The sequence below is a fragment of the Hippopotamus amphibius genome, chromosome 16 (assembly GCF_030028045.1).
Source record: "Hippopotamus amphibius kiboko isolate mHipAmp2 chromosome 16, mHipAmp2.hap2, whole genome shotgun sequence".
In the NCBI taxonomy this organism is placed as follows: Eukaryota; Metazoa; Chordata; class Mammalia; order Artiodactyla; family Hippopotamidae; genus Hippopotamus; species Hippopotamus amphibius.
In genome coordinates, this window is record NC_080201.1 from 46,764,178 (window position 1) to 46,903,339 (window position 139,162).

Sequence of the window (139,162 nt, forward strand, 5' to 3'; positions counted from 1 at the left end):
GGAAACGGGGAGATGTTGGCCAAAAGGCACAAAATTTTAGTTGTACAAGATGGGAAAATTCTGGAGATCTAACATACAGCACGATGCTTATAGTTAATAATATTGCTTTTATTACAGTAATACTGAAATTTGCTAAAAGAGTAGATCGTAAGTGTTCTCATCCACAGGGGGAGAAAAGGGTGACTATGTGAGGGGATGGAAATGCTAACTAGCTTGATTTTGGTAATCATTTCCCATTTTGTATATGTCTATATCAGAACATCATATTGTACACTTTAATTATATTTAATTTTTATTTGTTAATTATACCTCAAGAAAGCTAGGGGAAAGAAACACAGGCTTAGGCAGATTGGAAAACTGAGTGGCTTTGTCATTTAAGACTTGCTGGGACTTCCCTAGTGGCACAGTGGTTAAGAATCCACCTGCTGGGCTTCCTAGGTGGCTCAGTGGTTAAGAATCCGCCTGCTAATGCAGGGGACAAGGGTTCGAGCTCTGCTCCAGGAAGATCCCACATGCCGCGGAGCAACTAAGCCCATGCGCCACAACTATTGAGCCTGTGCTTTAGAGCCCTTGAGCCACAACTATGGAGCCCTTGTGCTGCAACTACGGAAGCCCACATGGCCTAGAGCCCGTGCTCCACAACAAGAGAAGCCATGGCAATGAGGAGCCCGCGCACCACAACGAAGAGTAGCCCCCACTCGTCGCAACTAAAAGAAAGCCCACTCACAGCAAAAAAGACCCAACACAGCCAATAAAATAAATAAATAAATAAATTTATTTAAAAAAAAAAAAGAATCCACTTGCCAATGCGGGGGACATGGGTTTGATCCCTGCTCCAGGAAGATCCCACATGCCATGGAGCAACTAAGCTGGTGAGCCACAACTATTGAGCCTGCACTCTGGAGCCTGCAAGCCACAAATACTGAGCCCATGTGTTGCAACTGCTGAAGCCCGTGCACCTAGATCCCGTGCTCCACAACATTAGAAGCCACCGCAAAGAGGAGCCCCTGCTCTCCTCAACTAGAGAAAGCCTGTGCACAGCAATGTAGACCCAACACAGCCGATAAATAAATAAATTAAAAAAAAAAAAAAAAAGACTTGCTTCTCCATACACACTGGGAAGGGGGTCGGGGGTTGCAATTTTCACTGTGGTTATCAGAAATAAATTCATGAGGAAGTCTGAGCATCCTTGAGGAGCTCTGTGATGGCACTTCTTTGTAGGTCAGAAATTCTAGTGAAATGGCTGCAATTAATTGGGATCTCTAAATGCAATAGGCATGCTGGAACCCAGAGGTGGCAGGGATCCTGGTGGCACTTATAAGCCAAAAATAAGATGGGCATGGTTATCATAGTCGACAGTGAAGCCAAAACAGTGATGAACATGGTGTGACTCACAGAGATCTTTGACATTCACTAGTTTATCATGGCAGTAGGTGGGGAGCCTACTAAACTCTTGATCTGAATAAGTCAGTGAGTTCTGGGTCTGGTGAATGGAAGCCTGACCTGAATGATCAAAACAGAGAGTCATGGACCCTCAATCACTTCCCACACTTGAACCCTTGATTAAAGGAGAGGCTAGGTTCCTTGAGGAAGGACCCTGTTATGTTACCAAAAATGTATGCTGCTAATCTTCCTCCCAGACTTCTCCAAAGAGAGCTGTGACCATTCACCAGGTGACTGTGCAAAGGGCAAAGGGAATAATCAGTCTTTCCAAGGATTATTGAACGCAGGGTCTGAACTGACTGTAATTCCTGGAATTCCGAAACATCACTGTGGTTCACTAGTCAGAGTAGGGCTGTGGAGGTTAGGTGATCAATGGAGTTTTGGGGAAGGTCTGTCTCACAAAAGGTCTAATCAGTCCTTGAATCCACCTTCTGGATATTTCTCCAATGCTGAAATGCATCATTGAAATAGACGTCTTGAGCGACTAGAAGAATCCTAACATTGGTTCCCTGAATCATGGATGAGGGATTTTATCATAGGAAAAGCCAAGTAGGAGCCACTAGAACTCTCTCTGCCTATGAAAATACTAAACCAAAGGCAATACCATATTGTTGGAGGGATTGCAGAGATTGGTGCCACCATTAAGGACTTGAGAGATGCAAGGGTAGTGATTCCTACTGCATCCCCGTTCAACTCGCCTTTTTGGCCTGTGAAGAAGATAAATGGGTCATTGAAGAATGACAGTGAATCATCATAAACTTAATCAGATGGTGACTCCAATTGCAGCTGCTCTTCCAAAGGGAGTTTTGTTGCTGGAGCTGTCAACACATCTCCCAAGACCTGGTATGCAGTTATCGATCTGGAAAATGCTTTTTAATCTATACATGTTAGCAAAGGACATCAGAAGAAGTTTGTTTTCAAAGCCAGCAATACACTTTCATTGTTCCCCCTCAGGGGTATATCAGCGCTTCAGCCCTGTGTCATAATACGGTCTGGATTGACCTAACCTTCCTTTTCCCTAGGACCTCATGCTGGTCCCTTACATCAATGATGTTATGATGATTGGATTTGATGAGCAAGAAGTAGCAACCCCTTTAGACACGTTTGTAAAACACTTGCATGCCAGAGGCTGGGAAACAATCCCACCCACAAAAATTCAGGGGTCTTCACTTCAGTGGAAGTTCTTGGGGTCCCATTATTTAAAGTATGTTGAAGGGGAAGGAGGAGTTGCTGCACCTGGCCCCTCCTAACATTCAGAGAGAGGCACAGACTTGGGGAGCCCCTTTAATCGTGGAGTCAACATATACCTCATTTGCTGTGATTCATTTACTGAGTGACCTGAAAAGCTGCCAGCTTTGAGGGGAACCCAGAATGAGAGAAAGCTCTGCCACAGATTCAGGCTGATGTGATGGTGCTTGATGTGTCGTTGGTAGGTAGGGATGCTGTTTGGCGACTTTTAAAGCCCCTAACTGGGGAATCACAGTGTAGATCTTGAGGATTTGGAAGAAAGTCATGTTATTCTTTGAAAGTCATCACTCTACTTTTGAGAAACAGCTTTTGGTTTCTACTGGGCTTTAGTAGAGACTGAACACTTGACCACGGGCACCAAGATACCATGCCATCTGAGTTACCCATCATTATCTGTGTGTCGTCTGACCTAACGCCATAACATCGGGCATGTACAGCAACATTCTGTGGTTTATACAAGACTGGGCTCTAGCAGGTCCTGAAGGCACAGGTAATTTGCATGAGGAAGTTGCTCAGATGTCCAGATCCCTTATTCCTGATGCACTGTCTTCTGTCTCTCAAACGACACCAATGGTTCTTGGGGAGTTCCCTGTGACCAGTTGACTGGGGAAGAAAAACTCAGACCTGGTTTACATATAATTCTGCAGGACATGCAGGCATCACCCAAAAGTGGACAGCTATTTATCACTACAGTCCTATTCTGGGACACCCCCTGAAGGACTTGGGTAAAAGGAAATTTTCCCAGTGGACAGAAATTTGACTCTGGGAAATGACTCTGGTTGTCCATTTAGATTAAAAGGAGAGCTGTCCAGCAATATGGCGCTACCTCAAATGACGTGTTGGGACTAATGGTTTGGCTAGATGGTCAGAGACTGCTGCAGAGTCTGGGGAAGAGGTGTGTGAATAGATCTCTACAGAGTGGGAAGATATTTGTGTCCTGTGTGAATGCTCACCAAAGAGTGACCTCAGAAAGCAAGATTTTAGGAAGATAGGGTAACCCACTCTGTGGACATCAGTCAGCCACTTTCTCCAACGACTCCTGTATTTACCCAATAAGTTCATAAACAGTGTGGCCAAGGTGGCAGTGATGGACGTTGTACACAGGCTCAGCAACAAGAACTTCCACTCACCAAGGCTGATCTGTCTAGTGCTGCTGATTAATGCCCCATCTGCCAGCAGCAGAGACCAGACTGCATCCCTGCTATGGTACCACTCGTTCTACAAGAGGACCAGTCAGCTGGACGATGGCAGGTTGATTACATTGAACTGCTTCCCTCATGGAAAGAGCAATACTTTGTTCTCTCTCTTTTTTTTTTTTTTGGTAACAGCTTTATTGTAATATAATTCATGTCATACAATTCACATCTTTAAAGTGTACAAGTCAATAATTTTTAGTATCGCACTACTATATATAAAATACATAACCAACAAGGACCTACTGGATAACACAGGGAACTATACTCAGTATTTTGCAATAACCTATAAGGGAAAATAATCTGAAAAAGAATATGTATATATCTATATACCTGTAGCTATGTCTATATATATATATCTGAATCACTCTGCTGTACACCTGAAACTAACACACTGTAAATCAACTATACTTTGATAAAATTAAAACAATGAAAAATAATTCACAGATATGTACAACCACCACTACAATCAATTTTAGACACTTTCATCACCCCAAAAAGAAACTGTGGGAGGATTCTTGGAAGATGGTGCAGTATGAAACAGCAGGAATCTGTCTCCCCATCTAGACAACATTGTTCTGGCAGGATCTGTCTGATGTAGCTATTTTGGAACTCTGGAATCTGTCGAAGGCTCACAACTTCCAGGGGAAGGCTTGGATGGTAAAATGTGATTAATTTTAGGTAAAAGCATGACCTTGTTACTTTTATTTGGAGATTAAGTATGGTTTAAGGAGATGTGTATGTGCAAGTTGACAAGGGGAGGACTATGGTGGCTTTGTAATGGTTTGACTCACTTAGATTGAACTACATTTCCCAGAATTCCCCTTTCAGGATGCTTTCAGTTAGGTTGAGTTACAGGAGAGAGTCTTATGGGAGATTCAGAGACAGGAAAATAGCAGTCATTTAGCAGCTCATAATGCTTTCTCATTTCTGCTGGCTCACTTCATTAGTCCTGCCGCTGCTCCACCACCCCCCACCCCCACCCCAGATCCTCCTTTAGCTTCTCCACCTCCTGGGCCAGGTGTGTGTTTACCCCCATGGTGAAGGGCCCTGGCTCCCGCAGGAACCCATACCACCAAGGTCATCAGAGATGACAAGACCTGACAAGGGGCCCAGTCCATCCTCATAGAGTCTAGCTTGGGCTCTTCATTCCAGCTTATTCTTACTCTCATCGACCTTACATCCATCTTCCCTTCCTGACTACCTGCCCTGTGGACTTCAATTTAGAGCATCAGACTCAAAGACAACACCCTGACAGAGACTGTTTCACCTGCTCCCCAGATTACATAAGATCAAATCCAGGTACAAGTCCCTTCATAGCTATTTACCTTTCTGTACATATATCCTAGTGGTTCTGCTTCTCTGGTTGAATCCTGATAGTCACCAAATTCTTATTATTTCAGAACCAGAACCTGGAACATGGGCATGACCCACTGGGAGCAGGAGAGCTGGCCAGAGGGGAGCTTCTATTAACATCTGACTGAAGCCTCAATCAAAAAAAAATAATAATAATAGGAGGATAGAATCTCACAGGGAAGAGGGGAGGAATACCAGATTCAAAGTCTGGAAAGAGGGGACTGTAAGAGGAAGATTGAGAAAAGCGGGAGCAAGAAAGAAAATCTTTCACTCCTGACACCTTCCTTTCCAAGAGCCAAGCCTGGGTGGCTCAATTCCCTTGTGTGGTTCAAGCAGGCAAGAAAGGTAAATAAATTCCCACCCTTGAGCCCTCCAAGCAGATATCTATTTGACTGTAGGGGATATCTTTTGCTCCCCCTCTGCCCAGCAACCGCTCTCTCCTCTTTGGGTAACAGCACCCATATTTTCCTTTGGGGAACACTTGTCCACATGTTCAGCTGCTAGGGTTTGGGATATGACCCCCTTTCGTAGCTCCAGGAATGGACAAATGTACCATGCCTAGCAAAATGTACCCCTGGCCACTGTTAATATTACTGCGATGGGTGCATGGTTAAGCTGGGCCAATGAGACAATTCTGGAACCTTTGCTGTTATTTTGTCTGGGTTCCTCAGCTGATAGGATCTGATCCTGGAGTTGCTGGGGGCCATTGTTTCCCCCAGCAGGGAGGAATCAGCCTGAGAATGAGGTCAACATAGAGGCATATTGAGCAGGTAAAAGAGACAAAGACACACTTCTAATGTGGTCCTCTGAGCACCTGGATCCAACTATGACTGAAGTCAAACACATCTGGACTTTTTAGTGTGCCAATAAGTTCCATCTCTTCTTTTGTTTGGTTTGGTTGGTTGGTTTTGTTTAAGTCTGTTTGAAAGTAGGGTTCTGATGCTTGCAACAGAGTCAAAACTAATAACTTGACCCCTCAGTAAAAGAACTTGTTTAAACCTGCCTCACGTCTAAGATGTTTGATTTGAGGGGAAAGTAGGGAGGCTGGAGATACCACTAACAATGGCAGCTAACTTTATCGAGCACCTGTTATGTGCCAGGTGTCCTTTAAACACTATGTGTATTGTCTCTTATAATCCTCAGAACAGCCCTATGAGTGACTACCAAGATGACCCCCGTGTTTTAGATGTGGCACAGAGAGTTTAGGTAGCCACCTCAAGGTTACACAATAAGTAAGAAGCATCAGTGGGAAAGGAATGCCAGCAACATCTTGATGAGAGTGACTGAGAGGACTCCCCAGGTGTGGCAGAGGGAAAAGTCACATCCCCTGATTCCCCCAGTACAGCTTAGCCAAGAACAATGTCTCGCAAGGCAGAATGGAAGGAGTCCTGCCTCTAGCTGGTCAAGGAAGACCTTCTTCATTTTGGGCAAAAATCTGCCCCCTTATAATTGCCATCTGACAGTCCTTATTCTGCCCCATAAGGTCACAGGTAAGTTGGCTCCATGTCTCCCACGCCAAGACCAGCTTATCCTGGATGCTGATGCTGACCTCACACGGTGTCTTCTCTCCAACATCAACCCCTGGTTTCTTCTGCTGCTACTTGTAGGCTGTTCTAGCTGCCCTCAATCAATATTCCAGGTGTGGGCTAATGAGCCACCACACTTAATTACCTCCTGACATCACCTCAAATCTCACCTTAGGCTAAAAGAAAAACCGTAAGTGCTCCTCACTTCATTGTTTTTAAGTAAAATCAGTTTCCCCCTTTCTCCATCATGCCAAGACTGCTCCAGGGCTGCTTTTTGCTCATCAAGGTCACATCTGACCTTCCAGAGGCTGATTTTAAAATGGGAGTCTTCCTCACGAACAATAGGCGCATCGGGAAGAGATGGAAACGTCTTCCCAGCCCTGCATCTGTGTGGAATCTGCATCATAAATCTCCTTCACAGAATCTGATGGAAGAAGGTGTAAAAGAGCGTATTTACAAGGACATCTTTCATGCAACATGGGGGGAACCTTGTGTGACTTCCTCTTAGGATAAAAACTAAAATGCCCTACCCTGCCACAAGCCCTGCTTGGCCCGGATGTCCACACCTCCAGACTCATCTCCCCATCTCTCACTGCCCCACTTGCTCTCAACTCCAACTAGATTGCTCTCTCTCTTGACACAGGGCTTTTGCACATGCTATTCCTACTCCCTTAAAATATTTTTCCTTGGATTCTTCTTCTTCTTCTTTTAGTATTTATTTATTTAATTTATTTGGCTGCCTGGGGTCTTAATTGTGGTGCACGGGATCTTTGTTGTGGTGCATGGGCTTCTCTCTAGCTGTGGCACGGGGGCTCCAGAGCACATGGGCTCAGTAGTTGTGGCGTGCAGGCTTAGTTGCCTCCAGGCATGTGGGATCTTAGTTCCCCGACCAGGGATTGAATCCACGTCCCCTGAATTGGAAGGCAGATTCTTAACCACTGGACCACCAGGGAAGTCTCTCCTTGCGTTCTTTGTCTGGTTAAATCCTGACATCCTTCAAGTCTCTGATCAAATTTCATGTCTCCAGGGAAGCTTTCTTGGAGCCCCCTTTTATATTACATGCTTTCCTGGATTCCTATGAGAACATAAACTCTGTCCAAGCAGGGACCAGGTCTTGGTCACGGCTGACCCCCAGTGTGCTCATGAATGTTTAATAACAGACTCTGTATTCAGTATAAAGGAATATTCTTTGGGTCCAACCCTCCCACTTTTTCCTGGTATTAAGTCATCCTTTCTTGTGTGTAGTTAGAGCTTTGCAAACTGTGAGTAGTCACTCATTAATGGCTTACAAGATCTATTCAGAAGGTCAGGACAAGCATTTTTTTTTAAATGAAATCAGTGGAAGAGAAGAGAAATGTCAGAGTATCAGTGTTTGTCTCAGGCTATCAGGAAGTGTTGTTTTGAGAAACTTTTGTTGTGAGCCTGTGTTCATCCTGAGTTATGTTGTAAAGCGACTTTCTCAGAGTCAAGAAAGTTTGAAAGTCACTGCGGTTGATAGCAATTTTTTAAATTAATAACTCTTTTTTAGAGCAATTTCAGGTTCACAGCAAACGTTCTCATATACTCCATCTCCCCACACAGGCACAACCTCCCCATTATCAGCATCTCCCACCAGAGTGGTCCCATTGTTACAATCCATGAATCTACATTGACACATTGTAATCACTCAAAGTCCACAGTTTACATTACAGTTCACATAATGGTAATGGTGTTGTAGGTTCTTTCTGGGAAAATGTATAATGACACGTATCCATCTTTGTAGTATCATACAGAATAGTTTCACTGCCCTAAAAATCCTCTATGCTCTATCTATTCACCCCTCCCTCACTCCTCATCCCTGGCCATCAATGATCTTTTCACTGTCTCCATAGTTTGCCTTTTCCAAATGTCATAGAGTTGGACTCATACAGTATGTAGTCTTTTCAGATTGGCTTCTTTCACTTAGAAATACACCTTTAAGTTTCTTCCTTGCCTTTTCATGGCTTGATAACTCATTTCCTTTTGGTGCTGCATAATATTCCACAGTTTGCATGTACCACTGTTTGTTAATCCATTCATCTACTGAAGGACATCTGGGATGCTTCCAAGTGTTGGCAATTAGGAATAAAGCTGCTCTAAACAGTGGTGTATAGGAATTTGTGTGAACATAAGTTCTCAACTTCTTTGGGTAAATACCAGGGAGTGCAGTTGCTGGACTGTATGGTAAGAAAATGTTTAGTTTTATAAGATATTGATAAGCTGTCTTTAAAAATGGCTATTCCATTTTGCATTCCCACCAGGAATGAATGAGAGTTCCTGTGGCTCCACATCCTCACCTGTATTTAGTGATGTCAGTGTTTTGGATTTTGGCCATTCTGAGAGGTGTGTAGCAGTACCTCACTGTTGTTTTAATTTGCACTTCCCTACTGACATGTGATGTGGAGCATCTTTTCATACACTTATTTGCTGTCTGTATGTTTTCTTTGGTGAGGTGTCTGTTCAGGTCTCTTGCCCATTTCAAAATCAGATAGCAACGTTTTTTTGTTTAGTAGTTTTGTTTTGTTTTCCATGTCCTTACTTGCAAATTTTTTTTCAAAAGTAAGAACACTATATCAGACTTTACATTTTTGTTGCATGCTTTAACAGTTTGTAGGGGGCAAAAAACCAAAACACAAAAACCACCAACATCTTAAAAGAAAAACAAACCCACCTGGCCTTCCCAAATCCTTGGCTCCCATCCACCAGAGACCTAAGGGTTAAGACCACTGAGCTCTGAGAGATTGAGAGAGAGAGAGAATAAGAGGGAGAGAGAGGTCTTGGAGTCCAGGGAACTTCCTTGTTCCTCTCCCCCACCCCCACCCCCAATCCTCCTGGTGGTGAGAGAGCCTTTTCCATCCAGTTGCTCCCCCCTGTGACAGCACGGGCAGGGCAGGGAGCACCATGGGGCTGGTACTTGCTGCCCCCATCCTCCCTGAATGCAGGGGACAGCCCCTAGCTGGCGCTTGACAGCTGACGTAAGGGGAGGAGGAAGCTTAGAGGTGAAGGCCGTTGCTGAAGTCACATGTCCTGCCAAGAAACTCTTCTCCAGATTATAGTTGGCTGAACAAATTACATCATCCATCACTTCCCATTTGCTGCCTGAAGCCCTGCACTAACTTTTATCTGCATGAGCTCATTATATCTGCACAGATGTGTGTGTGGTGTGTGTGTGTGTGTGTGTGTGTGTGTGTGTGTGTGTGTGTGTGTGTGTGTGTGTGGTGTGTGTGTGTGTGTGGTGTGTGTGTGGTGTGTGTGTGTGTGTGGGGGGGGTGTGTGTGTGTGTGTGTGGGGGGTGTGTGTGTGTGTGTGTGTTTGTGTGTGTGTGTGTGTGGTGGGGAGCGGAGGAGCATGATGATGTTGCAGTGAGCCTTGCTTTTACAATGAGAGAAATGGTCCCAGTGGGACCTCCCTGGTGGTCCAGCGGTTAAGACTCCATGTTTCCACTGCTTGGGGTGCAGGTACAATCCCTGGTCAGGGAACTAAGATCCCACATGCCACGTGGCATGGCCAAAAAGTTAAAAAAAAAAAAAAAAAGAAAAGAAAAGAAAAGGAAAGAAAGAAATGGTCCCAGTGAGAGGAGATCAGTTGAACAGGGTCACACAGCCAGGAAGCACCAGTCATGGTTGAAATCTGTGCCCAACTCCCTCTCAAAGATTTCACAACAAGCCTGGGCTGATAATAATAACAATACAGAGGCTGACCTTATGGGGCACCTACTATGAGCCAGGCTGCATGTGTTCTGTGCACCTTAGATAGGTTGTCAGAGGTGGTGTCTATCGCTATGCCCATTTTACAGAGGAAGAAACTGAGGTGCAGCAAAGGCACTAGCACACTGGGAAGGACAGGAAGCATAGGCACTGAGGGGCTCTGAGCTGCTGATCCTGAGCCCACAGAGCACCTACTCTATGCCAGAGTTTGTCCTGGGCACTGGTGTGACAGCTGGGACTGCAATAGGCTCACAAACACGAAAGTTTCCGAGAAAGGAAGTAAAGCAGGGTTGTCAGGGCAGAGGGGCTGTGATTCAATTGGGGTGGTCCAGGCAGGTGTCTCTGAGGATGGCACACTTGGCTGAGACCCGAGGGCTGAGGAGCAGCGAGCCTTGCAGAGTTCTTGGGGAAGGGTGTTCCAGGCAGTGGGAACAGCAAGCACAAAGGACCAGAGGTGGGAACAAGCTTGGTCTGTTTGAGGAACAGAAAAGAGGAAGGGAGGATGCTGTGGGAGAGGGAGTGAGGGAGGAGAGGGGAAGTTTGCGCTGGGAGAGTGTTTCAGGGCAGCCCCAGGAGCCTTGGGAGTGGAGGGAGGGATGTGGGACATTGTCTTCAAGGTAGGGTCCACTGTCCACCCCTCCTCTTGGCTCCTGGGGAGTCCAAACGCCCCATCGCTTCCTCCTCTCAGGCAACGTCTGTGCGCCCCACTTCCCCTCAAGGTCTACAGTCCAACAACTGCTTCCTCATTACTGCGAGGGCACATGGTTTCCTTCTCAGCAGGAAGATGGGGTCTTATATACAGTCCCCAGTTGTAGGCATCCAGCCATCCATCCATCCATCCATTAATTTACGTACTTATCCACTCACCCACCAAACGTTGATTTGCCTCAGGTCTTTTGCCCTTGTAGTTCTCTTCCTCTGAAACACTGTCTTTTATCCCTCAGGGTTCTGCTTCCAACATCACCTTTTCCAAGATGCCATCCTTGAACATTTCCAGCTAATTTAGCCCCTTATCATCCTCTTGGCAACTTAACTGCTCTTCATGACAAAACAGGATGAGTTGGTGCCCTCAAGGCCTGGCTATCTCTCTATATAAGATGTATTAGCCTTGTGGGCATTAATTTCCCCTTCTCATTTTCTTTTGGGAACCGTCTTTTCCTTCTCTTTGTGTGATCTGGATGGGGCCAACCCTTTTCCCCAGCTTCAGAAATGAACACATCATCCAAGTAAAGCCAATGAGAGACAGCTGCAGGACTTTTGCCAGAACTGCTCAGAAAGCTGAGTTTTTGTTCTGTCAAGGTTACTTACCTGATAGGTTGTAAGACCACAGCTGCTGGGGGAGGAAAGAGCCTGCCTGAAAATGAAATCAGTATTGAGGAAAGCAGAGGTGAGAGAGGGAGTGAGGCACAGTCCTGAGTGTGAGCACCTTGATTCAGCCATGCCTGAATCTAATTCCTCCGGACTTCTCCATTCTAAGAATCAATAAGTTCTCTTTGTGCTTAATCTAATTTGGATTTCCATCACTTGCAATAGAAAGTCTGGTTGATAATAAACCCTCTAAGATATGCAGACAGTCAAGTTTAGGTACTTTCCCCTTGAAGGATGTGGGCAGGCGCTTTCTTCACTCCTAAGCCACTCCCTCTTTAGAGGCTCCTATTTTGTGAGGCCTGAGTGTTTGTGGTTCATTCAACCCGAGGGAGAAAAGAAGAATCAAAGTGGGAGGCCAGAGGTAGGGTGACTCTAGAAGCAACCATGCAGCCAGCAGCAGGAACTAGGAATCTTCATTATTAATAAGCAAATCAATTTTCTTTCCTTCTTCTTTGTAGGCAGAGCCCTGATTTTATTAGCATGTTCATTAGCCCTGTCCTTGTGTTCAGAAAAAGAGGTCTAAGCCAGTCATAGCTCTCCAGTCTTTTTGTTAGTGATTGGTTCTGAAAGGGGCTGTGACACACCACCGGCCAAGATAATGTGAGGGGAAGTTGGTTGGGGAGCGGTTGGTGGGAGGTTTCTGGGGTAAACGTTTTTCTCTTTAAAAAGTAATGCAGGGGAAAGAAACTTCCCTTTTCTGCCTCTCACAGAAAGTGGGGCAATGTGAGGAGGCATTAATTGCCATGGAATTCTACTCTTTTAAACTCTTAGTCTAAAGCAAAATCATAGGAGAGTCTATGTTTTGCTTTCCCCTCCATTCATGTGGGAGAAGAGGGAGGTGGTAATAACATTCTTCTGGTTTAACAAAGAAAAAACTGACAAATATTTATCCTTTTCACAATCTACATGCCTATTTAAGTATTATTCCCAGGGCAATAAATTATTAAGACAAAAAATCAGAAATACAGATTTCGGAAGGTTAAAATTTTCTTTCACGGGATGTTCTAATCATCTCTGAAGTCCCTATGACCTACAAAGAATATTTGTATGAGGAGTTTAATGATGCTGAGGAGTGTCTGATTTTCTGATGCTGCAAAGAAAGAAAATTTTTCCACTTATTTTTCTGTAATTTTTTTTTCATCAGCACTTAGAAGAGCCAAGATCCTCAAAGCCAAGGTCAAGAATTCCACTGGTTAGTACCAAGAGCAAAATCAGAGAGGCTAAACACTTAAGGTATGGGGGGGATGTGAGCAGAATAGGATTTTAGCAAAAGGAAGTATAAGGTTGCAATGTTTTGTATCTATAGGAAATGGTGGCTGGAATCATGGCAGCCATGTTGCCACTTAGAGGGATGACATTGCCAACATGCCAGGGAAACTGATGCAACGACCTCTGTAGAACCTCCCTACCTTGGTGGAGCTAGTTGTTTTGTCAAATAATAAAGGATTTTATTTTTAAGATGTTTGGAATTTGTTCTTCCCTGACTTCAGCCAATAGCACCTTATGTGATACATCCAGGAGGAGTGATGCACACAAGATGGCACAGGAACTTAAACAGTATGGCTCATTCAGTGCTCAGACCACAGCCCTCACCAGGATGGTCCTGGCTGTCAGCACCGAGAGACCCTCATCCTCTTCAGTCCCAGGCACTGCTGGCATCATTGTGTTGACTCTGGTCCTTACATTCTGTAGAAAGGAAGGGTGAATTTTTTTCAACTCTAGCCACCAACCCAGAAAATGTAATTAAGGTCACTCCCAGAATGTACATGTATCAACTTCAATAATTTAATAGTAAATGTATAAAAATATCAGAACCATGATTGCTTTGGGGGCTGGAGTAGGGGTAAAGGGAACTTTATGGGATAATGGAAATGCTCTTTATCTTAATAGGGGTTTGTACTGCACAGCATACGCACTAGTCAAAACTCTGCAAACGTTTAAAATGTGTGCATTTCACTCTATGCAAATTTTACCTTATTTTTGAACTGTAAACATTGAACTCCAGTTAGTGACATGAGTGCTAAAGTGTTGAAGGGTTAAGAGTATTGGTGTCTGGGGGCTTCCCTGGTGGTCCAGTGGTTAAGACTCTGCTCTTCCACTGCAGGGGGCGCAGGTTCAATCCCTGGTCGGGGAACTAAGATCCCACATGCCGACTGGTACGGCCAGAAAAAGAAGTGTACTGATGTTTGCTTTCAAATATTTCATTTTAACTTATTTAAAAATCCATCAAAGAAACCATATGGATTTACGAATAAATAAAGGGGAAGACAAGTATATGATAAGTCAAATATGGAAAAATGTCAACAATTGTAGAATCTAGATGATGGGTTTATGTGTGTCATGTAAATGCATTGAACTTTTCTGTAGGTTTGAAAGTTTTCATAATTAAATGTTGGGGAAAAAGTAAGAGCCTAGGCAATTAGTTCTACTGCTGTGGCAGATATCTAAAATAATGGTGGCTCGAACCAGGCAGGATTCTGGATCTCTCTTGGTGACAGCCTAGTTGGCCTTTTTGTCCTGCTGCAGGGTCACCCAAGGATGCTGTCCTCAGCGGCTAATGACTGCCATGCCCACATTCCAGGCCAAGGGAGAGGAAAGGTAAGAAGAAATGGAAATCTTTGTTATTGAGAGTTATAAAGATAACTAATAGAGAAACCAAAAATAAGGATGCTGGTTATAAAAACAACTATGGCCAAGGCCCTGTTCTAAGGGCATCACATGAATGAGTTCATTTACGCCTCAAACAACCTTATGAGGTAGGTACTGTTATTACTCTCATCTATGGATGTGGAAACTGAGGCCCCGGGAGGTTGAGTGGTATGTTACATCCGAAGAGGATGGTAGGAATCGAATCCTTCCAGGGCAGGAAGTGGACAGGAAATGGCTTTGTGGGTGACACTGATGAATCAAAACCCAGAAGCATAAACCTCTTATTAAGAGATGAGGAAATTGTGACAAAGGAGGAATAGCAGAAGCCGTGACTACTGCTCGCCTCTGGAGGGAGGAAGTGGAGGAGGGGGAAGACGGGGGGGGGGGGGGGGGGTGGGGGTGGGGATGGGAGGGGACAGGGCACTGCAAGGCAACCGTCAGGAAGTGAGGCCGGAAGCCATGAATCTCAGAATCCGGCAGCCTCCACTCATGAGATCCCAAGTGTCTGCACCTCTCTTTGGTGTGAGCGTCCACACCCCACTGATGGTATCTGGGAAGAGGGGGCACCAAAATGAGAGCTGCTGATGGAATTTTGGAGGCCCCCATTGGAGGCTGGACAGCCTGCAAGCAGGCAAGGCCCAACCTGGAAGCGTGAGGCCAGGAGTGTTGAATAACAAAGGCATCAGCTACGGCAGCAAACACTGATGAGGTGCGTGCTGGGCCAGGCACCGTTCTCCGCACTACACACGTATCAATTCACTTGATCCCTCCAACAATAAGGATGGGGGGGAAACTGAGGCACAAAGCAGCAACCCCACCCCCCGCCTGCCCCGAAAAGCCATCATACTGGGGACTCCTCTGTGAAGTTTCTACCACAAATGATCCCTGCAGAGCAAGAATAAACCAGGCATCAGATGCCTCCAAAGATGGACACTTTCTTGGTTCATTTCTAGTGCCCTCTCCTGAATTTCAGCCACAGTGACCGGATCGTCGACTGGGGAAAGAGCTGAGAGCATCAGTGGCAGGAGGGTGGCAAAACCTAAATGCGCTGGGAGCCGCAGCCTGGGGGAGCCGCTTGGCATTCTAGCTGATGTGGGTGGATGCTTCGCCTGATCTGTGAAATGGGGCTAAGAATAGCATTTATTAGAGAGTCAGCTGAGGCTGGTGAGTTTCTGTCTGTGGAGGGCTGAGGGCACATCCCATCTCTCTCTCTAATGCTACCTATTGTGTTATGATGATTGCCTTGATAAAAGGACATAAAAAAGAAAGAGGGAAACATTTTAATGTCGAAGAGGAAGGAAGACTGTGGGGAGGGAGGGGTGGGTGAGGAAAGAAGAAAGTGTGAGGGGGTAAAATGTTTCAAATTCCCACCAACAACTGAGAAAAGAGTTTTGTCCTCAGAGGAGTTGTTGGCAGGTTCCCAATCAGGCAGCTGAGGCGGTTTGCTGGGTGGGTTGAGTCCTGCTGGATTCCATTCCCAGCTCTGTCATGTCCCAGCTGTGAGGGATGAGAGAGCCTCGGTTTCCCCAGGACCACAGGTGGTCACGAGAACGTGAGAGCCCGCATGGTGAACTGCACTCGCTGTCTTTCTTAAGGGGCGGATGGCCTCGCCTGGATTCTGCTTGTGGGATGTTCCTATACTTACCCAGTTCTCAGCTGGCAGGCAAATCGGAAAGCTATAAATAGTTTCTCATAAATGCATTAAATATGACTTGGCATCTTGCCCAGCCTCCCTGTCAGGGCAGCCGGTGGGCAAGGGCTGTTTTGCAGAGGTCTAACGGGTGTCAAAGTCATGGGTGCCAACCCCCAGCTGCCCCGTGACACCAGGTGTTGTCTCTCCCACCCCATGCCCGACTTGGCACCGGCTCACATGGCCTCTGTGGGCCACTGCCTGTTTGTCTGGACTCAGCTCTCCGGCCCAGCCTGCATTAGGTCAGTCTGTTCGCAAGTGGGTTCTGGGAAGGCTGTGCCAGGCGGCGGGTGGAGGGAAGAGGAGGGAGGGGCGGACACGGCTGGTGAGTACTGGGCTGTCCTGGAGCCTCCCTCCATCTCACTGTATCAAGTTCTCAGAGGCTGACCTCACCCCTGGCTCAGGAGTGGGACCCTAAAGGCAGCAGATGCAGATTCTGGCCCCCACTGTTTAGGTTCAAGTTTCAGGTGCCCCATACGTGACCTTAGGCTTATCTATCTTCTTAGTGCCTCAATTTCCCCATCTGTAAAATGGAGATAATAACAGTGCCTACCCCATGTGGTTGTTGGGAGGATTAAGTGGATGATATTATTGTTATTGTTATTGTTATTATTATATTCTGATGTTCCAGTGTCAGGCAGTGTCAGAGCATATGCTGTGAACAGGGTTCGCTGTTATCACTACTTTCCTACCAGATTGGTAAGTAGTTAAGAGCAAAAACTCTGGAGCCAACCTGTTTGGGTTCAACTCCCAGACCCACCACTTATTACCTATGTACCCTTAGACATGGATCTTAACCTCTCTGTGCCTCAGTTCCCTCATCCGTAAAAAGGGGGATGATGATTATGCCTCATAGGGGGTTGTGAGGAGTAAGTTAACACTTGCTAAGTGCTCAGAACAGCACCTGGTACACAGTGAGTGCTCCATTGTGGTTGCTATTGTTACAGGAGATCTGCTCTCTTTCCATCGAGGTTGCTAAGCTCCTGTGATGTGATCCTGGAGCAGCCCTCATCTCTTCTTGGGAAGCACTGCTTGAGGATTAAGGCAAGACAGAAATAGGTGGAGTAGAGAGATTAAGGAAGACAACATTGGAGTATGTCTTTTGAGCACCTGGATCTAACTGTGCCTGAAGCAGAACCCCCCCCCGGACTTCTTGATTCCAAGAACCAATAAATTCCTTCTTAGCTTAAACCACTTTACTTGGATTTCTGTTACTTGCAGCTAAATGTGTTCTGATACAGAAAGCTATTGAAGGGCTTGAATAACAGACAGGGAAGATATTAGAAGAGGTGGGGAAGCTAAGGAAAGGAAAGAAGTGATACACCTTGAGAAGAGAAGGCTGTGTGGAAGCAGTGTGCATCCTGGGTTAGAATCCTAGCTGTGTTACTTACTGCCTTTTGTAAAGTGATTACATAATGGTTGTAATACTTCACTCCTTTATTTATACATTCTTACAATATGACTTTGTCACTCTTCCCATCAAGAGATGCAGTCTATTCCCCCAACCCTTGAACCTGGGCTGAACTTGTAACTTGTTTTGGCCAATAGAACATGGTGAAAGTAATGCTGTGCTAGTTCTAAGCTTAGGCTTCAAGAAGTCTTCCAGCTTCCACTTTGCTCTCTTGGACTTTGTTATGACCTTGTGAACATGTCCGGGCTAACCTGCTGGAAGATAAGAGACTGAAGCCTCTCCAGCCAAATGCCATTTATCCCCCTGAAGCAGAGACATCTAGCCACCCAGAGCTGACCACAGATGCCAGCTAAGAGCTGAAGAACTACCCAGCTGAGCCCAGCCTATACTACCAACCTACACACTGGAGAGAGAAATAATTGTTGTGTTAAGCTACCGAGTTTTGGGTGGTTTCTTTCTTTCTTTTTTTCTTTCTTTCTTTCTTTTTTTTGGCTGCATTGGGTCTTTGTTGCTGTGCGTGGCCTTTCTCTAGTTGTGGCAAGTGGTGGCTACTCTTCGTTGTGGTGCACGGGCTTCTCATTGCGGTGGCTTCTCTTGTTGCAAAGCACGGGCTCCAGGTGTGTGGGCTTCAGTAGTTGCGGTGCATGGGCTCAGTAGTTGTGGCTCATGGGCTTAGTTGCTCCGAGGTACATGGGATCTTCCTGGCCCAGGGATCGAACCTGTGTCCCCTGCACTGGCAGGAGGATTCTTAACCACTGCACCACCAGGGAAGTCCTGGGTGGTTTCTTACATAGCAGTAGATAACTGATATCTTGCCCAGGGGCCTTCCCCAAACCTGACCTTCAGTTCACATGGCAAGCCAAGGCCACCCCGTCCCAGTCTCTGGACATGTGCTAGTTCTGAGCCTGGGCCTCAAGAGGCCCTGCAGCTTCTATTCACTTTCTTGGACCCCTGCCACCACCGTGTGGACAAGCCTGGGTTGGCCTGCTGGAGAATGAGAGACCATGTGGAGGAGAGCCCAGTTGCCCCAGCTGATGGCACCTGGTCCAGCCTGCAGATAGCCAACCCCCAAACACGTGAGAGGGCTCAGCCAAGGTCAGCAGAGCAAACCCTGCCCACTGCTGATCAGAGAATCACGAATGATCGATCCCACCTGAGACCAGAAGAACTACCCAATTGGTTTATAGACTTGTAAGCAATAATGAATGCTTACTATTTTAAATCTCTGATTTGGGGGATATTTTGTTCTGCAGCTGTAACTGATACATGAACTTTGTATCCAAGGGCAAGTGACTTCACCTCTCTGGCCCTCGATTTCCTCCTGTGAAAAATAGAGCTACCACTACATGCCTATCAAAATGGCCAAAATCCAGAACACTGAACCGTTATGTAAACTATGGACTTTGGGTGATTATGATGTGTCAGTGTAGGTTCCTCATTTGTAACAAATGGACCACTCTGGTGGGAGATGCTGAGGGAGCTGGGGAGGCCATGCATATGTAGGGCAGGTGTATATGGGATATCTCTGTACTTTCCCCTCACTTTTGCTGTGAACCTAAAACTGCTCTAAAAATTGTCTTTTAAAAATTACAATACGGAAAGGAAAAGGTAGAAGAGGATGGCTAAAAATGGAATATGGGGCATGTTGTGTCTCACACTGCACTGGGAGGTGTGGGGAAGAGGTGGCATTTCTCCTTCTTGGTGATGGAAGCTTCTCATTGTCCAGCTGGCTACATGGAAAGCGGCTGCTACTCCCTGCTCCAACCTATGGCTTGCCCCACCCCTACCTGTAAGGACCTCTACCTTGTCAGAATTACCTTTATCAGTGAACATAGGATCACGTCCCTCTACTGCTCAAAAGCTTCACATGGCTCCCATCTCACTTCAAATAAAGTCCAAAGTCCTAACCTTGGCCCACAGGGCTCTACATAATCTGGCCCCTGGCTACCTCCTTGGTGTCCTCCATCCACTGCAGACACCCACCCAGAGCCCTTATAAATGCTCCCTCTGCCTGGAACTGCTTATGGTAGGCTAAATAGTGCCCCCACCCCCACCCCACCCCCACCAAATAGGGTCGCTCCTAATCCCCCGAACCTGTGAATATGTTGCCCTACATGGTGGAAGGGACTTTGCAGGTGTGACTAAGGTAAGGATCTTGAGATGGGGAGATTATTTTGGATTATTGGGTGAGCCCAAGGTAATCACAAGGGTCCTTCTGAGAGGGAAGCAGGAGAGTCAGAGAGAGAGACATTCAAAAATACAATGTTCCTGGCTTCAAAGTTGGAGGCAGAGGCAAGAAGCTGGAGGAGGCAAGGAGACGGATTCTCCCCCTCAAGCCTCTGGAGGAATCCAGTTGCTGACAACCTTGATTTTAGCCAAACAAGACCCGTTTTGGACTTCTAACCTTCAGAACTATGGGATTATAAATGTGTGTTGTTTTAAGCCATTAAGTTTGTGGTAATTTGTTACAGCAGCTATAGGAAACTAACACACCCTTCCTCCAGATCCCTCCTCGCCCAGTTTTTTGTTATCTGGGCTCATCTGAAATGTCATCTCTTTGGAGACGTTGTCCCTGGCTACTCCAGCTCACAAATATTTGTTGAATGAATAATCAAAAATGGAAGTGTACACTTGACCCCAATCAAGGTTGAAGCAAGAGCTCATGAACTAACAGCCATGGGCTGAATTCAGCCTGCAGATGTGTCTTATTTGGCTGGCACTGTGTTTGAAAACTTTTTTGAGCCAACATTCATAAATTGGACAGTTTCACTCAAACATCTCAATTTCCAGAAACACATGGGAATTTCAGAAGACCCAGGCCCATCAACCTGGTGTAAGAACCCCTACATCGCAGCAGCCTCCCAAGGCCTTTCCCCTGACTTATGTTTTCTGCTTGGCTCATGGGGGCCACTGAGTTAGCAACGTTGCTGTCTCAGTTAAGGATTCCCTAAAAACAAATATGAAAATAGGACGTATCAATGAGGATGTAGAAAATACTATAAAGAACAACCAGACAGAAATGTTAGAACAACCAGATGGAAATATTACAATAACCAAAGTAAAAGGCTCACCGGATGGACTGAACAGCAGAATGGATATGACGGGGGAAAATGTCAGTGAACCTGAAGACAGATCAGTAAACATTCTCCAACCTGAACAGCAGAGAAGGCTGGAGGAAAATTAACCAAATCTCAGGGACCCGTGAGACAACAGCAGCTCTAAATTCATGTCTTTGGAGTCCCAGGAGAGCAGAGGAAATGTGGGGCTGAAAAAATATTGGAAGAATATTTTCTTGGGGAGCAGTGGTAAGAGACAGTGAGGTGGGGCAGGGGGTGAGCTGATAAAAGGTGTCCTAATGAACTGGTTGCAGTGTGCACACTGGGGTCACTGGGGACCCTCCTAGATAAGGTGTAGAATGTGCCTGTGAGTTGTACCATCCAGGGCTGGGGAAGCTGGATGTCTACCCTTCCGCTCCCATCCTTCATGAGTAAGGATTACTCCTGGGAGCACCAACTGCCTGGCTGCTAGCCTGCCCCACACCTGGCCCAGCAAGCTTCTGAGGGGAGTCAGGAAGCCACTGGTGACTTCAGGAGTCATCCGTGTGACAGCCAAAGCTTCAGAGGACTTCATGATGAGCTGGGGAATATGGCTGGGTATATCCGTTGTCTACTGCTGCATAAAAAACCTCCATACATTTAGTAGCTTAAAGAGCACACACTTATGATCCCCTAGTTTCTGTGGGTCAGGAGTCCAGACATGGCTTGGCTGAATCCCCTACCCAGGGTTTACAAGGCTGCAGTCAAAGTGTTGGTGTTGGAGGCTTGACTAGAGAAGAACCTGCTTCCAAGCTCTCTGCCAACAGCAGAATTCACTCCCTTGCAACTGTGTGATAGAGGCCCTGGCTTTTTGGTGGCTGTCACCCTCCAAGGGTGACTCTTGCAGCTCCCAGAGGCTGCCCACAGCTCCCTGCCAAGTGGGCTTCCTCGACACTGCTGCCTACTTCACCAAGCCAGCAAGCCTCTCCTGCCCTAGTTGGCTGAGTCAGAGTCTTAGGTAATGTAACTTAATCCAAGGAGCAACACCCAACACCTTCATAATGTTCCACTGGTTAGAAGCAAGTCACACATGAAGGGGTGGGTAGTCACACAAAGGCACGGACACCAGGAGTTGGGAATCACTGGGGCCACCTTAAGGTGTGCCCTCCACAGTAGGGCACTGACGGCCTTGGTGTGGGCTGTGTGACCTTCAGTGCTGTGCAGACAGGCCTGGGGATTGGACCCATGCTTGGCTCCGGCTGTCCCACTTCCAGCTGCTACACGACGGGCTGCTGTGGCTACAGGGCACTGGGGGTTTCCTGGGAGCAGGTCTGGCGGGGCGCCCAGAGGTCTTCTTTTGCTCCCCCATTGCTGGCCTGTGGGAAGACATTCGGGAACCTTTCTGAAACCTTGAAAATGTTGAAGTATGTGGGCCGAGCGATGGGATTCAGAATGTCCTGCTTGAGCAGTGGAGGAGCTGAGGGTGCGGGGCGTGGAGACTAATATCACCCTGTTTGGCCCTGAAGGATGGCTGGTTAGCCAAAGACGGGTAAGATTCCTCAGAGGAGGAACAACCTAAGACAGGCACAGCCGCAGAGGGGCCAACAGGGGTGGTGCATAGAGCCTTCCTTATATCACCCTGTTTGGCCCTAGAGGATGACTGGTTAGCCAGAGACGGGTAAGATTCCTCAAGGGAGGAACAACCTAAGACAGGCACAGTTGCAGAGGGGCCAACAGGGGTGGGGCACAGACCCCTAATATCCGAGAGAGGTCTCCTGCCCCCAGGGCTGTTTTGCTCTCCACCCCCAGCTCAAATCCACACATGCTCAACTCGGACCCAGGAAGTAAACAAAGATAATTGCCTCAGTCATGTGAGGCCTTTGACTGTTTATGAGTGTAACCTGAGAATGTTAGCCCACCAACTCAATAAAAGCAACCTGGGATGAGTCAGCAGGGCTCTTGATCCGAGAGGTCTTGAGCCCCCCGGTCCCACTTCTCTCTTCAGTCTGTGTCTGTGTCTTCTTCAAGCTTGCGGCACCCGTCACTCACCTCGAGTCGCCGAGCTGGTCTCGGCACTGGCCCCTTCCCAAGTTCACCGTGTGACCTCAGGCAGCTTGCTTGCGCCCTCTGTGCCTCGGCGTTCTCAGCTACAAAAAGGGGTTCACCGCCTCATGGGTGGCTGTGAGGACATAACATTTGCACAGGGTGTGAGCTCTGATCCCACCAGGAGATCCCCCAATGTCTGCTGTTACTGTCACTCTCTGCCTCTGCTTCCCAGTGGACGCCCTTGAATTCTCCACAAACATGCCCCCTTTCTGCAGGAACCTTTGCATCTCCGGGCACCGAGTGAAGCCTTAGGTGTTTTGGCAACGGTGTCTGGGATGTGAGGGGGGAGTGCTTCCCCCCACTTGGGGGCGGAAGTTCTGGAAGTTTCAGATCTGCCTTGTTGCTTCACAACGGAATAGCAGGGCCATGAATTTTACAAGGCATTAATATTTCATTTCTGACTCTTGCACACTGCTAAACAGTGTATAGCATTTCTGGGAACAGCTGGGCCAGACCTGGTGCCTTGTCCCAGTGGAGGGGCCTGTCTCCCCTTTCTGGGGTGTCTGAGGGAGCACTCTCTACGGCAAGAGCCAGGGAGGGTGACGTGTGTCCACTGCCCGGGTCACTACTCTGGTGACAGCTCTAACTTGGGGAGCTATGGCAAGGCCTGGAGGCCCTGGGTGCCACCAAGGCAGGGTGCGGCAAGGGATGGGCAAGGAAAGGCAGCAGCCCAGTGTAGAGCCAGGGGTCTGGGGGTGACCCACTCCCGTCCCCCATCCCTGCCCTGTCCGTGAGAGAGTGTGGTGGGTGAGGTGGCTACAGTTTACACATCCAGAGACTCGCCCACCGAATGGCCTCATTCCGCCCCTCCCTTCCTCCCTGTGAGGAGCACAAGGCTTGAGTCAGGCAACCTGGGTTTGAACTGGTGCCCCGCCCCCTGCCCAATGACTACACAGGTCGTCTAGCCTCAGTTTCCTCATCTGTGGCATGGGGATTGCGAGTGAGTTAACAGAGCGGGACCCGGACCAGGGAGAGGTCAGCCGCCCTTAGCTGTGGCCCCGGGTGTGTGTTGGTCCACACACGTTCAGAGTGAGGTGTGGGCGGGCCCAGGGCAGGGACTATGGGAGGACAGGTGAGGCGACGAAGGCACAGGAGGCCAGGTCTCCTGGGCCCTGAGGGCTCGCTTTATTTCACCATCAACACCTGGTCTCTCTTGCTGCCCCGGGAAGGGTGGAAGAGTTTGAGCAGCACCCCAAGCAGGCCCAGGCCCAGGCCCACTAGCAGCACCAGCTTCAGCCCCTTGAGGACAGAGTCAGCATTTCCTTCCTGGGCCTCCTCTGCCTCCAGCTGTTGTCTAAAGTCTTCTGTGCTCAGAGATGCCAGTGCATCCAGATCGGACTGGGGGTTGAATTGAGCCGAGAGCTCCTGCTGCACGAAGCACTTGTAAGTGGCCGCCTGGAAGACCTGCAGCCGACTGCCGCCGTTGGAGATGTCCAGGATGGTGCTGACGGCCTGGCCAGAGAGCTGGTCCTTCCAGGTCAGGGAGACGTTGTCGGCTTCCCAGATGATGGGCCTGCAGAGGAGGACAAGGTCAGCTGCGGTGCCCAAGAGAGGAAGGGGGACTGACGTCTGAAAGGAGGTGGAGACGGCAGCACCCTCCTCCCGGGGAACAGCAAACAGAGCACCCCCTCCAAGGCGAGCTGTGCAGCTGTGAGCAAGGGGAGGGTGGGGGCAGGATGGCTGGGAGCTCTCAGAGCCCCGCCCCTTACTGCCCGGGCCACCTGGCCAAATGCTTCTAGCTCTTTGAGCCTCCATTTCCTCCTCTGAAACCCGGGGTGGGGGCGGGGGTCATGACTGCACCAACCTCAGAGGGTTATCTGGAGGAATTAGCAAGGACCCTGCCTAATTGATGTGTGTCCCCCTTTACCTGCCTGGCCCCACTTCCTCCGCTCCCCCTCACTCACTCTGCCGCAGCCACACCTCCCAGAGGTTCCTTGACATGCTGGGCACAGTCCTGCCTCAGGGCCTATGCCCTGGCCGTTCCCTCACATGGAACACCCTCCCTCAGTGCACAGGGCTCTCCCACCTTCTCTCAGTCTTGGCTGAAGGGCACCTTTGCAGAGACACGTTCCCTGACCTCCTTATTTAAAACTTTCATCTCCCTCACTCCCATTTCCCCTCCTTTATCACCATCTAAAATACTATGTGTTTCCTTCCAACTTTATTCAGGCTGCTGGCAGAATTCAGTTCCTTGCGGTTGTAGGGTTGTAGGATGTAGGTCTCCGTTTCCTCGCTGGCTGTCAGTTGAAGATGCTGTCAATCCCTCCAGACCACCAGCGGTGTTCTTTTGAGTTGTATTTCATTTGCTAAATTTTATTGAGTTTTTCCAACAATATTCCTAAGTGAAATTGGTTTATAATTTTCTTGTGGCAATTATAAAGAAGTTTATACTTACATATTTTTAGTACAGATATTTATATGATGGTGATAAATAATTATTACAATAAATTTTTTTTCTACCAAAAATAAAATAAAATAAAATAAAATAAAATACTGTGTGTTTCATTCATGCAATTGGTTTATCACTCCATGAGGGCAGGTATCTTTTTCAGTTTTGTTCTTCATTGCATCTCCGGTACGTAGAACAGTGCTTGGCTTACAAATACTCAGTGAAAAACGCGATAAGTGAATACATGAATCAGGCATATAACACACCCATCGTGGCTGGGAAACAGAGCAGACTGTCAACAGACAATACTGACAACGCTGGTGATCATAAAAGCAATAGTAACACCTAGGACTTTCCAGGTGGTGCAGTGGTTAAGAATCCACCTGCCAATGTAGGGGACATGGGTTCAATCCCTGGTCCAGGAAGATTCCACATGCCATGGAGCAACTAAGCCCGTGAGCCACAACTACTGAAGCCTGCGTGCCTACAGCCGTGCTCCGCTACAAGAGAAGCCACCACACTGAGAAGCCCATGCACTGCAACGAAGAGTAGCCCACTCTCCGCAACTAGAGAAAGCCCGCATGCAGCAATGAAAACCTAATGCAGCCAAAAATAAAAATAAATAAATAAACTTATAAAGCAAAAAACAGTACCACCTATTAGAGTGTGGAACCCTGTGTCAGACACTGTCACAAGTGCCTTATAGGCATTTGCCCCCTTAGAGTTCACAATGACCCCATGAGACTGGGGCCAGCAAGACCTCTATACTCCCCAAATTCATGTCCTAACCAGAAACTCAGAATGTGACCTTATTTGGAAACGGGGTTGTTGCAGATGTAATTAGTTCAGATGAGGTCAGATTGGAGCCAGATGGGCCTTGAATCCAATATGACCTGTATCCGTATAAGAAAAGCAGAAGAGGAGTGATAGGATCAAGATGGCAGAGAAGGAGGATGTGCGCTCACTCCCTCTTGCAAGAGCACCGGAATTACAACTAATTGCTGAACAATCATCGACAGAAAGACACTGGAACTCACCAAAAAAAAAACCACCCCACATCCAGAGACAAAGAAGAAGCCGCAATGAGACGGTAGGAGGGGCACAATCACGTTAAAATCAAATCCCATAAATGCTGGGTGGGTGACTCACAAGCTGGAGAACAGTTATACTGCAGAAGCCCACCCACTAAAGTGAGGGTTCTGAGCCCCACGTCAGGCTTCCTAACCTGGGGGTCCAGCAACAGGAGGAGGAATCCCCAGAGAATCAGACTTTGAAAGCCAGCGGGATTTGACTGCAGGACCTCCACAGGACTGGGGGAACGAGAGACTCCACTCTTGGAGGGCACACAAAAAAGTGTGCTCACCAGGACCCAGGGTGAAGGAGGAGTGACCCCATAGGAGACTGAACCAGACCTGTCTGCTGGTGTTGGAGGGTTGCCTGCAGAGGTGGGGGGCAGCTGTGGCTCACCCAGGAGACAGGGGCACTGGCGGCAGGGGTTCTGGGAAGTGCTCATTGGCGCGAGCCCTCCCAGAGTCTGCCATTAGCCCCACCAAAGAGCCTGCAGGCTCCAGTGCTGGGTCGCCTCAGGCCAAACAACCAACAGGGTGGGAACACAGCCCCACCCATTGGCAGATAAGCAGATTAAAGTTTTATTGAGCTCCGACCACCAAATCAGATTAAAGTCTTACTGAGCTCCACCCACCCAGCCCTACCCACCATCCGTCCCTCCCATCAGGAAGCACCCACGAGCCTCCTAGACAGCTTCCTCCACAAGAGGGCAGACAGCAGTATCAGCAGTATTTCATTTTGTGGAACTGAAAACCACAGCCACAGAAAGATACAGAAAATGAAAAAGCAGAGGACTTTGTACCAGATGAAGGGACAGGATAAAAACCCAGAAAAACAACTAAATGAAGAGGAGATAGCCACTCTTCCAGAAAAAGAATTCAGAATAATGATGGTGAAGATGATCCAGGACTTTGAAAAAAGACTGGATGCAAAGATCAAAAAGTTTACCAAAGACCTAGAAGAATTAAAGAGCAAACAAACAGAGATATGCAACACAATAACTGAAATGAAAAATACACTAGAAGGAACCAATAGCAGATTAACTGAGGCAGAAGGGCGAATAAGTGACCTGGAAGACAGAATGACGATAATCACTGATGCAGAAAATAAAGAAACAAGAATGAAAAGAACTGAAAACAGCCTAAGATACCTCTGGGACAACGTTAAATGCACCAACATTTGCATTATAGGGGTCCCAGAAGGAGAAGAGAGAGAGAAGGACCCAAGAAAAGATTGGAAGAGGTTATAGTTGAAAACTTCCCTAACATGGGAAAGGAAATAGCTACCCAAGTCCAGGAAATGCAGAGAGTCCCAGGCAGGATAAACCCAAGGAGAAACACGCCAAGACATATAGTAGTCAAATTGACAAAAATGAAAGACAGAGAGAAGTTATTAAAAGCAACAAGGGAAAAATGACAACATACAAGGGAACTCCCATAAGGGTAATAGCTGATTTCTCAGCAGAAACTCTGCAAGCCAGAAGGGATTGGCACGATATATTTCAAGTAATGAAAGGGAAGAACCTACAACCAAGAATACTCTACCCAGCAAGGATCTCATTCAGATTCGACGGAGAAATCAAAACCTTTACAGACAAGCAACAGCTAAGAGAATTCAGCACCACCAAACCAGCCCTATAACAAATGCTAAAGGAACTTCTCTAAGCGGGAAACATAAGAGAAGAAAAGGACCTACAGAAACAAAAACAAAACAATTAAGAAAATGGTACTAGGAACATACATATCGATAATTACCTTGAATGTAAATGAACTAAATGCACCAACCAAAAGACACAGACTGGCTGAATGGAAACAAAAACAAGACCCATATATATGCTGTCTACAAGAGACCCACTTCAGACCTAGGGACACATACAGACTGAAAGTGAGGGGATGGAAGAAGATATTCCATGCAAATGGAAATCAAAAGAAAGCTGGAGTAGCAATACTCATATCAGATAAAATAGACTTTAAAATAAAAAATGTTACAAGAGACAAGAAAGGACACCACATAAAGATCAAGGGATCCATCCAAAAAGAGGAGATAACAATTATAAATATATATGCACCCAATACAGGAGCACCTCAATACATAAGGCAAATGCTAACAACTATGAAAGAGGAAATGCAAGGCAGAAATAGAGACACAGGTGTAGAGAACAAACACATGGACACCAGGTGGAGAAAGCGGGGAGGGTTGTGGGGGAATGAATTGGGAGATTGGGATACCAAATTGTACACTCTAAAGATATGCTGTTTATTGTCTGTTAACTGTATCTCAAAAGTTCTTAAAAAAAAAAAGAAAAGCAGAAGAGACACAGAGACAGACACATGGGGAGAACGCCAGGTGGTGACAGAGGCAGAGGCCGAGGCTGGAGTGATGCAGTTACAAGTCAAGACAGCCCAAGAATTGCTGGCCACCAGAAGCTAGGAAGAGGCAAGGAAGGATGCTACCCAGCATTTCAGAGGGTACATGGCCCTGCTGACACCTAGATCAGACTTCTAGGCTGCAGAACTGTAAGAGAAGAAATTTCTGTTGGTTTAAGCCACCTGGTTTATGGTACTCTGTTACGGCGTAGGAAACTAATACAACCCTTATTCTACAGATGGGGAAGCGGAAGCCCAGGGAGAAGCCAGAGGCTCAAAGTCACACAGCAGGAAAGTGGCAGAGCTAGGACGGGAACGCAGGCCTGGCTGAATCCAGAGCCCGAGACAAAACCCTCGCGTGAAATTCTACTCCCCTCAGCTCCCTAGAGACCAGGCAATTCTTGAAGCCTCAGTGACCTCTCTTTTTAGCTCAAGTTCCCTGTGATGGGCACTCGGGAGCTCCTTATCTGCCAAAGACACAGAGTAGGTGTCCCCGTCTAGATGGGAGGAGGGGTCACGTGCACATTCCTGAATTTCTGAATTGTGGGCTTTTTTAAGGAAGCGGATGTTACTTTTACACTTCAAGGAGGAGGAAGAAAGGAGAAAGGGAGACAAAAAGATGTAAGAGAGAGAAAAAGAGAAGAATAGAAGTCACAGCTGGGATGAACAAGGGAGAGAAAACCAGATGGAGGCTGTGAGGCCAGATTCCACAGAGCCTGTGGCTGCAGAGGCCCCAAGACGTCGCCCAGGCTCCCAGCTTGCAAGGAAGGGGTTGCCACTGGCAAGTGGCGAAGGAGGGCAAGGGGGTCCCCATGGCCAAGTATGAGAGTTGCAGGGTCTGTGCTGACACCTCCTACCACGGATTCCCCCAGGCAAGGACTGCACCCTTCTGAGCTGCAGCTCCCCCATCTATAAATGGGCCTCCTTGGAGTTTCTTAAGAGAGTTTGCCCAGGGACCAGCCCATGGGGAAAGCACAGCACTGTGAGTTGTTGTAGTTCTTACTACTGGGGTAGGGGCATGTGGTGTGGGGAAAACAAGAGGAAGGGGAGATCTCCCAGGTGCTCCAGGCAGGAAGACAAGAACATGGATGGGAGCTCCGGGGCACAGGTCTTGATGGGCATCCCTGGGGCACCATCCTCTCCTCCCGGACTTGCTGACCTTCCCAGATGAGTCTGAGGCCTCAGAGTCTCATAGCTTCCTGGGCTACCTCCAGCACAGCTCCATCATTTGCCTGGGCTTCTCCCATCCCAGCCCTGACCACCCTGGACTGTCTCCCCCCTGGGCTGAGGGCTTCCTAAGGGCCAGGCCGGCAGCTGTCTGACGACCACCATGTCCACAGCACCACCCAGTGCAGGGCTAGAAACAGAGTCAGACAAGCGCTTCCTGAGTGTCAGCTGTCCTCATTCTACCTGTGTGTGAGTGGCAAGAATCTCCTGACTCAGCAAGTCAGGAGATTCTTGCCAAAAGAATATCCAAAGAAGCCAGTGGAGAGAGCCTGAGGGGCCGACCCACGAAGAACCCCTCCCTCTCTGCACAGATTAACCATAAACATTCCCAGATGGGGAAAGCCTGGCAAGGAGCCAAGGGCAGGGCTGGTACCCACTTCCATCACCTGTAGATGGATCCTAAGGGGCAGGTGAGCCATGTAGATCCCAACTTCTCACTGAGCTTGAAGTTGTCAAAAGTGACGTATTCCGCCTTTGATGACGTGCACTGGACGTGGCAGGCTTCCACCTGCATCTCAGGTCGCATGCGGCTGGACCACAGCTTCACATCTCCCAGAAAGAGCCAGCAGGGCATGGGCATTTCCTGGGGCTCCTCGATGTAGCAGTACCCCAGGCGTTTGCGCTCACCTGGCTCCCCACAGCGGTTACAGTCCTGCCAGGGCTCCCAGTGGGTGAAGATGAGTTCCTTGCCACCCAGACTCAGAGTCTCATTCAGCAGGGGCTTTTGGCCCAGGTCTTTGTGTGTGATATGCATGGTTTCAATATCCTGGAAGTCAATTTCGTACTGCACCACTTTTTTGCCGTTCCTGTCCAGGCAGTTGTAGAGGCCTGTCTGGAAGGGCAATGGATTTTTAATGAGAAGGCTGCCATCGGGCATTGTTTCCATGTTGGGATTAGTGGAGGGGTTGTTGGTCCAGGTGGTCTTGATTGGCAGGAAGAAGAAGTGCCACTCTGCCCCAGGGGCATTGCAGTGCAGGGAGATATCATTGTTTGAGAGTAGGGCCAGTTGGCAATCCTGATTAGGACAGCTGATGGCAAAGTGGGACCTCAGCACTGGGACAGCAAAGCTGAGCAGCAGCCAGAGGCTGGTCAGCATGGTGGACTGGGACTGTGGCAGTGGGCCGGGCACCACCTTGGACTTTGTGAGGTCATCCATGAAACTCAGGCCTCAGCCCTGGGCAGGAGGATGAACTATAGTCCACCTGCATGGGATGTGATGTCACAATTCCCACATTTATACTGTGACAAGTTAACAATCCTACTTCATTTTTATGCTAAGCCTTCCGCTCTGCTTGGGCAGAAGGACACTTAATTTGTCAGTTCAGGGTTTTCTCTACCGTCCCCCTACAATGGTGTTAAAATGTCACATGTGAACGTTCAACACATTTTTTTCCGAACACCTACTATGTTCTGAGCATGTTTCTTAGTGCTGGGGATGGAGAGGTGAATAAATCCTCTCTGGTTCCCTTCTGATCTCCTATCCCTCCCCACCCAACTGCTCCAGCCATGCTGGCCTCCCTACTAATCCCTGAACATACCAGGCAAGCAAAGAGCTCCTGCCTTAGGACCTTTGCACATGCTGGTCCTCCCCCAGATATCTGCATGACTCAACTCATTTTAAACAAATATTTTTCTCAGTCGTACCCTTCCCAAACCCTTTCCTAAACTCATTCTCAGTTCTCAAATTAAAAATAATTATTGTGCAGGCTTGACCTGCCATTGTTCACTCATTTCACAAATGTTTACTGAATGTCTACCATTTGCTGGCCATGATTCTAATTAAAGCAGTGAACAGGTTAGACAAAGCCTCCGTTCTCCTTGAGCTTATCTGCTAGTGGAAGAGAGAGATGATAAACAAATATACAATACATAATGTCAGATACAGTAGATTCTCATTATAAATGGCAGTATGTTCTATAAAGTCTATAAAAAATAATGAAATAGTGGTCCTAGAAGGAATACAAGGTTAGGGTCCTACAAGCCTTTGGTCATGATATTTTTGTCAGCTGATCAACACATCACCTTGTTTTATGTATGTTTTTGTTTAAAGACACTTAATATATTTGTTGATTCATTAACATTGAAGTTGTAGCCAACAGCCCTGTAACTCATGCCTGAACAAAGGTAATCTAACACATGTATTTTCTTTATAAGGCACTTAGGAACACTTCAGCACCACACTCAAGAGCCATTTTAAACAGCAAAATCACCAATAGAAAGCACAAAAATGCAAAAAACGTGGCACTAAATAGACCATGAAAAGGATACTTGCTAAAACAGTGTGAGAGCTGAAAGAAGAAGGCAGAGGGTCACCTTGTTTGGCCTCAGCTGGGAATATGCATGGTTAGGTGACTCAGTTTTCTCACCACTCTGGTGCATGTCTGCAAATGACTGAGAGCACTCTGGGTATCGACTTGGGGGTTACAAATAAATTTTAGTGAGTAGATGAATTCACAAGTGTGGAATCCTTGAATAATGAGAATCAACCATAATAGTTGCTAAAGAGAAAAACAGGGCAGGGAAATGGGGATGGAGAGTAAAATACTGGTGTGTGGGGATGTGCTATTTTAGAGGGGATGAGCAAGCTTGTCTGAGCACTCTCTGAGGAGGGGAAGTTTCACAAACACCTAAATGAGGTGAGATAAAGAGCCAGACGGATATTTGAAGGAAGGATATTTCCAGGAGACCACTGGACCTTGACATGGCTGCCTGATTAGTATATGTAAAGAGCGTGGAGGCCAGAGTGACTAAGGAGGAGAGGACAAGGGGGAGAGTGCTAAGTGGGTGAGGTTGGAGTTTCATCTAGGTCTTTGCTGAGACATATTGTCTTCCTCTACTTGGCTCCTAATGGCTGGGGGCTCTCTTGGTCACGCCCCTACCCCATAAGTGAATTTTATAGGCTATATCTGCCATAAGTTGTATGCTTAGACTCTGAAACTGGTTCCTCTGTGGTATCTTGCTGCCACCCCCACCTCAAGAGTGGTTCACACATCCCTTCTGCTCTCAGGTCTACAAAACCATCTAGAGATTCTGTCTGCTTCCCAGAACTTTATAAAGACCCTCTATCTGAGACACATTAACATCTATACCCCTATTGCTTCCCCCCATTTCTCTCCCTCTCTCTCTGTCTCTCTCCTCAGCCCAGGGAATTTTTTCTAAACAAGTAAACAGGGCTATGGGGACACTGTGAGAAAGCTCACTTCCAACTTTCACTTTATCTAGGTGAAAAGTCACACTGGCTGGATCCAGCCTGAAGATGTTTTAATTGGTCTCCCTAAGGTGTTTTTAGACTATTTAAATCTGTGACCAATATGTAAAATCCAAGAGGTTTCATATAAGACTCCAAATTCCCTGCTGTTCTTTAAATAAAATGTGTGAGATTTCTGCTCACTGCTACAATTGAGTAGCTTATATCAGAATGCCCTCTTGCTAATAACAAGTGTAGACTTTAAGATAACTATGATTAGTACGTCTAAGAGATGACAAGATGAGGATCTGAATATATATAGAAGAATCAAACAGAAACACTAGAATTAAAAAACAAAATTTGTGAAATTAAGAATTCACTAGGTGGGATAACAATCTTTTAGACACAATAGAAGAGAGGATTAGGGAAATGAAATATGGGTTCATAGAGAATATCTCTACTGAAGCATGTAAAGGAAAATGATAGGAAAATACACAAAAAAGTGTAAGAGACATGGGACATGGTGAAAAAGTCTAATATTTATGTAAACAGAAACTCAGAAGAAAAGGAAAGACAGGAACATAAGTAATATTTGAAGAGATACTGAGTGAAAATATTCCAAAACTGATGAAAGACATCAAGCCACGAATTCAAGAAGGTCTTCAAACTACACATGTGATTTTATATTTATTTATATATGTTATACCAAAACCAAAAACAAGACAAAAATTATACCACACCTAGGCAATTTACAGGAAAACACTACTGAAAACCAAAGAGGAAATTTAAAAAATGGCCAGAAGAGAAAAAGATACACTATTTTCAAAGCAACAATAGTGTATAACATTGTTATACACTCTACATTGACTTTTAAAAAGAAATAATGAAAGTTAGAAGACATCTTCAAAACACTAAAAGAAAATGACTGCCATCTAGAATTCTACATACAGAATTGTATATGCTAAACTGAAAATATTCTTCACAGATAGAGGTAAAAAATAAAGATACTTTCAGATGAAAACTGAGAGAATTCACCACAGCAGAGCACATTAAAAGTAGTAATAGAGAGAATTCTCCAGGCAGCAGGAAAATGATCCCAAATGGAAGCAAGGTAATACAGGAACAAAAAGCAACAGAAGAATACATGGTTAAAACTAAATTAATATTCAGAGTGTTTTAAAGTGATGTCTTGTGGGGTTTAAAAGATATATAAAATAAAAATACCTGATAACAAGAGTACAGCAGATGGAAGAGGAGTAAATGGAACTAAAAGGTTGTAAGGTCTCTGCACTGTCTAGGAAATGGTAAAAGTACAAATTTATATTAGATTCTATTAAGTGAGAATTAATGTAATCTCCAGAGCAAATAATAAAAGAATAAAAGAATGCATATCTAATAAGTTAATAGAGAAGAAAATGGAATCATAATTTAAAAAAATACTTGGTGAATCCAAAAGCAAGAAAGGCAAAAGAACTAAAGAAGAGACAGAACAAGCATAAAACAAATAGGAAGATGGTAGATTTAAACCCAACTAAATCAGTAATTACATTAAAAATAAACAGACTAAATACTCCAATTAAAAGACAAACATTTTCAGACTTAATACCAAAATGAAAACCTAAATATATACTGCTTAAAAAAGAGATTCACCTTAAATAAAAGAATATAAAAAAGTTGAAAGTAAAAACATGGGAAAATATCATGCAAACATTAGCTAAAAGAAAACTGATGTAGTAGTTATACCAATAACAAAAAGCAGACACAAGGGTCAAATAATTCATAGAGACTTGCAAAAGACATTTTACAAAATGTTAATCCAGTTGGAATATATAGTGACATCCTAAGTGTGTATGAACCTAAAAGTATATAAAGCAAAATCTGATAGTACTAAATGTTGAAACAGACAAATCCACAATTAAACATGCAAACAAAAATTTAGTAGAGATATAGAAGATTTGAACCATATAATATAAACTAGACCCACATTCATATGAAATATTTTCCAAAATTGACATATTATAGGCCGTAAAACAAGTCTCAATAAACGTTAAAGGAACAGAATCACATTTTTTGGTCAGTGGGATTAAGGGAGACACAAATGACAAAAAAGACAATAAAGAACATCCCTAGATATCTGAAAACTATACAGTGAAATGTCTAGATAATAGATCAAAAGAGAAATCACAATTGAAAATAGAAGGTATTTTTAACTGACTGAAGATGAAAGTATAACTTATCAAAACTTGTAGGATGCAGGTAAGTTGTGCTTAGGGGGAAATTTACAGCCTAAATACATACTTTGGAGAAAAAAGGATAAAACCTGGAGATCTAAGCAAGCATCTCAAACACCAGAAATCAACTGATAGACAACAAAAGTGCAATAAAGAAAATCAACAAGCCAAAAGTCGGTTCTTTAAAAAGCTGAATGAGACTGATAAAGCCCTAGCAGGACTGATCAAGGGGAAAAAAAAAAAAAAACCCAGGAAAAGGGCCTAAATAACTAATATCAGTAACAACAACAACAACAACAAAAAAAAAAAAAAAAAAAAAGGACACTGCTACAGAAATTACTGGCATAAAAAGATGAGAGAATATTACAAAAAACTTTTGGCCAAAACTGCTGAAAATTTAGATTAAATGGGTTAATTCATTGAAAAACTCAACAATGCTGGCACAAGTAAAAACCGAACCATTCTATATTTACTATTAAAGGAACTGAATCTGTAATTTAAAATTATGCACAAGTCACCTTCATTCCAAGGGAGATTTACTAGTGTATTCTTCCAGACATTTTTTTTAAATTATTTTTTTGGGGGGTACACCAAGTTCAATCATCTGTTTTTATACACATATCCCCGTATTCCCTCCCTCCCTCAACTCCCCCCCCACCCTCCCTCGAGTCCCCCCCACCCTCCCTGTCCCAGTCCTCCAAGGCATCTTCCCTCCTCGAGTTGGACTCCCTTTGCTATACAACAACTTCCCACTGGCTATCTATTTAACAGTTGGTACTATATATATGTCTGTGCTACTCTCTCACTTCATCTCAGCTTCCCCTTCACCCCCGCCCCCCCCAAACCTCGAGTTCTCCAGTCAGACATTTTTTAATAATTAAGAAATGGCACAAATCTTTCAAAATCTTTCCAGAAATAAAAAAAGATGGAACACTTCCAAACTTTGATGAGGTCTGAATCATCTTGATACCAAAAGCTTATAAGGACATTACAACAAAGGAAAATATCAGGCCATTTTTTCATGAAAATGAACACAATATCCTAAACAAAATATTAGCAAATTGCCTCCAATGATACATAAAAAGGATAAACATGACCAAATTGGGTTTATCTCAGGAAGGCAAGGTTGGCTTTACATCTGAACATGAATCGATGTAATTCACCACACTAACAGAATGAAAGGAAAAAACCATATTATCATTTCAGTGGATGCAGAAAAATTATTTGATAAAATTCAACACTCATGCATGGCTTAAAACTCTTGGCAAAATAGGAATGAAAAAGAATTTTCTTAATCTTCTACTAAAGTTCTTCTATCAAAAACCTAGGGCAGAATTATATTTAATAGTGAAATATTAAGAATAACATAAACATGTCTGCCATCAACTTTTCCATTCAGCAGTTTACTGGAGGTAAGTGAATTTAGCAAAATAATTAGTTACAAGGTCATATATAAATACCAAATATATTTTTATATAAACAAAATTCAAAAATGAAATCTAAAAGACACAACTTGCATGAAAAAATCAAATACTTAGGAACAAGTGTAATAAATATAAGTCAAAAGCCTACATTAATAACTGCACATTACTGGGAGAAATTAAAGAAAGCCTAAATAATGGAAGTGTTTACAATGTTCATGGATTGGAAGACTAAATATTGTAATATATTGATTCTACCCAAATTTATCTTTAGAGTAAATGATGTTCCAACTTAAAAAAACAAAACAAAACACTTTTTTGGAAGGAAACTACAAGCTGATTTCATTTTTTTTTTAAATAAAGGTCAAAAATAACCAAGACGATGTTGAAGAACAAAGTTGAAAAATCTACGCTCCTGATATCATGACTTATTATAAAGGTATAATAATTAAGATACTGTAGCACTGGTGCAAGGATGGATAAATAAATTGTATCAGTCAGAGTCCAGTGAGGGGACACAAATCACACTAAAGTCTATGTTGGCATGGGCATGGGCCAGAATGACTTGGTCTCTAGGTTTTACATTCGGTCTACCCTGGATATCAGGAGCCTAGGAAGGCAGAGACTAGGTCTTTGTTGGTCACCACTGTGTCCCCAACATCACCTGCCCAGGGTCTGGCTCAGAAGGAGCAGCTGGGAATTCTTACTGAATGAACATCTGAACAAGCCCCTTCCTGCAGAGATTGACCTTGAAGCCTTATGGGCTGGGAGACAGACATTGCTTTTCTATTGGAAGGCAACCCCCTGGCTCAGGTAGGCACAGGAAAAAAAGCCTGGGTGAGGGTTAAAGGCGGGGCTGACGCCTGGTCCAGTCACCTGTAGATGGAGGCCAAGGGGCAGGTGAGCCACATGTTGGTCAACTTGCCCAACTGGGAAATGTCAAAAGCGAAGAACGGCTGGTTGGTTTCCTTGATGTGGTTGCAGGGTATAAGGCAGGCTTCCACTTGCATCTCAGGCTGCATGCGACTGTATTGCACCTTCTCTTCTTGTGGATAGAGCCAACAGGGCATGGGTTTTTCTTCGGACTCCTCAATGTAGCAGTACCCCAGGCGTTTGCGCTCACCTGGCTCCCCACAGCGGTTACAGTCCTGCCAGGGCTCCCAGTGGGTGAAGATCAGTTCCTTGCCACCCAGACTCAGGGTCTCATTTGGCAGGGAATTTTGGCCCAGGCCTTTGTGTGTAATATGTAGGGTGGTGACATCTTGGAAATCAATCTCATACTCTACCAGGAGGGCACTGTCATTGTCCTCACAGTGATAGAGGCCTGTCTGGGAGGGCTGTGGGTTGGTCAATTGGAGGCTGCCCCCAGGCAGTTTCTTTATGTTAGGCACTGAGGAGAGCAACAAGGGATCCTCCCCCAGTATGGAAGAGAAGTACCAGAGTGCCTTGAGATAGTTACACTGCAGGACAACATCATTGCCCGACAGTAGGGCCTGCTGGCAGAGACTCTTGTAGGCACAGCTGACTAATACCTGGGCCCACAAAGTGGGGAGGGAAAGGCTAATCAGCCACAAGGTGGCCAGCATGGCCACCTACAGACTACAGACAGAGACTGGGAAACACTGGGGCATTGTGAAGTCACCCACAGAACTCAGGCATCAGCCCTGGACAGTGGAATGGACTTTGATCCACTGCACTTCCAGGAGTCCAGTTCCATTCATATCATCAAATAGCTTAGTGTGTGTTGTAGGGTCAAAAGCTCAAATAGCCACAAGAACTGAGCAGGAAACACAATGAGTGAGCCTATGTCAGAACAAGTGAATTAAAAAGTCAAATTATTTGTCCTCCACATACCCAATATACAATGATGGAATGGGTCAAAATGCCCAATGGGAAAGAGGAAGAAGGGAAGACACAATCAGAAATCACTGGTCTGTACTATGTCTAAAATCTAGTGAAAAGATACTGTAACGGCTTCCTATCTTGTAGATGGGGAGGGTTCCTTAATTAGCACCAAATCAGCTCCTTGGGAGCTTCCCAAATCTTTGTTCACCGTGGCTTATGTCTTCACTCTCCAGGGAGTTATCCTCTTTTCCATTATCCTTCTTGGCTTAGGTGGCATTGGAAGGTGAGCCCTCTTTGGCACATGAGCAGTTTTCTCAGCCCGCTTTCTGTGACACAAAGTGTGGGACCTAAGGAATCTTACAAGCCTCTAGTCAAGTCCATGTGCAGAACCCTCACATCCACAGTTCTGTTCAAGATGTTCCCCACCTCTCTCTCTCTCTCTCTCTCTCTCTCTCTCATTGCAGTTAACTTAGACTCTATCAGACATCCATGGAAAGCCATATTCTAAGCCATTTTGTCTACCTTGGACTATCTTAAGTGTTTCCTGGGAGTATCTCAATTTATTCAGAGATCTTACCAATGGTTAATAATGATTTAAGTGGTGTTAATCCTTGATTTTATCTTTGACGAAAGCTGAGTTCTATTTGGACTTTGACTCTCAACGATCTTCCCAATTTGAGGCCAAATTTGGCCAACTTTGGCCAACATTCACTCCTAGTGTTCTGTGTTCCAACTGCTTCCCCTAAAGATGCAAGTTTGTTTAGTATGTTATCTGCCTTCCAAAGCATTTCAGGCAATAATCTCCATCCTTCTGGTTTCAAGTAAATTTCCTTGTTCCCTTTGCACTGTATCTAAAGCCAATGCCATGTGTTTTTATTTTTTATTACAGCAGCACCCCACTCCTGATACTAATTTCTGTATTACTCAAGATAGGCTATTTGCTATTACAATAAACTTCACCCACATCTCAATAACTTACAATACACAAGTTTCTCATTAGTGCTCCATGTTGTGGGAAGACATTCGGGAACCTTTCTGAAACCTTGAAAATGTTAAAGTATGTGGGCTGAGCGATGGGATTCAGAATGTCCTGCTTGAGCAGTGGAGGAGCTGAGGGTGCGGGGCATGGAGACTAATATCACCCTGTTTGGCCCTGAAGGATGGCTGGTTAGCCAAAGACGGGTAAGATTCCTCAGAGGAGGAACAACCTAAGACAGGCACAGCCGCAGAGGGGCCAACAGGGGTGATGCATAGAGCCTTTCTTATATCACCGTGTTTGGCCCTAGAGGATGACTGGTTAGCCAGAGACGGGTAAGATTCCTCAAGGGAGGAACAACCTAAGACAGGCACAGTTGCAGAGGGGCCAACAGGGGTGGGGCACAGATCCCCAATATCTGAGAGAGGTCTCCTGCCCCCAGGGCTGTTTTGCTCTCCACCCCCAGCTCAAATCCACACCTGCTCAACTCGGACCCAGGAAACAAACAAAGATAATTGCCTCAGTCATGTGAGGCCTTTGATTGTTTATGGGTGTAACCTGAGAATGTTAGCCGAAGAACTCAATAAAAGCAATCTGGGATGAGTCAGCAGGGCTCTTGATCCGAGAGGTCTTGAGCCCCCCGGTCCCACTTCTCTCTTCAGTCTGTGTCTGTGTCTTCTTCAAGCTTGCGGCACCCGTCACTCACCTCGAGTCGCCGAGCTGGTCTCGGCACCATGTCCCTTGTGGGTTGGCATTATAATCACTCAGGGACAGAGGATGATTGAGCAACTGCCATCTCAAACATTTCCAGTTTTATGCCAGAGGAGGAAGAAAGACAGCTCTGCAGGATTTCATGTCTACAATTAAATGCTCTGGCCTTAAATGACACGTATCATTTGCTCACAAACCATTGGCCAGAAATGGTTACAGGGCACCAGCAATCCACCCACCCAACAAAGGAAATGGAATTCTACTACGTCCAGGAAACATTTAGCAAATGGCAATCAATAATGATTACCACAGCTAATGTCTACTACAAGCAGTATTCTTTTATATCATAAAGTTAAAACCATTCCCCATGTGCAGATCCAAGTCACTCTCTGAAAAGAAAGAAAATTTCCATGATTTGTTCTCCAGGACTGTGGAAGTATAACCTTATTTGACCACAAAAGTCACTGAAGACTCCAAAAAAATCAGGGCTTTGTATGCTGTAGAGATGTAGATGAGAATGCTTATTTGGTATAACCAATCATAGTTGTCACAACATCCATGGTTGGGGAATACCAGCTGTACCAGGATTGTAGTAAGCACTATGTGAGCTACATGACCTTTAGAAAAGTTGCTGAGACTTGTTAAACCTCACTTCTCCATCTGTAAAATGGGACTTTAGAACTTTCCATCACGAACTATGCTGTTATAAAGCTTTCAAGAGATTACTGATGTCAAATTCTTGGAACAGTCTGGGTTTGGATTAAGATAGTGGTTAGTGAGTGGGAATGTGGCCAAGTGGCTTCAGTCCCAGGCTCTGGGATCAGTTTCATTTCTTGATACATCTTTGATTAGAATAATCCATGCCCAGCAACTTCACCTTCTTGTGCCTGGCATATTCATTTATTCCATAAATATTTCTTACTCATCTTTAAACAGGCACTAAGGATCCAGGTTAAGTCCTCGCCCTCTTGGAGCTTCTTTTCTAGTGGAGGATGTATTAATTGGGATAAGTTAGGTTATGCTGTGTAACAAAAGAATTCTGGGATCTCAGTGGCTTAACACATTTTTTTTTGCTCATCCCACATGTCCAATGTGGGTTGGTGGAGAGCTCTACTCTACACAGTCCCTTCAAATACCATAGCCAATGGAGGCTGCACCATCTGCAGCATCATTAGCTGCTCTGGAATGAGAAGGGAGGATAGTCAAATGCTTTGACCTGGGAGGGATCTACATTACTTTTCTTTGCAGGCCATTAACCCTGCCAACACCATGATCTTGGACTTCTAGCCTCCAGAACTGTGAAGAAACAACTTTCCATTGTTTAAGTCATCCAGTCTGTTGCATTTGTTATGGCAGCCCTAGCAAACTAATACAGGGACTATTTTAAATGGGGTGGAGAGTGAAGGACTCTCTAAAGAAGTGACACTTGAGCAGACCTACATAAGATGAGCCACAGGAAGCAAAGTCTGGACTAAGCACACATCACATGCAAAGGCCCTGAGATGGGTGCACGTTTGGCATGTGTCAGTACACTTTAGCCAAAGACCAGGAACACACTTGTAGTTGATCAAAGTTGGATTTGTTGACTAATTGCAGTGTGCGCAGGTGCACACCATAGGAATGATACAACATTTCAGTGATAAAGTATGAGAATAGACTTACAGAATTTGGGCTTATTTTATGTGATTTGGGGATGGATTCGAGGAAGTGGGGATTTTCTCTGAATTGGGTTTTGTCAGGAAGTAGGAATAATTCTATCTTACCTGGAAGGTGAGAAGAAAGGGAGAAGGCAATGTTTGGTCTTCTATGGCTTAGACAATGTCCCTGTTTTGTCTGTGTTCAGACATGATTATGGAGTAGTCTTGTTTTTGTCTTGGTTCATCACAGTCATAGAGAGGCTTTGTGTGATGTTGGTGTTCTATGAAATTGTTTATGTTCAATGACCTAGCAGTGAGTTCTAAGCTGGCTCCTAGAAATACCAATACTCTGTTACTAGTGTTAGGTCAGCTCCCAGCTTCCAAGGGATGTTTTTCCTTCTCACATATTTTATGGAACTGTAATGCAGCCTCTTCCAGAAATGAAGGCCTGGTCAAATGGCTTCCTCTTTGTGAACCTCAGTTTCCTCATTTTCAAAACAGAAATTTTAATGGTACTGGCTACACATGGCTCTTATAAGGATTTGATGAGATGTTGTATATACTGCTTAGTCAGTGTTATTATAAGGACCTTGTCCTCCAAATATCAGGGTTCTGTGTTCTGACTGCAGATTACTGCTTCTGATCACAGAGGCACAGACACAGAGGCAGGTCATCACTGTTTCAAATCCCACTGGCTAAAGTGGCTTCCCAGAAATTTAGGGGAAAGTTGGGTTTTCTCCCACTTCCCCGTGTTGGGAGCCAGACACTTAGGGATTAGGACATTCAAAAACAACTGATACACAAACAATACAGGGGCAGGGGAGGGAGGCCTTTAGAAAGTCATTGCACAAACCCAGGGAAAGATGTGAGCTCAGAAAAGATCTGAGATGACCTTAAGCTTTCACCTCAAGCTGATCCCCAGCACAGACATATTCTACAACAACAACAACAACAACCCCTAACAAACCCTGGGAAGGGGGAAAATATGATTTCCAAAGTTACCACTTATAAGATTTAAATATCTATTTTAAACAAAAAAAATCACAAGGCATAAAGAAACAGGAAAGTATCCCACTCAAAGAAAAATAAACAAACATCCCTGAGGAAGCCCAGGTGGCAAACATACTGACAAAGACTTGAACTATTGTAAAATCATCAAAAAACTAACAGACATGAAAAAATTCAACAAAATGATGTATGAACAAAATGAGGATATCAATAAAGAGGTAGAAAATATAAAAAGAAACCAAAAAGATATTCTGGAGCTGAAGAATACAATTACTAAAATGAAAAAATTCACTATGGGAGTTCAAAAGCAGATGTGAGCAGGCAGAAAACACAATCAATGAACTTGAAGAGAGGACAACTGAAATTATTGAGTCTGAGGAATAGAAGGAAAAAAAGGTTGAGGAAACGTGAACAGAATCTAAGGGACCTGTGGAACACCATCAAGTGGACCCACATACATATTGTGAGAGTCCAGAAGGAGAAGAGAGAGACAAAGCCACAGAAAGAACTACATTTGAAGAAATAATGGCTAAAGACCTCCCAAATTTGATGAAAGACACAAATCTACAAATCCAAGAAGCTCACTGAACTTCAATAGGATAAATCCAAAAAGATCCACACCAAGACACATTATAATCAAATTGTTGAAAGCCAAAGACAAAAAGACAATCTTCAAATAACCCAATCCACAAATGGGTGGAAGATCTAAATAGACATTTCTCCAAAGAAGACATGCAGATGGCCAAAAAACACATGAAAAGATGCTCAACATCACTAATCATTAGAGAAATGCAAGTCAAAGCCACAGTGAGGTATCACCTCACACTGGTCAGAATGGCCATCAACAAAAAATCTAGAAACAATAAATGTTGGAGAGGATGTGGAGAAAAAGGAACTCTCCTGCACTGTTGGTGGGAATGTAAGTTAGTACAGCCACTATGAAAAACAGTTTGGAGGTTCCTTAAAAAACTAAAAATAGAACAACCATATGAACCAGTAATCCCACTACTGGGCATATACCCAGAGAAACCCATAATCAAAAAGAAACATGTACCATAATGTTCATTGCAGCACTATTTGCAATAGCCAGGACATGGAAGCAACCTAAATGCCCATCAACAAATGATGGATAAAGAAGATGTGGCATATATATACAATGGAATATTACTCAGCCATAAAAAGAAATGAAATGGAGCTATATGTAATGAGGTGGATAGACCTAGAGTCTGTCATACAGAGTGAGGTAAGCCAGAAAGAGAAAAACAAATATTGTATGCTAACTCATATATACGGAATCTTAGAGAAAAAAAAATGGTACTGTGAACCCAGTGACAGGGCAAGAATAAGGATGCAGGTGCAGAGAATGGACTGGAGGACATGGGGTTGGGGGCGCAGGGGGCAAAGGGGAAGCTGGGACGAAGTGAGAGAGTAGCATAGACATATATATACTACCAACTGTAAAATAGATAGCTAGTGGGAAGTTGCTGTATAGCAAAGGGAGATCAACTCAATGATGGGTGATGCCTTGGAGGGCTGGGATGGGGAGGGTGGGGGGGAGTCATGGGAGGGAGGGGATATGTGCACAAATACAGCTGATTCACTTTGGTGTACCTCAAAAGCTGGTGCAAGAGTGTAAAGTAATTATATTCCAATAAAGAGCTTAAAAAAATTGTCACTGAAGAACTCAGAAAGAAAAGACAAATACCATGTGATATCGCTTCTATGTGGAATCTAAAATATGACACAAATGAACCTATCTGTGAAACAGAAACAGAATCACAGACATAGAGAATAGACTGGTGGTTGCCAAGAGGGAGGGTGGGAGAGAGTAGGAATGGGAGTTTGGGATCAGCAGATGCAAACTGGTGTATACAGAATGGATAAACAAGGTCCTACTGTACAGTGCAGGGAACTATATTCATTAACCTGTGGTAAACCATAATGGAAAAGAACATGAAAAAGAATGTCCATATATGTATAACTGTCACTTTGCTGTACAGCAGTAATTAACACAACATTGTAGTTCAGCTTTACTTCAATAAAAATTTAAAAACAAAAAAAAATTAAAAAAGACAATCTTGAAAGTAGCAAGATAGAGGCAACTTGTCACATAAAGGGATCCTCATTAAGAGTACCAACTGATTTCTCATCAGAAAACTTGGAAGCCAGAAGGCAATGGATTGAATTATTCAAAGTGCTAAAACAAACAAACAAAAACAACCCCCCCACCTCAGGAGCGCCCCCCCCCCCCGCCAAAAAAAACACTTTCAACCAAGAATTTTATAACTGGCAAGACTGTCTTTCACCAATGAGGGAGAAATGAAAACATCCAAATAAGCAAAATCTCAGAGAGTTTGTTACCATTAGACCTGCCCTGCAAGAAATGCAAAACATTTCTTTAGGTTGAAATGAAATTATGCTAGATGGCAACTTGAAACTATATGAAAATATAAAAATCTCCAGTAAAGATAAATACATGGGCAGTTATAAAAGCTAGTATTATTGTACTAAAATTCAATTTTAATCTTCTACATGACATAAAAGACATAAAAATAATTATTAACCTTTGTTATTGGGAAAACAATGTATAAAAGTGTAATCTGTGACCTCAAGAATAGAAAGGAGGTGACGGAGATGTACAGGAGCAGCAATTTTACACGCTATTAAAGTTAATCAGGTATAAATTCAAATTGAAGTGTTATAACGTCATGTAATCCCCATGGTAACCACAAAGGAAATAGCCATAGGATAAACACAATAGGAAATGAGAAGGGAATCAAAATATTTCACTACAAAACATTAACTAAACAAAACAAGAGAGTAATGGGGAAATGAGGGATAAAAAAAAACCTATAAGGCATATAGAAAACAAATAGAAAAATGGCAGAAGTCATGACCAAGTGAGATTTATGAATAAATGTAAGGGTGCTTCAACACAAGAAAACTGACCCATGTAAGACGACATCATGTTGATAGAATGAAGAGGGAAAATCATGTGATCATCTCAATTGATACAGACAAGGCATCTGACAAAATACAACACTCTTTCATGACAAAAACTCCTGGAAACGAAGAATAGAGGGAAAATTCCTCAACATAATAAAGGGTATTATAAACAAAACCCCATCTCTGACATCATTCTCAATGGTTAAAGATTGAATGCTCTCCTCCGCAGACCAGGAAAAAGACAAGGACATCTACTTTCACCACTGCTATTCAACTTTGTACTGGAAGTGCTACCCACAGCAATCAAACAAGAAAAATAAGTAAAAGGTACCCAAATTGGAAAGGAAGGGGTAAAACTATTCCTAATCTCAGATGACATGATCCTACCTATAGGAAATAAAAAAAGAATCCACTAATAAATGAAATTAGCAAAGTTGCAGGGTATAAGATTAACATTCAAAAATCCATTGTGTTTCTACATACCAGCATTGAACAACACCAAGAGGAAATTAAGAGAATAATTTCACTTTACAGTCACATCTAAAAGAATAATACTTAGGAAGAAATCTAACCAAGTAGGTGAAAGACTTGTGAAACTATGCTGAAACTACAAACGACTGCTAACAGAAATTAAAGAATATTTAAATAAATGGAAAGACATTTCTGTGTCATGAATAGGAAGATTTAAAATGGTTACAATGTCAATACCACCCAAAGCAATCTGCAGATTCAACACAGTGCCTACCAAAATTCCAACAGCCTTTTTCAAAGAAATGGAAGCAGATCTTTCATATAGAATTGCACAGGGCCATGAACAGCCAAAACAATCTTGAAAAAGAAGAATCAAGTTGAAGGATTCATACTTCCCAACTTCAAAACTTACTACAAATCTATGGTAATTAAAACTGTATGGTACTGGCATAAGGGTAGACATATAGACCAATGTAATAGAATAGAAAACCCAGAAATAAACTCTTACATATATGGTCAATTGATTGTTGACAAGGGTGTCAAGAGCAATTACTGGGTAAAGGACAGTCTTTTCAACAAATGGTGATGGGAAAACTGGATAACCACATGCAAAAGAATTAAATTGGACCCTTACCATATATTATATACTCAAAATTGATCAAAGATCTAACTTAAGAGCTAAAACTATTAAACTCCTAGAAGAAAACACTAGAGAAAATCTTTATGACCCTGGACATGGCAACATTTTCATAGATATGACACCAAAAGCACAGGCGACAAAAGAAAAACTAGACTGAGCTTCATCAAATTAAGAACTTTTGTGACTCAAAGGACACTATCAAGAAAGTGAAAAAATAAAAAAAATCGATAAAACAGGGAAAAATATTTGCAAATTATATATCTGACAAGGGATTGATATTCAGAATATAAAAAGAAACACAATTCAACAGCAGAAAACAAAACAACATAATTCAAAAATGGGCAAATGTTTGAATAGACATTTCTCCGAGGAAGATATACAAATGGCCTACAAGTAGATGAAAAGACGTCCAATAGCACTAGTCACTAGGGAAATGCATACCAAAACCCTGATGAGATGCCACTTCACACCAACTAGGATGGCTATAATCAAGAAAAGAGAAGAAAAAAAAAGTGTTGGTGAGGCTGTGAACCCTTGGGCATTGCTGGAGGGAATATAAAAGGTGCATCGATATGGAAAACAATGTGGCAATTCCTCAAGTTTAAAAACAGAACTACCACATGACCTAGTAATTCCACTCCTGGGTATATATCCAAAAGGACTGAAAGCAAGTATTTGTATATCAATGTTCACAGTAGTGTTATTTACAATAACCAAAAGGTGGAAACAACTCAAGTATCTAACAAATAAATGGATACATATAATGTGGTATATACATAAAACGAAAATACTATTCAGCCATAAAAAGGACAGAAATTTTGATTGTTATATATGCTACAATGTGGATGGACCTTGAAAACATATGAGGTACCTAGAATAGGCAATTTGATAGAGAAAGAAAGTACAACAGGACTTCCTAGGTGGCGCAGTGGTAAAGAATCCACCTGCCAATGCAGGGGACACGGGTTCGAGCCCCATCCTCGAAGATTCCACATGCCACGGAGCAACTAAGCCCGTGCGCCACAACTATTGAGCCTGCGCTCTAGAGCCCGTGAGCCACAACTACTGAGCCCATCTGCCTCAACTGTTGAAGCCCACGTGCCTAGGGCCCGTGCTCCACAATAAGAGAAGCCACTACAATGAGGTGCCTCCACACCACAATGAAGAGTAGCCCCCGCTTGCAGCAACTAGAGAAAGCCCGTGTGCAGCAACGAAGACCCAACGCAGCCAATAAATAAATAAATAAATAAACCTTTAAAAAAAGAAAGAAAGAAAGTACAACAGAGGTTACCAGGTGCTGGAGGTGGGTGGGAATGGGAAGTTATTGTTTAATAAGTACAGAGTTTCTATTGGGGGTGATGAAATAGATTACGGTATAGAGAGTGGCGATGAGTACACAGCCATGTGAATGTAATTACTGCTGCTGACTGGTATGCTTGCAAATGGTTAACATGAGTACTACTATGGTATGTATATTTTACCACAACAAAAGAACAAGAACAACAACAACAAAAAAGTGGGGGGTGGGGGAGGGATGTGACCTGGTTGAAATTTTATAAAAAGTGATCAGGGAAGGTGTCACTGTAAAGGTGCCCTTTAAGGAAAGCCATAAAGGAGATGGAGGACCAGATGGCCATCTGAGGGAGGGGTATTCCCGCAGAGGAAGTAGTGAGGGCAAGAGGCCTGAAGGAGGGTGAGAGGCACATTCCCGACCGCTGAGTTGGCCAGCTGAGCAAGCCAGGGGGAGAGTGGTGAGGTCAGAGAGGGATCAGGTCACTGTAAGTGTTTTGATTTCTGCCGGGAAGGGGAGACACGGGAAGGTTTTGAGCAGAGGGTCGTGATCCAACTTGGGTTTTAGCAGGATGCGGTCGAACAAAACATCCCTGGGTACCTACCTAACCCAGTAACCAGCTTGCGACCTCCGGGGATTCTCCTCAGAAGCTCCGCGTTCCCCAGGACGCGCTTCCCCTAGCCGCCATCGGGGGGCAGCAGAGCCCCGCTGAGCGCCTAGCGTTCCGCGTGCCTGGCCCCGCCCCATCCCGCCCTCGGCGCAGGTGGCCCAGGCCCTAGGAATCCTTAGGCGGAAACCCGTGCCTAATCCCGCGCCTCCGCTCGGCCCCTTTAAGAGCCATAGTTTCCGGAGGCCAGACCTCGGGCGATGAACGCCTAGGGGCCAAACCAAGAGTTAGGAATGGGGGGAGGGAAGGCGGAGAAAACGTCCGAAGTAGAACTTTAACTTTTTCTGGGCCCGATTCCCGTCGGGGGTCCCTAAGGGGCAGCCTTCCTTTCCAAGAACTTCGCTTGATTCTTTATATCACCTAAGTGGAAAGCGCGAGAGGACGGCAGCGCCTCCGTCCACCCGGCCGGGAGGACCCCGAGGCCGAGTGGAAGAGCCAGGCGCTACGAACAAGCCCCTTCCAGCCCAAAGCTCGCTTAGACTCGCCCCTCCCCGCAGGGTGTACCTAGGCGGGTCCATCGCCAGCTGGGGAGAGGGGTGTGGGCAGAGAGGGAACAGGTGCGCGGTGGGGCCCGCCTCCCTCAACAGGTGAATCATCCCAGTTGTGTCTCGGTTCTCGTGATTCAGACCCCGCTCGGCATGACCTGAGCAGGAGGGGGCCGGACGGCATCCCTAGTCTGCAGGCGCCCTCCCGACGGGCTGGTCACTTGGTTCCGACCCTCGGGGCCGGATCGCACCTGGGTCAGCCCACTTCCGGGGAGGGAGGTGAAGGAGCCCCTCCCCGCCGCCCACCCCCTAGCCTTGCCCTCCGTTCTCACCCTGTGTACCTGGGCCGATCCATTCCCCAGAGCCACGGGGGGTGGAGTGACTCGGAGAGCCACAGTGGGTCAAGCAGATTTCTCCCCGAAAGCTGGAAGCGTGCTCTTCATCCACGATGTTTCCTCTAGTTAAAATCCTAGAACAAGGGTAGGGTGAGCTTGGAATAGGGGCAAGGAACGGAATCGGGAAGGGGAGGAGCAGGCGCCCCTCCCAGTCTTGGTGCGCGCCGCGCCCCCTACCCTCCCGGTACCTGGGAGGGGACGCGCGGGCCCGCCGCGCCCAGACCGCTGCGATGGCGCCTCTGGGCCGCCGCCTCATCGGGAGGCTGGGCTCCTGCCCGGCCACCCCGGGCTGGGGCGCGGTCGTCTTCGTGTGGCTCTTTCTCAGCACCTTGTGCACAGGTACGGAGAGCGGGGCCCCTGGTGCCGCGGAACGGCGGGAGGGCACTACAGAAGGGCGATGGATGGAATTCCTCACCGCCTAGGAGGCAGGAGAACTGGGGGAGGGGGAGCGCAGAGACTAAGACCTCCTGGTCCTCAAGGTCTCCGGAGATCCCTTGTGTGCCAGAGTGAGAGGAATTCCCTATTCGTGCGTGAGCGCGCTCCCCCGCCCTTGTTCAGAGATAACAGGAAGTGAAACTCCCGGGACGGCGAATCCGGGAGCGGCAAGGAGAATGGGACCCTTTGTGGGGTAGGGGTGAAGGACCACCCGATCACTGGGAAAGTCCGGGATGAGGACTCGGTAGCCCGCCAAGATTTCTAAGTCTTGCGGTAACGGGGAGAAGGCATTTGAGGGCTGGAGCAGAAGATTCCTAGTGGGGGAGAGATCCAGAAACAGCGCCCAGGCGTCGGGTGGGTGTGGTATGGGAAACTCCCCACCCCCCTACCCAACCATGTCCGAAGTATCTGTGCGTAACAGTCTGGTGGAATGGACTTATGGACTTTGTTGGAAATCATCTTCTGGATCTGATGTTTGTTTGGGTGGGAGTATCAGGGGGACTTTATCCTTCAGCAAGCACTTTCGGCGTGTTCATTTGGGATGGCTTTGGGTAGGGTGAGGTGGGAGTTTGGTGGAGACATTATGGAGGCTTTAGCTACTGTACCGCAAAGCAGTCAAAACAACTTCAGAACCCTCCTTCCCCCCCCCCCCCCCCCCCCCCCAATTCACAAAACCTGGAGTAACTTGGATCACTTGGTAGTTGTTCTTGCAGGGGGGCCTTGAGCACTGTGGGCTTTGTGGGGGGCCATGTGGGCTTGCCCGTACAGGCCACAGACAGGCCCTTTCCGAGAGAGAATGGCCAAGGGAAGAGGGGGCTGGGGCGGTTCCGAGGCCGCCCTCTGGGAAGAGGGATGCACGGCATGTTCCAAGGAATCTGGCCGGGTGACCTTGCACCCACCACTTCAGCCCCCTGGGTCTATAAAATGGGCATGATTATACGGAGCTACCTCACCCATCTTGGGGATTAAGGAACAATGTGTGCCAGGCGCTCTGTAGAACCGTACACTTGTAAATGTCAGGCTGGTGACAAGTGATGTTGCTCTTTCCTGCCAAAACACTTCCTTGAGCTCACAGCCGTCCCTCTGCTGACTCTCTCCTTGTCCTCAGCCCCCGGCAGCGCCATCCAGGTGACTGTGTCAGACCCCTACCACGTGGTGATCCTGTTCCAACCCGTGACCCTGCCCTGCACCTACCAGTCGACCACGACCCCCACAGCGCCCATCGTGATCTGGAAGTACAAGTCTTTCTGCCGGGACCGCATCGCTGATGCCTTCTCCCCAGCCAGTGTTGACAACCAGCTCAACGCCCAGCTGGCAGCTGGTAACCCGGGCTACAACCCCTACGTGGAGTGCCAGGACAGCGTGCGCACCGTCAGGGTTGTGGCCACCAAGCAGGGCAATGCCGTGACCCTGGGAGACTACTACCAGGGCCGCAGGATCACCATCACGGGAAGTACGTGGGGTGGGGAGGGGGAAGGCGGGGGATGCGATGAGGCTGGTTTGGGTGGTGGCTCTGGCATCCTCATGCCAAACCTGGAGTCCCCATCTGGAAGCTCGTCAGTGCCAGTTCCTGAAGGGATTGACAGAGGGAGGGATCCTTCCTTCTACCCATCCATCCATCCCTTTATTTAACAGCAGAGATTTATTGAGCGCCTCACATACACCAGGCACCGTTTGAGGCCCTGGAAATACAGCAGTAACCAAAAGCATCAAATCCCTTCCCTCCTGGAGCTTGAATTCCAGTGAGGGAGACAAGATAAACACAACACATGATAGTATGTGCTTGAAGATAAAGAAAAGTGAGTAATGGAGAGAGAGGAGGGGTTCTATAATAATACTAATAATATCAGCAATAAGAAGTAACATTTATATAAGGAACAACTTGTAAAGGGCCTCCTGGGTGCCAGGCTCTGATCCAGGTTGAGGTGGATTAACTCATTTAGACCACAGAAATTGAGTGAGTAGATTCCGTTATTGTCATTTCACAAAGACCGGGAGAGGTAGAGTGACTTGCACAGGGTTACACAGCTGGGGGGGATTCAAAGTCAGCCACTTTGGATCTAGTCTCCAAGCTAGTAACCCCTTTGCTTGCCCAGGGAGGTCAGCAAAGAACTCACTGAGGAGGTAACAGGAGCGAACCAAGGGGGTGAGGTTTTTCATGGAGAAAGCCTACAACTTGCCAGGTAACTTTACACCCACATTTTACACTCAGGATAGCTGAGGCACAGAGAGATCAAGGGGCTCGGCTTGGTGCGCAGTCAGTAAAGGGCTGGAGGTGGGATTTGAACTTGAATCCAGGCAGCCCTGAGAGCCCTTGTCCTTCACCGTAACGCTCCCTTCTGATAGGAGGTGCCTGTTGGGACTGCGTAAGGGGTGGTGGGGAAGTCGTTCATTCCATTCATTTGGCATTTATCGGGCCATCTTCTAAGTGCCGGAAGTTATGGTAGATGCTGGGGCTAGAGGGGTGATCAGGACAGCCAAGATCCCTGCCCTCAAGGAGGTGATATTCTTGTGGGATGAGACAGACAACAAACAAGCAGATAAAGGAAGAGGAGGAGAATTTCAGAGAGTGCTGCAAAGTGCCGCAGAGGAAACAGACCTGGGTGATATGTGATAATGACTGGGGGCTCACACCTTAAGGCCACTGCGAATGTGATTTGAAGAGGAACTGGGACTGGGCCCTAAAGAACCTGGCGGGAGAGAGGAGGGTGACGGGCAGCAGTGGGTGAGGGATGAAGGCTCACCTGCTTCAGCAGGGATTAGAGTTTCAATCATGGGCACGGGGGCAGAGGAGGGAAGGGGGCATCCCTTTGCTGACCCCAAGAGACCAGGCCTTAGAGCACACTCCTTCCCACTCTCTGTCTAGACCATGGGCAGGGACCCAGCATGTCAGTCTTGTTCCTGGGAGGCACTGGCCCTGCCGGCCCTGAATTTCCATGGGCAGCTCAGCCAGAAGCATCCTGCTGTTCTTGCGGATAAAAGACTTCTTGGGGGTTCAACCTGTATAGGCCCCTACCCCATAATCCAGGGACTTCTCCAGCCTGGACTAGGTATGACCTGACAGCCCTGTCAGGACAACTCCAATTCTGAGAGTGCCCTTGAAGGCTGGCTGGAAACCTGCCCCCTTTGCTGAGTCCAGAGCTCGAGTGACCTTCAGGCTCTATCTGGGGCAGATTCTTCCTGCTCCAGAGGCCCCACAGGCCCAGGTCTTTAAAGTTGCCTTGACTTGGGCCCGTGTTTGATACAGGCTACAGTTTATAAACATCCATTGTGCGTGTGTCCTTTCAGGAAGCCCAGTAGCCATGGGAGCTTCCTCCATTTCAGCTTTGAGGATGGAGAAAAGCAGAGTTCCCTTTGGCATTCCTAGGGTCACAAAGCGCCCAGGTTTTAAAAGTGAAAGTCTTTCTGGGAAAACCAGAGTCGTGTCCCGCAGCTTGGGTGGGTCCTGCTTCCCATTCTGTTCTTCCCTGCTTTGGGTGATGTGGGCGCCTGGATTGGGGCCCTGTTTCTACCTCTTCTAGCTGATTGGGACCCATGTGCCCCCAACTCAGTAGCGCTGGACCTGAGAGCACATGGGACCCCTGAGATCACGAGGGCCGCCTCTGCTGTGTGTGGATGGGCAACAACCACACAGGGAGGTGGAGGAAAGCCCAGCTCCTGTTCCCAACAGGAGACCTGACATTTTCTCCCTGCACCTAAAACAATTAGAGCAATACCCAGCCCAGGTGATGTCAGGACCAGGCGTAGACCGGGAACAGGGTGCGCCTTGCAGGAAGGAGGTGGGCCCAGGCCTTAGGGCTGATCAAAAGAAGCCGGAAAGCCATATTTTTCATAGGTTTTGAAAACATCATGCAGGCCAAACAAAACGCATGGAGGCCCAGATCCAGCCCTCAGGAGCCCGGATTTCAGCTCCTGGCCTAGGAGCTCTTGCTGTGGAGGGGCTGCCTTCCCGCCCACCTCCAGCTTTGGGTGGGGCCCTACTCTCAGGCTCTGGTTTTGGGGAGGGGTGTTTAGAGTGATTTAAAGATACAAGTGGAAAAAGTGATGGGCCGCGATCACGGAGAATCTGGAGGATTTGGGCAAATGTAGGTTAGAGTTTCAGGATGTTTCCATGAAAGAACGTATGCAGAGGGACCCAGCACATAGTAAGAGATCGATAACTGGGGGCTGGATGTGTGACCACGAAGGGGAGTGTCTGCACCCAAGGTCACCCTACCTTCCCGGTCACTTAAACTTGCACAGCCCCCACCTCCACGACGGAGGCACTTCCTGCCTGACTTATGTACCACTTATCACCATCCGGTCCTCAACATGTTTAATTTTTTATTTGTCTCTCTTTCCCAGTTAGGATCTGAGCCCTGTAAGGGCAGGGATTCTTATCTGTCCTCTATAGCAGTGGTTCTCAAACATGTGGGTCTTAGGGCCTCTTCACCCTCTTTATGACTGAGGTCCTCAAAGAGCTTTGTTTTTACAGCTAGAAAACTGAGAAGTTAAAAAAAATTTTTAATGATGATATTAAACTCTGTAGATTAGTATAAATAACATACTTTTATGAAAAAATAACTACATTTTCCAAAACAAAAGACTTTAATGACAATGTATGGCATTGCTTATATATTTTTGCACATCTTAAAGTCTGGCTGAATAGAAGCTGGATTCTCCAAGCTGCTTCTGCTTTCAATCTACTGTGATAACACACACATGTAGCCTCTGGAAAACTCCATACTATACTCATGAGATTAAGTGATAAAGGCAAATATCTTACTATTATTATGAAAATAACTTTGATCTCAGGGATCCCCTGGAAAGGTCTTGGGGAACCCCAGGTTTCATGGATCACACTTTGAGAACTGTTGCTCTCTAGTACACCAGGTGCCTCAGGAACATTGGATGTGTCGAATCCTGAATGACTGTGTCAAGCGCCTATTTGAATATAGCCACGTGCCCAGGACACTAAAGAAGGTCAGCACAGGGCAGGAAGGGGTTCATTTCCAGGTCCTGGCCAGGCCCTGGGGATTCGGCAGTGACTGAGACAGACCAGGTTCTGCTTCCCTGGAGCCCACATTCTCCTGTGGATGGGATCACAGCCAGTCAGCCCCTAAGCTGGCTGATACAATTCGGCAGTCGGGCAGGGGAGCTGTGCAGGCAGGGTAGAACCAGCCCCTTGAGGGCCTGAGGACACAGAGCCAGGCAGAGGGAACAGCAGGAGCGCAGGCCGAGGCAGTGTGAGCCCAGCATGTGGCGGGACAGTGAGGAGGCCAGCGTGTGGAGTCTGGTGAGTGAAGGAGAGCAGGAGGCGTGAGGCTGGTGGGGTAACCAGCAGCCAGATCGCTCCACGGGCCTGGTGGGCCAGGGTAAGGCCCATGTTGAAAGGAGGTTTCTCTATGGACATGAGGTCTTCCTTCCAGAGAAGGAACAAGGCTCTGCTTCTTTCTTTCCTTTGGCAGTTGACTGATGCCCAGGTGCTGTGGACCAGGGCACACACACAGCGGCTGCCCCCGGAGCTGTCCTGGGGAAGGGCAGGGGTCCGTGGGGCAAGGTGGTAGACAGGTCTGCGGGAGCCAGAGAGCCAGGGCAGCTGGGGAGGAAGGCTGGGAAGCTGCTCATTGCCGGCCTCTTCCTACCTCCTGTCTTCCACGGGCCTAAGGTGGCGTTGCCCAGCGGGCCGCACCCTGTCCCGCTCTGGTGAACGGCTGAAGGGATTTAACTAATTAGGGCCTGAGGAGTAGAGAGGAAACCGGATGTGCAGACACTTTCATTACTGGTGTAATTAACAGGCTCCTTGCCCGGGGCCGCTTTACGGGAGCATCCCCAAGCCCTGGGCCTGACCTGGAATGTGGGGGCCGATGGTGGCTGGAGGACGAGGGCACTGGTCTAAGTCTCTCCCTCACAGCCCCGCCTTCTCAAGCCTGGGCAGCTCCCGATTCCTGGAATCTGGCCTGTGTATCTTTGCCTCCTGGTCCAGGACCCAGGACCCGGGGTCTGCGCTAGGCTCCGTGGTGGTTCTGCTGGGGAGTTGCCTTTTGCACTGAGAGGTAGGACAGAAGAAGGCTTAAGTTTCGAAGTGCTGGCTCTGGAGTCAGACCGTCCCAGCCCCACCCCAGTTTTTGCCAAAATTGTACAGCTCATCATTTATTTCACCAGGCCTCTTTTCTTTATGGGACAGGAAAGATAAGAATCCCACCTCACAGACTTCTTGAAATTCCCCATGTTAAGCGTTTAGGACAGAGCCTGCGAGTTGGCACACCCTGGGTACAAGTGGTTTGTCACCGGTCCATCTGCAGCCCGCTTCCCGATGTGCTCGTGGTGGGGGCTGCCGGCATCAGGTGCCCCTCCCCCGTGGTGCCTTCACATGTGTCCTCCTGACGCAGATGCCGACCTGACCTTTGACCAGACGGCTTGGGGGGACAGTGGTGTGTACTACTGCTCCGTGGTCTCGGCCCAGGACCTCCAGGGGAACAACGAGGCCTACGCAGAGCTCATCGTCCTCGGTGAGTGGGCTGAGCCCTGAGGGACGGGGTCGGGGCCTCTTCTGCCACTTCCGTCTCTGCCCTCTGCCCGCCAGCTCACTCTCTGGGCTCTGTCGCCTGCTTTGCTCTCCCCTCACAGCACCACCAGTCACTTGGGCTTATCTGTACCCTGCACCCCAGGCAGGGATCCCCCCCCCCACAACATTTCAAATAAGCCAGAGCCAACCTAAGAGTGGAGAAATGGGGACTCTACCTCTTCCCAGTCTCAGTTTTTAAAAATACAGAAATGACCAGTGAGCGAGGATGGTGCGTGTAATTGGGAGGAGGCTTCTGGCCCTCTGCCCTGCTGGGATGGCGCTGTGTGGCTTGCCTAGTTAGTGCTCCCCTTACGCGCGGCTGCCTGTACAAGCTCAGGGGATAGGCTGGGGTACCCGCGAGCAGCCCCCGCCTGTGGAAGGGATACTGCCCTTAGCCAGAGGCTCTGTTCTCAGCAGACACATATAGTCCCGCCTGGCGTGTGCTATATGTGAGATGCTACCGGGGCACACATTGCCATCGTCACACATATGATGCAAGGTCACGCATGTGTGAGCGCGCACACGTGATGGAGGAGCACGCTCCTGGGTACTCAGATCACACAACAGCGTTCACGTCTGGGTGACAGAATGCATGCACCGGTGACCCAGAGAACTCTTTGTGATCCTTGGTAAAATGCACAGTCTACATCAGCATGTCTCAGAGTTTAGTCGCAAGACCCACTTACACTCTGAACGATTATTGAGGATCTCGAAGAAGTTTTAAGTTTTTGTGGGTTATGTTTATAATCGTTTAACATATTACAAATTGAAACTGGCACACAAGCACACAACCCATTGCCATGACAACAAATCACATCACATGTGCTGGAGCCTCTGGAAAACTCCCCTGCCGCCCCTCTACCGGAGGAGAGTGAGGAGGGCAGACAGTGGCTTAGTGTTATCAGGAGAGTGGCTTGGCCTGGATAGGACCACACTTTGAGAGCTGCTGGTTTATATGCTAGAACCTCCTCCTGGCGGCGTGTGGCATGGGGTGCCGAGCTCTGGATAGAGCTTTGTTGGTGTGTAGCCGGGGGTGTGGATGTCCCTGAGATACAGCACTCGTGAGGCACAGAGCGACGGGTGGCACCTAAAGGAGGCGCTAGCTGGGGCATGAAACTTGCTTAGGGGACCCCAGTGGGCAGAGAACAGGGCCATACTGTGACTTTTATGGGCTGTGGGCACTTTTGCCTTCAAGGGCCTCTTCCTCTGGATTAAAAACAAATTGTATTTTGTGATCGTGTTGTTATAAAGACAATTAATTGTTACATATTTGGTATTGTTATATTTTTTCCTTCAGATTTTAAAAAACAGTGAAAACATTTTCATGGGCCCTAGTGCACTGTGCCTCCTGTGCCTGATGGGGCAGGGACTGCCCCTCTCACCTAGGATGGAACCCCTTGGGGCGATAGGACCCATGTGTGTGGAAGAGATGGGAGTCCCAAACTGAGGTGGAAACGTCAGAACCCATGGGATATGTACTGGAACCCTTCTGGGCATTCGAATCCTCCGTGGTGGGAGAGGGAGTGAATCATGGAATGGAGGCCTTCTGGAAGACAGCACCCACATGGGGTGGGGGTGGGGGGCAGGAGCGGCGTGCTAGGACCCTCGCAGGCCACTGGCCCCACCTCTTCTGCAGGGCACACCTCCACCCTGATGAGCCTGGAACTGGGCTTCAGGGCAGGGGCAGCCTGGGCTGGCCTTGGCCAGCATAATCTGTGTCTCTTTTGTCCCTCCAGGCAGGACCTCGGGGGTGGCTGAGCTCTTACCTGGTTTTCAGGCGGGGCCCATGGAAGGTACGGGGGTGGAATCCCCCACACACCACGTGTCGCTTCTAAGTATTCTCCCCTACCCTAAATGCCGCTCACTCGGACTCCACTAACAACTCTGCCTGACTCTGACTCTCGGGCATCTAGTGACCTGGCTCCGGGCTGTGGGGTGGGCTGGGATGGCTGACGAGGGGCCTGGGGTGTAGGCAGGGGGCTCCTGTGACTGGTGCCTGCTGTGCTCTTCTGGGGGTCAGGATCTGGGCAGCTGGCTCTCTGTCACCTCTCAAGGCGTCAGCCCATCTCGCTCTGGCCGGGTTGCCTCGCGTTGACTGCCTTGTCTACATGAGCCCGGGGCAAGTTCCCTGACTTCGGGGCTGGCCTCGGTTGTAGAGGAGCGGGCGACCCTCTGCGGCTGTGCCCCAGCGCCTGGTGTGGAGACTCCAGCAAGGGCTGCAGCCTCCCAGACAGCCCCCGCCCCACCCCCACTCTGAACTGCCCCCCAGTGCCCACGTCCTTGTGCCCTCCGAGGCCTCTTGGTTCATGGCCGGTTCTCGTCTCTCTGCAGACTGGCTGTTCGTGGTGGTGGTCTGCCTGGCTGTCTTCCTCGTCTTCCTCCTGCTGGGCATCTGCTGGTGTCAGTGCTGCCCTCACACCTGCTGCTGTTACGTCAGGTGCCCCTGCTGCCCGGAGAAGTGCTGCTGCCCAGAGGCCCGTAAGTGCCCCTCGCCCCTCACGTGGCCACCCCCATTCGGCCTCCCTCCTGGGTCCAAGGAGAGGACGTGGCCATGTGCCTGTCTCCCGGCACAGTGCCACTCACGGGTCTGGAGGTTATGAGCGGAGCGACTGGGGAGGACGTGGGCCAAGTAGGACATGCTGTTTTAGATTATCCTTTACATACTTCAACTCTTCACTTATTTTTCACTTTTCATTTATTTTGAGTCTTTCCTTTTGAAAGTATAATTTATGCACGTGGTAAAAAAAAAAGAATTCCAGTATCACAGAACATTATTCACCAGCAAGTAAGACTCTTTTTAAAAAACAAAATCTGGGGGACTTCCCTGCAGGTCCAGTGGTTAAGACTCCGCGCTTCCACTGCAGGGGGTGCGGGTTTGATCCCTGGTTGGGGAACTATGATCCCACATACCGCGCAGCACAGCCAAAAAAAAAAATTAAAAACAAAACCAAAATCTAAGTGAAAAAGGTAAGCAACCAAACAAGGTTTACAACTCCACCAAACTTAAGCGCCTTTTAGCAACCCACATCCACACAAAGCACTCTGGATTTCCCACAGATGCTGCTCAAGGACACACCTAGTGCCTAAGAGTGGGTGCCTGCAGGCCTGGGCTTAGACATGCGACCGGAGATGGAGGGAGAAGCAGCAAACAAAACAGGAGGGAGGAAAGGAAGAGAGTCTGTCTCCTCCTGCTACCCCGTTCCCCTATCGCAGGGAGGTCAGCGCTGCCAGTTCCCTGGTTGCCTTCCAGAGAGCGAGCGTCTGGGTGAACCAGCACCTCTGCACTCAGTTGTCGGGAAGTTTCCATGACTATTTTCATCAACTCTGACGTGGAAGTTTACACTGGCCACTTTTTTATATTCAGACATCTCTGCTCTCTTGTTCCTTGTATTGAAAGTGGGCCATGAAAGCATACATCCCTACTAGTTCTCAGTGAGGACACCTCATCGTTTCCTTTGTTGTCGTCGAGTTCACCACATCTTTGCTTGATGAACAGGTGACGCCAGCAGCTAGAAGTAACTTTACATGTTAGGGGCACCTGGACTATGAGAGACCAAAAGAGGGACAGACCTGCCCCTCTCCTGGCACCTGCTCATTTCTAGGCCAAGAGTGAACAGGTGGTGGAAAAATTACCCAGGTAGCTCAGATGGATGTGTGTCGGCATCCTTACATTTAAGGTTTCCACATGCCGTAACTCCAGTGTAACACAGTCCGGGGTAAAATAGGCAGGGTTGCAAGCTTGGGCAGGTGGAGGTTTGAGGCCTGGCTGGACACCTTACCTGTTGGGAAGCCTAGTGGATGACATCCCCTCTCAGCCCCAGTTTCCTTCTCTGTAAAATGGGGCCACAGTAGAGCCCGCTGTACAGGGTGAGTCGGGATCCAGTGAACTGTTGTGTCCCGCATTTAGCACAGGGTTTGGCCTACATGGTGTTCCATGCCCACAAGCTGCTGGACATCGCTGCTGTCAGCATTGGTAATGACCCACGGCCAGGATGCAGATCAGAGCCCTGCCGCTCACACCATGTGAGCTCAGACAAGCAGCTGGTTTCCTTCTCTGCAAGGTCCCCCCGGCTTGGGGTGTCGTGAGCATTAAGAAGACGCTGTGTGTGAGGGCCGCAGCTCAGTCCATGCTGGCTAATTTTACGGTCACTGAACTCAGCGGTGGGCAACCTGCTTCATCGCTGCCCTGAAAAAAGAAATCCACTGCTCTCTGGAGGCCTGTGCTGGCCGTCCCCTCTCCCTCTCATCATTTGTAGTTGAGAGCTTCTTGCTTATTGCTTGGGTGGTGGGTGTTAGTCCATTTCACAGGTGGGGTGGGATCTCCAAGGGCTGCAAACAAGTCTGCAGTTACCCCACTAATTACGGCTGCGACCAGGACTGCAAATGCCAGTCCCAGGGCCGCATTTCCTCCATCCTGAGATCCCGTTACCCCAAACCGAGGTCCCATTAACTCCCCGCCGGAGGCCCTGTTATTTCTGCCACAGCCATGGTGCTGCTGAGCTTTCCTGGAGCAGCAACTCCCACAGCTAATTATAAAAGAGCAAATCAACGGAGCCGCTGAGGGGCCTCTTCAGGGGTGGGGTGGGGCTGAACACTGAGCTGTCTGCTTCCCAACTGAATCAGGTGAAGGGAGCTTTCTGAGTCCATCTCCCCACTCCATCTTCCTGTTGGAGTCCCAGGGAAGAAGCGACTTGCCTAGGCCCATGACTTTCCCTCAGAACAGCCACCAGAACCCAACCTCTTGCCTGGGGAGGAAGGTGGAGAGGAGAGGAGGAATTGCTCTTGAGCTGTCAAGCCTAGAACCAGGCGGGGGTGACCCCGAGTTGAAAACATACTGATCTGCCGGGTTGGGGCCGCCGGCTGTCCGTGTGCACCCCCTGTCCTAAAACTTCTGTGAGGAATTGCACAGGTGTGGACTCAAGTGAAGCTGATGTCCCCTAACCTCAGGGACCCTGCAGAAGCCAGCCAAGCACCTAGGGAAGCTCCTCAGCTGGGCAGTTGGGAAGAAGGCACGTGACCCCTGAGGGTCTACTTATGCTGTGTGTATCCTCCCCAGTGTATGCTGCAGGCAAAGCTGCCACCTCAGGCCTCGCAAGCGTCTACGCCCCCAGCACCTATGGCCACCTCTCTGCTGCCAAGACCCCGCCCCCACCAGCCATGATTCCCATGGGCCCTCTGTACAATGGGTACTCTGGAGACTTCGACAGGAATAGCTCAGGTGAGGTTGGGGTTTGGGGCCCAGAAGCAGCTGGGGCAGGGGGTAGGCTGGGTATTTGGCCATTAAGGGGCCTGGGGCTGGAAGAGGGGATTGCAGGCAGAGGAGAGGGGTCTGGGAATGCTGGGTTTTGCTCCTGACAGCCAATCTCCCCCAGTTGGTGGCCACAGCTCCCAGGTACCCCTGCTTCGTGACACAGACAGCAGCGTGACCTCTGGTGAGAACCAATCCTCGTGAGGTTGGACATGCCTGTAGGGGAGGGGGCTGGGTCAGCATCCAACCTCCCGAACTGATCACCTCCAACTCCTGTCCCTAGAAATCCGTAGTGGCTATAGGATTCAGGCCAACCAGCAGGACGACTCCATGCGGGTCTTGTACTACATGGAGAAGGAGCTGGCCAACTTCGACCCATCTCGACCTGGTCCCCCAAATGGCCGTGTAGAGCGAGGTGAGCAGGAGCCTTGGGGTCTGAGGGATTCTTGAGGGGGTTGGGGGAAGCACGTCCCCTGATATCTGCCCCAGGGATGCTTGCTCCAAATCCTGCACACAATCCCTCATTCCCTACTACGGCCACGGTGAAATGTACAGATCATCCCTAAATAGATGAGAAGCCTAGGGAATGTATGAGCCAGGTGGGTGACACTGCTGGACCCCAGGGCTCCTGCCATTAGGTCCTGACTTCCCCTCACTAGTGAGTGACACCTTCCTTCCCTACAGCCATGAGTGAAGTCACCTCCCTCCATGAGGACGACTGGAGATCCCGGCCTTCCCGGGGCCCTGCCCTCAACCCGATCCGGGATGAGGAATGGGGTTACCACTCCCCCCGGAGTTCCAGGAGGTGGGAGCAAGAGCCCCCCCTGGAGCGGCCAGGGAGTGGCTTGGGGGCTGGGCGGCCTCGAGCCCGTTCTGTGGATGCTCTAGATGACCTCACCCGGCCCGGTTCTGCTGAATCAGGGAGGAAGTCTCCCCCAAGTAGTGGGAGGAGAGGCCGGGCCTATGCACCCCCCCGAAGCCGCAGCCGCGATGACCTCTACGACCAAGACCAAGACGACTCAAGGCAGTCCCGGGATCCCCACTATGATGACTTCAGGTCTAGAGACCGCCCTCCTGCTGACCCTAGGGCTCGGCACCACCGCTCCCGGGACCCTCGAGATGATGGCTCCAGGTCCGGGGATGCCCAGTATGATGGGAGGCTACTAGAAGAGGCCTTGAGGAAAAAGGGGCCAGTGGAGAGGAGGAGACCTTACAGGGAGGAAGAGGAGGAGGAAGAGACCTACTACCCTCCAGCGCCTCCCCCTTACTCGGAGACTGACTCCCAGGCCTCACGGGAGCGGAGGCTTAAGAAGGTGAGTGAACGGCCCTACCTGGCTCTAAAGAGCCTTCCTGGACCCTCTTCTCTAGTCCTCCCCAGCTCACATCCTTCTTTCTTTTTCTCTTGCAGAACCAAGCCCTGAGTCGGGAAAGTTTAGTCGTCTAATCTCAACGTTTTGTATGTAGCTTTTGTACATTTTTTTTAAATTTGAGGGATTATTGATCATCTCCTCCTGAGACTAATAAAACTTATGATCACAAGTCCTAAGTCTGGAGGGAAGCGTTTGTTTTGCTGCTCGAGGTGGGGAGCCCAGACAGCGGCTGTGTGTGTCTGCAAAAGGCCGCATGTCCAGTTCTCTCAAGGGACGTGCGTCCCAAGCCCGGGGGAAAGGACCGGCTCTGCCTTCTCCGTCTCTCCGCGGCCAGCAATACGTGCCCCACGCTGGCTCCGCCCCGCCCTGCGTGCGCGCCCCGGCCCCGCCCAGACGTGCGCATGCGCCTCGGGCCCCCGCCTTCGCGCACCTCCGGCCAGCCGCCGGGGGCGCGCGTGCGCGCTCCTCTCCCCTTCCACCCCATCCACCCCTCCCCCCCGACCTACTTTTCTGTCTCCAAACCCCGCCGCCTGCCTCGTTCCCGGCGACCACAGCCCCTCCTCCGGGTCCCCCGGCGTTCCATCCGGGCCCGCGTTCCACTCAGGCGGCCCGCCGGCGGGTGCCGGGCGGCGGCAGCGGAGACGGTGGCGCCAACCTCGCGCCCCGCCAAGACCCGGGCCCGCGCGCCCGCCCGCCATCGGAGACAGACAGCGCGCGCGCTCCCCGGGGGCTGCCCTCCCCCTGCGCGCGTCGGCCCCGGGCTCGCGCCGCCGCCGCCGCGCGCGCGCAGCTCAAGTAAAGGAGGAAAAAAAAGGGGGAAAAAATAGAAAGCGGCGGCGGCTGCAGCAGCGATCCGCCGCCGGACTGGGCCAGGCCGGGTGGCTGACGTGCGAGCCGGCAAGCCGGGGGAGAGGCGGCGGCCATCCAGGGCGGGCCGGGTTAAAAAAAAAGTCGCGGCGGCGGCTACTCAGGGAAGGAGGCCCGAGGGCCGCGTGCAGCGGGCGGGGGGCGGCTGCTCTGCGTCCCGGAGCCTAGAGCCGCCGGGAGCCGGCCGGCGGGCGAGCGGGCGGAGGCGGCTGCAGGAGCAGCAGCGGCGGCGGCGGCGGCGGCGGCATCTCCTCCTCACATGACCCCACTGTTTGTCCCCGTGATCAGCGCGAGCGGCTCCCGTGTCTCCTCCGTCCCCTCCTGCCGCGCGGCGTGAGCGCCGGGCTCGGGGCCCCCCCGGCCGCCCGCCCCCTCCCCTCCCTCCCTCCCCTCCCCTCCCCTCCCCCCCGGGCCCGGCGCCCCCCCCGCCCCCACCCCCCCCATGGACATGCTGGACCCGGGTCTGGATCCTGCTGCCTCGGCCACCGCTGCTGCCGCCGCCAGGTAAGGGAGCCGGGCCGGTCCGCACCCCCGCGCGCCCTGGCCCCGGCCCTGGCCCTTCGGCCTGGCGACTGGGCCGCCATGATCCCGAGCGGCCGCCCGGCCCAGCTCAAAATGGAGGCCGCGAGGGAGGGGGCACCCGCGCGAATATCCCCGGCCCCCCGGGCCCGGCGCTGCCCCGGCCCCACACGGGGCCGGGCGGGATGAGGGCCCCGCACCTGGGCAGAGGGGCGGGGGCGCGGGCAGCCCTGATGCTCTCTTCTTCCCGTGCTCCCCGCAGTCACGACAAGGGACCCGAGGCAGAGGAGGGCGTCGAGCTGCAGGAAGGTGAGCGCGCGCGGGGCCCACCGGGGCCGCGACCTGCGCCCGGGAGGGCACGGGGGAAGCCCTGGCCCGCGCCCCCTCTGACCACCCCCCCTACCCTCCTCCGACCGCAGGCGGGGACGGCCCTGGGGCGGAGGAGCAGACGGCGGTGGCCATCGCCAGCGTCCAGCAGGCGGCGTTCGGCGACCACAACATCCAGTACCAGTTCCGCACAGAGAATAATGGAGGACAGGTGAGGCTGCGGGCCCGGAGCCCGGCGGGCAAGTGGAGGGCTGAGCCCGCGGTAGAGCGGGTGGGCTGGGAGGGGCTCCGACCTGGCCCCTACCCGGGCCCCAGCGCGGGTCTTGCTGCTCTGCCGCCCCCTGCAGGTGACATACCGCGTAGTCCAGGTGACTGATGGTCAGCTGGACGGCCAGGGCGACACAGCAGGCGCCGTCAGCGTGGTGTCTACGGCTGCCTTCGCGGGGGGGCAGCAGGCTGTGACCCAGGTGGGTGTGGATGGGGCCACCCAGCGTCCCGGCCCCGCTGCTGCCTCTGTGCCCCCAGGTCCCGCAGCGCCCTTCCCACTGGTAGGTGCCCAGCAGCCCCTGGGGGGATGGAGAAGGGACACTGACTCTGTTCTTGGGGAGCCCCAGGGGGTGGGGTAGGTGGGAATAAGATGCTGCTTTCAGGCCTTCAGGTCAAGTCTCTGTTCTGCACAGTAAAACCTGGGACAAGACCTGTGGGGCATTTTGTGTGTGTATGTGTATGCAATGGGGATCATGGTAACAGGGAAATTTCTTAGAGTTAAAAGTGGGTCGGTTCACCAAGTCATTGCTGAGTATCTGTCAAGTTCCAGGGCTGCAAGACACAGGGCAGAATGGCAGACATAGAGGGATTCCTCCACTCTCCATAGAGAATGCACAAACGTCAAAAATGGCAGTTAGGGGATGTATTGGGGAACAAAGATGGCTAAGGGTGGCCTCTGTCCTCCTACTCCCTAGGCTGTAATCCAAAATCCCTTCAGCAATGGTGGCAGCCCGGCAGCTGAGGCTGTCAGTGGGGAGGCACGATTTGCCTATTTCCCAGCGTCCAGTGTGGGAGATACCACGGCTGTGTCCGTACAGACCACAGACCAGAGCTTGCAGGCCGGAGGTAAAGGAAGGAAGGGGCCAGGGCGGAAGGCAGGGGAGGCAACAGGCCTAGCAGGGAGGGAAGCTCCCCCAGCCAGTTCTCACTCTGCCCCTAGTTTTAGCACTAACCCCCGCTTTCCCTACAGGCCAGTTCTATGTCATGATGACGCCCCAGGACGTGCTTCAGACAGGAACGCAGAGGACAATTGCGCCCCGGACACACCCCTACTCCCCGTATGTGCAGGAGACCTGGTCCCAGAAGTAGGGGACACTGGGAGGGCCTGGTGCGGGGACCCAAGGAAGGGAAGGTTTTTCTGGAATGGGAGTCAGGCAGTTGAGTACACAGCAGGCAGTTGGTATCTTTTCTGGTCAGGTTTTGCTTCTCTAGTTTAAGTTAAAAAAAATACTCTTTCCTCTCTCTCTGTGTCTCTCTCTCTACATGTGGATGTGTCTTGCAGAGATTATTTTTAAGTCTGACTCCCTAGTAAACGTTTGGACCCATGAGCTGGAGGTAACACGTGCCCATTTTTTCCCATTCTCTTCTAGGAAAATCGACGGAACCAGAACGCCACGTGATGAGAGAAGGAGAGCTCAGCATAATGAAGGTACGGTCAGGATGGAGCTCCTGGGCCTCACGGGCACAGCCCAGCCCGGTGCTTGGAGTCCCAGATCGGCGGGCATGCCGCACGTGTGTGAGAGATGCTTGTTGGATGCTGGGAAAGCAGAAGCGGGGACGGTCACTGTCAGGAGCAGATAGGCAGGCGTGAGCTGCAGCGGGTTTGTCATCCTGGCTAGTGACTCTGAATCAGTGACTAGCATTTTAAATGGGAAGTTTCACGTTCACTGTGAACGTCCTGCTTCTCTTGGGAAGTGGGTTGGTCTGGCTCACCTGGACCTCCCTTCCCACATGGCTGCTGTTTTGCACAAGCCCCCCCATCCCCCTGCCAGCCTGGCTTCCCGAAGTAGCTGGTCTGAGAGAGAGCACATCTGAAGATGACACTGCAAGTAGTCTGTGTCTCTGGCTGAGGCCAGAGCATGTCCAGGGGACCCTTCCATCCAAATAACGATCGTTCAGCAGATATTTCCTGAAGGTGGACGCCAGGCTGGGCAGTACATGCCCCGTGCCAGGTCTGGGGCCTAGTCTGGAATGTCAAGGAAGCTCAGGGTAATTCAGGCTGGTGTGTGACTGAACGCTGACTGGGGGATCAGGTGACGTTTCCCCAGGGAGGTGGCCTTTGGGAGCGCCTGTCCAGCAGAGGGAAGCGCAGGAAGGCAGGGTGGAGTGAGGTTGCTTCGGGTGTGTTGGTTTGGTTATAGCAGAGGTTCTGTGTGGAGAGCTTGGGAGGAGAGAGCAGAGAGGGTCAGGGAAGGCCTTGAATGTCAGGGTGAGGTCCCGAGAGCCCTAAAGGTGTTTGATTGGGGGTTGGGCTCACGTGGCTGTGATCTCAGCTGCTCAGTGAGTTCAGGCATTCACTCAACACATACATACTATGTGCCAGCCCCTGTTCTAGGCCTCAGATACAGCGGATAATGGAACAGACACCTTGGTTCTCATAGGGTGTTCATTCTGGTGGAAGAGACAGGAACTACACAAAGCTACAATAGGACGTCAGGGAACATAAGTGTGTCACGCGAAGGAAGATAAGGCTGGGTAAGGAGATGGAGGGTTACGGTGGCAGTGTGCTCTCTAGGCCTCTCTAGAAGTGACGCTTGAGCCAGGGGCCTGAATGGGAGGAGTCCCAGGCAGCGAGGGGTAAGCAAGTGCAAATACCCAGGCCTGAGCTGGAACAGACTTGGGTTTGAAGACTCAGGAAGGGAAAGAGGAAGTTGACGAAGTCGTGTGAGGCCTGGCTAGGGCCAGGTCACGTGGGGCCTGTCAGAGGCCCTCCCAGGGTCCCCATCCCTAGATCTTTATTCTGGTTCAAGGGGAAGTCAGCAGAGGGGTTGTGTACAGAGGTTGGATGGTCAGAGTGATGGGACACCAGAGGCTAGGAAAACAGGAGGTGACTGCAGCTGAGGGCCTCAGACAGGACAGGGCATGAAAGTGGCCTGCGGGGGTGCTGAGCTGTAGAGAAGTTTCCAAGGCTGAAGAATCAGGATTTCACGAGTCAGGGTTTCATGATGGGGTCAGGTTCATGTAAAGGGAAGGGGTGAGTGTGAGCTTGGTTTTGGGGTGTGGTGGGTTTGAGGGGGGTGTCTGATGAGCTATCTTGGCAGTCTTCTCTGTGTTGGTTGTATGACCTTAGTCTGGTTCTTAGTCTCTGCGCCTCTTTGGGCCTCTGTAAAGATGCGTTAACACGACTGCCCCGGAGGCTCACGGTGAGGGTGCAGCACGTGAGACGTGAGCCCCCATCAGGGTGGTGTGCCGCCTGGTAAGACCGCGGCAAACAGCTCTCAGGAGACCAGCCAGCCCCCCTCCACCCGAGCCTCGCTCTGCCTCTCACTGGATTAACCCAGCTCCAGAGTCTTGAGTCTTCCTCATCCTGTAAAAATCAGCCTTGCTCATGACCTTGCCCTTGTTCTCCAGCCGCGGCCCGCGCGCTCTCTCCTAACCTGCAGAGTGTTGGACCCACCCTCTGCCCGGCCGCCCTGTACCCTTGGCAGTCTGTCTCATTTCTCTACCAAAACGGGTCCATTTAAGGTCACCCGTGATGACCTTGTTGCCAAATCCACTGGCTTCCTTTCCTGTCTGCTCTCCAAGCATCTGACCCTGCCTGTTCCCTCCTTTCGGGAGCGTTCCTTTCTGCTCTACCTGCTCCGATTCTCCTTCCCAGCCTGCTCTTGAGAGCAGGGCTTCGCAGTTACTCTGGGAAGCTTGTTAATGATCACAGTCTCCAGGCTGTCCTCATGAGGTGCTGAATGGGTGGGTTGGAAGGCGGCCTGGAGTCTGTTTCAAGAAGTTCCCCGGGTGACTCTTCACAGTGGGCAAGTTTGGAAACTGCTTTAGCTGGTAGTATTTCTTGAGGTCCAGCCCCTTCATCCAGCAGCCTCAGGAGAGTGAAACATCAGGCCCAGGGATGGTCAGTATCCCCAAGACCCCATCTCCAGTTGTCGGTGTTTGTCGTTTCTTCTGGGAGAGGGACTGGGCGCTTTCTTCAGAAAAGCATGCGACTCCAAAGAGGAGAGACTGCTTCCTGGTGTCCTCCCAGCGCTTACCCTGCCCTCGCACTGCACAAAGCTGTCTTTCTGCTCCACCTCTCTGGAGCTCCTCCGGACCCGTATTGTGAAGTGCCCGTTCGAAATCTCCATTTCTGGATGTCCTTGAAACACCTCACGGTCAGCTTGTCTAAGAACCGGCTGTTCCTCCTTTCCAAAGCCTCCTTTTTCCAGAGCAGCAAAAGGCACCCCTGTCATGATTACCCCAGCCAGACCTGAGAGCCAGGCTGCTTCAACTCTGACCCCTTCTTCCCTCACATCCGCAAGCCCTGAGGTGCTGTTTCAAAGTGGACCTCGAATCAGCTCTTTCTCCGTTCTCCCTCTTTCCCACATTTCTTGGTACCACAGGGGCCCCTCTCTGGGCCACAGATGCTTCAGGGGCCTGAGGGAGTCCGTATACTTGGTGTGGCAGAAAGGGGGTGGTGATCCCCTCGATGAACTGGGGCCTGTTTGTCCTGCCTGGAAGGTGGCCTCACGGCGCCAGTCACTGCTGCCGTGTCAGAACTCGGGCCCCCTGCTGCCAGAGCCTCTGAGCAGCCAGAAATCCAGGCCTTAACGTGCAATCTGACTTGTGAGTTGCTTTTTTCTATTTCATTGGTTTCTGCTTGTACTAAGTTATTTTTTTGCTTATTTTGGGTTTAATTTGCTAGGGGTTTTTCCCCAGCTTTTTAAGATGATGTCAAGCCTTTCTTTTTTCTCAATACAAGCCTTTGCAGTTGCAGATTTCAGTCCAGCACTGCTTTAGCTACGTCCTGTTTGGATATGTGCTTTCTTGTCATTCAATCGAAAATATTTCTAGTTTTCCTTATGGTTTCTTCTTTGACCCACAGGTTGTTTAGAAGTGTGTTGTTTAACTTATAAGTGTTAATGGATTTTGCAGGTAGCTTTTGATTTTTAAGTGAGTTTTGTTGTGGTCAGAGAACACATTCCATGTGTATAATTTCAGTTCTTTGGGATTTATGGCCCCAAATATGGTCTATTTTGATGGAAGTTTCTGTGTGTGCTTGAAAAGAACATATGTCTGCTGCTGTGTGTGGAATCTTCTGTCGGTGGTAACTAGGTCAAGTTGGTGGACGTTGTTCAGGTTTTCTATCCTCATTTTTTGGTTTACTTGTCCTGTCAATTAACTGAGGTGTGTTGGTGTCTGTAGTTACATTTGTGGATTTACCCGTTTCTTCCATTAGTCTTGGCAGATTTCGCTTCTAAATTGTGTTTTAAGTGTTGTGTGGGTGTGACTTAAGCCTTCTGAGGAACAGACATGGCCTTGGTTTTAACTGGTCTTCCTCCATTTCAGTTGTGCTGAGGTGGTCCTCCCAAACCACAGGCCTGACCAGATCACCAAGAAAGGCCCTAGGCTCGAGGGCCTAGACTCCTAGGGAAGAGAAGACAGGGTCCAGACCTGATAGCAGGGCATTCAGGGCCTTCACAACCTGTTTCTACAGTCTATTCCTGCCACCCCCCGCACCCTCCAAGTGTTCGCTTTCTAAATCTTTCTCTGAAGATACACTCCACCCCACTCTGTGCAGAAAGTGTCCCTCCGCCCTGGCGTTCCCCAGGCACTCGGTACAGTCTTCAGTGATAGCACGCAATCCTGTGGTGTCAGTATCTCCTGTTTGCGTGCATTTCACGCTGTGAAATGTGAGTGCCAGCAGGACAGAGGTTGAGTCCACCGTGGACTCCAACCTCGCGGAGTGCCCTGCACACAGTAGGGCAGGCGGTAAGTTTTGAAGAAGCAAATGCGAACTGCGGTCCCACCCCCCCCATCCCCACTCCCAGTGGCTTGAAGTGAGGAGTGTGTGGGATGCAGCTGCAGCGCGGTGCCCAGGCTCAGGGAGGGCGGGCTGTGGGAGGGTCGGCTGTGGGAGGGTCGAGAAAGGAACTGAGCAGCCGTCTGCTCTTGACGCCGCAGCTGGAGCCTTAGAACGAGTGGAGCATGCTGCTGAGGGACGGGGTGGCCAGCGCTGCCGGGCCTGGCCAGGCGCTTAGCCCCGCTGCTGCTTGGGGCCACAGAGTCCCCAAAGACCGGAAGACGTGGCCGTCCTTGCTGGGAGGGTTCACTCACCGCGGTCGTGTTAGGGCCCAGGTCTGCGCGCTCACTGACCCCGGGGCCAGGGTCAGGCAGAGCTCGATACCAGACACCGTTCTTATCGTGGTAGGGGGAGGTTTCAGCGGAAAGAGGAGAGCGAGGGAGGAGGCGAGTCCGTGTGGTGGGAGGGTATGGTCATGCAGGCCAAAGTAGGGGGCACTTGGAAGGACCGGTCAGCAGCGAGTGGACAAAAGCAAGTGCCAGGAGAAGACAGTTGGGTTTGCCTGTAGGTGGCCAGGCACGTTCTTTGAGGGAGCAGCCGGGTCGAGGGGCGGTGCTGGCCTCAGGAGAAGATAAGTCAGGGGTCTGCTTCTGGCCCACCCTACCTTTCTCACTCTCACCCGGAGCCCCTCCCCCAGTCTCCCAACCCTGAGAAAATACCCCTCTGCCCTCCTTTCCGAATCCCACCTGCAGTCCCCTCTCCTCTACAGACACCGTGTGCATTTATTTGTCCGTGGGTTGTCCTGGCAGGGGGATGAGAGTGTGGGGGTGAGAGTTGTAGGGGCAACTGGGCTTTCTTGTGTGTCCCCAGCAGTGCCTTGTAGTGTGATTACTAGGTGAGGAAGGGCTGGGATAGCTTTGCTCAGTGAGCCCCAAATCGGGTCTCAGGCTGCTTCGCAGGCAGACCCCAGGTCATAGGTCATGACCGGCCAGGTGAGAAGACAGAGTGAAGGCACAAACGAGCCCTGTCTTAAGGACAGCTGCCCCACGACTCAGCAGACAGAGTAAAATTATGGTGTTTTATGAAATAAATCACAAATCTGGACTTTGCAAGCGAAATATGCCAGTAGTTTGTCAAACCTGGCCTTCAAGATAGGGTTCGTGGTATTTTGGGTGACCCAGTGCCCCAACCAGCCAGGACGCTGCGAGCCACAGCGCCAGCTGGGGAAGCTGAGACTTGCTGCCAGGGCCCTGGAAAAGGACTTTCAGTGGAGGCGAGACGTGGTCAGACTGTGATTTTAAAGATGAAAAACAGTATCATGGGGCCCAGAGCCCTGGGTGACCCCAGTACTGGGGAGAATCAAATGCAGGGGCCGTGGAGACTGGAGAGGGGCGCCTGGGTCCTGTGTAAAGGGCCTCTGGCCCGTTCTTGCCTCCCAAGAACACATGCCTACTGCGGCCACAGCTCCATTTTTCAAAAGAGGCCAGGTGTTACGTGAAGCTTCCTAATTTTTAAACGTTGATTCAAAGTTTTGGAAGCATGCTGGGCAGGCAAACAAAATGAACCGTGCTGCCCCCCCCCCAAGCTGTCAACCCTGCCCTTGGGTACGTGTGGCACCTGGGGGTTCCTCTTGAGGAGCGATGTGAAGTGGGCTGGAGCCAGCCGCCTGGGTTCAGATCGGAGCCCGCCGCCTGGGTTCAGATCGGAGCCCTGCACTTGCTGGCGGTGTGACCTTGGGCGGCTCGGCTCTCATGGCATCTGCCTCGGGAGGTGAATCGCCGGGGCACAGAAGGAGTGCTGTGAACACAGCCTTGTTCTTGCTGTTCTTGCTGCAGTGGAGAGGAGGCGGAGGGACAAGATCAACAACTGGATAGTCCAGCTTTCAAAAATCATTCCAGATTGTAATGCAGATAACAGCAAGACGGGAGCGGTGAGTGCCCTCCGGTCCCCAGTGCGGTGGCCAGTCCCCTGACCCCCTTGCGGAGCGTCTGCCTGACCGCGGGGGGCGGGAGTCGTCGGGGCTGAGCCGGTGGGCAGTGGGCGGCTGCTCGCTGATGCTCACGCCCACCCCCAGAGTAAAGGAGGCATCCTGTCGAAGGCCTGCGACTACATCCGGGAGCTGCGCCAGACCAACCAGCGCATGCAGGAGACCTTCAAGGAGGCCGAGCGGCTGCAGATGGACAACGAACTCCTGAGGCAGCAGGTGAGCAGCCGGGCCGGGAGGGCGGGGAGGGGGTGCCCAGGACCCCCAAGATGCAGAGAGCCAGCCCTGGCTGCTTGTCCCCCGTCGTGTCTGGCAGATCGAGGAGCTGAAGAACGAGAACGCCGTGCTCCGCGCCCAGCTGCAGCAGCACAACCTGGAGATGGTGGGCGAGAGCGCCCGGCAGTGACGCCCACCTCACCGTGCGGTGGGGGCCGCCTCCGGGCCCCTGCCGTCCCCTTCCCCAGCCCTTAGCACAGAGAGGGACAGACGCCCCTCCCCCAGCTGCGTTTTTTTATAGTAGATTTTTAACAAAAAACGGGGAGAAATAATGCATTTCTGTGGATAAGCGCCCACCACTCTCCTCAACTTGGAAACAATATCCTCCCTCCCCCGTCTGTCTGTCTCCCTTCTCCCAGCCCCCACTCAGCCCCGGCACTTCTAGTGGTCTCGCCTGGAGGCAAGAGGGAGGAGGACAGAGCCCCTGCCATACCCCACTGCCTCCTTGGACTCTAGAGGTACTGAGACAGGGTGCTTACGGGAAGGAGGGGAGCCTTTGGGGGGCCAGCCCTGGGGCCTGGACCTAAGCAGGGAGGCCATGTCCCACCCCACCTCTTGTTTCTGGAACCCTGCTCCCCTTTGGGTGTGTGAGTGTGTTCTAATTTTCTTTATGGAAAAAATGGACAAAAAAAATAGAGAGAGAGAGAGAGGTATTTAACTGCAATAAACTGGCCCCATGTGGCCCCGCCTTGTCTGTCCGTGTGTCTGTCCATCTCAGGTGTGGGGAGGGGATCCGGGGTCTGTGCAGGGCTCCTGAGGGCAGGGCCTCCCTCCTGTGTTTGTGGCTCTGTGCCAGTCCCTGCCATCCTGGACTGCCCGGTACCCAGTCTGTTGGTTGTGTGGATGGAGGAATTAAGGAATGCATGCGTCTTTGAGGCCCCAGGTGTTGTGTGTGTGGTGTGGGGGCAGGGGGGCCGAGGTCAAGGACGTGTCCCATGTTTTTGGAAGAGAGGCTGGGGTCTTCCATGTCACCAGTTCCTGAAAACAGAACTGGCTCCTGGCCCTACCCTTCTGGGCTGACACCCTTCCCTCTGCACCAGCCAATGGTGGGGCCTGGCCTTGAGCCCCCCACCCCCAGGGAGGGCAGATGGCCAGGAAGCCAGGCTTGGCCCGTCAGCCTGTCGCCTTGCACCGTGCCTCTGGCGCCTGTGCTGTGACCCCTGGCCCTGGTAGATGATGAAACCTGGCCTGAGCAGAGACGCAGTGATGCCCGGCAGTGCTGGGGGCTGCTGCTGTGTCTCGTGAGTACGCAGACCCTGTGCAACTCCAGCCGTTCCCAGAATCTAGGCCTGCTGGTCTGATCACCTGGCTGAACTCGCCACCCTGCGCCATTTCTGGATTCCCCCAGCTGCTTTCTTCCTCCCCTCTGAGGAGCCCTGTCTCCTGTCCTGGCCACTCCTCTGAGAGGGAGGGTGTGTGCAGCTGGGGGAGCCTAACGTGGAGTGAATAGAGAGGCAGATGGTAGGGAACAGCGTTCCTTCCCAGGGGCCCCCGTTTTTGTGCTTTCTGAGTGGGCCTCGGCGGCAGTTCAGGGCCAGGAAGAACTCATTCGTTGGCACCATCACCCCCAGGCTCCGGTCGTAGGGTGAACGCTGGATGGTCCTAGAGTGAGTCAGAGGGGGAAGATGGCCAAGGGCTCATCTGTGAAGTCAAAGTTTGCTGTTCCACGGGGCCGTGTGCACCCTGAGATGGTTCAGGTCGTGGGTAGCAATGAGGTTGCCAGAGTCGGGTAGCCTCGGCTCCCGTGTTGGGCAGGGAGCTAGCCCTCCGAAGAAAAGCCTGGTTTGTAGTATGTGCGGATGTCTGTGGTGTAACTGCTCCCGCGACTGTGGGTTTCAAGCTGCCGGCGCGATGCCCCTGAGTTTGCAGTTGGGATGGGATGTTCCCGAGCTGCTCACTGAGCCAGTATGAGCCCGGTCCAGCAGACCCACCGTACCCTCTCATGTTTTCTGGGAGGCAGGAAAGCCTGGTGATGCGGGCACAGGCCCCAGTCAGGCTGCCCGGGCTGGAGTCCTGGCTCTGCCTCTGGCTGACCGAGTTTGGGCAGTGCCTTCAGTTCCTCTCCTGAAAAGCAAAGAAAGTTAGTCTCAGGTGGGCATGGTGGGCTCCTGTCTCAGGAGCAGGATCTGGGAAGCCCGGCCCCTGGGGTCAGTGGCTGAGAAGGCAGCTAGGACCCTGAACACAGAGCAGAGCCCAGGATGGGGCAGGCAGGAGCTGCTCAGAGGATAGGTCGTATGGGCTGAGTTAACCCAAAAGTGAGTCAGTACCTCTGCTGGCTCACCAGGCGCAGTCATCAGATGTTAGCTGTTACTGTCACCGCTGTCTTTTTCGGCCAAAAGTTCACAGGAATATTTCCCAGATACCAGGCCACATCTTAAGGTTCTGGCACACTTGAAAAACCCCATACGTGGGACTTCCTTGGCGGTCCAGTGGTTAAGACTTTGCCTTACAGTGCAGGGGATGCAAGTTTTAAGATCCCACCGTGCCCTACAGCCAAAAGTCAAAACATAAAACAGAAGCAATATTGTAACAAATTCCGTAACTTAAAAAGAAAGACCCCACACGTGTGCTGGGGGCTGTTGTTGACACAGACTCCTGCACAAGGCTGTCACAGAGTTGCCTCTCAGAGGGGAACCCCTGAGGGGCCTGGCAAGTGACAGCCATATGGCCTGTGAATGAGGAGGTCAGGGAAGGGTGGGGAAGGAAGGCGCCTTATTCCTGCTCATCGACCCGTTCAACCGCTGGGGCAAAAGGTGGAATTTTTTCTGAAATCAACAGGGTGACATCATGTCGGGGAAAGTGTTTCCCAGGTGGCTGGCTAGAGGTGTGTGTCTGTGGTCGCGTCTGCCCCACCTCCTGGACACTCCTCTGCTGGCCGAGGGTGACACAACCCTGTTCCCTGTCCCTCTTCCCGCTTATCTCTCCCGCCTTTTCGGCGCCACCACCTTCTTGGAAATGAGTTGGGCCAAAGGGGAGGGGGCTTAGCATCCCCGCCTCCTCCAGGAGGCCCCATAAAAGCAAGTGTAACTGGGCTCCCAGACACCAGAGCAAGTCCTAGACCTAACAGCAGGACAGCCGGACGGACAGCACGATGGCGCTGAACAGGCAGACCTGGGCCACCTGTCTCCTGCTCCTCCTCCTGGCCAGCCTGACCAGTGGTGCCGTTCTCCCACCCCAGGTGAGAGACGGGGCCTGGGCCCAGGAGGGTAGCCAGCATCGCCACGGAGAGCCAGGCCCCCCTGCGAGGGGACAGCTGAGGGCAGCGGGAGACCTCAGCATGGGGGCAGAGCTCAGGGCAAGGAGAGGGGGACAGGCAGCTGCTCGAGGTGCAGAGACAGAGTACGGAGTGGCAGGGACTGGGGCCCCGATCTAACTCCGCAGCTATTTATCGAGTGCCTACTCTGTGTTAAGTCCTATTCTAGACAGTGGTGACCGAGCCGTGAACAAGGTCAATGAGAGAAGGATATTCTCGTGGAGCTTACATCCTGGTCAGGGAATTAATCGGTGAACTTAAAGCAAGTAAACACTTGTGTTTAGTAAATGCTATTCGTGAATGACATGAAAGATGGTAGGAGAGTGATGATGGGGGTTGGCTTCTGTAGATGGGCTCAAGGGCTGGCTCTTTTGTGAGAAAATGTTATTTGACCTATGACTGGAGGGATATGAGAAGGGGGCATTCAGCCAAGACCGAGATGGGGGCACCCGAGGACCAGAGGGCTTGGTAAGCCGAGGAGATGGTGCTTGGAGATGAGCCCGAGGGGTGGCCAGGCCAAGTCTTGTGGACAGCTATGCAGATGCTGATGTTCCTCTAAGTGCAGGGGAAGCCCTGCAGGCTTTTAAGACGGGGAAAGCCGAGATCTGACTAATAACGTGTGGGGAACGGGTTGTAAGGGGTGAGATACAGGCAGGGGCTGGCATCCAGGCCACGGAGAGAGCTATGGAGGAGTGAGCAGCTGTGGAGAGAGAAGGAGACAGAACTGGGATGTTTGTAGGCAGGAGAACGACCCGTGGGAAGGTGAGGAAAGGCCAGAAAGCAAGGCCACTCCTAGGATTCCAGCTGAGCCAGGGGACGCCAACCCCTGGGCAGGAGCTGCTTGGTGGGAGCAAGATCGAGAGCTCTGCCGGGGCCCTGGCGTCAATTCCCCTTTTGCCTTCACAGACCAGACAGCTAGCAGACCTCCAGACCCAGGACACAGCTGGAGCCGCAGCTGGCTTGATGGTGAGATCCCCTGGGATTCCCTTCCGCGCCTCCCCCGCCTTCCCGTGCCTGCCCCCCGCTCACTGCCCTTCCTTCCCACAGCCTGTGCTCCAGAGACCAAGACGAGACACCCACTTCCCCATCTGCGTTTTCTGCTGCGGCTGCTGTCATAAAGCGAGGTGTGGGATGTGCTGCAGGACGTAGAGCAGCCCGCCGCTCCAGTCCCCACCCCCCTCTTATTTATTCCTGCTGCCCTCCAACGCTTGGTGAATGGTCTTGGAATAAAATGGCTGTTTCTAGCTCTTATTTTCCAAACCAGAGTCTCTGTTGTCTTTTCTCGCTGCCAAAACCCTATGTCAGAGGCTTGTTACTGGCCCCTGTCTTGGGAGGGCCAGTGCTTGATGGGGTGTGCGGGGTTGGTGTGTCCCAGGGATTGCAAGGAAGCTTGGTGAGGGACATTTGTTTTCTGTTCTTCTCCTTTCCCCACTTCAAAGGACCTCGAATTTATGTTGCAACAGCAGGGAAGTTTCCTCCATGAAATCTTAAAACAGGGGTAAACCCAAATGTCTAGTAGGAGTTCTCAGAGTAAGGTCTGGGGACTCCTCCAGGGCTCCACAAGGCGGAAGCTACTAAGAGGTTTCCCGTCTTTCTCACTCTCGTTCTCTGGTGAGCGGACGGCAGAGCTTTCCAGAGGCCCCATGATGGGTGATGACGTCATCCCTCTGACGGCTGGTGGATTGTGTGCTTGTGTGTCTTGTGCTTTAAAATGTTCCCAGTTTCAGTTTCTAATAGATTAAGCATCTATAGATATAACTCAGTAGAACAAAAGGTTTTTGGAGCTCTCAATAAGTTTTCAGAGTATAAAGGGGTCCTGAGACCAAAACGTTTGAGAACCACTGGCCTTCAGGGACCAGTAGGTGAAGTAAATGAGTGAGATGTGAGCGTTTGTTTCATAGGCACATGTTCACTTATATTCTCTCGATAAGGACACAGGAGACACATAAGACAATCCTCTTCACCTCCATAAGGGGTTGAATTCCCTCCCTTTCTCCTTGAAAACTGTATCCTCTCAATTTATCTGGTTTCCCCACTTTTGATAGAAGAGATACAAGATGCATTTCACTATCATCTTAGCCCATGAGAACGTATCAGCGCTAGCATGATGATAAAAGGCCTCAGCCATTTGGCCTCAATGTTGTGTAAAGATAGGGAGTGGGGAGGCCTGGGGCCCCATCTAAAGAGGGCTGCCATGCGTGGCTGCTGTGCCCACAGGCAGACCAAACATGGCTAGAGCTTCTTTTCAAGAGAAGGCGGCAATCCTTATCTTTACGTGAAATTTCCTGATTTTTAAACTATTGGCAACTGATGAAAGTAATCTGATTTTTAAAAAATCAACACGCTGGGAGCCAAACTAAACCCAGCTGGGAGCCAGATCAGTCTTGAACACTACCAACTTCTGCCGCGGAAGCCACGAGAGGCTGGTCCTCTGGGAGAGGTTTTCCTGAACACAGAGACCGAAGGATGGACAGAGGAAGACTATTTGGGGAGCTTGGCCTCCTTTTAGCCACGGGGTCTCGCAGGATCCTCCTCCCGAAACCCCACCTCCTCATCTGTAAAAGGAGAGAAGCTGCAGAACTCAACTCATTGGGCTGTTAAAAGGCTCACAGAGGGAGGAGTGTGAAGTGGTTTTGGAAGCTGTCAAATGCCTCATCAATGGAAAAGACAGAGGGGGTGGAGGCCTCTCAGACCCTCCTGATAAATACCCAGGAGGTGGGAAACCGGAAATTGCTAATTGCATTTAATGACATGAGTGGTCTTCTCTCAGTTTAGCCGGTCCTCCAGGTGGTCCTAGTGATGTGAGGCACAGGTACCCCAACGTTAGAGTGCACCCAAATCTCCTGGGGGGCCTGGTAAAATGCAGATTCAGCAGGTCTGGGGTGGGGCCTTAGAATGTGCATTTCTAACAAGCTCCCAGCTGATACGGCTGCCTCTGGCCTGAGGACCACACTTTGAAGGCTCCTGCTGTGAAGTGGCCAACTCTGGCTAAAGGCAGAGAGTGCCTCTGGGCTGGACCAAGCACCTGTTTCCACTCAAGAACTCATGGAGCAAGTGGGCCTGAGGGCTTGAATCTGCCCTGAGGTCAGTTTTGCTTGGTCTGCACGATGTTTTAGTTAAAAATTGGGCAAATACCTAAAGATCGAGATATTTCACATAAAAATCTGAACTCCTGCTCTTATGGGTTGAACTATGTCCCTTTAAAATTTACACATTGGGAATTCCCTGGCGGTCCAGTGGTTAGCACTGGGCACTTTCACTGCCAGGATCCAGGTTCAATCCCTGGTCGGGGAACTAAGATCCTGCAAGCTGCACAGCCAAAAACAAATGAAATGAAATGAAACAAATAAAATAAAATAAAATAAAATGTTGAAGTCTTAACACCCAGTGTGATTGTATGACCTTATTTCGCGATAGGGTCTTTACAGAGATAATCACATTAAAATGAGGTCATTACGGTGGGTCCTAATCCAGTAGGATTGGTGTGCACATAAAAAGTGGAAATTTGGACACAGAGACCTGCACATAGGAAAAATACCATGTAGACATGGAGACTTCTAGCCTCCAACACGGTGAGACAATAAATTCTGTTTTTTAAGCCACCCAGTTTGTGAGAGTGTCACAATAGCCCTAGCAAACTAACACACCTGCCTCACCTGGAAGAATCCGATGATCGGGCAGCACTGGTAGCTGGATCTGAGCGGCATCTCTCCTTTCTGCCATCACATGCTCTCCGGTCTCCCAGTCCTCACATGGGCTGGAGACCTGGGTGCGGACCTCATTGATAAAGCCCTCTGTGGGGTGCACTCACCTGTGCATCCCGCCCCCAGGGACAGACTTCAATTCACACCCAGAGAGAAGATGGACCCTCCACCCCCCCAACTGCTCAGACACACGACCCCAAGGCGGCTGGTGTTGATGCTGAAGGCTGTGACATATGAGTCCCCTAGGATCTCTGTGTCCTCCCCCAAAGCCCAGGCACCAGGCCCCTCTTTTCTCCGGGACCCAGGCGTTCGAGCCCTACCCCACGCTCAATGGGCTTTTGTCCCTGTCTGGGAAAGGCACGGGCAGAGTCTGACATCATGAAGCCCGAGGTGGGGGTGAGACTTCCCATCCCCCTCCATCCAGCCTTCTCTGACTCCTCACTCCCCAGTCTGAGGGATTTCCCCGCCCCTCACCCCCTGTCCCCTGGGGGCCGGGTTCTCCCTTGGGAGAAAGGACCCTCCCTCCCTCCCTCCCCCCCCACTGCTCTGGCCTGAAGGAGGACAGAAGATGCCCCAGTGTGACTGAACAGCTCATGACCAAACCACTACTCCACTGCATCACACCACCACCAGCACGCTAAGGTCGCGGCCAATGGCAGGGGCCGGGGTGGCAGGAGGATCACCGTGAAATCTACACACAGAGGGTCCCCACCCAGCTCAGAGAGTTGGCAAAGCCTTGGCTGAGCACCCTCTGTGCACCAGGCACTGTTCTAGGGCACACACGGGTAAACCAGACAGACAGACAGGCAGGCAGACAGTCAGGCAGGCGGAAACCTGAGCTCAGATGCTAGTGGGGAAGCAGCTCACTGTGGGTGCAGTTCGGCTTGCTGAGGGCCATGGAGGGACCGCGCCGCATTTACACAGAGGCACTTGGCTTGGTGAGAGGGGCTGGGCCGGCTTCCAGAGGAAGCAGCAGCCTAGCTGGGAGCCAAAAGTCTGCACAGGCTGCGCCAGCGGCAGAGTGTGGAGTGGGATGGGGCGGGGAGCTTTCCAGGAGGAAGGAACGCGCGCCAAGGCCTCCAGTCAGCGTATTTGAGGCACGCACTCATGTACCCACTCTGCGTTTACATATCTCAACTCTGCCAGGAGCCGGCCTCCAGCAGGGTAGACTGGGCATCAGTAGGCCAAGCCCTATCCTCCTGGAGGTCTCGTTCTCACAGGAGGAGACAGTCAACACATAAGGTCGTTTCTGATGGCAAGACGTGCCTGGAAGACAATAGACCCGGCTGTGGGCACCAAACACGACACCCTCTGGAGAGAGCGGAGGTGGTGGGAGCCAAGAGCGAGAGGTCCTGCCTCCTCCTCCTGGCCACACTGGCCTCTGTGGCCTCCCGGGCGGGCCCAGGCTTATCCCTAACGTTGCCACCAAGATGCCCTAGAAGCTGAGGACAACGCCTGCTGCCCCTCAGCCTGAGATGTCCAGAGATGTTAGAGCCCCCTCGCAGGGACCCAGAGCCAGGGTCCGCAGGGACGGAGAGGGGGACAAGTGAGGCAGCCACCCCCAGCCCCTCCAGGAAGGAGCTCGTAGAACCCAGGCATCGGGCTGCCCAGTTCGAGCAGTGGTGACAAGAGCCCTTTGTGCCCCCCTCCCCCGGGGGCAGGGAGGAGCTGGGCCCTGGAGGCAGGCGGCCCCTGGCACCCGGGGGGAGGGGAGGGGCGGGCAAGTGGGGGCCTAGACCCTGGGAGGCCAGGGGACGGCGAGCGGGCCGGCGGAGCAGAAGGGACAGAAGCAAGAGCACCAAGTGAGTACTGCAGCCGAGGGGGCCGGGGGACGGGGAGGAGAGCAGAGGACCGGGGCTGAGAGCACAGGGTCGGGTTGCCCTGGCCGTGTGCCACGCGAGGCGGCCTGGGCTGTGGATGCTGGCGGTGAACGGCCGCTGATTTAGGGTGGGGGAGGGTGCTGCTTAGAATTGTTTGGGGCATGGGCTGGGACCACGACAGGAACAGTGACAGGGCTTTAGGGAGAAACCACAGAGAGAAGGAATGAAGTGCCCTTCTCAGCATCCTCTGATGGAGGTTCTGTCCTGGGGCGTCTGAGTGTGTGGCAGATCGGGTGGAAGGGGTCCAAGGCCAGGTGAAGAGTGGAAGGATGCCCAGGTGATCAGGCTTCTGCCTCCTGCCATCTGGGAGTGGGTGGAGGCTGGGGGTTGTGAGTGAGCAAGTTCCAGCCCTCGGGCACACAACAGGAGTGTGTATGCACACGCGCGTGCACCTCTCTGAGCGAGTCTTCATCCACATCAGTGTCTCTCAACCTTTCTTTACACCCTACTAGGGAAACCTTTTAGACCTGTTTTTCCTAATCCCACTCTCCCCATGAAATCTTAATATTATGGGTAGACAGTATATGTTTATGCACCGTGGCCCTTTAGAAAGCCACAAATCACTTGGTAACTAAGACTTTGCTGGACCCCACCCCAAGAACCAATTTTCACCCCCGTTCAGAATGCATCGTCTACACGCTTGTTTCACAGGTCTGCCCAGGCCCTGTGGCCCTCACCTGTGTCTGCCTCCTGTACCTGCCTGTCACAGGGGCAAGGGTGGCATCTGCCTCGTGTCCATCAGCATGTGTCTGGGTGGGTCTGTCCGCAGCCACACCTCAGTGCGTGTGCCGGTCCGAGTTCCTTTGTGAGCACGGCACGCAGGCAGGTCCGTGTGTGTGCTCGGCCGCCATGCCCACACTTGTCCAGGTGTGCGGTGGGCAGGAGCGTGCAGGTGTGCGTGTGTCTGCCGCACGGGGGTCTCAGTGCCCGTCAGTGTGTGCAGAGCGGCAGTATTGCGTGAGCCTGCTCCTTCTGCCTGGGTCACATTTCACACCAGCATTTGCATGCGTCTGACGGCACACGTCTGTTCTCCGTGGGAAGAGGGTGTTGAAGGCCAGGAAAAGCGGCCTCTTGGAAACCCTGGCTCCAACCCTGAGGCCACCCACAGAGCAGCTGGGTGCCAGGGAGTCACTAAACCCAGTCCCTGGTCCTTCCTGGCTCCACTCAGAGCCCAGCCAGGCGCTCTCCGCTCACCCCCACCTACCCCAGAAGCCCCCCAGGATGCGGCACCCTCACCCCGAGGGAACAGGGCTCTTTTGTACCGGGCTGTGGCCTCTGGAGGGTGGGGACACCAGGGGCCGTCTGTGGGGTGGGAGAGGGCGGCAGGAATTCACGCGGCATGTCGGGAATGCTGATGCTGTGAAGCCCAGTCATTGATGGGGCTGGGTCCCTGCCTGCCACCCCCAGGCCTTAGCCGTGGGACATGTGCTTCCTCACCCCATTCACCACCACCCTCCGCCTCCCCTCACCCCAAAGCTCTGCTGCTCCCCTTTGCCTCCCCAGAGTTCTCCTCCATTGCAGCCCGCCGCGGGAGGTGACCACAGAGTAGCTTTGAGGCTGCGTGGGAGGGCCCAAGCATCCATGGGCAACAGAGAGCATGGGGGCAGCCTCACAACAGCCACGACTCAGAGGCGATCCTGAAAGCCGACGTGGGGGTGGGGGGGCAGCCCCCGCCTCCTTGCACCTGTCTGACTCTTGTTCCAGGTTGGCTGGCTGACAGCTTCAAGTGGGACCAGAAGACATTCCCAACTCAGGGAGACGGAGGTGAGGGGGAGGGTTCCAACTTCCCCTTCCTCCCAGCTTCCCCTGCTTCCTGCTGCTCATCCAAACTCGGCTCTATCCTTACTTTTTGGAGATTGCCGGGGCAGGAAGGTTATGAAGATAATTACTAGCACGTCACTACCACATAAAGTCAGGACAGTTTGGTGATGAAGTCTGCAGACCTGGACAGGCAGACAGGGCTTGAAACCTACCTCTGCCACATACCGGCTGTGTGGCCTCGGGCAAGTTGCTAAACCTCTCTGGACCTCAGCTACAAAGTGAGAATAATAGTTGCCCCTACCTCAAGGAGATCAAATGAAATTGTAAAGTACTGGTATATGGTTGATGCCATAGATGAGTTTGTGATTATAGGTAATAATAGCAGCAGAGGCTAACGTCTGACCAGGCTGTTTCCTAGACTTACTAGAAGCATCCTGTTCACTTCGCTGGTTTTTAACCCTCTCCTCTCCTCTCCCCTCTCCAGCTGTTGCTCACTTGCTGTACAAAATGATATTCCTCACGGCGCTGCCTCTGTTTTGGATCATGATTTCAGGTAATGCCTGGGGGTCTGGGGGTCCGGGGGTCTTAGCCCCTAAGCAGGCTGGGGTTGATTCGGTGGGTGCCTGGACCCCACCAGGGCAGTGGTAAGTGATGGGAGCGGGGGTTGGGGGCATCCAGGCAGGACTTGTCCCTCAGCCTCCGAGGTCCTTCTTGTCCACAGCCTCTCGCGGGGGTCACTGGGGTGCCTGGATGCCCTCATCCATCTCAGCCTTCGAGGGCACGTGCGTCTCCATCCCCTGCCGCTTCGACTTCCCCGACGAGCTGCGGCCAGCTGTCGTACATGGTGTCTGGTATTTCAATAGCCCCTACCCGAAAAACTACCCGCCAGTGGTCTTCAAGTCACGCACCCAAGTCGTCCACGAGAGCTTCCAGGGCCGCAGCCGCCTCCTGGGGGACCTGGGCCTGCGCAACTGCACCCTCTTGCTCAGCAACCTCAGCCCCGAGCTGGGCGGCAAGTACTACTTCCGCGGGGACCTGGGGGGCTACAACCAGTATACCTTCTCCGAGCACAGCGTCCTGGACATCATCAGTGAGTCCCCAGGGGCTGTGTGGATGCGGTCGGGCTGGGGCCATGCAGGGGGGCGCAGGGAGAGCAGGAAGTCCTCCCGGCACCTTTCCAGGGAGGTCTGGCTGGCAGGAGCAGGGACCTGTTGGTTTGGCTGGGGGGAGGGGTACAAACCCTCTGCCCACACAGACCGGGCAGGTGACGGAAACAGGCAAAGCAGGGCCCCAAATAGTCTTGTTGCCCTCAGAGAAAAGCAGTGCTCTTAGTCTTCCAGAAACACCTGGGAGAAAGCAAGGCAGTGAGTGGGACCTAAGGGTTGGGGTCAGACCTTTAGATCCCTGTGTTAGCTGGGCTACTGAGGGCAAGTTACTTAACTTCTCTGGGCCGTTTTTCTCTTCTGAAAAATGGGGATGAGAAGAGCCCTCAAAGTTCAATGAGGGAATAGTGGTCAAGTGCGCGCAGCAGCGCCTGGCACATGGTGCCCAGCTCTCGTTCATGGTGCTGGGGGACAATGCAGGGTCATTGCTGTCAGGCACTGAGTTTTCCGGTTTGTTCGTTTGGTTGTTTTGGTTTGGTTTTGGCCGAGCTGCACAGCATGCAGGATCCTAGTTCCCTGACCAGGGACAGAACCAGTGCCCCCAGCAGTGGAAGTGTGAAGTCCTAACGACTGAAAAGCCAGGGAATTCCCTGAATGTTCAAGGGGAACCAGAGTTGTGTGTTTTTGTGTGTACTTTCAACATCGGCTGCTGATTCAGATATTAAAGGAAAAAATGCTACATTTAGGCCAAATAAAATGTAGCTCTGGGCTAGTTTTGGCAATTAGAGTAGGGTCCACTGCCTCATTTCTGGGAGGCCCCGAGAGGCATGGAACCCTTAGATTCAGGTTCCCCATCAGCTCTGAGTCTATATGAGGAGCCAGATGACAGCCATGATGCAGAAAGAGGCCCCATTCTTCGCCCCCCACCCCGCACAGCCAGACCGCTCCAGGTCACCCCACCCCACCACATACACACACACACACACACACACACCCAAGGAAGGTAAACCAAAGCAAAGATGGGAAGGAGAGAGGTTTCTTGAGGAATATAATGTAGTATGCAGAGCACAGATGATGAAATCAGAGTGACAAGGTTTGCAGCTCAGTTTTACCCCGTGCTAGCTGTGGCCTCAGTTTCCTCATCTGCAAAATGAGCAAAATAACATTACCCACCTTCTAGTTTTGGCATGGCTGGAAGGACTGGCAAGTACTCTGTAAAGTACTCAGTACTGGTTATAGAGTGCTTAGGCCACTATACTGTGTTTTCCATTATTATTACATCCGTGATTGGATCTGCAGAGGGTTTCTGGGTGAAGGGCAACCAGGAGGAGGGCAGGTTGTAGGGAATTCTGCATCCAAGGATGAGGAGGGGATCTGGTACCAGGAATGGAGTTGGACAAGGTGGGGGTGTCCGACGCTGCTTCCTCACTCTCCCTCTCTCCCTCTCACTTAGACACCCCCAACATCGTGGTCCCCCCAGAGGTGGTGGCTGGCACAGAAGTGGAGGTCAGCTGCATGGTGCCTGACAACTGCCCAGAGCTGCACCCAGAGCTGAGCTGGCTGGGCCACGAGGGACTTGGGGAGCCGGCTGTGCTGGGGCGACTGCGCGAGGACGAGGGCACCTGGGTGCAGGTGTCGCTGCTGCACTTCGTGCCCACCAGGGAGGCCAACGGCCACCGGCTGGGCTGCCAGACCTCCTTCCCCAACACCTCCCTGCAGTTCGAGGGCTACGCCAGCCTGGATGTCAAGTGTGAGCCTGGATGCGGGCGGGGGCGGGGCGGGGCGGGGTCAGGGGCGGGGGCGGAGTCTGCGGCACGTGCCCGCTGACATCCTGTGTCTGCGCCGCCGCCGCCGCCGCAGACCCCCCGGTGATTGTGGAGATGAACTCCTCGGTGGAGGCCATCGAGGGCTCCCACGTCAGCCTGCTCTGTGGGGCTGACAGCAACCCGCCGCCGCTGCTGACCTGGATGCGGGACGGCACGGTGCTCCGGGAGGCGGTGGCCGAGAGCCTGTCCCTGGAGCTGGACGAGGTGACCCCCGCGGAGGACGGCGTCTACGCCTGCCTGGCCGAGAACGCTTATGGCCAGGACAACCGCACCGTGGGGCTCAGCGTCATGTGTGAGTCGCCGCCCTCGCCCAGGGCGGAGCTGGGGGGCCGGTGGGGGGCGGTGAGGACCATCCCCGCGGCTGGGGTGGAGGTGGAGAGGAAGCTGCCGGTTACGGAGTTCCATCATTTTCCCCACGAGTGTCTGGTGAACACCTACTCAGCACCACTCTCCCTGCTGGGACAAGACGGGAAGAGACAGGCGGTCCCTGACACCCAGGAGAGCCTGTTACATTCAGTTCCCTGCGGGTAGAGCTGGGCTTGGCCTGGGGAATCTGCTTTTTAAAACTCTCCCCATTGCAGTTCCGACGGGAGGGGTGCAGAGAACTCAGGCCCCACCTAGCCTCTGTGGGCAGCCTAAACATTATAGGACCCCACGGGGAGGGCACCCGTCAGACAGGATTCTTAACTAGGACCAAGGAGAGGTCATTCATTCATTCACAAATATTTATTGAGGCTAAGTGCCCAGGGCTGGGGATAATAAAAATGACAGTGCCAGCCAACATTTACTCAGCAGTTTCTGAGCGCCTTACACAAATACTCTTCTCTCAGGACATCCCCACAGCTGGCTCCTACCCACCTCTTTCTAGTCTCCCGGGAGCCTTCCCTCACCATCCTAGTTAAAACTCTAACTACCCCGATTTCCCATCTGGCCTTTATTTTTCTGCAAAGCACTTACCCCATCTTGCCAACTATATGTCTGATTTCTTTGTATAGCATCTGTCCACATGGGCAGGGATCTTCACCTACCTTATTCAGGCTAAAACAGTGCTTGTCACAGTTGGTTCTCAGTGATCCCGATGAGGTTGGGAATATTATTAAGCCCATTTTCCAGATAAGAAAAATATGGCCCAGAGGGGTTAAGACAATGGGTCCACACACAGCTGGGAAGGGGTCGAGCCAGGATTCAAACACAAGCGCTGTGGCTGCAGAGCCCCTGTCTTTGTAAACGAGACAGCCAGGCCCTGGGATACCTGAGCCATCCTGCGGTGGTGTGCCCTGATTGGGGTGTCAGGGGTCACATTCAAGGGTGGGAGTCGGCTGGCAGAAGAGACACCCCTGGCTTCTGACCATTGGCCCCCTGTCCTGCTCCCCAGATGCACCCTGGAAGCCGACGGTGAACGGGACAGTGGTGGCCGTGGAGGGGGAGACAGTCTCCATCTTGTGCTCCACACAGAGCAACCCGGATCCTATTCTCACCATCTTCAAGGAGAAGCAGATTCTGGCCACGGTCATCTACGAGAGTGAGCTGCAGCTGGAGCTGCCTGCTGTCACGCCCGAGGATGACGGAGAGTACTGGTGCGTGGCCGAGAACCAGTACGGCCAGAGGGCCACTGCCTTTAACCTATCTGTGGAGTGTGAGTAACCCTCTGAGCCCCCTGCCCCTGGTGCGAGCGGCTGAGCTTGATTCCTGTGCGCCCCCATCGCCCGTGTCCTGAGGTGGATGCTTCCGTGGGGGACCCCCCAGGTTACCAGAAGGCACCCACGCCTCCCAGCCAAGGGTCAGCTTTGTGCCCGCAGATTGAGGATGAGGAAGGCAGGGAAACAAAATCCACGGCAAGAAAATAAAAGTCCCACCTGAGAATACGGTGTCCCCACATCCTGGGGTGGGCTTTTGACCAAGGAGATTTCTGAACCCTGGGGCCTCGGCCCCTTTGCATTATCTAAAACAACACCCATGACCTCTAACCCTTGTGGAGCATCACTAGATATCAGGCACTGTTGGAAGCTCTATACAGGGACCCACTCTTCCATTTCTGTGACATCCCAGTGAAGGAGGTTCTCTCACTGTCTCCAGTTTCCAGAGAAGGAAACTGAGGCCCTGAGAGGTTATGTCCCTTGCCCAAGGTCACACAGCCAGAAAATGGCAGCACTGAGATTCAAATCCAGTGGTCTGGTTCCACTCTTCTCTACTGCCCAAAGCTGACCTCATCCTGTGTTATGACATCAGAATACATTGATCAAGCAGTTGTTATGTGCAAGGACTGTGTGGCTGGACAGAAGGTGGGGAATAGGACCAAGAGGACACCAAGCGTATTAACAGATATAGTACAGCCAGAGAGATGAGACGGATGCACATAAAAAGCTAACTGTCTTGGGAATGAAGCTCATTGTTCCCCTGCCAACCAGTGCCCTCCTGACCTCCCCTCTATGGACATCACCACCAACACCCCGCCCCCACCCTGGCCATCATTCAGGTCGCAGTTTCCACTCCCCCTCCTCCAGCAACTCCCTCTGGAATGTCACCTCCGTATTTCCATGCCCCCTGCTTCCTCCCCAGCTCCAGCCTGACCTCTGGCACTTGTCTCCAAATGTCACCACTCCCGTCCTCAATTATTCCACCTACAATGATCCCCATGACACAAGTTGGCCAGAAGGTATTGAGCACAGTCCATACTCAATACTCGGCCTGTGGCTGCAGTCAGTGGAGACAGATTATTCCTGGAGTGCCGTCTTCCAGGGCAAGGCAGTGGCCATCACTGCTCTGCTAACCTTTCATCTTTGGGCATCTTCCCTCCTGGTCTCTGCTCCCTTGCAGCATCCGACGTGGTCATGTGTATGGGTTGTGTGGTACCCTGCCTTCTCCATACACACCCTCCCTTCTCCCTCACGCTTTCCCCCATTACACCTACATCCCAAGCCACGGTTTCTTAGGTGTAAGAGTCAGAGAACCCCCTGAAAATCTGATGGAAGCTCTGATCGTGCACATAACTCCACCTCACAAACGTTTTCAGTCACAGACCCTCCTGGTTAATAAGAGTAGCAGCAGGGAACGATCATTAAGGGCCCACTCTGGGCCAGGATTGCATGCCCTGCATGTGATATTTTGCTGAGCCCTTGTGGTCACCCCTGGAAGCAGCTGCGTGTTATCATCATCCCCCTTAACTGGGGAGAAACTGAAAGTCAGAATTCCCCAAGGCCATGCAGCTGGAAGGCTGGCCAGTGCCAGGATTCTTCTGACTCCCCTCTGCCCAGTTCTTAAAACTCTGGCTGCTTTCCTCCCCTGCCGTCCTTGGTACCCAAGGGCTCAAGGCCTTCAATCTGCCAGAGGGGAGGAGCAGCTGTGCCCCCCACCTCCTGCTGAGCCCATCGCTGGGCTCCAAGGCCTGTGACTCAGTGCTTGTCCTCTGGGAGTCCAGCCTCAGACCCCTCTCTGTCCCCGAAGTCTATGTCCCCTAGCACCGGGGCTTCCATGCTTGCTGACAATGGTGGGTGCTCCTGAGTGGGGGTCCCATTGCAGCGTGAGACCTGCAGGGAGCTCACCTCACTGAGACCTTGTGATGAGCGGGACTGGTCTGAGTCCTTTGCAAATATTGATCTGTTTTGTTCTCACGACAACATGATTGGGGGCAGGGACTGCTCTTCACCCCAGTTTAATAGGAGGAAACGGAAGTGTTACTGGTACCAGCACCTGACAGAGCTGAACCGACCTGGGTCCGAATCCCAGCTCTGTCTCCATCTTGCTGTGTGATCCCAGACGAGTGACTTCACCTTTCCTGAGCCCTGATTCTCTTCTCTGAAAAATGGGTAACAGTATCTTACGCTAAGGAAATTATGGTGAGTGCCCCTAGCACCTGACACGTCCCATGTGCCCCGTAAGTCTTAGGCACCTTCGTAGTTTCCCACTCATCTCTCGGTAGGAGTCCTGGCTGGGTATCCACCCACCTTCCTGCAGCCAAGCCTTTGCTCACGTGCTCCCTCTGCTGGAATGATTCAATTTATCTCATCCTAACTCCCTGGGTGGGAGGTGAAACTTTCTTTTCAACACTCATGTGCCTACTTTGGAGCAGCGTCTTCATAGCCCCTCACGAGTCAAGGACCGTTACCCTTGACTCAGATGAGAGGTCCATCTTGGAGGCCCAGGAAGCTGAGTGGCCTGATCTGGGTCACCAGCCAGTAGATGGCAGAGCTGGGATTCAAGCCAAAGCTGTCCCACCCCAAACTCCCCATGCTTTGTGGAACCAGGGGTTTGTCTAGTGTCAGTCAGGGTTTCGAAGGTCTTGAGGCTGCCGGCAGCGCTGCAAAGGTGCTGAGCACATGCAGCAGGGTGTCGGCGTTTCTGCAGCACTGTCACAGCAGTACCAGCGCTGCAGTCTTTGACTAAAGGATTTTAGAGAAATTAATCACTGTCAGTTCCGGTTAGTCATTACTAATTTACCCTGTGGTGTGTTAATTCGTTAATACTACAGCACGCATAGTACGTGTCTGCCTCAACAGAATTTGGAATATGTAACCTTTAATTTATTGGACTTAGAGATATGTACACATTGAGGTTCCAAATGGAATGATCCCTATCGCAGATACACAGGTCACATGGCTCCCAGCCCGGTCACTGTTACCTGCATCTTCTTTTTTGCTGGAAATTGAAAATAAGTGGGGTAGGTGGGCCAAGGGTCTTTTGCCCGTGTGGAAGTGGGTTTTGCCCAGGACTGAGAATCAGAGGTTGGTCTAGAGCAAGTAGAGGGGAGTGCCAGATTCTCCAGGAGGGAAAGAGAAAATAGTTTAGAAAGCAACATTCAATGTTCCATTTATAATTTCATATTTTGGAAAATGCAAGGAAAAAAAAAAACATTCCAGTATCATTTTTGTAATTCAAATGACAGCAAAGCAAAGCTCAACAAATGTTCTTGAGTGGAGGGTGGTGTCTGGTACCACCGGGAGTCCTGCGGAGGGAGGGAGGGTCAGGACTCGGGGGGCTCCAGGAAGTGAGCAGGGGCAGCCGCAGGACCGCCTGCAAGGGGAGCTGGCTGAACACAGCAGCTCATCCCACAAGTCTTCCCAGAGCTCCTGCTGGGTGAAGGGGATGTTCTAGGGACTTCCCTGGGGGGTCCAGTGGTTAAGAATCCGCACTTCCACTGCAGGGGGCTCAGGTTTGATCCCTGGTCAGGGAACTAAGATCTCGCATGCCATGTGGTGTGGCAAAAAAAAAAAAAGAAAGGAAGGAAGGAAGTAAGGAAGGAAGGAAGGAAATAAAAAAGAGAGAAAGAAAGAGAGAAAGGCATGTTTTAAGTGGGGGTGGGGGGGGCAGAGTGGAGACCGAGTAAGAGCCTGTCTCGATGGAAATAAGAGACCAACCACATCAGTATATAACCCAGGCAGGGATAAGTGCTGGGGAGAAAACCCGACTGAATGGTTAGTGAAGCGAGGTGCAGCTTACATGGGGTGGTCAGAGAAAGAGACATGGTCTGCACAGCAGCTGCCTGGAGTGAGGGTGTGAGTTTGGCAGGTGTCAGGGAAGAGTTCCCAGCTGAGGGAGAAACAAAAGACCCCCAAGTGTGGGAAAAATCTCCACGAGTGTGAGAAACAGCAAGGAGGCCGATGTGGCTGAAAGGGAACGAGCCAGGGTGAGAGCAGAAGATTAGACTGTGGCTAAGTCTGCATGGCCTTGCAGACCAAGGCAAAGAATTGGGGTTTTATTCTAAATGACCCTGGGAGCAATCAGAGGAGGGGTTTGAGCAGGGAGCCCCATGATCTGACTTACGCGTTACAAGGTGAACAGTTCTATAGAGGACGTAGAGAGGGGAACAGGCAGCTCATCTCTGAGACAGCCAAGGAGCCCCTGAGGACCCGTCTCCAGCCCACGGGGTCTTGGTCTCCCCCTTGCAGTTGCCCCCGTCATCCTCCTGGAGTCCCACTGTGCGGCGGCCCGCGACACTGTGCAGTGCCTGTGTGTGGTGAAAGCCAACCCAGAGCCGTCCGTGGCCTTCGAGCTGCCCTCGCGCAACGTGACCGTGAATGAGACGGAGCGTGAGTTCGTGTACTCGGAGCGCAGTGGCCTCCTGCTCACCAGCATCCTCACGCTGCGGGGGCAGGCCCAGGCCCCACCCCGGGTCCTCTGCACCTCCCACAACCTCTACGGCACCAAGAGCCTGGAGCTGCCCTTCCAGGGAGCCCGTGAGTGGAGTGCCCTGGGGCTGGGAGTCGGGGGACAGACAGAACCCCTCTTGGATCCAGCCTCCCCTCCCCAAGACAGGTCATCAGCCACTGCGCATGGGCCATGCTATGCAGTTGATCAGGTGGTAAAGATGCCCTTTCCAGCCAGTTAGGAGAGGCTGCCCCGAGCTTGCCTGTGCTTTACTGGCCCCTCCAACAACTAAGGCCTCCAGACTAGCCAGTCAGTGCAAGGATGTGCCAGCTGTGTAAATATTTTCACACTCTCACCCCTACTCCAGCCCATCTCCTAAGAACCCAGGTGTCCTCACTCCCACCAGCAGCCCTGAGGGCACCTGGGTCTTCTCTTTCCTCAGACCGCCTGATGTGGGCCAAGATCGGGCCCGTGGGAGCCGTGGTCGCCTTTGCCATCCTCATTGCCATCGTCTGCTACATCACCCAGACACGCAGGAAGTGAGTGCCCCGCCAGGGCTGAGCTGGGGCGCAGAGCCTCCAAGGGCAGGGCAGGCTGAGGATGGGCAAGGGAGGGCGGCTTCTGCTCTGAAAGGGTTCAGCTGGATGGAGGAGAGAGGGCCCCAGCTGACATGAGCCGCCGCGGTCGGGTCACGCGTGCCAGTGCCCGTCCTGGGCCGAGCACTTCCCACCAGTCATCGCCTGTGCCCCACGTGCTGTGCTGTGGCCTCCTGCCACTCCGGCATGATGAGGAAGGCCAGTACCCCTGGCTCGCAGCCAGAGCATCAGTCACAGTTGGTTCCGGAAGCCCCAACGATTACACAAAATGCTCAAAAATGTGTATCAAAAATGCTCCCCATGGACTTCCCTGGAGGTCCAGTGGTTAGGACTTTGCCTTCCAACTGGGGGGATGTGGGTTCAATCCCTGGTCGGGGAGCTGGGATCCCACATGCCTTGAGGCCCAAAAACGAAGACGTAGAAGAGGAGCAATATTGTGACAAATTCAATAAAAAGACTTTAAAAATGGTCCATATCAAAAAAAAAATCTTTAAAAAAAAAAAAAAACGTTCCCCAGTCCCAAGCCACAGCCACCTGCCACAAGTGCGCTGCTATTATTTTCCTTCCCTGTGGTGCACACGCATCAGCTCTCCTGGCAATGAATTAATCTCCCTGCTCGACATCCTGGCGGCAGGTGGTGGTGGCGGGGGTTGGGGGTGGGTGTGCAGACAGCCCCAGAGCGAATGAGGAGAACCCAGAGGAGCCAGGCTGGGGTCCTGAAAGTGGCAGAGACCAGGGCCCAGGTGGCTCGTCCTCAGCCGTGAAGCAGAGGAGGGACAGACAGTGGTGGACAGGAAGAGGCTGCTCACCGAAGGGACCGCCTGCCCGTCTTAGAGAGAAGGGTGGGAGCGGCTCTGGGGTCCCTTGGGCCAAACTCCTAAGGTAGATGGGGTTGCAGGTAGGGAGGGGATTGGGAGGCCTGGGACTCCCACGTGGGCTGACATGTGCTGCCCTGCAGAAAGAACGTGACGGAGAGCCCCAGCTTCTCGGCGGGCAACACCCCCCCTGTCCTGTTCAGCAGTGACTTCCGCATCTCTGGGGCGCCGGAGAAATACGAGGTGAGGCCAGAGCCCCGGGGTGCCAAGCTAGCTGGAGATCCTGTGTGCCAGGGTCACCGAGGGCCTGGGAGGGACCTGGGAAGCCAGGGGCAGAGGGGGAGCTGGCCGCACAGAAGGGAAGGAGAGGACGTGCGGAGGGCTGGCTTGGCCCTGGGCTGGGAGGGGGCGCTCAGGCGGAGGCCATGAGGAGGGCTGTGGAGTTCGGGGCCCAAGAGAAGCCCTCGTCGTCCCCGCCTGGGTCTATGACTGCATTTCCTTCTCCGATAGTCCAGAGAGGTCTCTACCCTGGAATGAGCACCTCAGGAGGTAGGTTCCGGGGGCCTCAGTGTGCCCACCTCTGGGCCCTTGTTGGGCCCTGGGGTTGACGTGCATGTGTGTGTGTCCCTGTCAGGCGTCCAGGTTGGTCTTCAGCTCAGTCTGGCCCTGCCCCGCACTCCCGGCCTTGTCTGCTCTGTCCCACTGCTCACTTCTGTGCGTGTGTGGCCACCGTCCTGCGTGTGTGTGTGTCCGAAGGTGGGGGGCGGGGACGGAAGGCGTGACGGGGAAGCTGAAGTTGTACCTGCAGAGTCTCCCAGGTTGAGGAGGGGGACCACCAGATGCAAAGATACTGAATCAGGCTTTTACAAAAATTGGGAAAGGTGGGCTCCCGACCAGGTGGCTTTCATCTAAGGTGTTATGGGTTGAATTGGGTGCCCCTCAAATTCCTATGTTGAAGAAGACTTCCTGGAGACATTGAATTTGTGGGCGACTTTCAGGCTTAGCAGCGAGGAGGTTTTGCGTAGGGGGGGCTCAGGACGGGCAAGGGCTCCAGCGGGGGACTGTGGGGCTGGCTGTCCTTGAGGAGGGAGGCTCACACGGGACTCAAGTCTGGAGCTGTGGGGGTGTGAGCGACTCTGGCCTTTGCATCTGGAAAAGGTGAAACAGGACCTTCTAATGGGTTGGTTCCCTTCATAGAGTGAGAGGCGCCTGGGATCTGAGAGGCGGCTGCTGGGTCTTCGGGGGGAACCCCCAGAGCTGGACCTGAGCTATTCTCACTCTGACCTGGGAAAACGACCCACCAAGGACAGCTACACCCTGACGGAGGAGCTAGCTGAGTATGCTGAAATCCGCGTCAAGTGAGGGAGCCGGGGGCGGCCCGTGCAGTCACCCCCACCTCAGGACCCTCGCTGGCCCCCACTGACTGCGGGCTCCCTTTCTCCCCAAAGTAGTGGGGGCTGGGGCAGGAAAGGGATGGGGCAGGTGACAGTGAGGTCCTGGGGGCCTGGCCTCCCCCTCCTTCCCAGCTGCCCCCTCCCTGCCAGCACCCCACCTCTGCATTGTGGCTCCCCTGTAACCTCCTTTAACCTCATCTGTCTGGAGGGGAGCTCCGTATGTCCGTGTTATTTATTGCTACCCCTGCCTGGTCTCCTGCTCCCACACCCGGCCCCAGGGCCTGTACGGAGGGACATGAAAATAAATGCCCTGAAGCCAAATACCTGGCTAGATCCTGATGGTTTCTGACCTGTCCTTGGGGAGCCTGCCACCCGCCCCTCCTTGTCCTCCCCTGGGTCCTCAGGGATTCTAGCCCTGAGCCCAGGCCAGCCGCCCTTAAGTTGCTTCCACTCTGAACTGGCAGCTGTGGGCTGGGTCTGGTCCACAGTAGGTCGTGTTTGACTGCTGGGTGGTTTCACGGAACAACCCTCATTCCTGCTTCTGCTGCAGTCGGAGTAACTGACAGCCCTGGGCTCGCACTTACACACTGCCATGTCTCACTGAAAGAGATGGTGGCTGCTTCTTTGAAGGGGCCTGGCTCCCAATTTGCCACACTCCCCACCATTCCCTGTTGTCCCACACCTGGCAGGCTTCACTCACTGACATTCCCTCCTGTTCCCTGCAGGTCTCAGGGTGACCCCAGATCTCAGTGTTTCGTGAGCCTGTGTTGGTTTGACTGCCTGTGCGTCACGTTCATGCTGTACCCTGCAGCTTCAATCTTTCTTTTTCTTTTTTTAAAAAATTAATTATTTTGGCCACGTCATGTGGCATGTGAGATCTTAGTTCCCTGACTGGGGATCGAACCCTCACCCCCTGCAGTGGAAGCGCAGAGTCCTAACCACTGGACCACCAGGGAAGTCCCAATTTTTCACACTTCATTTGGTTCAAGAAATATCCATCAGGCACCAGCTGTGTATTGAACCCCCTTTAGGAAGCTCAGACTCTCCTGGGAAGGGACCACCAGGACAACCCTGTGAGAACACCAGGGCTCAGAGAAGTCAGGTGATTTTCCCAGGGTCCCAGAGTCAGGAAATTGTGTGGCCAGACCCTAGACTCAGGTTTTTTTGAATTTGAAGAAGGCCAGACTCTCTGGCATGAATTTGTGTCAGCAACTAACATTTTGTTGAGCACTTGCTACGTGCCACGTAAGCCTTCCTGGTTAACATGAATTCCCCTCCATCTGCCTTCCCTGACGACTGCGGCGACGATCCTCCAAGTGGGGGCCCCTCTTCCAGCAGCAGCCTCACCTGGGCACCTGTCAGAAAGGGAGATTCTCAGGCCCCACCCAGACTGCAGGAATCGAAACCTCTGGGCTGGGGCGCAGCAGTCTGTGTTTTGACGAGTCCTCTTGGTGATTCTGTTGTGCTGACACTGAGAATCTGGAGGAGCCGAGGCACAGAGGCTACGTCACTTCCTCAAGGTCCCCCATCTGGTAACTGTGCCGCCCGGACTTGAGTCCCCAGGCCTGGCTCTGGAGCCCACGTGCTGACCACTTGCCTCACTGCTGTTTTGGTGAGAAGCAGTGAGAGCTCATGGGTCTGAGGGTGCCGAGGGGGTGGTAAGAATAGAGCCACAGGGCTGCGGGCGAGGTTCCTGAGGAAGGTGGTCCTGCCCTGATTTTCGAAGAAGGCGGAGGATACAACAGAGGCCAAAGCCAAGGTCCAGAGGCAGAAACAGCCAAGTTGTGTTGGGAGGGAAGGATGAGGCCACTTCGGCAGGAATTGGATGTCCACATGCAGGAGAAAGGAAGAGAGGCGGGTGGTAGCCGGGCTGTGGGCAGCGGGGCAGGACCCCACCCTGAGTCTCGCCCTTTCCTCACCGAGCTGGCGGTCATGCAGGGAGAAGGACATTAAATAAATGACCTCAGACAGAATGCCTGGCTGCAGCATGTGACACCTGCTCCCAAGGAGAAGCACAGAGAAGGCTGGTAGAGCCTAGAATGGAAGTGTGACTTAGGGTCTCGGGGTTGGGGAGGTGTTCCTATGGAAGGAAAGTCACTTGGGGACGCCCTGTGTGAAGGCCCCAAGTGGGAATGTGTTTGGCAAAGTTCTAGAAGCTGAAACAAGGCTGGAGAGGGCAGACAGGGTGGCAGAGAACAGCAGGGGCTTCACAGCAGCCACACTAGACATTTTGACCAGATCTCCTGCACACGTGCAGGGGCCCCGCCCTGACACACCTGTCCCCTGACGCAGCCACTGGCTCCAGCAGGTCTGGCCTGGGAGGAGTGATCCTAAGGACTTCGCCCTGAGAGGCAGAGCAATGTCAATAGCCAGGGCCATCTGAGTAACCCTGTGCGGCCAGAGGTGCAGCCTGAGCGCCACCTGCGTGAGCGGGGTGTCCCCAGGAGGGGTGTGGAGCCAATGTTATGTGAACAGTCATGCTTCATTTAGTCTGTGTCAGAGCAAAAGGAAACCAGCACACCAAAAGTGATTTTTTTTTTTTTGATAAAAGCTTAGGATGAGGCTAAATTAAAAAATCAATCAAGTGAACTGATTTAAAGAAATGTATGAAATACAAACGTTTCAGGTGGTTCACAGACAGGACAAAAGTCCTGAAGGTCACAGGCAAACCTTTAAAGTTTGGAAAGCAGTGATGTGATCTGACACAAAGGCCATCTCTTAGAAGGGACTGACATTCACTTATGACACACAACTCAGTTATCACACTCTGCCCAGCGCCTGGACACCACCGCCCCACCCCCCAAACCCCTGAATTCATCTGTTCTGTCCACACATGGTTACTGAGCACCTACTGTGTGCCCGGCCACTGCTGGGCTCTAGGGATATCACACCAACCAAAAAAACCGCACTCTGACCTGGTGGAGCTGACACCCTCTCGACGAGATAGACAAAGACCAGATAAACGTGTGGTCGGACAGTAATGTGCTAAGGAGGAAACTTAGAGAGATAGAAGGAGAGATTGTGCTTGCAAGGCTGCCAATTTCAAAAGGAGTCATTTGAGTAGAGATGGAAGGAAGGGAGGGAGGGAGCTCTGTCGATTTCTGGGGAATGTGGGTCCAGGGAAAGCCAAGATCAGGTTCAAGTGCCCAGAGTGGGAATGTACTTATTATGTTCAAGGAACACGAAGGAAACCAGTGTGCCTGGAGTGGAGTGTAGGAGCTGGTATGGTTGCCCAAGGGAGTCCGAACATGGGCTTTAGGCCACGCTCAGGACTCGGGCTTTTACTGTGAGTGACCTGGGGAGCTGCTTGAGAGTTATACGCAGAGGAACGTTACGGAGAGGCTGGAGGTTTCAGAGACCCCGCCGGCAGCTGCATGGACAGTGAGCACAGGAGATCAGCAAACACAGGCAGGAGGCTCAGGAGGCCACGGCTCTTGTCCAAGAGACAGGGAAGTGGAGATGTGACAGAGAAGAGTATCAGGACCTATTCTTGAGGGGGAATTGATGGGTCTGGCTGACAAAGAGAGGACGGAAGAGAGGAGTCCGAGATGCTGGCCACTTCCTTAGTTGCTGGAGAGGCCAAAAGGAACTAGGCTGGTGGAGAACATGCCGTGCTCTGCTCAGCACGTTCAAAGACAGTCAAGGCTGACGGGACCCCTCCCTTGGGACATTTCAAGCTGAGGAAGAGTCAGAGTGACTCAGAGATGGGGACACGTGCTTTGTGTCTGGCTGGGCTGGAATAGAGGTGAGCAGTTTGCAGCTATCGGGAGGGATGGGCCACCTGGTGCAGGAGGGAGGACGGCCAGGCATCAGGCCAGGGGCATGACAACATGGACCACTTTGTCCCTCCCCTCCCACCAACCTCCTGGGTTGCTCCTAGCTGAGAAGAGCCATCCCTGGTCACCACCCCACCCCAACGCTGTCCTGAGGACCAGTGCCTGGGGCGGGCAGCTCCACATTCCCATCAATGAAAGGGCTCCCGGCCACGCTGGCTACTTGGAAGTCTCCTTCCCTGGGGGGCTCACGGCTCTGCCCAGGAAGAGCCAAGCCTCCTTCTTTCCCCACCTTCCTCACTCTCAGCTGCGGTCTGCTCCCTGGAGGGGAGGTAACAACCTCAGTCCACGGGCAGGGCAGCCGAAGAGAGGACCCCCTCTCCCCATCCCCTCCCATCCCCAGAGCTTGGTCTGCCTGGAACACCTTTGCTGGGGAGCAGAAGGGGAACCATGGTTTGGTCTCAAAGGGCCTCTCTGTCAAACTCAGGCTGGAACTGAGCAGCCAGAGGCATGCGACGTGATATCACCATGGAGTGTTGGTCACGTAGAGCAAGGGACTGTCGGTAATAAACAGCTCACTTTTACGGGGTGCTCGTCTCATGACGGCCACCGTGCAGAGCGTTTCCCGTGCTCGTGGTTGCTCGTGGCTCACTCAGGAAGGCGGGACCACGCCAATGTCCGCATCATCCTTAGAGGGGAAACTGAGGGACGTCACAGCTGACAGGTGGCAGGACTGGGATTTGAACCGGGTCTGTTCACCAGGCACTTGTCATATGTCACATGGCATATGCAGCTGAGCGCAGCACGGGTGCGACCTCAGTAGCCCTGTGAGAAAGGCACTGTCGTCCCCCTCTTTCAGCCCTGACGGGGGCTCAGAGGGGGCGCGCAGCCAGGTGGGGAAGGGAGCCCAGGCCTCACAGGGATGCTCCCAGGTGCCTAGTTCCACTGCTTCCAGGGCAAGGTGGGGACAGCCAAGCCAATCCTCCAAAATAGAGACCGTCTACCTCTTTGGAGGGAAAGAGGTGAAGGCCCCAGAGTTACATTCTCAGGAATCCTGCTTCCGCACCCTTGGCTCCCCCAATGCAGCCCCTTGGCCTCCAGAAATCGAGGTGTGTCCATGAACCCCCTCCCCAATGTCCTCCTGTGTCGAGACCGTCAGCAGCGCCTGGAGCTGTGCCAGCAGAGGCTCGGACACTCCTTCTAGGTGACGAGTAGGAACGTGAGTCCCCAGTGGGTCCCCTGCAGAAGACTTTTGGGATGTTGTCCCTTGGCCTGGGAGTCCCCCCATTGAGATCACTGGGTTGTTGTTTTTTTTAAAAACGTTTTATCTTTAAATAATTATAGACTCACAGGAAGTGACAAAGATAGAAGAGAGAAGTCTGATGTGCCCTGTGTTGTTTCCTCTGATGGTTACTTATTACATAACTATATCTGGTACAACCTGTGTGTAGTTCTAAGGCCTTTTATCTCGTGTAACCACCGCAGTCAAGACACAGAATTATTCCGTTACCACAAAGGTCACCCTTGTAGTCACACCCACTTCTCTTTCCTCCACTGTCTTTAACCCCTGTAAACCGGTAAGCTGTTCACCTCTATCATTTTGTCATTTCAAGAATATTGCATGAAAGGAATCGTATGGTACATGACGCTTTAGGACTGGGCTTTTTTGTTTGTTTGTTTTTTCCTTTGATTCTATTTTTTTTAGGACTGGACTTTTTTTTTTTAAGAACTTTTATTGAGATACAGTTGAAATACAACAAACTGCATATATCCAAAGCATACAATTTGATGTTTTTTTCTTATTAGTGATGTATGTATGGCAATCCCAATCTCCCAATTCATCCCACCCCAACCCCCCCCACCGCTTTCCCCACTTGGTGTCCATGTGTTTGTTCTCTACATTTGTGTCTCTGTTTCTGCCTTGCAAACTGGTTGATTTGTACCATTTTTCTATATTCCGCATATATGTTAATATACGATATTTGTTTTTCCTCTTTCTGACTCACTTCACTCTGTATGACAGTCTCTAGGTCCATCCATGTCTCTACAAATGTCCCAATTTCATTCTTTTTTACAGCTGAGTAATATCCCATTATATATATGTACCACATTTTCTTTATCCATTCATCTGTTGATGGACATTTAGAGGACTGGGCTTTTTTTTTAAGTCAGTAAAATGCCCTTCAGAATTTTCCAGGTTGCTTGCCTGTTCCATACTTCACTCCATTGCTACATAGTATTCCATGGTATGGATGTATCCCAATTGTTGAACCATTTAGCTATTGAGGCACGTGTAGATTGTTACCAATTTGGGGCGATTACAAATAAAGCTGCCATGAACAACCATGTACAGGTTTTCGTGTGGACGTCAATTTTTATCTCTTGGACATCAATGCCTAGAAGTGCAATTGCTGGGTCATATGGTAGGAATATTTCATTAGTTTTTCAAGAAAATTACAAACTATTTTCCAAAGTGGCTGTGCCATTTTACATTCCCACCAGCCATGTATGAATGACCCAGTTTCACTGCATCCTCACCAGCATTTGATATTGTTATTATTGTTTATTTTAGCTTTGGTACGCAGTGGTTTGCAAGGTCTTGATTTGCATTTCACTAATGGCTAGTGGTGCTGAACGTCTGTGCATGGGCTTATTTGCCATCTGTGTGTCCTTTTTGGTGGAATGTCTTTTTCTCGTCTTTGGCCCGTTTTCTAATTGCGCATGAAGTGTACCCTTTAATGGTTTTAAGTATATTCACAGAGTTGTGCAGCCATCACCACGGTCAATTTTAGAACATCTCATCACCCCAGAAAAGAAACCCGTGCCATTAGGGGTCACTCCCTGTTTCCTCTTGACACCCCCACCCCAGCCCTAGGCAACAATTAAATCTACTTTCTGTCTCTACAGATTTTCTTTCCCTGGACATTTCACAGAAATGGAATCATACATTTTGTGGCTTTTTATGATTGGCTTCTTTCACTTAATGTTTTCAAGTTCATCATTTTGCAGGATCTATACAGTAGTTCATTTCTTTTTATCACCAAATAGTATTTCATTTACGGATACCGTATCTTCTTTATTCATTCATCACTTGATAGACATCTGGGTTGTTCCCATTTTTTGGCTTTTATGAATAACATGCTATGAACATTTGTGTTCAGATTTCTGGGAGGATGTGTTTTCATTTCTCTTGGGTATATACCCTAGGAATGGAATCATAGAAGTAGATGGGAATTTTATGTTTAACGTTTTGAGAAACTGTCTTGAGACTATTTTTCAAGGTGGCTGGACAGTTTTACATTCCCACTAGCAACGTATAAAAGATTCCATTACTACACATCCTTTCCAGCATTAGCTATTGACTATTTTTTATTTTAGCTGTCTAATAGGTATGTGGGAGTGGTAACTCATCGTGATCTTAATTTGCATTTCTCTAAAGGTTAATGAGGTTGAACATCTTTTTCATGTGATTATTTTCTGTCCATATATCATCTTCAGTGAAATGTCTCTTCATGCCGTTTGCCCATCTTTTTTTTTCTCCATCTTTTAATTGGATTGTTTATTTTTTTTGAATGTTGAGTTTTGAGAATTCTTTATATCTTCATTCTATATGTGAGTTCTTTGTCAGGTAAGTGGCTTGCAAATATTTTCTCCCAGTTTATGTTTGTCCTTTCATTCTCTTAAAAAAAAGTCTTTCCCAGAGCAAAAAAAAAAAAAAAAAAAAAATTAATTTTGAAGTCCAGTTTATTGAGTTTTAGGGGTCATGCTTTTGGTCTCTTGTCTAAGAACTCTTCATCAATCCCTATGTTCCCCAAATTTTTTCCTATGTTACCTTCTAAAATTTTTACAGTTTAATGTTTCACATGTGAGTGTATGATCCACTTTGAGTTAATTTTTGTATGAAGTATGAGATTTAGGTTGAGGTTCATATTTTGCCTAGGGCTATCCAATTGTTCTACCACTCTTTGTTGAAAAGACTGTATTTCCTCCTTTGAATCATTGTTTGCTCTTTTTTCAAATATCAGTTGGTTGTACCTGTGTAGGGCTATTCCTGGGTTTTCTAATCTGTCTGATTGACCTGCATGTTCATCCAGCCACCAATACCACACAGCTTTGATTATTGTATATTTCTTTATAATAAGCCTTGAATCAGGTAGAGTGGTTCCTCTTCCTTTATTCTTCTCTTTCAGAAATGTTTTCTATTCTAGTTCTTTTTTCTTTCTGTATAAATTTTAGAATAATCTTGTCTGTATCTACAAAAAATCTTGCTGGGATTTTGATAGTAATTGTATTAAGTCTGCATATCTGTTTGGGGAAAATTGACATCTTGACTATGTTTAGTCTTCCAATTCATGAACATGGTATTTATTTAAGTCTTCTTGATTTTTTTCATCAGTGTTTTGTAGTTTCCAGTATATAAGTCTTATATATGTTTGGCTAGATTTATTACACCTAAGTATTTCTTTTTTTAAGCCATTGGAAATGGAATTGTATTTTAAATTCCAGTTTCCACGTATTCATTATTAATAGAAAGAAATATGACTAATTTTTGTGTTGATCTTGTATTCTGCAACCTTGCTGAATTCACTTATTAGTTTAGAATTTTTTTGGTAAGTTCCTTGGGATTTTCTACATAGACCATTATGTTATCTGTAAATAGGTTTTATTTCTTCCTCTCAGGTTTATATACTTCTTATTGCCTTTCTTTGTTTTATTATGCTGTCTAGAACTTCCAGTATTATATTGAACAGGAGTGATTGAGAGTGGACATCTTTGCCTTGTTCTCAAGCTGAGAGGAAAGAGTATTAACACTGTTAAGTGTTAAGTATGTTAGCTGTAGTTTTTGTAGCTCAGTTGCAGGTAATCAAGTTGAGAAGTTTCTATTCTTAGTTTTCAGAGAGTTTTTTTTGTCATAAAAAAGTGGTGAATTTTGTCAAATGCTTTTTCTGCAACAATTTATATGATCATGTGATTTTTCTTCTTTGTCCCTTTAATGTGAGATTACATTGATTGATTTTTGAATATTGAGCCAGACTTGCATCCTTGGAATAATCTCCACTTGGTTATAGTTGTATAATTCTTTTTATATACTGCTGAATTCTATCTGCTAATACTTTGTTAAGGACTTTTGCATCCATATTCATGAGGAATACTGGTCTGTAGTTTTCTTTTTTCTACTACCTTTGTCTTTTTTGTTTTGGTTTGGTTTTGGGGTAATATTGGCTTCATAGAATGAATTGGTAAGCATTCCCTCTCCTACTCTCTGCATAATAGATTATGTAGAATTGGTGTTAATTTCATAATCAACATAATGGATTATGTAGAATTGGTGTTAATTCTTCTTTAAATGTTGGGTAGAATTCTCCAGTAAAAACCATATTGGCCTGAACATTTTTTTTTTCACGTTTTAAATTACCTTAGTAGTTATAGGGCTATTCAAGTTATCTGTTTCATATTGATTGAGTTGTGGTAGTTTGTACTTTTTGAGGAATTCATGCCTTTGATCTAAGTGGCCAAATTTATGTGTATAGGGTTTTTCATAGTAGCCTTATTATCTTTTTCATGTTTGCAGAGTATGTAGTGATATCCTCTGTTTCACTCGATTTTAGCAATTTCTCTCTCTTTTTATCTGTCAGTCTTGCTAAAGATTTGTCAATTTTATTGATCTTTTCAGTGAACCATGTATTTTATTTCATTATTTTTCTGTTTTCAGTTTCATTGATTTCTGCCTTTATATTTATTTTTTCCTTTCTTATGCCTGCTTTGGGTTTGTTTTGCTCTGATTTGTCTTGTTTCTAGAGATGGAATCTTATATTATTGATTCGAGACCTACTTTTTTTTTTGGTTTTCAGGATCTTAGTTCTCCAAGCAAGGATTTAACCAGGGCCCTGGGCAGTGAAATTGCTGAGTCCTAACCACTGACTTCCAGGGAACTCCCAAGACTTACTTTTTTAAAAGTAAGCATCCAGTGCTATAAATATCCCCCTTGTATTTTAGCTGAGTTCCATAAAATTTGATAAGTTTTATTTTCATTTTCTTTCAGTTCAGTGTATTGTTATATTTCCCTTGAGATTTTTCCTTTGACCCATAGGTTATTTAGAAGTGTGCTGTTTGGTTTTCAAGTGTTTGGAGATGTTTCTGTTATTGATTTCTAGTTTGATTCCATAGTAGTTAGAGAATGTATTCTATGTAATTTCAATTATTTCCAAATTTTTAAGACTTGTTTTATGGTGCTATATTTAGTTTATCCTGGTATATGTTTCATGGGCACTTGAAAAGAATGTGTATTATGTTGTATTGGGGTGGAGTATTCAATGAACAAACATTGTTGAGTTGTTATATATCCTTGTTGCTTTTCTGTCTAGTTGTTTTATCAGTTGTTGAGGGTGGGTGCTGAATTTCCCAAGTATAGTTGTGGGTTTGTCTATTTCTTCTTTCACTTCTATTGGATTTTGCTTCACACATTTTGTAGCTCTGCTATTTGGTACTTACACATTTAGATTGCTACGTCTTCTTGGTGGACCGACCCTTTCCTTATTATACAGTGTCTCTCTCTGGCTTTGGTCATTATCTTTGTTCTGAAATCTACTTTGTTATTATTATAGCCACTCCTACTTTCTTTTTAACATTGAGATATAATCAACATGTAACATTATATTAGTTTCGGGTGTATAACATGATAATTTGATATTTGTATATACTGCAAAATTATCACCACAATAAATCTAGTTAATATCCATCACCGTACGTAGTTACAATTTTTTTCTTGTGATGAGAACTTTTAAGATCTACTCTCTTAGCAACTATCACATATACAGTACAGTATTAGCACCTATAGTCACCACGCTATACATCACATTCCTAGGATTTATTTATTTTACAACCAGAATTTTGCACCTTTTTCCCACCTTCACCCCTTTTGCCCACCCTGTACCCCCTGCCTCTGGCAGCCCCCAATCCATTCTTTGTATCTATGAGTTAATTTTCATTTTTTAAAGACGCGACATGGAAGTGAGATCATATGGTATTTGTCTTCGTCTGTCTGACTTATTTCACTTAGCATAATTCCCTCCAGTCCCGTCCATGTGGTAGCAAATGGCAAGATATCCTTCTTTTATGGCTGAATAATATTCCTTTGTAGACATTTTCTTTATCCACTCACCCATCAGTGTACACTCAGGCTGCTTCCACATCTACAGGGGACACTGTGGTGCAGACAACACTGGGGTGCGGATAGCTTTTCGAGTTAGATAAGATTTGTTTCCTTCAGATAAATACCCAGAAGTGGAGTTGTTGCCCCAGAGAGCCAGGGGTGTGGCCAAGAAGGGTGAAAATCAGTCACTGGAGACTTCACTGTCCTTCCCCTTTCACTCTTAGATGCTGCCAGAGCCCCTGAAGAGAGAAGACACAGGAGGAAACAGGTAAAAACGATTTTGTTCCCTTTTGCATTTGGCAAGCAACTGTGGAGCCGCCGCCATGTGCGGGCGCAATTCCAGGGGCTGGGAGCACGGTGGGCACTCCCCTCCCTTTCTCCTGCCTGTGTGACAACAGGTAGCAGACCCCGGTCTTTGAGCCTCTCCCTTGCCAGGCCTGGAGAGTCTTCTGAGAGCAGGAGGGGTCCCTGGCTGCCCAGGAGGGAAGAATAGACTCAAGGAGGCCGGCTCTGAGGTCCTGCAAGACTCTAAACAGGCCCGGGTTGAGCAGACTACGGGTCTGGAGGCTTTGCGCCCAATGCTGACTGTTCCCAGCATTGCACCCCCTGTCCTGCCTCAGCTGCCTTCCAGTCACAGGCCTGGGGCCCACTTCTTGCACTCCGGAGACTGCCTGGAGCTCCGTGGGGTCAGCACGTAGCCCTGCTCCAAGAAACACCCCTCTTCCGCTGGTCCTGGTGTTCTCCAGCCGGTTCCCAATGAGGGTGTGACTGGTGGCTGCTGGCAGAAGGGGTACCCTGGCCTAGCTACTGGGGGCTAGCCTTTGCCACGGGGGATGGAATCTGGCCTGGCCATAGGCCTTGTGGAAACCCAAAGGGAGCCCAAAGTGCATCCCTCAGAACACGGGCCCTGGAACCCTGCCAAGTGTTTCGTGGGAAATGTAAAATAGTTCCCATAGCCAAAGAAGTATGCGTCGCGTACTCTGCTCTGGCCCCCGTGCTGGGAGATACACGATGCACATACAGCTGGTTAAAGGGTTTGAAAAGGCCTGCACTACAGAATCCTATTTCACTTTTTAAAATCCAGCTTCTGTCAAATGGATGTGACCTTGGGGACTTTTTTTCTGTGTAACACGATTAGCACCTGCCGAGCTGCACAAGCTCTGCGTGGAGAGTCTGCCCTAATCCGTTCCCCGGGCCTGCCCTGCTGCTATGCCTGGCCACAGACCCCCTTCCTACTTTCAGCCAGCAGCCTAGCTTTCCCCACATCCGTCCTGGACACCCAACAGTCCTTTAGCATAAGCCATGCAGCCAGAGGAGATAAAGAGCCGCAGGGGCTGGGGGCAGGGGCGCCGATGTGTGGGAACTGTTGGCTGGACGGGTGGGAGACACACAGGTCTGTGCTGAGACAGGAGACACACTCTGTTGGCACGTCCTGCTGGCTCCCCAGGGACAGGCATGAAGGGCACGACCATGCAAATTGGGACTTAAATTTAACTCTATGTAAATGTAACTCTATGTAAAAGTCTAGTGAGCGGCGGTCCAGCTCACCGCGTGCGTACACACACACACAGATGGGCGGTGGTTGCACACTGGCGGCCCTTGGGCTACCTGTAGCCCACAGGCAGGATTTGTTTGACCGGCACCATGTTTATTTGTTTTTTTCAAAGCAGGACATTTCACATGAAACTCTGGCTTCTTTGTTTCTTTTAAAACAGTAGCAGATCAGGCAGTGCTGAGCCCACATTCCCACTCGACAGGAACAGAGATAGCCATGGCCTTTATTCAAGATGTGTCCCCACCTGGGTATTTGTTTCCTAACCAGCCCGTGGGGACATCTGAATGGGACCCTTGGACCACATTCTCTGAAGTCCTTTCAGACCTATCTAAATGCTCTCCTGGCATCGTACTTAATGACTGGTTTTAGAGTTATTCTTTTCCTGGTCTTTAAAATCAAGGTTTGGCCATGTTTCTCCCCTATGTGAAACCCTTTGCTAGCTGACCCAAGGTAAGCTCCAAGTCACCGAGGGCCTGGCATTTGAGGTGCTCAGTAGTTTGGTGCCACTCAAAGCCTGGGAGCTGGGCAACAAGTTTATAAAATGGTAGATGGATGGATGAATGGTTGGATGGATGGATGGATGGATGGATGAATGGAAGAAAGGAAGGAGTGCTGGGAAGAGGGAAGCTAGCCTTACATGGTTCTTGGGCTGATGGGAGAGGCACAGCATATCCAGAAAAGGCCCCAGGAGCGTCCAGAATTCCATATCCTGCCACGCAACCAGACACGGTCTTCCTGGAATCAGGGAAAAGGGGTTGGAGCTCAGTGGGTGAGTAAGAAAAGCTGTCTGAAAGATGTAAGTGACCAGATGGCTCAAAGACAAACTCTTCCTGGCCCAGGCTCCCGCCTAGACACAGCACCATGCATCTCCTCGGCCCCTTGCTCCTGCTTCTTGGTAAGGATGGATGGTGACCTAAGCGGGTACTCGGGTCTGGGACGACTGTGGCAGCTGGAGGAGGAGGAGGAAAGATTGGGGCAGAGAAGAGTAAATGTGGGGCAGGGTGGGGACAGGCAGTGTATATATGTGTATGTGTGTGTGTGTGTATATATATATATGTATATATATACACTTCTCCCTTTGTGTATCTCCCTCTCCCTCCCTGTCTCTTCAGAGGAAATTCTTTATTCTTTTGAAGGCTGTCAGTGTCCTTCATTAATGCTTTCTGTTCACTCTGGTGGGTTCCAGAATACTTGGCTTTCTCTGACTCAACCCCCTGGAGGTTCACTCATCCTAAGACCCTCTACGCCTGGGATGGAGCCTGCGTGTGGATTCCCTGCCAGTACAATGTCCTAAAGAGTGGACGCAGCATAGATAACCTGACTGTGTACCACAATTATAAGTATAACAACTCCACCAAGAACTACGAGGGGACCATCCTCTATACGAGCCTGAGAACCGGGGATTTTACCCCTCATCTGGAAAGGGTACGATTCCTGGGAAATTACAGAAACAACTGCAGCCTCGTCATCAACCCTGTGAGTGTCAATGACAGCGGTCAGCTGGGGCTGAGGATGATGTCGGAGAAGGACAAGTGGATGGAGCCTATAGGTCTCAACATCTCTGGTAAGGCCCTGAGGATGGGTTCCTTTGTCTCGGCAACGAGCAAGGTGGGGAACACCCGACTCCTGGGACAGATCACAAACCGGGTTGCCTGCAGAAGCCAGATGGGGATGCCAGCAAGCAACCAGGGTGGCACAAGACAGTGGTGCCTGTGGCAAACTGGAGCATGGGCACTCATCCCTCCTTGAGCATCCCATCTGCCAACTCAGCCTCTGCCCATTCTAGTCTGGCTTCCAGGTTGCCTGTTTTTTCCAGAGAAGATGGAAATCTGAATTTTCAAGTGAAAGCTCCCAATATGGTAATGTGGGAGATTAATTCTAATTAGGCCTTCGTGGCTACACAACACACGGATAGGGTGTGAACCAAATGCAGGTCTGGGGCCTCCACCCCAGGGAGTGTGCTCACTCCGTTCCACGGCCTGTTTATTAGGTGGGTGGTTCTAAGCAGCCCTATGTGTGGGGTGAGAGATGGCGCTTTGGATGCTGCAATCTGAGGGCATGCCAAGCCCGGGCAGAGCGGGGACTGGCTGCACACAGGCTTCCTCTGCTAGAGGAATCCCTTCCAGGAGTGCCGTGTGGGAGATCTCCAACACTGAGGCCTTTCAACAGATCCAGGTTTGTCATCCAAGCTAACAAATGCCTGTTGAACTACATGGGTAAAGTCCCCTGAGGAGTATGGGCTGGAGCATGATCTGGAAAGCACTTAGAAAGCAAACACCAGGGTGTGTGAGTGAAGTATAAAACATAAAATACTAATTCCTAAGGAGGATCACCTTTCACGAGACCTTTCCGAGAGTGTTTCGGCCAAGCAGGCCCAGAAAGAGGTGGACGGGACTGGCCAGGGATTCCCGATGGGTTATTTGGGACAGGGCATCTAAAGCTGGTCCAGGCTCCCAGGCCTCCAGCGTGGCCGTTGCTCTTTTGCAGAGACGGCTCCCCCACCCCACATTGAGCTCCCTCCAGAAATCCAGGAGTTCCAGAAAGTCAGTGTCACCTGCTTGCTGAATTTTGCCTGCTTTGAGTACCAGATTCATTTGCAGTGGTCCCTGAAGGAGCCTGGGGTCTCTGAGCACACCTCCAGCTCCCTGTCCCACAATGCCAAGACCATCTCCACCCAGAGCACGCTCACATTCCATCCTCAGTGGACTCACCACGGCAAGAACCTGACCTGCCAGCTCTGGGGACCCAAGGAGGAGCGGGTACTCTCTGAGACAACGGTGCGGCTGGATGTGAAGCGTGAGTCTCTCCAACGCTCCTGTGGGAGGGACGAGGGTCCTGTCATCACTTCACCCCCTCGAAGGGTGATAGGAGCCCACACGGAAGGAAGCATGATAAGTCTGTGCGCACCCACAGCTGGGAATGGTCCAGGCAGGGCTGCGGTCTCTCCTCCACCTTTCCCGTCATCAGCTCTGGTGTTTCAGGGAACCCCCGATTCATTTGAGCGCCTGCCTCAGTGTAATAGAATAAAATAATATATCCTCAAACCATGACTTGTTTTGGGGATCAGCTGGTTAAGGTTTTTGTTCCCCTGGGGGGTGGGGTGAGGAAGTTTTCACATCATTGTTTGTGCCTCATTCATTCAATAAATACTTGTCATGAACCTACTAGGTGCTAGGCCTTATTGTGGCTGCTAGGACTTGCCTACGTGCAACTAGCATTGCAGTGGGGGAGACAAGATTAAATAGGTGAACTGCGGAATAGAGACCATAGTTGTAGGTGGTGCTAAGTGTATTAAGAAGAAATACAGCAGGGCTAGGACAGAGGGAGTGAGGGATGGAAGCTGAACTTGACCTGAGACTTGAGTGAAAAGAAGGATTGAGACAGGCATATCTTTGCGAGAAGAGCATTCCAGGGAGAGGGAAGAGCAAGTTCAAGGTCTTGAGGTAGGAACCCAGGGTGTCTGCCTCAGAGCAAGGAGCCAGCGAGTTGGGCACTGCATCCAAAGGGCCCAATGGTAGGAAAGGAAGACCGCGAGGGACCGGGACACTAGATCTTGTGGGCAGCAGTGAGGGTTTTGGAATTTTCTCTAAGCGTGGAATTCAGTGAGCAGTTTCAAGAGGGAGAGTGACAAGGTCTGATTGACAGTCCTGGAGATGCTGCTGGCTGCTGGTGGAGACCAGACCTTCGGGGACTGGGGTGGGGGGAGTAGAGAACCAAGTTGGGAGGCTGTGACAGTCAGTCACCTGGAGCTTGGAGCAGCCCACCTTTTAAAATAATTAATTAATTAATTCACTGTGTTGGGTCTTTGTTGCTGTGCATAGGCTTTCTCTAGTTGCGGAGAGCGTGGGCTACTCTTCATTGCTGTGCGTGGGCTCCTCATTATGGTGGCTTCTCTTGTTGTAGAGCACAGACTCTAGGCACAAGGGCTGCAGTAGTTGTGGCACATGGGGTTAATCGCTCTGCAGCATGTGGGATCTTCCCGGACCAGGGCTCGAACCTGTGTCCCTTGCATTGGCAGGCGGATTCTTAACCAATGAGCCACCAGGGAAGCCCCGCCCCCGCCTCCACCGCTGCTTTTTCTTTTTAAGGATTTTTATTGAGATATAATCGACATACAATAAACTGCATGTATTTAAAGTGCACAGTTTGATTCTTTTTTCCTATTAGTAATGTATATATGGCAATCCCAGTCTCCCAACGAACCAGCCCACCCTTGTTGACAAGGGTGACAGTGAGTGGCTACACGCCCTCGCCCGTGCTGTATAGGCCCCTCCTTTATCAGAATAAAAGCCCTGCAACGTCTCAGCACTTTACTTCGTCTGAGAATTCCCTCCCCTCCCCCACTGTCCCTCTGCTCCTCCAGATGCGCCAAAGTTACAGATCCAGGTCAGTCCCAGAGACGCCACCGTGACAGAGGGAGAGTCTGTGAGCCTGACATGCGTGGTCATCAGCAGCAACCCCCCACACCAGAGGGTGTCCTGGCTCAGGGATGGGGTCCCGCTGGATTGGGAGGAGACGCTCACGCTCACTCTGCCCGAAGTGACCAGGAAGATGAGCGGGAGGTACCAGTGCAAGGCCCACAATGACGTGGGCACAGAAGAGTCGGAAGCTGTGGACCTCCAAGTGCACTGTGAGCCTCTGGGAGCTGCGGAAGGGGCAGGCAGGGAGGGGGTCAGTAGGGGCGCCATGCAGGCCCTCGGGAGGGGAGCCACAGAGGTCCCTGCTCACCCCCACCCACCCTTGGCCTTGGCCTCGTCTTCCAGATCTTCCGGAACCTTCCATGGTTCAGATCTCCCACTCACCAGTTAAAGAAGGAGATGAAATAGAGCTGACTTGTATATCACCGGCCAATCCTCCTCCAACAAATCACACCTGGTACTACAATGGGCTGGAAATGCCTGGAAAGACGGACAGGACCCTCCGCATCCCAGTGGTCGTCCTCAAGCACGCTGGGCTGTACTCCTGCTTGGCGGAAAATAGTCTTGGTCCCGGACAGGTTGGCCACGAAGCTGACTTGGATGTCCAGTGTGAGTAGTCGCAGAGCTATTGGAGGGAGACGATGGTGCTGGAGGGAGACGATGGAGGTGGGGGCAGGAGGAAGGCCAATGTGTCCTGGAATGGACGGCAAACAGAAGTCAGAGGCTCCTGGCAGATAACCTTCTCAGGGCAGGTGCCATGCTGTTGTTCACAGCTGTGTCCCCAGCGCCAGAGCGGGGCCTGGCTTGTGGGAGGTGATCAGTGGATGCTTGTTGACTTGAATGAACGGCAGGATGCCAGGGTCCCACAAGGGGCACGGAGACTTGGCGTCACTAGGCAGTGGCTGAGTCCCTGCAGGGGTCCTGACGTTTTCTAGGAGAACTGGGGCAAAAATGCCTAATTATCTCTCTGTCATCAGACCCTGTTTAACACAGTGAGTCTTGTCACTGAGGGGAGCTCAGGACAGAGAGAATCCTTAGGTTTGATCACTGGACCCTGGGATGTCATAGTCTGGGCTATACATGCGGATGGGGAGATGCCCGAATCCTCAAATCTCGACATCGGATATGTGGTAACAGCAGCAGCAGCAGCAGCGACGTGTATTGAGTGTTTACCATACACCACAGGGCTCCGACAGCATCTTCCCACTCCATCCTCCAATGATTCCACAAGGTTAGCTACTCACAGGACCCCATTTGACAGATGAGTAAACTGAGGCCTGCAGCCCACGGTCACACAGCTCCAAGTGGCAGGATCCGGCAGTCTGGATCCAGAGCTATGCTTTTCTTTTTCTTTTTTTAATTAACACCCTTGCTGTAGTGACCTGGCTCTGTGCTCCAGACCCGTGCAGAGACCCACAAACAGTGGCCCCTGCCTTGCACAGCACCACACGTACTCGGCCCAACCACAACCAAGCCAGGTGGCCAGGGCAGGGCTTCTGTCCTCAGAGGCAAGAGGGAAGCACAAGTCCTAATTGAGGAACTGCGTGAATGCAGGGCACAGGGAGGGGGAAAAGGAAGCACGAAGGAACAGGTCTTATGGGCGGCTGACTTTTCTTCACCCATCTCTCTGGTTTTCTCCCAGATCCCCCCAGGGAGGTAACCACGGTGATTCAAAACCGCACACCGATTCGAGAAGGAGACAGTGTGACCCTGTCCTGTACCTACAATTCCAGTAACCCCCCAGTTACCCGATATGAATGGAGAGTTCAAGGCTTATGGGACCCGCTAGTACCTGCTGGGCTAAGGATTCGAAAAGTCGTCTGGGACTCAGGGCCAGTCAGATGCGCAGCCTGTAACGAGTGGTGTTTGTGGTCTCCCCCTGTCGACTTGGATGTCCAGTGTGAGTGCCCCAGGCCGGGAGAGTTGGGCGGGTGCCAGTTGGGGTGTGGGTCTCTAAGGGTGAGGAGACCAAAGCCTGGACCACAGTCCTCACAGAGAACTGAGGGATGAGAGTCAGGCCTTAGGGCCCCGGGGAGAGGAAGCCTTGGGGGCAGAAAGAGGGAAAGGGACCCAAGAGGTCAGCCTAAGGTCCTTGCTCTCCAGATGCCCCCAGGGATGTCAGCATCCAGGTCAGTCCTGACACCGAGATTCACTCTGGAACCTCGGTCCTCCTCCAATGTGACTTCTTGAGTAGCCGCCCCACAGACGTCCGCTTCTTCTGGAAGAAAAATGGAATCCTTCTGAAGGAGGGAAAGACGCTGAGCTTCGACACCGTCTCTCCAGAAGACGCTGGGACTTACCACTGCTTGGCCAACAACTCCATAGGACAGAACTTGTCGAAGCCTCGGGTGCTCCGAGTGCTGTGTGAGTGGCTGGAGCTGGAGGCTGACAGCAGAGACGGGCAGGTGACTGGCTACCTGGATCCTGACTTCCCTTCTCCTCACAGATGCACCCAGGAGGCTGAGTGTGTCCATCAGCCCAAAAGATGGCGTGGTGGAGGGGAAGAAGGCAGTGCTGACGTGTGAGAGCGATGCTAATCCTCCCACCTCCCACTACACCTGGTTTGACTGGAATAACCAAGACCTCCGCCACTACGATCAGACGCTGAGATTGGACCCTGTGACGCTGCAGCACTCAGGCGCCTACTGGTGCCAGGGGACCAACAGGCTGGGCCAGAGCAAGTCGCCCCCCACCACCCTCACTGTCTACTGTAAGGCCCCTTCCTTCTTCTTCTCTGGACCTGGCCACGCCCGTGGCTTCCTCCCGAGGCTGTGCCTTCCAGACCACCTCCCTTCTCCTGCTCCTTCCCTGCCCCCTCCCTCCCCGGTCCTGTAGGGGGTGGCAGGGAGGGCAGCCTGTGCACGCAACGCACCCCCTGCTCCGCACACAGCTCCCCTATCTTCCCTCCTCCCCACTCAGTCTCTCCCCAGGAGGATCCCCTCTCAGGCTGTCCCCCTCTTCCAGACATCCGGAGCGCCTACGGTCTCCCTCTCTCTGCCTCTCTCTCTCTCTGTGTGTCTCATACTTGATAGGCTGCTCGTTTCTACCTTTTGAGATTTTAGTGTTTTTTTTTTTTTTTGCTTGTTTTTTTTTGTTTTTTTGTTTTTTAAAAAGACAATACAAGTACATGGTAAAAAACTAAAACAGCACGCACGGGTAAATAGTGGAAGGACAGACGCCTCTCCTTTCTTGCTCCCTGAGAACTCTACCCCCTCCCTCCCTTGAGGCTTTCCCTGTGGGCAGCTGGATACGGCTCCTCACAGAGGTAGTCTGTATTCTGTGAACCATAGGCCTATAGAGATCTACGTCCATACATGCTCTTTGTAAGACGGTGGGTGGGAGAGCTCACACGTTGCCCTGAACTTTCCTTTCTTCCATGTAATAACAGCACTTGGAGATTGTTCTATATCTGCGTGTGTACAGGGTGTCTGAAGAGTCTGGAAACACAGGGGAAAATAATTTATTTATTGTGCTTTTTTCAGATTAGTGATTGAAGCCATGGCTTTAAATTTAGAGGATCATCAGTGGCAAAGCTGGTGCTAAAGGGAGCCACCCTGCGGATGTCATTTGGAAAAGTAACATATGGTGTGAAAACATGCTCCCTGAGTCTCCTCTCTGCAGACATGCTGGAGACCTGCCTCCTCTCCTGAGGGTGTGCTGCGGTCCCACGTATGGATGTCACATAGCTACGTGCCCAGTGCCCTCCTCGAGGCTGGCAGAGTCTCCTGCTCTGGGCACACCTGCAGGGAGAATTGTAGGTTAGGTTCCTGCATCCACCTGCTGGGTCAAAGGACAAGTGATTTTAAGTCTGGCCAAGCTGCCCTCTGAGGAGGCGGTACCATTTACGAGGGTTGTGTGTGCCGGAGTCTGTCACAAAGCAGGAGCCCCTCCTGAGAAAGAGCTGCCCTTCCCTCCTAATGAGCCATCCAGAGGGCACGGCTGGCTTCTCCCCCTTTCTCTGCATCACATGCCCTGGGCATGGAGGACAAGTCGTGCAGGCCGGAAGGACAGTGGCTGCTCAGGGAGAAGCCAAGGATGCCTCCCAGGCAAAGACCACAGGGCTGAGCTGCCCTGCTCCCTGACTGCGGCAGTGCCATCCACTGACATACCTCCTTTCTCCATCAGACAGCTCAACCACCATCAGCAGGCGAGTGGCCTTGGGAGTGGGGTTCTGCCTGGCCATCTTCCTCTTGGCAATCTGGGGAGTCAAGCTTAAGCAGAGGTGAGCTCTTCCCACCACCCACTTCCTTTGCTCCCCGCCAGCTCATCCCAGGGAATGACCCCGGTCACTCAGTCCTGCAGCCCCCAGCATGCCGAGTCCCCAGGGCCGTCTTCCCAGGCCCTTCATCCTCCCTGAGCAGGTCTTTATTTCTCAGCTGGAAGAGGATTCGGAGACAGCAGGGGCCTCAGGAAAATTCCAGTGGACAGAGCTTCTTTGTGAGAAATGCAAAGGTAGGATGGGAGAAAGACGAAATGCTGGGCAGACCTTGAAATCAAGAAAGAAACAAAGTGGAAAATCAACTATGCATCCATTAAAAACAAAGAAACAAAAATGAAACAAAGTGGAGAGGGGTGGTAAAAAGTACGAGGGGAGGGGGGAGCTAGGGTGGGGAGAGGAGTGGTAAGGGCTGAAACTTTGTCTTTCTCTCAGGCTCGAAGGACCCCCCAAGCTGAAGGCCCCCACTCCCTGGGTTGCTACAATCCGGCGATGGAAGATGCTGTCAGCTACGCTGCCTTGCGCTTTCCTCTTGGCGAGATGAACGCACCGAGATTTGGGTACTGAGGGTACCAGGAGGATGACACCTGCACCCTGCGAGGGCTGCTGAGGGAGGAGCTCACGTCTGCCTGCCCTCTCGGTGCCAGGCTCGTGCTTCCTCTGCTCATGCGAGCTCTGTGGCAATCCCCTGGCTAAGGGTCTTGGGGAACTGGATCTGTTCCTTCAAGCCAGGAGCCAGCACACCCAGAGTTGGTCTCTATCACCAAGGTTGAGACTTTGTGATATATCCTTACATCCCCCCATTTGACACCTTAGCTCCTGCTGTGTGCACTAGGCGTAATACACAAGGGGCTGAGAGGCTGGGGGTGCTCTTAGGGTCTAGGGAAGTTGGAAGAAGGAGCAGATTGCATGCAAAAGGCTTCATTTCTGGTCATCTCTCTACCTTCCCTCTCAGAGATGCAGGGGCCTCAGAGATGCAGGGACTTTCCCCAAACAGCGATGACATGGTCACATACTCTGTGGTGCAGAAGCATCAGGTGGTAAGAGGGCAGGGCTATAGAAGCTGGGGGAGTGGGGGGACCTGGCCTAGGCTGTGAGTCCCAGATGGGAAGGACTTGGGTGGGCTCAGTGCTGACAGTGACTGGGCAGTGGGGAGGGCTGCTCAGGCCCCCTGGTGTGGTCAGAGGCTGGGCAGGTGCCTCCCAGTCTGAGAGGCCGGCTACAGCCAGTTTCCAGACAAGAGGACTCCTGCTCGGGCTCTTGGACTCTCAGGTGGAGGCAAGGACAGAAGAGGCGGGGAAAGGGGACCATGGGAGGCTGGTGAATGTGAGGCCACGCTCACCTCCACGTGGTTTTCTCAGGGCGACTACGAGAACGTGACTCCAGAGGTCCTAGAAGACGAGGGGATCCATTACTCGGAGCTGGTCCATTTTGGGGCTGGGGAGCGGCCGCGGGCCCAGGAAGCAGTGGAATACGTGACCCTCAAGCACTGATGGGCCAACCTGGCTGAGGTGGAGGCGCCAGGGGGCTGCAGGGGCCAGGGCGGTCCTGGAGCTTTCTCAGCCCCTGCTGCTCAGCTGTGAAGTCGTATCCACACATGCACGCACGCACGCACGCACGCACGCGCACGCACGCGCGGGTGGAGACACCGCAACCCCAGTTGGTGCAGAGAACTTTGTACATGGTCCAGAGGCAGTCTTCCTTCTTAGCACTGGTAACCCCGACCCTCCAAAGGGTCTGTCCCTAGTCCTTTCCCACTCCCCTTCTCACCCAGACACTCACCTAAATACCTGCCCTGAGCTGTACACATCCCCTTGCCCCTCCTCCGCCATCTGCCACCACCTACCCCCTCCCAAACCCCACTCCCCGGCTGGCTGTGTCCCTGCGGGGATCTGCCGGTCATTATTTTTGTTCCTGTCTCTTGCCCCATCCCTTTGATGCCCCACCCCTGCTCTGATAACTGCACTCACTAATCTTATGCGTGATTTTTGTCCCCGGGGCAAAGCCCAGGGAAAGAGGGACAGAAATGAGGTAGGAAGAGGCACTGCCCCAGGCTGGTTTCTGCTCTACGAGGCATTCCACAGGGAGGATTTATGCTGCTGCGGCCCCTTTCCTCAGGGGTCTCATGGTCTGAAACGTACACTGATGTGGACAAAAGTGTAACCGACACAGAGCTGCACAATAAACATGGCTCAGATACCACATCAAAGAGCCAGTGAATGCTTTCCAGCCTGGAGCGTCTGAGTGGGGACAGGGAGATGGGGCAGGCATCCTGGGACTTGGGGAGAGGGGAAAGGTGACTTCACGATCAAATCACCAGATCAGAGAGCCCACTGTCTTGTTGCCAAGAGTCTGTTAGCGTCACAGACAGAGTTTGAGTCTCGACTCTTCCAGCCGAGTGATCTTGAGCAAAGTTCACTGACTTCTCTGAGCCTCAGTTTCTTCATCTGTGAAATGAGGCTGCAGGTGTTTCGAGATGGGAAGTGAGGTATAACCTTATGTCACATTATAAGAAGGCTAACACAATAGCCAAAAGTCCCTAAAAACCAAATTCCCATCTGATTTGCATCTCTTGAAGAATGTAAAAGGGGAAGCCAATTCATAACTCACTGCACTTCTCAAAAGGGACCCTGCTGAGTTCTTTCACAACCCACAGCTGCCTGCCTTCTCGTAGGCCAGCTGCTTTGAGGAACCTCTCAGATTCTCTACCTACCCCTGTCACCCCCGCTAGTTCTCTTGTACGTTCCCTGGCTGACTTGCCAGGGAGGCCCTTCCAGCTTCTCCTCTGCTTCTCTGTCTGTTCTCTCTCCACTTCTGCTTCTGCCAAGGGGCCGAAGCCCATCCTCCTTCGGGGCAGGAACGTGTGGTTAATCTCCAACAAGATGACCATCAAGTTCCTGGCCTGAAGGGGGCGCTCCGAAGGCCCCGCCCTACTTTCCCGTCTGCTCACACCACACGCCCTCTGAGAGGTCGTCCTTGGGATGCCCGAGGAGTGGGGCACTGATTTCCCCACCTACCTACTTTGTCCCTGGTTTAACTTTTTTTTTTTTTTGAGAACTTTATTATTATTTTTTGGTTGTGTTGGGTCTTCATTGTACGTGGGCTTTTTTCTCTAGTTGTGGCGAGTGGGGGCTGCTCTTCGTTGTGGTGCACAGGTTTCTCATTGCAGTGGCTTCTCTTGTTGTGGCTCACGGGCTCTAGAGCACAGGCTCAGTAGTTGTGGCATACAGGCTTAGTTGCTCCGTGGCATGTGGGATCTTCCTGGATCAGGGATGGAACCTGTGTCCCCTGCATTGGCAGGCAGATTCTTAACCACTGCACCACCAGGGAAGCCCCCTGGTTTGACTTCTTGTGAGCACCATTTCTGAAGAAAGGGAAGGCTTTGAGAACTGTTGAAATGAGAGGGGAAGGGTTTGGATGCCTGTATCATTCAACCCATTCAACCATTTATTCAGCAAACATCTACAGAACCCTTGTCACTGCATCCAGCACAGAGCCAGTTGTCGGGGTTCAAAAAAGAAATAACATGGTCCTAGTCTTGGGGATCTCTAGTCTAGGTGCCCAGAGGGTTTTAGGAGCTGAAGGAGCTAAAGGCAGAGCCAGCTCGATGAGGCCAGGCACAGGCTCCCTGGCAACCAGGAGGTGACTTCTCATCCTGTCCCCGAGCCTGGCTGCTGACACCAACCTACTTCCTGACCAATTGCCCAAGAGATGTGGCCGTCATCAGGCCCCACTGAGGCGTGCACAGCAGGTGGCTGGACAGAGCTGGGGCCAGAACACAGGCAGCCCCCCACCCAGCCCCAGATCTCGCTGTCCTTCTGGAGCCCAGACAATTGACCATTCATCCAACTCCCTGAGTCCCTGCTATGTATGCAACAAGCAGTGGACAAAGCAGACAGAAAACGTTGCCTTCACTGACCAACACTGTAGCAGAGGAGCCGGCAAATCTGATGTCACAGACTTGCGGGTGCTCAGAAAGATGAAAGCAGAGGGGCTGGAGGAGGGGAGGGGCCCGTTTGAATGCAGGGATCAAGGGAGGCCCTCGGAGGAGGTGACACTGGGCAGACACCTGAAATGCCAGGTGGGAGGGCTAAGCGGAGAAGAGCTTGAAGACCCGCTGTCTCTTTTTGCGCCCATCTCCGCTCGTCTCCCAAACGTTTGTCACAAGAGGTGAAATGGCACTCCTGTTGGTTTTTCCTCGGTTCTGTCAGTTTCTCAGTGTTTCCCAAAGGCAAAATACGAAACAACAGGTGGCAAGTTCTACATTCCCAGGGAGGTGTTGGAGGACACGTGTGGAGCTTGGACGTCAGGGGTGGGGGAGAGGGTGACCAAGAATCAGTGTAGTTCCCAAGGTACGAAAAGGACATGAGATAATTTCTTCGGAGGGAGACGTGGATACACTGAGAATCTCATGTCGCCCGCTCTCGAAGCCTGGTGGGAAGCCCTTCAGGGAACCACTCAGAGACGCTTATTCTGGGGGACTTGGCTTTTGGGGAGGACACAGGGGCCCGGTAACTGACACACACAGAGAAAGCAGACATCCAGAAAGACCGTATTGTCAGTCTGAGGCAGGAGGGAGACAGACAGACACGTGCACAGTCAGAGACAGAGAGACAGAATCACAGAGACAGCCTGGGGCTGTTTTAAATCTCACTGAGGAGGTCTCCCTAGAAGGGCAGGATGACCCCAAAGAGGCTGAGAGGAAAGCCAAGCAGCCAGGTGGAGGCACATGCCACCCAGCATCCCTGCAAGTGCCCCAGGGAGGAGTCCCCTTTGCCATCCACACAGCCCGGAGAGAGGCAGGCTGGAGGCTACAGCCTGGGTACGTGAGAACCCCCGAACACTACTTTGCCTATTCTGGTCTCTCCTTCTCCTGCTCCTGCCAACACGGGGAGGGTCAGGAGTCCCTGTCATCAGGTCAGAGGGAAAGGAGAGGGAGGATGGAGGAGCCCAAGGCCTGCGCAGCTAGGGGGAGAGTGGAAGCTCTAACTGGGAACGATGATCTCATTATCCCACATCACAAATGCCAAGCGGAGATGCTATGGGTGACCAGAGGGAATTTTTATTATCTGCGAGTGAGCCTGGGCCTGCCCACGAGCTCATCCATGAGTAGAGAAGACTTAGCCCCGAGAACATGTTTGAACAGGCTGGTGGGGGTGGGGCTGGACTAAAGCTGTGCTCTGGTTGTACCCCACCAACCCTGCCCTTTAAAAGTGCTGATGATTCAAAAAGATACATGCACTATTCACAACAGCCAGGACATGGAAGCAACCTAAATGTCCATCAACAGAGGAATGGATAAAGAAGATGTGCTACAGATATACGATGGATTATTACCCAGCCATACAAAGGAATGAAATTGTGCCATTTGCAGAGACGTGGATGGACCTATAGACTGTCATACAGAGTGAAGTAAGGCAGACAGAGAAAAACAAGTATCGTATATTAATACATATATATGTGGGATCTAGAAAAAATGGTACATATGAACCTATTTGCAAAGCAGAAATAGAGACACAGATGTAGAGAACAAACATGCAGACACCAAGGAGGGAGGATGGACTGGGAGACTAGGATTGACATACATACACTACTATGTATAAAACAGATAACTAGGGGCTTCCTAGGTGGCGCAGTGGTTAAGAATCCGCCTGCCAATGCAGGGGACGCGGGTTCAATCCCTGCTCCAGGAAGATCCCACTTAAAAGCAAAAAAAATAAAATAAAAAATAAAACAGGTAACTAATGAGAATCTACTGTACAGCACAGGGAACTCTACTCAATGCTCTGTGGTGACCTAAATGGGAAGGAAATCCAAAAGAGAGGCGATACATGTATACATATAGCTGATTCACTTTACTATACAGCAGAAACTAACACAACATTGTAAAGCAACTATACTCCAATAAAAATTTTTTAAAAAAGGTGGACTTCCCTGGTGGCGCAGTGGTTAAGAATCCTCCTGCCAAAGCAGGGGACACGGGTTTGATCCCTGGTCTGGGAAGATCCCACATGCTGCGGAGCAACGAAGCCCGTATACCATGACCACTGAAGCCTGTTCGCCTAGAGCCTGTGCTTCACAACAAAAGAAGCCACCACAATGAGAAGCCCACACACCACAACTAAGAGTACCCCTGCTTGCTGCAACTAGAGAAAACACATGCACAGCAACGAAGACCCAACACAGCCAATAAATAAATAAATTTTTATTTATTTATTTATTTATTATTTTAAAAAGGTGCTGGCTACACTCTCCTCACTCCACCCAGGAAAAAACCCGCATTTCTAACCTCTCCCCTTCCTGTGTTCGAATCATCTTGGACCCTCACCTCCTTCTGAGATGCCCCATTAGCTGCTCATCCAGGCTGTGAGTGCCCCAGGCTAATGGCCCTGCCACCCCGCCCTTCTCTCCTTTCCGGCTCACTGCGCATCCTGGTCACCCTCCCTCAGGGGACTTCTGAGCCTCAGAGACATCTGGCAGCACCAAGAGGTGAGTCCCTCTTTCTGTGGCTTCTCTCCCCACAACAATTATTCCCCAGATCCCCAGACGCCTCCGCTTAGGGGGAGCCCTTGAAGTTGGCTGAAGTCATTGCCCGTGACACTGATGGGACCTGGCTTACCCCTGCACTCTCCCCAGGCGACCCCCTTCTCCTGCCCTTTGCCACGACCTCCGCCTTACCCACACCCCAACTTCTCCTCCCCTCAGCTAGGAGTTGCCACCTGCCCCACACCGCCTGCTGTAGGGGAGCAGCTCCTTCTCTTCCCAGGGAATTGGGGAAGGGGCACAAACACAGGAGTCTAGCTTCCTTTCCTGAGAAAAACACATACTGTCGGGCTCGACTCTGTTCTTTCGCTGCTGTTGTTGTTGTTTTTAAAGATTTTTCTGATGTGGACCATTTTTCAAGTCTTTGTTGAACCTGTTACAATGTTGCTTCTGTTTTATGTTTTGATTTTTTGGCCAGGAGGCATGTGGAATCTTAGCTCCCCAACCAGGGATGGAACCCGCCTCCCCCCTGCATTGTAAGGCAAAGTCTTAACCACTGGACCACCAGGGAAGTCCCTCAACTCTGTTCTGAATTTTCTCCACTCCTTGTCTCTCCAGAGTCCTAGATATCAAGAGGCCTTCGCTCTTCTGGGACCTGTGCGCCTGTGTTCTATCTCTTCCTGTTACACCGTGATCGCTCGCTCCATTTTAAGAGGGCACATGGTGGAGACAACGCAGAGGACGGAGGGCTAGCGGTCCTCGGGTCTCAGCCAGGCTCTAACTGCTACTGGGCTGCCACCTCCCCCTAGGGCATTCATCTCCCCGACTATCCCACTAGATGGCTCCTCGAGCCCTGAGCAGGGCTGAAACCAGTCTGTGACTCTGGGAACCGCCCCCCCCTTCCCTGGCGCCCGAGATCTGAGGACAGGCAGCGAGCTGAGCACAGGAGGGGCCCTATGGACCTGCCCCCGCAGCTCTCCTTCGCCCTCTACATGGCTGCCTTTGCGCTGGGCTTCCCGCTCAATACCCTGGCCATCGCAGGCGCCGTGTCCCACGCCCGGCTGCGCCTCACCCCCAACCTGGTCTATACCCTCCACCTGGGCTGCTCTGATCTCCTACTGGCGATCTCTCTGCCTCTGAAGGCGGTGGAGGCCCTGGCCGGGGGAGCCTGGCCCCTGCCGGCCTGGCTCTGTCCTGCCTTCGCCCTGGCCCACTTCGCTCCGCTCTACGCGGGCGCGAGCTTCCTGGCTGCCCTGAGTGCCGGCCGCTACCTGGGAGCCGCCTTCCCCTTGGGCTACCAAGCTGTCCGGAGGCCGCGCTATTCCTGGTGCGTATGTGTGGCCATATGGGCCCTTGTCCTCTGTCACCTGGGGCTGGTCTTTGGCTTGGAGGCTCCGGGAGGCTGGCTGGACAATACCACCAGCTCCCTGGGCATCAGCAAGCCAGTCAACGGCTCTCCAGTCTGCCTGGAGGCCTGGGACCCAGCCTCCGCGGGCCCTGCTCGCTTCAGCCTCTCTCTCCTGCTCTTCTTTCTGCCCCTGATCATCACGGCCTTCTGCTACGTCGGCTGCCTCCGGGCACTGGTCCGCTCAGGCCTGAGCCACAGACGGAAGCTAAAGGCGGCCTGGGTGGCCGGTGGGGCTCTGCTTACGCTGCTGCTCTGCTTGGGACCCTACAATGCCTCCAACGTGGCTGGCTTCCTGCACCCCAACATCGGAGGCTGCTGGCGAAAGCTGGGGCTCATTACAGGTGCCTGGAGTGTGGTGCTCAATCCACTGGTGACTGGCTACTTGGGAGGGGGCGCTGGCCAGGGGACAGCATGTGTGGCCAAAACAAAAGGGGGGCCATCCCAGAAGTAGTAGCCCCTGCAGCGGGGAAGGGACCAGGAGCAAGAGAGCCTGGCTGCTTCTCCAGGCTCCTGGTGAGGGCTTCTCCAAAGGAACTGCGGGGCGGCCCTGCCTGGAGGCATCCCTGGAGGCACTTATGGGAAGACCTGAGCCTGGAGGAAGACGACCTCCCAGTCCCAGTTGGAGAGAAGAGTGAAGGCCTGGAGCTGGATGGCGGGAGGAAGGTATGCTGCCTCCGCATACATCTGCGTGATTTCCCACCTCTGTCTGTCTCTCTTCTCCTCGAGTCCTGACTGGCCCGACTGCCAGTGCGCCATGTGGGGAAGGAAGGAGGGAAGTTTGCTCCTAAGCCAGAGGAACTGCCGCTCTGACGGTACACTTTGGGAGAGGTTACTCCAAAATCATTTGCTAGGAAAGCACATTTAAATTTCTGAATGAGAGGCAGGAGGCATGATAAGGACACTGTTATACCGCTTAGCACTCACAGGGGGGCAGCATGAGAACTGTGAATAGGAAGTTGGTAGGAAATGATGCTTGCGGAGGGGTGGCGAGGGCAGAATACTAGCACCCCCTGAAATAGTCGCAAACAAACATACGTGACAGTCATCACACCAAGTGCTTTACAAGTGTCTCATTTCATCCTCCCACAGTCCTTTGATTTAGCCATGCGGCTGCCATGAAGGCCGCACACCGCACGGGGGTGTCAGGCAGAGGGGAAAATACCGACTTAATTCCAGCCTGTGCCGTGCTCACCAGGCCGTGGGCCTGGCATGGGGCTGCTTCCATCCAGGGGAATTATTCTAATTTGAACAAAGACGCTCCCTCAAGCCGTGCACCCTGGTGCAGGGCTGAGCTCGCCTGCAGGGTGTACTTTCTCCTAATTTGCATGAAGGCGCCTGTGAGTTACCTATGCTCCTGGAACCAGGTTATTATTATCTTCATTTCTCGGGGTTAAGAAATTTGCCCGAGGCCCTACAGCAATGAAGGGGTGGAGCTAGGATGTGTCCTTCCAAGAGGACCCAGAAGGATCGGGGGACATTTGGGAAACTGGGGGTATTGGGGTTCATGCCTGTCCTTGTGGTCCTTTTTGTGAAGGTGAATGGTAGCACCCGGAACCCAAGAGAGAGTGGGCAGAGGACAGTGGCCGCAAGAGGCAAATGCCTGGGCGTCTGCTCTGAGGCGAGGAGTAGGAAGCAGACTTTTTCCTCTAATGCCGATAAAGACATGAAGACACAGAAGTGCAAGAGTGGTAGCTATGTGCCTGACGTGCGTGAACCCGTTCACACGACTTATCTCTTTTCATGCTTAAACATCTACAAGAGCAAGAATTTTTGTTTCATGTGCTGATGTATCCCCAGCAACGAGCAGAGAGCTGAGCACGTAGTGGGCTTGCAGGAGATCTTTGCTGAATGAACGAATGCTCATCACAGCCCTGCAAAGAAAGCTTCATTACCCCTGTTTAAAACTATGGAAACGGGCCAGAGAAGTTAAGTCACTAGCCAGAAACAAGTTTCTCCTTTGAAACAGAGAACTTCAAAGCTCAAACTCCAGCTCAGGCGGCCCCTCCCATAACAGCAAAACCACCTCCTTCCCGCTACCTCTTCCAGTTACTTGTGCCTCCTCTAATTAGGGGAGGTTTCAGTTCCTCCCTGGGGCCCCTGGGGTCCTGCACAACCCACCCCCCGCATCTTCTGATGACCCTTGCCCCTTGGGCCCTGAACCTTCTAGCAGTGCCCCCAGTAGGTCAAGCCTGTGCTCCCCACATTCCCTCTCCTTGCACTGTTTCCTCGGGGGTTCTCGGCCTCTGCATTATTGCTGCCATTGTTACGCCCCCACCACTCAGTCCCCCCAAGGATACCCCGTCTTTCCATATGTGAGCACTGTGACAGCAAAAACTTTGTTTTTTTCCACTGCTGTACTTCTGACAACTTACTTGAGATAAAATTTACGTAGCATACAATTCACCCATTTTAAGTGTACAATGCCGTGATTTTTGGTAAATGTACCAAGGTGTGCACCTATCACTATAATCTAATTCAGGACATTTTCACCACCCCAGGAAGATCCCTCATGTTCCCTTACAGTGAATCCCATTTCCACTCTCAGTCCCCAGGCAACCAGTCATTCACTTTCTGTCTCTACAGATTTGCCTACTCTGGACATTTCATAAAAATAGAAACATACGTGGTCTTCTCTGTCTGGCTTGTTTCCCCTGGCATGATGTTTTTAGGTTCACCTGGGTTATGGTATGCCTGGGTATTTCATTTCTTTTCACTGCCAAATAGTATTCCATCGTAAGGCTCTGCTGCATGGCTTCTCCATTGACTGGCTGATGGGCCACCCGGTGACGTTTCCACTTTTTGGTTATTATGATTAATGCTATTACGAACATTTATGAGCAGGTCTCTGTGTGGACATATGTTTTCACTTCTCTTAAGTAAACACCTATAACAGAATCAGGTTACATGGTAGGTTTATGTTTACCTTTTGAAGAAATTGCCAAACTGCTTTCCCAAGTGACTCCATCATTTTACATTCTCACCAGCAATGTACAAAGATTCCATTTCTCCACATCCTCACCAACACTTGGTATTATCTGATTTTTTTGTTTTTTGTTTTTTTGTTTTTTGCTTATAGCCATTCTAGTGGGTGTATGAAATGGTATCTCATACATCTATGCAATGAGATACCATTTCATACACCCACTGGACAGACTATAAGCAAAAAACAAACAAACAAAAAGGTATCTCTGGACAGAAGTTGGGTTTGAACCCTGGTGGTGATACTTACCAAGCTGTATTACCTGGAGTGAATCACTTCCCCGCTGTGAGGATTTCAAGACATAAGGTGATGCCCTGAGAAGCAGTGTATCTGCTATGGGTTTTGTGCCCACGAAAAGGTAGCTGTTATCATCACCACCACCAACATTAATATGATTGCCATCAGCCCAGAGACAAGCCCACACCCGTGACTGAGGTGGTGGCAGCTGTCATCTGTTAAGTGCTCACCACACTTTACATTTAACTTAGCCTCTGACAAGTATTAATGCTTTAATCTACACAACAGGCTTCTGAGATAGGTGTTACGATTATCCCTGTTTCATAGGTGAGAAAGCAGAGATACAGAGGGCTTAAGTCACTCGCCCCATCACAGAGTTAGTTAAGCGATAAGGCCAACATTGAACCCAAGTCCCGGTTCCAGAGCCCGAGCCCTGCATCACTGTATCCCCCTTCCTGCCCTTACAAGGCAAACTGGCTGGGTGCCATCCTAGAGGAGCACATAAAATTCAAGTGGAGGATCAGAGAGAAGAAGACAAAGTCTGCTCATCCCATCGAGGCTGCCGAGGAGCAAGGCACGCAGACCGTCGTGGAATTTGCTCCTTATTTTGCATGCTGGCCCCCGGCGCTGCTAACGGAGCTAAAGGCATCTTTTGTGCCGTTGCTCAACAGCGAGTGACGTCATGGGCACCGCCGGGTTTTTATCAGTTCTGCCAGATAATATCTCAGGCTAGTTGTGGAGGAGCTTGCAAGGTGCTGAGCGGCAGAGCGCTTGGGTTCTCAAACCAGCAGGTGAGCACGGGGCACTGAGGGGCTCTGTGGGGCTCTGTGGAGGGCGCCTTTGTTCTTAGAGAAAGGGAACGGGAGATAGGATACGACCAGGAAGAGACAGACAGGAAAGGGACAGGAGACAGGGTGTGACCAGGAAGAGAGGCAGGCTGACCCCGCTGGGAAAAGCATCGGAGGCGTGAGGGGATGGGGCTGGAGATGATGGTCCCTCTTCATAGCTGGGAAGCAGATGGTGCAAGATCCCCACTCAGACTGCCATCTCTGTCTCTCTCTCGCCAGCGGCCGTGAGCATGAACACCAGCTCAGACCAGCCCTCCTTCCTGAGCAATCACTGGCTCTACTTCTCCGTGTACCTCTTCACCTTCCTCGTGGGGCTTCCCCTCAACCTGATGGCCCTGGTGATCTTCGTGGGCAAGCTGCGGCACCGCCCCATGGCCGTGGACGTGCTCCTGCTGAACCTGACCCTCTCGGACATGATCTTGCTGCTCTTCTTGCCGTTCCGCATGGTGGAGGCAGCCAGTCGCATGCGCTGGCCCCTGCCCTTCCTCTTCTGCCCCTTCTCCAGATTCATCTTCTTCACCACCATCTATCTCACGTCCCTCTTTCTGGCAGCCGTGAGCATTGAGCGCTTCCTGAGTGTGGCCCACCCGGTTTGGTACAAGACCCGGCCGAGGCCCGGACAGGCCGGCCTGGTCAGCGGGACCTGCTGGCTCCTGGCCGCTGCTCACTGCAGTGTGGTCTATGTCATTGAATTTTCCGGGGACCACAGCCAGGGTATCAATGGGACCTGCTACCTGGAATTCCGGGAGGATCAGCTTGCCCTTCTCCTGCCCGTCCGGCTAGAGATGGCTGTGGTCCTTTTCGGGGTGCCGTTGCTCATCACCAGCTACTGCTACAGCCACCTGGTGCTCATCCTTGGTAGGGGAGCCAGCCGGCGCCGCCAGAAGAGAGTGGCGGGGCTCGCAGCAGCCACGCTGCTCAACTTTCTCGTCTGCTTCGGGCCCTACAACGTGTCCCACGTCGTGGGCTACATCCAGGGTAAAAGCCCGAGGTGGAGAAGTTATGTGCTGCTCCTCAGCACCCTGAATTCGTGTGTTGACCCCCTTGTCTACTATTTCTCCTCATCGGGGTTCCAAGCGGACTTCCACGGGCTGCTGGGGAGGCTGGCCAGGGCCTGTGGCCTTTGGCGGCAGGAAGGCAGCGTGACGCTGAAGAAGGGTGAAGGAGAGGGGCCGCCGCAGGAGCTGTCCAACATAGAGGCCAGGTAGTGGACTTGAGGAGGGCGCTGGAGCGGGTGGCCGGGTCGCCTGGGTGGCAAGGAGGAGCATCCCCAGGGCAGTTCCAAGCTCAAGTCAGGAAGGACCTTAGAGAGGCAGGCTGGGGACAGGCCCTGTTTGGGACAGAGCGGGCACCCAGCCTTCCCCAGGATGTGCCCACAGGAGCCCAGCTCTTGATCTTGCCACGCTGCCCTCCCTTCCTGTCCCCCGACGTGCTCAGGGAGTGGTCAAGGTGAGAGAGGGCTCTGGAGAAAAAGGAGCTCCCCGTAGCAGCAGGCCAGCTCCTGTGCTTTGCTGAAGGTAAAGGAGGAGTTGAGAGCCGTGTCCAGGGTCCGAGGGAGCTGCCCAGTGACTTGAGACAGGAGAGAGGAAGAATCTGTCCTTCAGAATTACGGACCCAGCGGGTCAGGAGTGGGGACACAGGACTCCGGGCACAAGGGAGAATCATACTGTCACATGTGCTTTTCCAGAAAGTTTCCACGGTTCAATAAATTCAGATTTTCAGGGACATGTATGAAAAAGGACAGAAGAAAAATTGCCTAAATAAATCTGTTAGCAACCAAAACAATGGTTTCTTTCTTCATCTGTGTTTGTTTTTTTAACAGTGTCTGTGGGTGGTATATATGAGTATATCTTAGACGGAATTGATGGACGGGAGGATAAAACACCTTGACTCTGAAGGAAAAGGGTGAAACAATAAGATGCCTAGTTGCTGGGAGAGGATTTGGGTTGGAAGAATAAAAATAATAGCTAACATATCTGAAGGGCTTGGCCCGACATGGTCTGCTTCAATCTTCTCAATAGCCGTGAGGCAGGTACTATTACCAATCCCATTTTACAAGTGAGGGAGTGGGTCCGGAGAGCTGAAGTCTTTTACCTGAGATCCCATAGCCAATAAGTGACTGAAGCAGGAATGGAACTGAAATTAGTGGACTCCTAAACCCAAGTTCCTAAGCCACTCTGCCACCAGCTGTGTGTCACCTGCTGTGACTGGGCGCCGTCAAACTTCCAGAGTTGACTAAGGCAGTCTGACTATAACGAATGTAAACAGGCCACCACAAGAAACAGAATTGGATGCAAAGCAGATCGACTACCTGGACGGATACATCCTCTTCCCCGTAAAGAAACTGTCTTGGAAAAAAGTGAAGCGAATTAGCACAGTTGACTTCGGGTTACTACAAAGACAAATGTGTGTTCTTAAGAGCTATTTTTTATTCAACTGTCATCAATTAGTAGTTTTTTGTTTTCCACTGAGGGGTGGTATATCAGGGCCTCCTCCCCGCTGGCAAAACAACTAGAGAAACGCTGGCACCTACGTGTACTCAGTAGCTTTTTTTTTTTTTTAATTTGTATTCTCTTAATGATAAAGAATTCCCTTACTTTATTTTTTTATTTTGGCCACGCAGTGTGGCAAGTGGGATCTTAGTTCTCCAACCAGGGATCAAACCCGCGCCACCTGCATTGGAAGCACAGAGTCCTGACCACTGGACTGCCAGGGAAGTCCCAGTCAGCTTTAGTTGAAAAACATTTATTGTGCATTTATTGCATGCAGATGGCTGGGCTCAGAACTTCAGGGATTTCAATACTAATGCCTTTAGCATCCGTTTTCTTCCTCGAGGTTAAGGTCACTGGGGAATGAGGACTGGTGGTGGGTGGGTATTGGGTCTCAGGTGGAGGGAGAGAGATCATTTCTGTGCAGAGATGAAGGCATGGGCTGTCCCTCTGTCCCATGGTTCATCTGTCTGTCCCGAGGCAGTCAGGCCTTGATGTGAACATGGGTCTATGTGGTTCAGAAAGGGCACAAAGGTGACGTGGAGTCCTGTAACTCCAGGAGTGGTAGCAAGGACCCACATCTGAGGACAAAGAAGAGTTGGAAGCCCTTCATTCCAGAGAGAGCCATGAAGAAGGGGAGTCTGACTCCTCCCCCAGGGTTTACACAGAGACAGAAGAGGTAGCTTAGCTGGCTTTTCTGCCCCGGACCATCACCCAGCACCACCCCACCCCAGGTTTTAAGCTAAAGGCTGAGGGTTGGGGAGGATGAAAAGTTATCAGAGGCTGGGTGGTAGTGAGGGCGGAGTTGTAATGTTTTCCACAGCTCTTGGGAGTCAAGAAAGGGGTGCTCATGGAGTAGAGGATGTGTTCTGGGGCTGTTGTCCTGGGCCCATCTAAGCAGGGGAAGGAGCAAACAGAGAGATGGCGTGGGCGCGCAAGTGATGCGCACGTGGGCGCGTAAGTGATGCGCACGTGGGCGCGTACGTGTAAGTGATGGAGCATCACGCTCTCTCCCCATTTGGCAGAGCAAGCAGGTATGAGGCTTCTATGGGTGGGGGGATCGCAGGCACAGGGTGGGGTGGGGACAGAGTTCTGGGGGTGCTGGAAGAGGTCACACCAGGTTGGGTCTCCCAAGACTGAGGCCAGAAGAGCTCAATTCCAGCTGCAAAAGAGGACCAGCAATTGGGCACCTGACTCACAGCAGACACCAGAAGCTATTCAGTACTAGCTAAAGCACTGTTTCTCAAAGTTTTGTACAATTGTTTCCTCAAGAAGCTTTTTTGGATATTTTCCTCCTACTCAGTACCTTCCCCTCCCTGCCCATGAAATTTTAATACAACAGACATACTATGTATCTGTTTACGTGTGTGCCTTTTGGAAGGCCACAAAGCACTGTAAGACTTTTTGGCTCCCCCAGAACTAATTTTCATGTCTTTGGGGGAAATAATTGTCCCTGCTGAGAACGCATGAACTAGAGAACGGGTCTCAACACTCATGGAGTGATAAAGCCTGTCTCACACAACTGTAGCCCGACAAAGTCAGGTTCATTATCTTGCTGGGGCTAAGGAGACCACACTCCAGAGGAAGTGTGGGGCATCTCACAAAAGAAGAGACGGGGTTATTAGAGGTTTAGGGTAAGGGTGACGTTTTAAGTGAGGCTTTGATGAAGTAGTATTTGATAGGTTGAGAGAACCGCAGGCCTGGCTGGAAAGAGGTCAGTTTCAGGCCTGGGCTGAGAAGCAGATCCAGGGTCCTATTGCTTTGCAAAATACAAAATAAAGAAAGGTAGAATTTTGTGTCTGAAAACTCCTTATCTGAAGCTCTGGGGGCTGAAAAGCAAGGCTGCTTCTCTGTGTCACATGCTCCTGCCCAGAGCCTCCAAGCAGCAGTGGAATGTTCCATCCTCACTGATGGGATTTCAAACAGCCATGTTTCTGACAGTCTGTGATTTTATTTTATTTATTTATTTATTTATTTAAAATATTATTATTATTATTATTATTATTATTTTGGCCACACCAGGTGGCTTGTGGGATCTTAGTTCCCTGACCTGGGATTGAAGCCGGGTCCCGGCAGTGAAAGTGCGTATTCCTAACCACTGGACTGCCAGGGAATTCCCATTCTGCGATTTTAGAGAATTAAGTTTCTTAGCAGTAAAATTTTGTTAATTAACAAGTTTTTAAAGGTTTACAAAAGGGAGTCATTGAAGGCCATGGGAGTGGGAACATTTCCCTCTTAGGAGGAAGGGTTCCCCCCAAAACCTAGGTCAGTGTAACCCAGAAGGACAGGAGGAATGGTAGACTCAACGCATAGGTTGAGAGAACCCTATCATAGGTTCTCTGGGCCACAGGTCAAGTCTCAGCTCATAGGGGAACGGGGAGAAGGCCAGGAGTTTTAAATCACCAAGTGTGACCAGAAACCTAGGGAAGCCACTCAAGAAGTCATTAAGAAGTTGGCAAAGACGGTCCACTGCAGCCTGACTGAAGGCAGTGAGTGGTGAAACCACTGCAGCTCAGACTATCCATGAACTGGTGTCAGTCAGAGGAGGGCAGAGGGGTGGTCAGGCAGCAGGGACGCACAGGGAGGCGACTGACTTGATGCCTTCTCCTGAGTTGAATATATCCCCTGTGACCGGAACCTTTGCATAATGTAGCAAGTCTGTGTGTGTGCCTGATGGGGCAAGGGAAGCTGTCATGCAGAGCAGAAGAGGTAAATCTGCTTCACTTGGACCCTGGGAAGGGGCAAGAGATAGACCAGGTTAGGGTTGGGGGAGGGGGGGAAGTGAAGAACAGGTTGGGGGGTAGGGACAAGAAGCCTGGGAGTCTGCAAAATTAGTTGCAAGAATCATCCAAAAGGAAGAAGCGGAGCAGCAATGAAAAGTAGAAAGAGACATGGCAGAAAAGTCAGGCCGTCGATTCTGGGAATGGAGAATCAGAGGTGGAAGGCAGAGTCTAGGGTGGGATAACAAATAGGGTGAAACAGCGTGGGAAAGTGTTCAACATTTTACCTTCCTCTCTCTGACATGACCCCTCTGGTTGAAAACAAAAAGGCCCAAGCAATACAGGTAGCTGTGGCCCCTAAAATTTGCAAAGAGATGTGAGAAGCCTGCTGACTTCCCTTTAAGGCCAGTTCTGAAAAATCATATGGAAGGAGATCAGGTGATCAAGAGGGTGGCCCATGTTCTGGGACAAGGATGCTGGGGTCACATACCAGAAGAGGATGTTGGGGTCACATACCAGATGAATGCAACCTGATAAACACTGTCACGAGTGGGAAGGTGCTTGGAGCTGACCCCCACAGAGGCATGAAACTAAGGGAGAGAAAATGTTACCAACGAGGAAATGCAGTACAGAAGTATTTTTGGAAGAGAGTGATTTTACTGAATTGACACTAGAAGGGTACAATGAGACAACTAAATCAATCATCCCCTGTTGCAGATCCCCCAGCCCCAGGGGCTGAATCGTAGCTGGAACTAATCATGACAATCTTCTTCCCCTTTATTGGAGACTGGTCTCAGGATGGACGCATGACCCAATTTTAGCCAAAAAATGGCAAGAAGTCTGCTGAGGCTCTCTGGGAAAGATTTTCCTTCTTACTAAAAGACATAGGTGTGTGAGGAGCTGCCCTCTCCCTTCCTGGTTTGGAAGATTTTACGTGAGGATGTGATACCTGGAGCTACAGCAGCCATTTGGGGGCCATAAGAGCACATACTTGAAGAAGAAAGGTAACAAGCTAAAGGTGGCAGAGAAGAAGAATGGAAAGGGCCTGGGCCGTTGATGAGCTTGTTGAGCTGGGATCACCACCTCCAAACATCCCTATGGTTGACTCACTATTGGCCAGATATTCTCTAACGTGCAACCAAATACATCTTAACTCTAGTGGACAAGTCTGTAGCTAAGCATCCTATATCCTACTGGAACCTACCCAATGATGCTTTCTCTTATTTTAAATTGTTTGATGATCCTGACACTTCTAAACTCCATCTGCTTTGCAGGAGCTATGAAATCTTAGTGTTTATCCTACTTATTACGGCTGGACTCAGGGGAGATTTCTTATGGTCCCAGTCAGTAGCTCTGGCACCAAGATATTGGGACCCCCCCTCATTCAGAAAGGGGCTTTTGAGAGCTGACTGGTTGGGGCTGCATGGACACAGCATCATAAGGCAAAGAACAAACTACTGGATGGACACTTTCCAAGCTCAAGTATCATCTGACTGATAGTCTCCACTACACGCGCTCCTCCTTTTATTGATAAAAATTCCCAGGCTTATTATTGGCTTTTTAAAATTTTATATTGAAGTATGGCTGATTTACAATGTTGTGTTAGTTTCAGGTGTACAACAGAGCAGTTCAGTTATACATATACATGTATCTATTCTTTTTCAAATTCTTTTCCCATTTAGGTTATTACAGAGTACTAAGCAGAGTTCCCTGTGCTATACAGTTGGTCCTTGTTGGTTATCTATTTTAAATATAGCAGTGTGTACATGTCAGTCCTAAACTTCCAATCTATCTCTCCCTTCAACTTTCCCACTGGTAACCATAAATTCATTCTCTAAGTCTGTGAGTCTATTTCTGTTTTGTAAATAGGTTCATTTGTATCATTTTTTTAAGATGCCACATGTAAGTAATATCATATGATATTTGTTTTTGTCTGACCTACTTCACTTAGTATGATAATCCCTACCTTCATCCATGTTGCTACAAATAGCATTATTTCATTCTTTTTAATGGTTGAGTAATATTCCATTGTATATATGTACCACATCTTCTTTATCCATTCATCTGTCAATGGACATTTAGGTTGCTTCCATGTCCTGGCTATTACAAACAGTGCTGCAAGGAACATCGGGGTGTATGTATCCCGTTGAACCATGTTTTCCTCCAGGCAGATGCCCAAGAGTGGGATTGCTGGATCACATGGTAGCTCTATTTTTAGTTTCTTAAGGAACCTGTATACTGATCTCCAGTATGGGATCTTGATTGCCATGGAAACAGGAGAGGGTTGAATGAGTGGGGGTGGAGATCATGAGGGATGCTGCCCTGTGGAAGGGTACCAGGCCCTGCGCAGAGTTCTTGGAAACAGGAGAGCTACCCAGCCTTCGTGCCCATGGAGTCAGCATCACACACGCCCTGCCCATATGAAGATGAGGATATGTGCTCCTGGATGCCTAATTTACTACTTGTAATTCATGCACAAACATGGGCTTGCGGCTCACTGATTCCCTTGTCCCCTCTCCCCTTCCTAATAATTGTTTTCTGGTGGTTCTCCACGCTTAGAGCACAACACTCTCTTTCTAACACCCTGGAAGCCTCCACTAAAATAACTCCTTGTTTGCTTATCCTCTGGAAAACAATCACATTATTTGCTGTAAATCAAGAGGTCAGCTGGAAAAAAAAAATGTAAGCAGGAAAGTTCACTGAAGTGAACTGAACAAACAGACCAGCAAGCTTCGGCATCGATTGGGAGTACTGGCAGCACTTCTGCTGCTGCATGCAGACCGCACACCAACCAGCCTGGTAAGGAATCGCCGGGCTCTGTGAGACTAGAAACACAGGACGACTTTGGAGGCATCACTTCTGAGGTTATGAGCAGCAGTGTCCTCCTAGGTATTACTCAGGAGGATGAGAGCATCCCTGTACACACAAAGACCGCACACAAATATTCAGGGCAGCTTTTATCATAATAGCCCCAAACTGGAAATGGCCAGATGTCCATCAAGAGAATGGATTTTAAAACTGTGATGTAGCCATGCAATGGAACACTACTTGGCAATAAAAAGGAACAAACTGCCTAGTTAGGTAACAGTATGGCCTCTGACTGTGATACTGTAATTTATAATAAATATATATTTGGTCTTCATCCCCACTTCCAGCATAGAACTCTTAAAATCCTTGGAATTTCCTAAGTGATGAGAGCAACAAAGGTGTCTTTTGTTATGCTAATAAGGTGACTTTTGGACCCCCACCTAAAGATGAGGGCTGATTGCCAGTGGAACCAACTATGTGACTGAAGGGTTGGAACTTTCGGTCCTACCCCGCTGACCTCCCAGGGACTGGTTGAACCAGTCGCCAAAGGCTAATGATTTAATCAATTATGCCTATGTAATGAGGCCTCCATAAAAACCCAAAAGGAGGGAGTTTGGAGAGCTTCTGGATAGGTAAACACGTGGCGACTTGGGGAAAGCAGTGTGCTGGGAGAGGGCGTGGAAGCTAACCCATTCTCTCTGGGTAGACAGTGTTAGAAATGAGTTGAATTGTAGGACACTCAGCTGGTATCGGGAGAACTGCTTGGTGGTGGGAGGAAAATGATACCCCAGGTTGAAATTGGTACCAAAGTTCCCTTTAAATGGCAGAAAACATATCAGTGGTTGTCAGGGGCTGGGGATGGAACCAGGAGAGGACTGGCTGGGAGGATACCAGAGGAACATCTTATGGTGATGGAAATGTTCTATAACTTATTTGGGGTAGGAGTCACACAGATTTGTCAAAACTTAGCAAACGCTATACTTAAAATGGGTGCTAACATGCAAATTACGCCTCAGTTTAAAAAAGTTGATTAAAAACGTCGTGACCTCTCACCTCTGGGCCAATATGAGAAGTGGTCAAAAACAAAACAAAACAAAAAAACCTTCCTAAGTTTCAATAAGCCAAGCAGTTCTCTGCTTTTGCTGTGCCACTCTGCAGAAGTTGTGACAGCTGTGAGACAATCCGGATTGCACAAAAGGGCAGAAACCATGGTACACACAAGGTGATGAGTGGCAACCACTTCTTGGTGCTGGACATCCGCAGGGAGTAGGAAGGACTATGGCTGCCTGGAGAGTGCAAAGCGCATCTGAATTCAACTCCTGTCTTGTTACCACATGGGGCTGTGGGCTCCATGCTGCCTTACCTTCCACTTTTTCAAGTCGGAAACCCACCTGTTAACATTGCTGTTTTTGAAATTTTATATTCTTTAAAGCTGATAACCAATTCAAACTGTGAAAGGATTGTGTGGGGTGAAAACAAAACAGCCCTGAGGGCTGTGGACCAGCTCCCGGGCTTCCAGTCTGTGGCCTCTGCAGCAGTGGAGGCTGACAAAGCTTCAGATGCTGGGGATGGATGGGTAGGGAAGGAAGCAGGAGGAAGTGTCATTTTGCCATGAGCGCAGCTCAGAGATAATTTTGCCCAGATCTGAAGGCAGACAGCCTTAAAGACCTGCTGACTTTCTAACATCATTCTTACCAGTCCCTGGTTCTCATTTAGAAGTCCCTGTCCAGCCCAGCAGTGCTTCTCACAGAGAAAGTCCCTGGAGGACACAGTCAAGCAGGGAAGCTGTGCTCCTAATACCCCACGATCCCCGGATCTCTCCATCTAGACCCCCCTTTTGCCCTCACTCTCTGGAAGGCATTGTTCTAGAAGGCTCTCCCCTTTTGGTCTTGCCCTACACCCTCTCCCCAGGTATTCTAATTCACTACTGTGGCTTTAATCATTGATGACTCCCAAATCTCTATGTCCATCCCCAGACTCCTGTGTATTCTACTGTGTCCAGGGAGCATCCCAACTTCACCAGTCCAAACTGAACTCTTCACTTCCTCCCCCAGATCTGGCCCCACCATCCAGCCTTTTCCACCTCTGTAAATGGTGGAATCTATTTTCCTGCCCATGCCAGAAACCCAGGCACCATTTTTTTTTTAACAATTTTTTAAAAAATAATCATACCATAAAAGGCAACTTTTTCTCCAGGGAGAGGTGTACAGTTCTGTGAATTTTAACACACATGGATTCCTATAACTACCACCACGATCAAGATAAAGAGCTGTTGGAGTCACAACTTCTCCTCACCCCAACCACTGACAACCACAGATCTGCTCCCTAGTATCACGGGTCCACCTTTTCGAGAATGTCACATAAACAAAATCCTATCGT

At 50.5% G+C, this 139,162-nt stretch overlaps 8 protein-coding genes across 20 annotated transcripts; 6 read left to right on the top strand and 2 right to left on the bottom strand.

The window, feature by feature from the left end:
- Nucleotides 1-23,875: 23,875 nt before the first annotated feature.
- On the bottom strand, nt 23,876-30,896 carry LOC130838834 (protein FAM187B-like). Its single transcript, XM_057712530.1, has 2 exons — nt 30,187-30,896; nt 23,876-24,263 (listed from the first exon to the last, which is right to left on the bottom strand). Exons 1-2 carry the CDS (start codon nt 30,894-30,896, stop codon nt 23,876-23,878), a joined length of 1,098 nt encoding a protein of 365 aa, XP_057568513.1.
- A 6,615-nt stretch (nt 30,897-37,511) lies between these two features.
- On the bottom strand, nt 37,512-38,225 carry LOC130838070 (protein FAM187B-like). The gene has a single exon (XM_057710842.1). The coding sequence runs from the start codon at nt 38,223-38,225 to the stop codon at nt 37,512-37,514; it is 714 nt and encodes a 237-aa protein (XP_057566825.1).
- An 11,473-nt stretch (nt 38,226-49,698) lies between these two features.
- Nucleotides 49,699-63,482, top strand: LSR (lipolysis stimulated lipoprotein receptor). 2 transcript variants are annotated; one of them, XM_057712405.1, is made up of 10 exons: nt 49,699-50,050; nt 51,255-51,599; nt 56,518-56,637; nt 58,430-58,486; nt 59,025-59,171; nt 61,750-61,911; nt 62,066-62,125; nt 62,225-62,356; nt 62,626-63,254; nt 63,350-63,482. In XM_057712405.1, exons 1-10 carry the CDS (start codon nt 49,942-49,944, stop codon nt 63,383-63,385), a joined length of 1,797 nt encoding a protein of 598 aa, XP_057568388.1. In that variant the 5' UTR covers nt 49,699-49,941; the 3' UTR covers nt 63,386-63,482. The 2 variants fall into 2 exon arrangements, with proteins under 2 accessions (XP_057568388.1, XP_057568389.1); XM_057712406.1 differs by lacking the exon at nt 58,430-58,486 and having other exon boundaries at nt 49,701-50,050.
- A 380-nt stretch (nt 63,483-63,862) lies between these two features.
- Nucleotides 63,863-77,779, top strand: LOC130838824 (upstream stimulatory factor 2). 11 transcript variants are annotated; one of them, XM_057712496.1, is made up of 13 exons: nt 63,863-64,682; nt 64,960-65,006; nt 65,117-65,235; nt 65,372-65,572; nt 65,987-66,137; nt 66,262-66,349; nt 66,662-66,720; nt 72,855-72,949; nt 73,094-73,222; nt 73,639-73,737; nt 76,319-76,457; nt 77,439-77,498; nt 77,580-77,777. In XM_057712496.1, the coding sequence occupies exons 1-13, from the start codon at nt 64,621-64,623 to the stop codon at nt 77,648-77,650; spliced, it is 1,320 nt and encodes a 439-aa protein (XP_057568479.1). In that variant the 5' UTR covers nt 63,863-64,620; the 3' UTR covers nt 77,651-77,777. The 11 variants fall into 11 exon arrangements, with proteins under 11 accessions (XP_057568479.1, XP_057568478.1, XP_057568476.1 ...); XM_057712494.1 differs by having other exon boundaries at nt 64,067-64,682; nt 76,347-76,457; nt 77,580-77,776; XM_057712495.1 differs by having other exon boundaries at nt 65,372-65,491; nt 76,347-76,457; nt 77,439-77,779.
- Nucleotides 77,780-84,384: 6,605 nt separating this feature from the next.
- Nucleotides 84,385-96,016, top strand: MAG (myelin associated glycoprotein). Of its 2 annotated transcripts, none has more exons than XM_057712403.1 (9): nt 84,385-84,430; nt 84,599-84,967; nt 86,434-86,730; nt 86,841-87,098; nt 88,182-88,442; nt 92,692-92,979; nt 93,333-93,429; nt 94,445-94,544; nt 95,499-96,016. In XM_057712403.1, exons 1-9 carry the CDS (start codon nt 84,385-84,387, stop codon nt 95,661-95,663), a joined length of 1,881 nt encoding a protein of 626 aa, XP_057568386.1. In that variant the 3' UTR covers nt 95,664-96,016. The 2 variants fall into 2 exon arrangements, with proteins under 2 accessions (XP_057568386.1, XP_057568387.1); XM_057712404.1 differs by lacking the exon at nt 95,499-96,016 and adding an exon at nt 94,812-94,838.
- A 10,845-nt stretch (nt 96,017-106,861) lies between these two features.
- CD22 (CD22 molecule) lies at nt 106,862-119,007 on the top strand. The gene is made up of 14 exons (XM_057712610.1): nt 106,862-106,889; nt 109,016-109,071; nt 109,363-109,740; nt 110,664-110,972; nt 112,540-112,806; nt 112,940-113,203; nt 114,237-114,494; nt 114,698-114,958; nt 115,041-115,304; nt 116,720-116,816; nt 116,971-117,046; nt 117,246-117,370; nt 117,766-117,850; nt 118,172-119,007. Exons 2-14 carry the CDS (start codon nt 109,038-109,040, stop codon nt 118,301-118,303), a joined length of 2,550 nt encoding a protein of 849 aa, XP_057568593.1. The 5' UTR covers nt 106,862-106,889; nt 109,016-109,037; the 3' UTR covers nt 118,304-119,007.
- Nucleotides 119,008-124,214: 5,207 nt separating this feature from the next.
- Nucleotides 124,215-125,209, top strand: FFAR1 (free fatty acid receptor 1). The gene has a single exon (XM_057712538.1). It carries the CDS (start codon nt 124,250-124,252, stop codon nt 125,150-125,152), a length of 903 nt encoding a protein of 300 aa, XP_057568521.1. The 5' UTR covers nt 124,215-124,249; the 3' UTR covers nt 125,153-125,209.
- A 3,782-nt stretch (nt 125,210-128,991) lies between these two features.
- Nucleotides 128,992-130,004, top strand: FFAR3 (free fatty acid receptor 3). Its single transcript, XM_057712537.1, has one exon. The coding sequence runs from the start codon at nt 128,997-128,999 to the stop codon at nt 129,972-129,974; it is 978 nt and encodes a 325-aa protein (XP_057568520.1). The 5' UTR covers nt 128,992-128,996; the 3' UTR covers nt 129,975-130,004.
- The last annotated feature ends 9,158 nt before the right edge of the window (nt 130,005-139,162 follow it).

What these genes read in the sequence shown, in the direction of transcription:
- LOC130838834 (XM_057712530.1), bottom strand. Translation starts at nt 30,896, where the DNA reads ATGCTGACCAGCCTCTGGCTGCTGCTCAGCTTTGCTGTCCCAGTGCTG. An exon ending in CCCTTAGGATCCATCTACAG is followed by an intron (nt 24,264 to 30,186) that starts GTGATGGAAGTG and finishes CCTCCTCTGCAG; the next exon opens with GCCCATCATCTGGGAAGCCG.
- LOC130838070 (XM_057710842.1), bottom strand. Translation starts at nt 38,225, where the DNA reads ATGCTGGCCACCTTGTGGCTGATTAGCCTTTCCCTCCCCACTTTGTGG.
- LSR (XM_057712405.1), top strand. Translation starts at nt 49,942, where the DNA reads ATGGCGCCTCTGGGCCGCCGCCTCATCGGGAGGCTGGGCTCCTGCCCG. An exon ending in CGCAGAGCTCATCGTCCTCG is followed by an intron (nt 56,638 to 58,429) that starts GTGAGTGGGCTG and finishes TTGTCCCTCCAG; the next exon opens with GCAGGACCTCGGGGGTGGCT. An exon ending in GGGAGCGGAGGCTTAAGAAG is followed by an intron (nt 63,255 to 63,349) that starts GTGAGTGAACGG and finishes TTTCTCTTGCAG; the next exon opens with AACCAAGCCCTGAGTCGGGA.
- LOC130838824 (XM_057712493.1), top strand. Translation starts at nt 64,621, where the DNA reads ATGGACATGCTGGACCCGGGTCTGGATCCTGCTGCCTCGGCCACCGCT. An exon ending in CAGAGAATAATGGAGGACAG is followed by an intron (nt 65,236 to 65,371) that starts GTGAGGCTGCGG and finishes CGCCCCCTGCAG; the next exon opens with GTGACATACCGCGTAGTCCA. An exon ending in CCAGAGCTTGCAGGCCGGAG is followed by an intron (nt 66,138 to 66,261) that starts GTAAAGGAAGGA and finishes CTTTCCCTACAG; the next exon opens with GCCAGTTCTATGTCATGATG.
- MAG (XM_057712403.1), top strand. Translation starts at nt 84,385, where the DNA reads ATGATATTCCTCACGGCGCTGCCTCTGTTTTGGATCATGATTTCAG. An exon ending in CAGCGTCCTGGACATCATCA is followed by an intron (nt 84,968 to 86,433) that starts GTGAGTCCCCAG and finishes CCTCTCACTTAG; the next exon opens with ACACCCCCAACATCGTGGTC. An exon ending in GGGCGCCGGAGAAATACGAG is followed by an intron (nt 94,545 to 95,498) that starts GTGAGGCCAGAG and finishes TTCCCTTCATAG; the next exon opens with AGTGAGAGGCGCCTGGGATC.
- CD22 (XM_057712610.1), top strand. Translation starts at nt 109,038, where the DNA reads ATGCATCTCCTCGGCCCCTTGCTCCTGCTTCTTG. An exon ending in TCGGGTGCTCCGAGTGCTGT is followed by an intron (nt 114,959 to 115,040) that starts GTGAGTGGCTGG and finishes TTCTCCTCACAG; the next exon opens with ATGCACCCAGGAGGCTGAGT. An exon ending in TCTTTGTGAGAAATGCAAAG is followed by an intron (nt 117,047 to 117,245) that starts GTAGGATGGGAG and finishes TCTTTCTCTCAG; the next exon opens with GCTCGAAGGACCCCCCAAGC.
- FFAR1 (XM_057712538.1), top strand. Translation starts at nt 124,250, where the DNA reads ATGGACCTGCCCCCGCAGCTCTCCTTCGCCCTCTACATGGCTGCCTTT.
- FFAR3 (XM_057712537.1), top strand. Translation starts at nt 128,997, where the DNA reads ATGAACACCAGCTCAGACCAGCCCTCCTTCCTGAGCAATCACTGGCTC.